The 121,020-nt window shown below is 38.6% G+C and overlaps 4 protein-coding genes across 12 annotated transcripts; 1 reads left to right on the top strand and 3 right to left on the bottom strand.

Annotated features, from left to right (window-relative positions):
* Positions 1-10,288: 10,288 nt before the first annotated feature.
* inab (internexin neuronal intermediate filament protein, alpha b) lies at positions 10,289-15,125 on the bottom strand. The gene is made up of 3 exons (XM_077571707.1): positions 14,049-15,125; positions 13,460-13,584; positions 10,289-13,060 (listed from the first exon to the last, which is right to left on the bottom strand). Exons 1-3 carry the CDS (start codon positions 15,093-15,095, stop codon positions 12,790-12,792), a joined length of 1,443 nt encoding a protein of 480 aa, XP_077427833.1. The 5' UTR covers positions 15,096-15,125; the 3' UTR covers positions 10,289-12,789.
* Positions 15,126-17,283: 2,158 nt separating this feature from the next.
* nt5c2b (5'-nucleotidase, cytosolic IIb) lies at positions 17,284-50,514 on the top strand. Of its 2 annotated transcripts, XM_077570790.1 has the most exons (18): positions 17,284-17,521; positions 22,270-22,387; positions 30,747-30,820; positions 39,639-39,756; positions 39,922-40,017; positions 40,158-40,249; positions 40,343-40,400; positions 40,970-41,063; positions 42,540-42,593; positions 42,695-42,778; positions 42,993-43,034; positions 43,178-43,285; positions 45,102-45,168; positions 45,242-45,412; positions 45,634-45,685; positions 46,296-46,356; positions 47,199-47,375; positions 48,746-50,514. In XM_077570790.1, the coding sequence occupies exons 2-18, from the start codon at positions 22,287-22,289 to the stop codon at positions 48,998-49,000; spliced, it is 1,704 nt and encodes a 567-aa protein (XP_077426916.1). In that variant the 5' UTR covers positions 17,284-17,521; positions 22,270-22,286; the 3' UTR covers positions 49,001-50,514. The 2 variants fall into 2 exon arrangements, with proteins under 2 accessions (XP_077426916.1, XP_077426917.1); XM_077570791.1 differs by lacking the exons at positions 17,284-17,521; positions 22,270-22,387; positions 30,747-30,820; positions 39,639-39,756; positions 39,922-40,017 and adding an exon at positions 40,027-40,079.
* A 1,926-nt stretch (positions 50,515-52,440) lies between these two features.
* On the bottom strand, positions 52,441-114,834 carry cnnm2b (cyclin and CBS domain divalent metal cation transport mediator 2b). 8 transcript variants are annotated; one of them, XM_077571748.1, is made up of 8 exons: positions 113,176-114,834; positions 68,619-68,762; positions 63,064-63,201; positions 60,856-61,025; positions 58,900-58,993; positions 58,374-58,433; positions 54,411-54,589; positions 52,441-54,065 (listed from the first exon to the last, which is right to left on the bottom strand). In XM_077571748.1, the coding sequence occupies exons 1-8, from the start codon at positions 114,677-114,679 to the stop codon at positions 53,817-53,819; spliced, it is 2,538 nt and encodes an 845-aa protein (XP_077427874.1). In that variant the 5' UTR covers positions 114,680-114,834; the 3' UTR covers positions 52,441-53,816. The 8 variants fall into 8 exon arrangements, 7 of the variants coding, with proteins under 7 accessions (XP_077427874.1, XP_077427876.1, XP_077427875.1 ...); XM_077571750.1 differs by lacking the exon at positions 68,619-68,762; XM_077571749.1 differs by lacking the exon at positions 58,374-58,433.
* Positions 114,835-114,987: 153 nt separating this feature from the next.
* LOC144055616 (arsenite methyltransferase-like) lies at positions 114,988-120,165 on the bottom strand. Its single transcript, XM_077571758.1, has 11 exons — positions 120,002-120,165; positions 119,721-119,754; positions 119,192-119,319; positions 118,961-119,111; positions 117,647-117,783; positions 117,468-117,537; positions 117,282-117,363; positions 117,072-117,203; positions 116,788-116,927; positions 116,599-116,712; positions 114,988-115,858 (listed from the first exon to the last, which is right to left on the bottom strand). The coding sequence occupies exons 1-11, from the start codon at positions 120,016-120,018 to the stop codon at positions 115,751-115,753; spliced, it is 1,113 nt and encodes a 370-aa protein (XP_077427884.1). The 5' UTR covers positions 120,019-120,165; the 3' UTR covers positions 114,988-115,750.
* Positions 120,166-121,020: the final 855 nt, after the last annotated feature.

Raw genomic sequence — 121,020 nt, forward strand, 5'->3', positions numbered from 1 at the left:
TAATTCCCTTTCTCAAAACAGGCATGGTGAATGAGACGAAAAGTAGCAAGGATGGAAATGGTGCAAAAGGTTAGGTTTCCTCAAAGGGTGTTCATGATCTGTTTGGTTGGATTTTTTTGGTGCATTCAAGTAAGCTGGGAAGTCGGACTTTTCCAACTTCATAACAGGACGCATGCACTGGAATGCCCCTTTGAACTCGGAAATCCAAGTTGCGAAATCTGGAGTGGAAAAAAGGACTGCACCAACCGGTTTAAATCTGATGTCACCCGACAATGGCGAACCCTGTAGAAACAAAGGCCGTGAACGGCAAAACATAATTACACGATTATAAACATTTACTTATTTATTTGTTACAACATTAATTTGGTTATTCGAAATAAGTAACTTTACGCAACCCAACATGATTTTGACTGACTGTTTTTGACATCTTTATTGTTTACATTTGCTTCAAATTCTTTGAGTTCGGAACTGGCAGAATCCAAGTGGGATATGGCCGACTCCCACCCTTCTCGAATGCAGCATCAGTTGTCGTGTTTTCCTTGCGTCTCCCTTTGTCAATGTCTCGTCAAGTTTTATCATGTCCAACTGTGCTTGTCATCCCGATCCCTTGTGTCATCCAAAGGTTCCTCAGCCACGTGTCGTGTCTCTCGTCTCGTCAGATGTTGTGTATTTACGTATGTTTTCATGTTTATGTTTTCATGTTACTGTATGTTATGAGTATGTTATATTCTGTTAACAAGTCTACAATGAGTAAAACATGAAACAAGAAAGGATGTCATTGGAGGACACCACAGTGGAAGCCACACTGTAACAAATTTCTGTAAAAACTACAGTAAAAAATTACAACATTGTTGTTTTTTATTTTACAGTATTTGACTGTATACCGCAATGCATTATGGGTAAAATAAAGTGAATTATGGGTAAAAATAAAGTACAGTAATTGTATAATTGCTGTATAATTAGCGGTCAAATACTGTAAATTTTACATGTATATAAATGGATTACAGGCAAATACTCTAAAGATTGTTGGATTTTGGCGGGTATCTCTTTAGGAGAAGAAGCAAATAGCAGACCCTGTATTGTCACCGGAGCAAAGACAAGAATAATATTTTAGCGTGAGGAAAGTCTGCATCATCTTCACATTGCATTTCTCCGATAAACAGGCAACATTACAGCTAACATTCATTTGTGCACTTGGCGAGGATTGAGGATTGATTGTACGACGAGTGCGGCACGGTGGGTGGCTGGTTAGCACGTCCGCCTCCCAGTGCTGAGGCCGTGAGATCGAGTCTGGGCTTCGGCCTTCCGGGGTGGAGTTTGCATGTTCTCCCAGTGCCTGCGTAGGTTTTCTCCAGGTGCTCCGGTCTCCTCCCATATTCCAAAGACATGCCAAAGTTGTCCCTAGGTGTAATTGTTTGTCTATGTGTGACCTGCGATTGGCTGGCAAGTTCAGGCAGGGTGTACCCCGTTGCCTATTGCCCAAAGCCAGCTAGGATAGGCTCCAGCACTCCTGCGATCCTTTTGAGGAATAAGCGGTTAAGAAAATGGATGGATGGATTTCACAACGACATACTGTATTATTCATTTACAGGAATTTACTGGCAACTTTAGCAGATTACCGCAAATTGCTGTATAAGTAAATACAGTAAATAACTAATGTATATACAGTAAATACAGTAATAGATTTTCACATTAATTAAATGAGATTTTACAAGAATTAGCTGGCAACTTTTTTGCCAGTTATTTCTTGTAAATTCTACAGTCAATTGGTTACAGTGCTTAAGTAAACAAAGGGAAAGGCTGTGTCGTGACATGGATCCATCTTCTCCAAATCTGCCATTAAACATGTTTGCTTGTTAATAAATCTGTGCAAGAAATCAATCAGTCCAGAAATGTTATTATTGCATGCAGCATGAGAGACAGCGATTCCATCTTTATGTCTTTTAAGTGGATGCGTGCGTCCCCCTCCCCATAAAAGAAGCACTGATGAAAGGGGAGGTGCCTGACTAACACCTCCCCCCGGCTGCAATCCTCATGCTCCTCATTCCAGCTGTCCAGTGCGTGTGTGGATGTTTGAAGTCCATATAGTGTGTGGAGATTTGTCAATAAAATGGCCTCTGGAGGCTAGTCCTCTTTATTCCTCCATTCTGAATGCATAATGCACTTTGCACAGCAACGGGGATGTCATTATTTGCGTTTGCCCCTAATGTGAAAGTATGACGTTGAGATGACGTTTTGATACGTCACACCGCTCAATTTGATGCACTGCAGTTGTAGTATTGGATAATAATAATAATACTGATGAATTAACCTCCTTTTTAAATATGACAGAACGTCAAGATGTGTTTGATTGCAAGGTCAATGTGTGCAGTAATAAAAACCAATTGGTCAGAAAATCAATATTTTGACGAAGGCCCAACACCGAAACCAATGTATTTTATTCCAGAGCTAGAGAAAACAGCAGCACTAGACTTTGGGGTAATGTTAGTTAATGTAATGCTGATTGTAGTTAATACTATTGCTTGGCATAGCTATTGTTAATGCATTAATCTTTTGTCCCCTCCCCCTTCTGGCTACCCTTTATGCCATTCCTGTGCCATTAAAATTCTAAAGCAAATAAAACTATATGAAATGTATTGATTTGAGCTGTTAATATAATATAACATTGTTGTCTTTTTTTTTTTTTACATTGTCGTGAAGCAAGTAATATTTTCATTGCAGTCGTCCATTTGTCCAAGGTGACCTGCTATATTGCCCAAACGATTGCTGACCCTCCTCGATCTTGAAAATCAATCACCATGGTAAAACAGGGATATAATTAACCTTAGCCTATTGTAGTGTTCTCCTGGGTTCATCTCCCCTGCACATCTGCTTCAATCAGCCAAAGAACCATATGAGCAAGGTCTCTTTGTGACGCGAGAAACAGGAATTTATTTTGCTTTGGAGTGAACTCTTGCATTGATCTCCCCACACTCAAGATTTGAAGCGACTGTTAAGCAGCATCTGAACATTACACATTGTTTTACAGACATGTTTAAGAAGTATTACGTGCAGTAGAGAAGATTAATGAGAGAAGATGATGTTCTCTGACCTCACCCAGTTTCACATCTGTCCAGTCACACAGGAAATTAGTGATCATGGAGATGTGCTATTCTTCCACGTGAAAGCTAATAATAACATCTCTTATTTTTTGCACGTGATGAATCTCCACAAGTCGAGATGGTAATTAAGTAATTTTAATATTTCAGAATATGAAAATATCCAAAGCCAAGAATAAATGTGTTGCACAGATGGCGAGGGAGCTCACATTGTACATTGCAACTGCTGCACGGCACTTTGATCAACCATTTGACATGATATACACAATATTGTATTTTTCAAACATGGCTGTAATCTCGCTCTGCACCTTGAAGTTTGGGTCAGCTTTATCCTATTTTTACTCTTTGAGTTTTGTTCAGTTCTAAAATGCTGTGTCATAATCTGCAGTTCCAACAGAAAATCCTGGAATAGCTCAGCTGCTCTATTATGGATAAAGCAGCAGCAGCTCCAGGAGCGTCACCACCTAATAGGCTGAGTGATGCATGAGTTTTTGCCATCTTAATCCCGCAGTCCAGAAACATGTACCAGTACTGTACTCAATGCTATGAAAATGAAAAGTCAAAATAAATGGCCTATGTCTATCTCTATGTCAGCCTTGTGACTGACTGATGATCTACCCATCCCTCACCCTAAATCATCTGGCATTGAACTCCATTTCCCTATGACCCTGAACAGGATAAGCAGTATATGGAAAAATGACTAGATGGATGCCCTGAACATGACTGCCACATTCATTTCTATAAATAGTTGTTGTTTTTTTTGTTTGATCAAGAACATACAAATTTTACACATGAACATTCAACCCACCCATTTTTTGGTACATATTTTAAAACTGATATATTTTGTGGGGAATAAAATCAAACTATATACAATTGGTATAGAGTGCAGACCTCTGCCAAGTTGGAAAAATTGTGGTCTGCAAATCAAAGGATTCCTTGCAGAAAACAAAACTAAAACATTTTTTGTCCACATTGTTATACATTTACATCGAAGTGTATTTATTAAGAAAAAAAATCTTATAAAGGGACGACTCCACCAAGTCTCAAGAAAGGTTGTGGAATAAGTGTACGCTATTGTGTTGCTGTGGCAGCCGGTTGTCCAGTTACCGGCTGGTCTGCTGTTTGAGTCCCGCTCTTTCCAAGTCATGTGTCGTGTCCTTGGGCAAAACACTTCACACAAAACTGCCTCCAGTACCACTCACACTGTGTAGCAATTGTTTTGTTAACATTGAAAGCCTGGTTAGATAAAACAGATCATTAAGATTGTAACAACTTTGAAATTGTGGGATGTGATGGTTGACCAGCACTTCATTTCCCAGAATACCTTGCTTTAGCTAAGTCTTTAAAATGGCTGCCCAAACATTTTAGACATTTTGTTTGGAGCACACTAGTGAAATACATTCATTACATTCACTCATATGATGATAATGTTTTTCTCTGAAGGGCATTAAATTCACTTCCACTGCCCGTAATTCAAATTCAAACTTAATTCAACATCCTGTAGGGACGGAGACAATTATAATTCGAATTTGTCCATTGAATAACTCGAATTTTGAGTTTTGCTCAGCTGTGTTTTACATATAAATCACAGGATTACTTCTACATCATCTACATCCAGTCGTTAGTCTTGAGAGCAGCATCCCTATTGGTTAAACTTGTTTTGCCGAAGTTCTGCACCCTTCCCAACCGTCTCCAGAATAATGAGTCCCATCTGATTACAAGTACCCAAAAGAACATCTTCATTCATGCACGCTGCCCTCCAAAAGTATTGGAACGGTGAGTAAGATGCTGTCTGGAGAAAACAAGTGAAATAGTTTGCTCAATGAAGAGAGGCCAAAATACCTTCTGAGTGGTCTCACTGAAAATTACAAAAATCATTTGATAGCAGTGATTGCCTTAAAAGATTTTGCATTTAAGTTGAGGGTATTATCATTTTTGTCCAGGCATTTTATTATGAGTTTGTTTTCAGAAAAGAATTGTTTTGAGCCACACTTCTTAAGCAATGACTGAATTCCACTGGCTAATTTTCATGATTTTTTTTATTATTCATTATTACATTTGTCAGATTCAAGTTACTTCTTTGATCACTGTGGGTTTATCTGTGGGGTACCAGCAATTTTGTCAGGTGTGTAATGCCATGCAACGATGTCCAACTACACTGTATAGGGAATCTCTTCCAAAGGTCAGGAAGCAAGATGAGGAATTTCTTTCATCAGGGAAAATTATCTTCCACCCGTCAGCCTGTTTGTACGCCTCTGCTGGCTTTGCTATTATTAGCCCGAAGGAAGAAAAAAAGAAAGAAAGTGTGATGGCTTGGTTAACAAGGTGCAACACAAGGTCTGCCTCAAAATTATGCAGCACTTTCTGCCAGGCAAGGAATTCATATTGTTTGGTTAATATATACGTTTTTTTTGGGGTCATCTATTAAGGTAAACACTGAATGTTAAATGTTAAATGTTTAACGTGCTTGTAAACCTCTTGTTCCCATTTGTGCATTAAGCCTCACTTCAGCTCTCAACACTGTCACTCCCCTAAGGCTGCCAGTGCCGAGGGATGCTAGCAACAGATTCCAAGGCAACAGCAGTGAATTAACACTTTCTTTACTGGCACAGAGACAGAAATTCAAATAAAGGCCTGTCATTCAGGCATATAATAGAATGGCTCATATGAATAATGCATTGAAATGGTCTGCTTCTCTATTTAAAGAAGCATTACATTATTATATAATAGGTTTGTACTGCATTACAAATTCTCATTACCCTTTGTGAAGTATTAAAAGTACTTTGAGACTATAAATCAAGCAAATAATGTACTTTTATAATTAAAGAACTAAACCCAAGATGTCAAAACTTACTCTTATATTTTAAATGGGTGGTGGTCTTTACTCTATCACCAGAGTGTGAATTTGTGAGAATGTGATCAAAGTTCCCCAGCCAAACGTAATGTTTCCTAATTTTAGTGATGACTGTGGCTGACTGTTTTCTATTGATTGTGTGACTACGCCGTCGCTCAACCGATTCAACCAAATGTCTCTCATTCTGGATGGTTGAACTTTAATTACTGTTATGAGCCCAAACACGTTTGGTTCTAAAATATTTGATGACTGTAATGGACTGAAAAGGTATTACGAATCAATGATATCATAGCATTGTCAGCTCTTCATTTCATTTATTTCTTTGTTAGTTGTCTTCTCTTTTGTCCCTATGATTGTGAATGGAGAACATTGAAAAGAATTAAAGTACTTTTACCATGAACAGAAATAACAACAAAGTTACTAAAATGACTTTTTTGGTTGAAGCAGCTGTTATGGTAGCTGCAGAGCATTTACAGAATCCATCAATTAATCATTCTCTGTACCCCTCATCCTGACTAGAGTTGTTGGTGTGTTGAAACTGATCCCAGCTGTCTTTGGGTGAGAGGTGGACACACCCTAAAAAACGAACATTCTCACTCACATTAATTTGAACCCACAACCTCTGGACTGTGATGCGAATGTGCTAAGCAGTCTGCCACCTTGCCTATATATTTGCAGATTTTAAATAGTAAAACCCATTAATAGTTTTGTAAATTCAAAATAGCATTAAAAGATTGTACCCCTGACTTAACCCCTTCAGACCCATAGATGGTCCCAGTGGACATGACATATTCAGATGTCTAAACCAATAAAACACATAATTTGGATGATGTGAACACCTCTAAGTTCATGATTGGATCTTACATAACCAATCACAATCGCAAGTTGATTTGCCTGATGTTCATGTTAAAAATGTTGCATATAAGCTTATGTTTACAACACATTACAGCCATATTTTCCTGGTGTCTTCTATAACCTCTAAAAACATGAGATAACCCCCCAAAAACATTTCCATGTTGTTCTTGTATGGGAAAAGCCAGAAAGAAAGAAAGAAAAATCAGCAAAAATAAAAAAAAAATTGCCCAACAGAAAAAATGCGGGTCTGAAGGGGCTACAATTCAATCCGTTTTCTCTAGTGTCATCTGCTTGTATACTGTGATCTACTAACCCAGGGCTCTTTAACCCCTCTCTTGTGGCTCCCTGTGATCTTAAAAAAAAAAAAAATGTAGAATCTTTTTTTACATGTTTTATTTTTTTAGATTAAAATAGTCTTTAAATCAATTATTGATTTAGATAAATGAATCACTAACTAAATATTCAAAAAATGTCAGAATTTAAATTTTTAAGTTGTCAGAAAAAAAGAGACCAAAGATGGTTCGTTTAGATGAAAACGATTTAAAAAAATTACCTAAAATGTCACACAAAAAAAGAGTGACCATAAATTGTCCAAAACGGAAGAAGGGAAGCAGTAAATTACCATAAAATGACCATGGAATTGCAAAAATAAAATGGCAGAGAATTAAATTGAAAAAAAGGCAGAAAATAAAAAAATCAATTAGTAACCATAACATGTCCAAAAACAAAAGAAGAAAAGCAGAACATTAACATAAAATGTCTTTGGAATTGTCAAAAGTCAGAAAATTGACAACTAAAAAGTCAAAAAGTAACTATAAAATGTCCCAAAAAACAAAAGAAGAAATCCTCAAAATTACTATAAAATGTCCACAAAATTGCCAAAAATGTCAGAAAATTGACACAAGCCAGAAAATCAAAAACTTTATGGAAAACAAAGTATTGTTGAATATCCAGGATATCCATTGAATCTTGTATTGGGTGCTGCATATTTTTGTGTTTGGGCAGCTCCAATTAGCTCTTGGGTCCTCAGTACATTAGACTAACACTAACACATTGTTTCGTTCATCACAATGTTCAAAGGTTTTGAGGCTCCAGACAGATTTTTTGTTGTTGGCTTTTTTGACAGTAAAGGTTGCTGACCCTTGTACTAACCTCATCTCATGGCGCTCTGAAAACAATTGAGAGACCACCTGCAACACACTCAACCTGGATATCCAGAGTTAGAAAAAAGGATTGAAATAATATTTATTTATTTATGCAGAGTATACTGTAAGTACATTTGAAAAGCCAAATGATTGTCATCCAGTGAGGTTGACAAACAGGTGAAATTTGTAACCATGCGTGAGTCTCAATTTTGTCAGTGGCTCTGCCTCACACAGACACTAATCACCAGATGGCCCATAGAACCTGCTTCATCATGAACATAGTCAACATTATCTACCAAAAAGGGAGACTGTAAAATAAATGGATTCCAGAATTATAACCAGGCAGACAGTAATTACAGTCATGCTGTGCATTCAGGAAAAGAGGATTTCTCTGAACCTTGGTAACAATAGCACGTTCTTATTAAAAGGGCTCCACTCAGCAAAGGTCACGTGCGGTTAACATAAGGTAGATTTTTGTTTTTATTTTAAAGCTGTTTGGAGTGGTAAGTAAATAGTGATGTGACAAACACCATGAAAAAAGGTTTTGATTAAATACTAGTAAGAGATTGGTCACATAATGACATTTAGGGCTCCATACTGTATTTTCATGACCATCGCAAGTCTAGCGCTAAACATGGTCTGAATTTGTGCAGGGGCGGACTAGACTTTGTTTTGGTATTTACACAGACGCTCATAGCTTGGCGCAGTTTAAAACGAGCGTTTTGCATCATTGTTGGGGTGAACACAGCCAATTTGATTTGCCGCCATTAGAAGCGGCTCCTCTCATTCCCTTTAAAATCAGTGCATGAGAGGCACACAGTCCTTGACATGGAGGAAGGAAAAACTGGTTTGCTGGAGGTTCAGAAAGTAAAAACCCTGCCAGAGGTTGTCTTTTTGGCAGGTGCTTCTACTTAACTGGCAGGTAAACTAGCTCCCTGTCTTTGAGTGGCCACACCTGTGGCTTGGCAGGGTTTTTGCTTTCTGGACCTGGTTTTGACACCTAAATAAAGTGTAATAATAATAATAATAAGGCATTCAATTAATTAATTTGAGTAGCAGTAGTAGGGTTTTATGCACACTGTTGTCATATTCATGAATTAAATATGATGACATCCACCACGCCCGTCCGTGGAGCTCAAAATCGGACTGCCTGCACTTCAATCAAATTCACCAAAATTGCGTTACACTACCTGTGCCAATACTTAGACGTAGTTCCAGCAGGCATAAAGTTTAGTGCACTTTCAACCACCAAATTGTCAGGTGTGCCGGGCGCATGTCAAAGGAAAACTCCCCTTGGTACGCAAAGAAATGAACCAAATTCCCAAACAAGCACATCAAGGCTTGCTTCCGCATGAAAGTCAGGGTACGCTGTTTTATATGCTCTAACACAGCCGCACCGTCTATGAATATATAGCGAACAATGTACTGTATGAATTGTCATAAGAACAGAGTCTGCAATAAATATAACAATACGCTTGAGGAAGGGTTTAACTGCAAAGTACACTGATTGCAGTGGGATTACACACCACCAACGCTCTCCTTCAGCAACTGCGAATATCAAATTAATCCCAGTTTGAATGTCTTATATGAGATCACATTTTTACAAGGTAGAGGCAATTATTCATGCGTTTTAATACTCTCGTGTGTTTGCCGTGGATATGAGGGAGGGCTCGGAAACTTGGTTGTACTTTTTATTTTAAAGCAAATCCGAGAGAGCTGTTTGGCGGCAGAGCTTTTATAGTGGCGCTTCAGAGGCCGTTACCTCAGCGTCTGCTTGGAGCATTGCAGAGGTATAAATCTTTGATCGCATCACACATGCACATTACAAGCTTCAAGGCCGTCCCACCCAATCGATGGGCAACAAAAAGGGACGGACTATTCACAAACGGGTATGTGATGCTCAAGGTTGCATGTCTGTTTGTTGAGCAGTGGTAAAGGGGCTTGTGCGGGGAGTACTGCAGCAGGTCATCTATCATCTCTGCGATATGCATGTTGCACTTTGTCCAATGTTAGAAAAATAAGATATTCAAAAGGAGACGCCTCTCTAGTGTCTATTGGTGACAGCTATTTTTTACTGATACATTAAAGAAAAATAATTCATAGGTGCCATGTATAAATTGAAGACTCAAGACTTGGATGAGTTGAATGCAAATTAGGGCATACGCAACAAAAAAGAAACAAACCCAAAAATTACTAAACCACTATTCTATTACAACCCAACACTGATGATTAAAGCACCCTACGTTTTGTGCACTATGCATATTTAGACATAATCCCTTGTGTCTGAGCCCCCCAAATGTCAAATCAGTAATCCACAAAAAACACAAATACCAAAATCCTGTGCAGCTTCGCCAATGTCAAATCTTTATTGAGATAGTGTCTCACAGCAATACATAGCAAGTTGAAATCCTAACGAGAATAACATATCAACAACATTTAATCCCGAAACTTTAATTGTCATGGTAGCTCTACAGTAAATAAATGCAAATAGTGATCAAACACCCCACTTGACGGAATCATCTGCACCGCATCAGATGCGAAGCTGCTGGTGTTTTAAGGCATTTTTTAATCCTACATTATTTATTCTATGGCAAACTATTGATCCTTGCGTTGGACATTTTGACACACTGTTTGGAATGTCATGCCATGACCCGGTGCTGCATGTGCATTATTTTTGGCAGTGTTGCAGTAGTGGTATATTTAGACACCCTTGACATTTTATTTGGTTTGCAGTGTGGTTTTAAAAGCTTTTGTTACTCAGGAATGCAGCAAACATACATTTACATGTGCTAGTGACATTTTTCTTCCAAAGTCCTTTTAGGATAGGCCACTGCATAGCAATACAAATACACACTACAGTACTAACATATTGATCGTTCCCAAGCCACGAATATAACAAGCCATTCCAGAACATTCTGTTGTACAATCGCATTGTGTGAGTGCAGCTTGTCAGGGCGAGGTCTGCCGTGGCGAGTAGCACAAGACTAACATTGCTGTGTTTAAACTGGCTGCAAGCAAGCGAAAAAAGTGAGCTACAAGCAGCTCACTAACAGGTTTCTACCGGTGAGGTCGAACTACAACAGACGTTTTATCCAGTCATGGCCAAAGTGTGAAAGCGAGAGGTCGCATTTGAAACAATCTGGTGCTTTTCGGCTGTAAATCGGCTGTATTTTAACTGCCAATGATAGGGTGGGTCTTCAGGTTGAATGATATGGATTGTGGACTCAAAATGGGTTTTCATAGTCGTTGTCAGAAAGTGTGGGAAATGTCAGCTTTTTGTGCTTAAGTATTAACAATTTCCTGTGCGTTATTCTTCGTTAAGTTATCAAATGGTTATCGTTTTTATACAATACATCACCGCATTTTTTTCAAAATGTATTCTCTTGAAGGGGAAATCAACCCAATCAATATGTTGTACTGTATGTGCCGCCACTAATGTATACACGGCATTCTGATTAATATTGTGCTTGTGGAATATGAGTTAATCAGCTAAATCTACCCGTTTTAATCCATCTCAGGGGGCAGCCATTTTGTCACTTGCTCAAAATGACATCACAGTCCCTGAGGGCTCAGGTAACGACCAATCACGGCTCAGATTCAGAAAACAGTTGAGTCATGATTGGTCGTTATCTGAGCCCTGAGCAACTGTGATGTCATTTTCAGTTGACAACAAGTGACAAAATGGCCGCCCCCTGAGATGGATAAAAAGGGGCGGATTTTGTTGCTTAACTCATATTACACAAACACACTATTAATCCGAATACCATGTTTAGACTAGTGGGGCTGCATAGCGCATATTATTGTAAATAATTTTTTTGGGTTGACTTCCCCCTAAAGCTTATATTCTATTAGGTAACTAACACTATCTGCAGTGTATGGTCAATGGCAGAAAAGGGCAGCATGGGCCAACCCTCAAATCCAGTCATTGTGCTGAATGAGCAATAAAGGCAGAGGATGACATCTACATACGCCATGCAAGTTAAGCTCGCTTTACACACAATTATTTTTTGCTCATCAAATATTACAACTGCTGTACTAATATATTTATTCAAGAAGTAAGAAAGGGCAGTGTTCCATTGAGGATGTCCACCCTCATGTGCTGCTCTCATGCATGCACAATTAATGCACCAACATTGATTTAAAAATTTGTGCAAGTTGATTTTTTTTCTTTTTCTCTTGATTTTGAGTTAATTAAGCAACATTACAAGTTAGTCATTTGGGCCAACCATGCATTAACTCTGGATGGCTTCTTGTAATTGTGTGTGCTTTCTTGCTACAACCTATCATCTATAGAAGTTGAATTGAGTATATAGGTGACGTGTTGAAAGGATTTGTCCTTTAAGTGTGCACTGTGGTTGCACACACATTTTTTTCTTGTATTTGTGGAAGTGGTGTTTGACCAGTCGTGATCTATTGTGTGCATCTGTATGATGCAAGTGTGAACAAGCAGTTGAGTACTGTACTGGATAAGACCACATGTTCTAGCATGTGCCGCCTAAAAGCTTGTTCTTCTCGGTGAGTGAATGATAAACACAAAAAAGAGAACTAAGTGGTCTTGAATAGAGTGACTGAGAGAATGGAGTTAAGGTATGATGCTTTCATTTGGGGAATGTGCGTTATTTAAGCAGGACTTAGAGCAACATGAAATAAACCTCTACATCTCAAACTCTATCTGCAAATCCAACACAATATGTTGATGAGAAGGCAAACTAGCATCTTAGGTCCCTGTGATGTAAAAGACACTGGGTTTGTTATAGTATGGAAAATGCTACAAGAAGGAGGGAGGGGTTTGCAAGACAAATAAGGTTTAGTGGTCTAACAGGCTTACTCTAGGCTCCTAGTTTTTCTGATTGGTGGAGTTATCACCGGCATCTTGCTGCTTCTCCACCTTTTTAGTGGTGACCACTGTCTCCTCATAAACCTCGTGTGTGGCCTTGCTCCCTGCCTTGCTCTGCGGTTGGCTCTCATCCTTGCTCTTGGAGCTCTTGCCAGAGCTGGTGTAGAAGCGGGACTGGTAGTTGTAGCTCTGTCCGCCGCCTGAAGTTATGGATGGGCTAGGATAGGAGATCCCTGTGCCTATGCGGGTCTCCTCACCTTCCAGCAGCTTCCTACAGATGATAATAATGAGAAGGGCTTAATAAGAAAACTGAAAATGACAACAAATATATATTTTTTTGTTTTACCCCAATTTAACACTAACTGATATTAAACCAACATTTTACTATCATCAATTCAGTATTAATGTCATGTATCAGTAGTTGTAAGTTACTGCCTGAACAAAAATATTACCAAAACAAAATTCTAATTATTGATAAAGAGAAAAAAATAATTTGGGCCCCAATACTGACCCCTGGGGTACACCAGATGCCAAGGAAACATGTTGAGTACAAATGACTTAGCTTCACAAAATGTATTCTGTCAGTCAACTTCTAAAACAAAAAAATGGCAGCAAATTGTGGTCTGGTGTGGCGTTTTTTTTTTAATGGAACATATTTTATATGTCCTACCTATATGCTGCTATCTCAATATCAAGAGCCATCTTGACATTCAGCAGATCTTGGTACTCCCTCAAGTGACGAGCCATCTCACTTTTAGTGGCCCTCAGCTCATTCTCCAGCTCTGCTATGCCATCCTGTAAAAAAAAGATGTATTAACAGGCTGCCTGTTAAATAATTCAATCATATCAGAGGCAACAGACATCTTAAAGGACATGCAATGCTGTGATAAGAATCATTTCTTTGCCAGCATTCTGGAACCTTTCATTGCATTTTGTGCAAAGTTTTTTGTGTTTTCATGTTTATTAACTGGTCATGTACCGCAACTGTCTGTACAGTAAAAGCTGAACGCATTTGAGTAAAATGCCACTCAAAGAAAAGCATATTTTGCAAGCTGATGACAGAGACCATAAGGACGTGGGCGTTGTCAGTCGCAGATGCTGAGCCGAGAAGTCCCAGTGGAAATTCAGAACCACGGACAGAGCTCGTAGCCCACAGCCCTTTGTTTCTTTTTTTTAATTTTAATTTTAATTTTTTAACTGATAAACCCAAATAATTGTACATGAAATGAGAAGATACATTGTAAATAAGATTTTATTACCTGGTAGTTTCCAATCTCCACGCCGTGTCTGTCCTCCATCTCCCTGAGCTGCTTTTCCAGGGACTCATTAGTGCCTCTCAGACTCTCAATTTCGATGGTCTTGGACTGCAGTTGCCTCCTAAACTCGCTCATTTCCTCCCTGCTGGCGCGGATGGCATCATTGCTGCGGGTGGCCTGCTCAGAGAGGTCGGCGAACTTTGTCTTGTACCACTCCTCGGCCGACTGCAGGTTCTTGGAGGCCATTGACTCGTACTGGCCTCGAATTTCCTTGAGGGCGGAGGTCAGGTCCGGCTTGGCGACCTCCATCTCCACGGAGACCTGAGCAGCCTGGATCATATCCGTGAGTTCGGCCACCTCCTCATCGTGCACCTTCCTCAGGAAGTTGATTTCATCCAGGAGAGATTCCACCTTCTTCTCAAGATCTAGGCGCACCATGGTGGCATCTTCCACATCCTTCTTGAAAGCTTTGAGAGTAGCCTCTGCCTCCTCCCGGGCACGAAACTCTTCTTCATATTTCCCCCTGAGCTTCTGGAGGTCATCGTCAATGCTATCTCTCTCGATGAGGAGCTGGGACTTCTCCCCGTTGAGCTCATCCAGCTGGGAGCGCAGTTCGCGGATCTCCTGCTGGTACAGCTCGGCGAGGCGGGATGGTTCCGCCTGCTTCTGGCGCAGGGCGACCAGCTCCGTCTCCAGCACTTTATTATGCTGCTCCAAGTTGCGCACTTTCTCAATGAACATGGCAAAGCGGTCATTGAGACCCTGCATTTGCTCCTTTTCATTAGTGCGTACAATTTTAAATTCATTATTGAGGGCGCTGCTCTGAGCCAGGTCGAAGGTCTCCAGAGGCATGGACGAGTAAGAGCGTCCGGACTTTCGGGCGTATGCGCCCGCGGATGAAAGGTTGCTCCGGGATGCGGAGGAGGCTCGGTAACCTCCCCGCGAAGATACGCTCATGGCTGTTCGAGATGGAGAGGATGCATAGCGGGGAGATTCCCCGAACATCCTTCGGTAGGAAGAAGAGGAGAAGACTTCAGATCCGTAGCTCATCGTGCCTTGAATGGAGTAAGAAGCGCATAAGGGCGCGTCTCCGTTTTTATAGGCGGGGGCAGCGGGATCGTTAATGAAGACGCATTGTTAATAGCGCCAAATGCTGGTCAGGACAAGACAGTGAAATAACAATTTTAAAAAAACAAACACACAAATTACATTGATATTTTTATTTAATTCGTTTTTATAGCCACACCTTGACGACAAATTCACAGCTATGACTAATATAAATGCCTTTTTTTTTTGTTAGATGCATGTTATTTGGAGACAAAGGACGGTTTACAGTTTACAGTAGACGATACATGATTTAAAAAAAAAACTGAATTGTATATTTATCTCTATAACGGCGAGAACTTGCATATACCCACATCCGGCCCATGAGGCTACTGTCTTCAAGTCCAAAAGTGATCCCTCGAAACATAGTTTAAATTTTTTGTTATTCCAATGAACAAACTCTGCATTCTGCATGCAATTTAAATTCGTTTTAAAATGTGTGAAAGACAAACACTTTTTATTAAAATTGTTTTGTGTCTTTCCCAACTGCACTTCAGCATTCAAAAATATGACTTTGCTGCCCTCTGTTGGAAAGACAAAGTGCTGGGTAATTGCTGACATCCATGAGAGACAATAAATTATGCAATTGTTGAGCTGCTGCTGCACCCATCTCGATACTAGCAGGGCGGGATGGGCAAAGTACGGCCTGCATCACTCATTAATCCAGCCCACCGAGGATTTACATTTACATTCAGTATTCATCTTATTACATAATTTGTTATTATTTGTATATAGAATGCATTAGTAAAATAAACAACGTTAAAAATGCATTACTAGTATTTTATTTAACTTTTTTTTTAATGTCATCTTCAAATAGCCTAGATCCAGTTGTTAATAGAAGTTTGTCACAGCCAAAAGTCAAGTGCAAAACATTGTACAAATGACTGGATATCTGATGACTCTGTGTTCACAATCAATACTTCACACAGAATGTTATACACAAGGCTAAACTTTAGGTGAATAAGCAATGACAAGAAGCGGCTTTGGATCAGGGGTAGAGCCAGTTGTCCAGTAACCGGGAGGTCTGCTGTTCGATTCACACTTCACACACATTACGTGCAGTGTTACTCAAACTGGTGTATGGACAGTGCGGATGTTTGGTGGTGGTCAGAAGGGCCATAGGTGCACAGTGGCAGTCAAGCTTCCGTCAGTCTGCTCCAGGGCAGCTGTGGCTACTGAGTTTACCACCACCAGAGTGATGAATACAGTGGTTCATTGCTACTTTGCTGTTCATTTATCACAGAATTTGTATTTAGGTTCGAAATTCATACATTACGGGGTTTACCTTGGGTTCTATTTTGCAGTTTTAAAAAAATATATATTTTTTATTTTTTAGAGATTATTGTGAAGTTTACCAAATTGTGATACAGAAGATTCTGGCTTAAAGCCAGCAATAAGGAAAAACTATTGAACAGTAGTGAATACAGAGTGATTGATGATTTTAATACACTATGCTTCTTGATACTTTGGACTGGTATTTGCCTGACATATGGTTGCCAGTCAATTTTGTCATCTATTGTCACCTCTAAGAATGTGATTTCAGTAACTCTGTCAATGTTCACCCGATCACCCCATCTGATTGGATCTGTGATTTTTAAAAATATTTATTTATTTATTTGGTGTATTTATGTATTTATTTTTACAACTCCCAAACAAAATTATTTTTGTTTAACCCAAATGTAATGCAAATGTCAATTTATATTAAACCATCATTTTACTTTTATTAATTCAATATGAATGTCATGTATTAGGAGTTGTACATTGCTGCGTAGTATCGTCTGCAAATCAAATCAATTTTAACGCATACATAAATTATTGATAGACTAGAGGGAAAAATGGGCCTCAACACTGACCCCTGCGGGACACCCGAAGTAAACATGCTGAGTACAAATCACTTAGCTTCACAAACTGTCTTCCGTTAGTCAAATAAATAACTTCGACAGGAACGATCTCGTCCACACAGAAAGGTTTGATTTGAAAAACGAACCTCAGAACTGTGAGGCAAATTTGCTAAACACTAGACCTATTATATTGTTGCTACATTCGGTACTATTGTTATTTATTAGTTGTAAAGACGCCTTTGCCAAGATGACAAGTGACCCCGCCTCCTCTTGAAAGACAGAATGTGATCCCTCCCTCTCAATATGCCTTCCTCTTGCTGGCAGCAGAGAGAGAGAGGGACAGAGACAGAATCGCCACCGAGCCGTCAACTGAAGAGAGAAAATCTACTGCTTGGCCTCACGGTGCACAAATCCGTGGTCTGACTTCATCTTTCTCCGTAGATAAACAACCTTTCTCATACTTTCACGCTGCTCAAGGCGCATGCTCAGACCGAGTGGCGGTGCAGTTGTTTGACACAGGATATATCAGTGGTGAGTACAGTAATGATAATAAGAGCTAACTTAAACCCGGTGAAACCTGCCACGACCCTTATTGGCTGATGTTGTTATTCCGTCTAGATAATGTGTTATTAGGCTTGCCTAATACATCCTCGGCTACTGGTTTCATCAATGTCGAACAAGGAGAGCTTAGCGGACTGTTAGCTAGTTTCGCAAATAACGAGATGATTGGTAGTCAAGCGATTATGTTTTTCTTGTTAGCCGAGTTCATTCCACTCCGGCCGTCAGTGCAGTTCATAAATGATCTTTTATGTTGCACAACATCGGCAGTCGGTTTTCAGGGGTACAGTACGCTGTCGTAGCGCATATCAACGGCGCTATATTGTACAGGTGCTACAAAGCCTGTTTGCGTTAGTGCGGGCTTGTCGTCTGCAATGCTCTGACATACTGATTCTTCCTAAACCTGAGCTCCCATCTGACACCAGCGAACCCTGGTCAGAGTATAAACTCAGGTGTCCTGAGTGCATTGGCTAAAAATGACGGCAGCCCGGTTGTTGTTTGGAGTTGTTCACATACATGCTGATGCACAGCAAACGTCTGCGTAAAAATGTGAAAGAAAACCCCCCAACTAAAAGCAAATGTTGATGTGTGCCGCTCCGTAATTGTGTCTCATCTGCCGTGTGCTGACACTCGCGCAAGAAAGCTGACTTAAGCGATTGTGCTATGCAGTCCCTCTCCTCCATATTCCAGAACAAACAACTTACTAATTGCTATCAACAAGGCAAAGCCCAAAGGCTCACAAATGTTCATGCAATTAAGAGTTTCCAACCTAGCTACTCTTGCAGGTCTTTAGTACATGTTTGAGTTGGCACAGATGTTCATTTCTGTCAAAAATGGAGAACAGCATTTGGATGCCTTATGTCGGACAAGCATACCGTGTCTACAGTGCCTCTTTGATGGACTAGTTAAGAGTACAGAACATGTGGAACATGTCTTAAATAATGGGAGGTATGTGGAAAGATCCCTAACCTTGCCTGCAAGATGAATTCTTGCGGTATTTGTGAGTTCACAAACCTCAGAGAATCCATCTTGATTGAACCACCAATCACTAAGCAAGATTGTGTTGTGCGGCTGTGATGAAAACAAGAAGCGCAGAGGCCGTGGGAAACAAACAAACAAACCTAACATTGACAAATGCATGGACGCTGCAATTCATTATGTTCTCGCAGAATTACTCACCATTTCGTTGTTGAATGAAGAACAGCAAGAGGCGCTTCATGCATTTTTACCTGGGAAAGATGTTTGTGTTTTTTTCTTAAGCTATGACAACAACAATGACAACATTTTCATCCGCTGCCGTAATTGGTCAGAACAAAAGTTTGCGCAATTTGCCGCATTGCCCAATCAGCTTGAAATATTATACCGAATGTCCCACCTTTCTCGACCAAATCACACTGGAGATTGATCGTGTGAATCACTCAAAGGAGTTCAGATTATCAATCTGGCTCTTGCCAGGTTACAAGATAAGAAAAATATCTATTTTCTTTGAAAAATATAATTTGAATTTCAACATATGTACACAATAAGTATGCCTAAGTAAAAACATTTGGAGGGTAATTAAATCACACAACACTATAACTTCTGTTTTTGTAAAACAAAATGTAAATCATTCTCCAGAATCGGAATCGGTTTTATTGCCATGTAAGTGAATAAATTTCACATTACTAGGAATTTGTCTCGGTGACTGGTGCAGACATAAGACATAAACGGGTAACATTAAAATGACATAATATAAACATTAAAATAAAGATTAAAAAAATATATAAAAAAGATAAAACAAATGCGTAATATTAAACTTAATTTTCAAATGTTGACATTATTTTTACTTCACCATCCATCCATCCATTTTCTTAACAGCAAGGGTCACGGGCTCTTACTTCACCTTCAACACAAAAATAAATATTTTTTTTAGGGGTGTCCTGAGACAACTTCTTGACTGCCGATACAATATCGATATCAATCCCTTGCGATATCAGCAGGAATGTTACGTGCTTTCATTAATTTTTTTTTGCATGAACTGTTTGAAGAGACTTGAGCATGTGATGCTATTCAAGCAAAGTCAGCAACAGTAGGTACGAGACAATATGACCCATTTATTCCAAACATTTAGATTACATGAATTGGATGAATAGAATAATAATAACTAAAAATGCACTGCATTTCAATAAAATAAATATAAAATTAATTAAAGGACCCTAAGAAATAACCCTAATAAAGCAGGGTTTGAAATGGATTGCTTGTATATTAGCGCTAATATCGAAGATTTTGGATGTAAAACGATATAATCTGATTTTGGCTGATAGCAGACCGATATCCGAATCAGGACACCCCATTTAAAAAAACAAACGTTTTATTATTGCTAATTTCAAATTTGCAGGTCTGTGACAAATCTCTTGTGCAAAGATTTGTTTTAAAGTTATGCAACTATTATTTTGTTTTAAATTAGATAAAGTGGACACACAGAAAGACATACTTAAGACATGAACACACACACACACACATGCACCTGCGTTTGTAGAGTAAATATAAGGTATAGTTTAATATAGGGGTGTTAGAAAAAATCGATTCGGCAAAATATCGCGATATTACAGCGCACAATTCTCAAATCGATTCGATATGCGGCCAAATCGATTTTTAAACATAATTTTTTTTATGGGAATATTCAACAAAACATCTTACCTAGTTAGGATTTACACATTAAGCATGGAAGAATGTTATATTAATGGAACATTAAGCCTTAATATTTTATTTCAGTGCTGTTCAAACCTGAAACAGACTGCAACCTGTTTGTTAAATGCAGTGGCTCAATTATAAGCCTGAATTTTCAGATAAATACATTTTAATACAAATCTTACAGTGTACATGTACAAGTTTACTGCTTAGTATTTTCTAAATTTGGGTAAAAAAAAATCTCAATAATCAATTTATAGATTTGTATCGGAATAAATCGGTATCGAATAGAATCGGCAAGTACTAGGCAATTCACACCCCTAGTTTAATATAAATGTCTAATCAGCATCCATGCATCTTAATGCCATTACGGAGACAAAAAGTCAGCTTAGTACTGTAGATTTTAAATTGTTAATATTAATACATGTCTTGCCGTTGAGTAGCTAATTGGTTGATTTGTTTGCATACGTTGTCAGAAATAACATTGGCAAGGTTAGAGATTCTTACCTCACATGGGTGGCGAGTCATACCTTTTATAGTTTTACATATTGAAAAAAAAAAGTAGTATTTTTTGTTCAAGCTACCGGTAATTGATTACCCTTTACAAGACAAGACCCGTTTGAGGACACACCAGGCCGTCCTGTTTGTTTTTAGTGTTAACAACTTCTCAAGTATCTTCTATGTGCTGTGATTTAATCAACTTTTATATTCATGCTAACACAGTCTGCGAAGAACACATTCAAGTAATAAACTGTGATTCCCCAGTCAATCAGTGCGCTTCATTGAAGGTGACAGAACTCATCTTCACCCAAAGATCAGTCTTGATCTACATGTTTCTCGTCCTCTTCTGAGACCAAACTCAAGACCTCTCTGTGTTCAGAGGGAACTCTTCCTCTCATCCCTCTTGTCTCTTTAGAAGAGTCAGCACGAGCGGGAGTCTCGTCCTCGTCTAAGAACTGCATGACTGCTTCTTGTGAGGTCAAACCTTGCTTCATGCCAGCCGGCTTGTAGTCTTGAAAACATGCACGTGAATAAATTTGCTCAGCACGTAGATATCCAATGCAAACAAGAGAAAAGCAGAAAAGGTTTACTACTAGTAAAAAAAAAAAAAAAATGAACAGGATGAGCCGGGTAGCCTTTTAACCGTGAATTCGGAAAGTGTTATGTTCTTGTATTCCACATCTTCATGCAGCTTAAAGAAGTGTTCCTTTAGTTTTTCTAGACAGCTAGTAGCTCCCATCACACAACTAAAACAACCACCGCTGTTTTCTCAAGATGGAACCCAGCGGAAGCAAATACAATGAAAACAGCAGAAGCCCCATAATTGAACCCTGTGGAACACCATTTCATTCCGTCGTACATGTGAATTAATATTGCACGTATTCATCGGACCACTTTCTTTTTGTGGTTGACATCGTTGAAGTATGAAGGGATTACAATAATATATGTACCATCACTACAGCCACAAGTCGACTACTGAGCGCACCAAATTCTCTGCAGCACAGATTGGCCAAGCAATGTAGCGTGATCATCTGCAGTCAATGGTGGCCAAAGCGGGGGTGTATCATTATGAATCATTTGAGTCGGTAGTGTTTCTTGACCTCCGCCGACCCCTTAAGACTGATTCACTGTACCGCTAGGGTTTGATTGAACCTAGGTTAAGAGCCACTGAACTGAACTACCTGTGGACTGTGGGGAAAAAAAAGGTAGCATGAAAATGTTCCTCAAGTTTAAAGGCAGTTGGACTAAGGAAATATGTGCATTGGATTTAGGTCATATTATATAACTGGAGTGAACAAGTTTATTTTTTATTTTATTATTCAAATGTTTCAGGATTTGTATGTAACTGAAGCTTTCATGTCAAAATAGAAAGGGACTTTGAATGAACCTTGAATTGAGTTGTATAAAATTGCCTGTAGAGTTGAAAAGTTTTATGATCCGACAGTGAATTTGCTGTCTTTGTTCAGGTTCCCACAGTGGTCTGTGTGTGCAAGGTAACCATGAAGTACAGACACGGGGCTTGTCTCATTTCTCTTAACTTGTCTCCTCAGACACCGGAAGACTAAAGATGACCACTTCATGGAGTGATAGACTGCAAAATTATGCGGACCTGCCCGCCAACATGGACAGAATAACAATGAAAAAATACAGACGAGAGCCCTACCATAGGTAAGAAACTTCTTTCTCCGCTACCCACGGTTCTGTCTAGCATGCGCTTTGCCTAGAATGTTGACACAATATTCCTGGCTTGAAGGTGTTCTCTTGAGTAAATCTTGTTTTAACGCTCTAGTGTCAAAGTGAAGACCCAGGGGCCAGATCCAGACACTTAACGCGACTCACTAAAGCAATTCATGTTGGCGTCATGTTTCTTGCTAAATAGGGTTGTTCTTTTCGTGCACTTGATCACTTTTTACTGATCTTAAAAGCATTTCTTTTCCACCAAATCCCTTCTTAACATAAAGTGAATAGTAGTTACATTATTAAACTAGGAAAATTCCCGCGGAAATTTTGAATGGGACTGCTGACTCTTTGGTAATGAGCTGAACAGTTTAAAATTTAAACCACTGGAATCGCTCAAGAAATGTGGAAGTTAACCATAATCAACATCAACTAAAAGTATCTCACTGTCCCTGAAAATGTATTTTAAAAAATGTAAATGAGCTGAACATTTTAAAATTTAAATGACTGGAATCGGTCAAGAAATGTGGAAGTTAACCATAATCTAAAAATATGTCACTGTCACTTTAAGAGCACATACATTTTTGACTTGGAGACGTCACGCGCCCCACATTCCATTGAGATCGCATGAGAGAAGCACCCCTTGTACAAAAGCCTCTCACGACTTAACGGTTGAAGATACAGATTCAAGAAATGGCTCGTTAGAACGGCAAGGTTTTGGGGAACACGAGCATGTTCTCATTTTCTTAATCGGATAAAAAATGACCAAATGAGAGCAGGTTGAAAACTTATGATTTATCAGAAATGGAGAGAGGAAGGCGCCTGAAATTAACATGTACAAGACAGGCGAATTAGTCCGACTTCTCTTGCTTAAGGTGAAAATAAAGGTACTAAATGACACCTTAGTCAAATAAAAGTTAGTTTGTCTGAAAGAAGACACTCGTGACTACAAAATGTGAGAATTTGACGTCTAGTGACAAAAGATCGTTGCCATGGTGACGAGTTGAAGTGACGTCACGCACCCACATTGCATTGAGATAGAATGAGAGAAGCACCCCTTCAACAAAAGCCTCTCGCGACTTAACGGTTGAAGATACAGATTCAAGAAAGGGCTCGTTAGAACGGCAAGGGTTTGGGGAACACGAGCATGTTCTCATTTTTTTAATCGGATGAAAAATGACCAAATGAGAGCAGGTTGAAAACTTATGATTTATTCGAAATGAAGAGGAAGAAGTCGCCCAAATTAACATGGGAGAGATAGGCGAGAGAGTCCAACTTCTACTCGCTTAAAGGGAAAATAAAGGTACTAAATGACACCTTAACCAAATAAAAGTTAGTTTGTCTGAAAGAAGACACTCGTGACTACAAAATGTGAGAATTTGACGTCTAGTGACAAAAGATTGTGGCAGTGGTGACGAGTTGAAGTGAAATTTTTTCTAATACATTATTTGGTTCCCGGCACTGGATGGCTAATTAGCCAACAGAGTGTGTGAGAAAGCTAATTCAGCCACTGTCTTTGAACCCGAACAGGGGGGGGGGGCTTTCATTCCTTAAAAAAGATTTCGACACTGAGCTAAAGATGGGACAAATTCCTACAAAATGAGCTAAAATTCGTATCGGTCGGATAACGTATGCGCGCGCAGCGTGTCTTGGAAAAAGGTGCTTGAAGTGTGATTTTTTCCCATTCATTCCCAATGGGGAGTTAATTTGGGAGTTTTTTGGGAATAGCGTCGCCAAGGTAACTGGGAATTCTTAGAAAAATAATAACGCAGCGAGTCAGATCGAGCCGCATCGTTTGATACCTCATTTGTGCCGGTGCGATGTACGGTACGGGCCGCATTTTAGCGGAAAAATCGCTGGAATAATATATAATAATAATAATATTAACAACAAAAATAAACCACTGTCCTAGGTAGAATAACAATATGTGCCTGCTTGCTTCGCAAGCAGTCCCATAATTACTTTTTTTTTTTTTTTTATCTTTAATTAAATTGAGTGCTCACAATATATGTCGAGGCACATATAAAAATAATACGGCGCTGTGATTAAATCCATAAAAGAGAAAGAGCATTTCCTTTTTTGAACCTCCTCTTTTGAGTCATTTGGACCAGCAGTTAAGTCACATAATTACATAGAATGTCAAACTCAGTATGAGAGTTTTTTTCTTTTACAAACTTTATTAGTTACTGCGCATCATGAGTTGATTCAGCATTGCAGCATTTACATTGAATAGTCAGTAAATGGTGCAATGGAGTTGAGTTAACTTGTTGGTTCAGAAAATGGATGGATGGATGTTGAGCAGGTTTGGCTAGCGTTAATGTCATGGATTGTGTTCCTTGGGTGTGGTTTTATTGTTTTTGTTGTTATATAAAACTCTATCGTAGCTACATGACATACTTTTGAGGTCATGACTGCCTGCTTCAATTTAGCATATTGACTTGATGCTTATGCAAAGCTGCAAACTGTTACAAATTGGCCGTATTTTGGTATGGAAATCACTCAACGCTAACTCGTTGTGTTAGGACCGTATCATGGATTGTTATGGATATTTACAAATATTCACAAGGGTGATGACACAAAAGTGAAGCTTCAATGGTATTATGTCCAATAATGTAAAGACAAAACATGTGTGCAACCACAGCTTTATTCGTCATAGAATAACAAACGGCATGACATTCTAAGCACTAATGTACTTTTTGTGGTTGGTTTACAAAGTTGATTCACTATGGGAGACTCTTGTCACATAAATAAACACAGCTTTGTTGACTCAAAACATACTGGAGACACGCTGGTCTCGATTGGAACATCCATCGGCTTTATGAACCTTTCCCATAGGTGACAACAAATTCTATGAAATGCTCACATGTGCGTAGTGTCCTACGTGAGATTATAAGGTGTCGAGTTAAAGTCATCAAGTTGGATGAATCATCTCGTAATTTAAAAGGCAGTGACCTTTATTTCGTAAAACTGATCGTAGACATGATTGAAAGCAAAGATAAGCAGTAAAGAAAATTAATGGATGGATATTTGTTATTGGGTTGACTTTTTAAAATTCATACAAAACTATTTTACTGTATCTTAAGACTAGAGTTGGGCCCAAAAGATAATTTGTTGAGGTCGTGCCTATTCTGATATTTGTCAGAATAAAATTCCAATAATTGACTAACCTGATGATTAATTAAAAAAATAAAATAAAATAAAATTTAGTAATAAATAAAATAACTTATTTTTTCGTCCTGCTTATGACAATAAATATATAAATTACAATGCTGTGTCCTTTACATATGTTTTAAAATGTATTTTTTCACTTCACTATTTTTATGTTTTTAATTTATATTATTATTATTATTATTATTATTATTAGTAGTAGTAGTAGTAGTAGTAGTAGTGATGCACGATAATATCGGTGGCAGATAATTATCGGCAATTATCGACCAATTTGACGTCAAACAGATAAACCAGATAATAAAGAAATCAGCTGATAATAATAGACTTGCAGCGTTGGTCCATCTGTTGTGATTGTGGCTCAAGTTGTGTCTCCCCAAAATGTTGCCCTCGTAGTTTTGTGTTGCATTTTTAAAGCATGACTGTTTTGTTTTGACAAATTCAAAATGACTTACTGGTTGTCTTTGAAGCAGAGATATCAATAAAATTCAGCTTCATGGTGTGTTACACAATGTTTCGATGTGTTTGTACTTATAGTAGGACTCGAAAGTATATTTGTATTCAAGTTAATTTCGCAAACAATTATCGGCTTACTTATCGGTTATCAGCATCGGCACAAATATTGGTTTTAGTTCGGTTGAAAATTGCATTATCGTGCATCCCTAATTAATATATACGTGGAAAATTATTATTACTATAAATATTATTGTTATTATTATTTTGTAATGTGTTTGTAAAAAATAAAAATACATAAAAAAAACCTGACCAAAATTAGCCCAAAATAAATAAAATTTAGCTAAAGTTGGCCAATTAGATCAACTGGACGATTAATCCCTAGTTAAGAATGCTAAAAATGTTAAAACATTGCCTTTAACAGTCAATAAATGCCTTATGATGTCAGCTATTTGAATTGATTGATTAATTAATAATTGCTATTAATATTATTATTATTAATAATAATATAATTGTTTTTAAATACAACTGACTACAATAGTCTGTGTTGTGAGGGCAAGTACAGTATATCCTCCACGACCCCTTCCACTATTTGAGAGTAGCATTGATGATTTGAGTGTTGCTTGTTTGGTTCTGCCCAACTTGTGACTGTTCTGGATGTCTTTGAAGGCCCATAAATGTCATGCCACAGAACAACAACTGCACACAACAACAGAGAATGACGTAGAATAGCCACAATCATTTTTGCAACAAGTCAGAAAACGTCTGAATGGTAAGAAAGCAACGAGAGAGGGGGTGGGGGGTGGGGGGGGTGGCGGTTATGTAGAGAGGGTGGAGTGGGGGGTTTATTGTTTGCGGGTCCTGTGGTGGCCCGCTGGAGCAGGTCGGAGAGTCAAAGTGAGGATTAATTTGACATAGAATGCATCGCTACTTCTCTCCTGAACAAGCATCGAAATGGAAGCTTGTTCACTACGGAACTGCTTCAAGGTATTTACTATCTATTTGGATGAGCAGTGTGAGACGACAAATGAATCCAATTTTAATCCAATTTTAAGCCATTCTCTACCTTTTTTATTTGCCTCTTGACACTTGGCATTCTTTTTGCTGATTTGTGTCTTATTTCGACAAGAATGAGATAGTAATGTGTGCGAAAACGTAAATGATGTATTCTGAATTTTTACGATTAAAAAGAAAAATCTCCTCTAAATGAATAGATGAAGTGTTTACATCGGCATTGGTCTCAAATTTGGGGGCATTCGTGTGCTGCAATTAACGATGTGTATCATAAAAGTTCTGTGTAAATGATGTCTATAACGATGGACACTGTGCACCCACGGACTGATTTACGAGGTAGGACAGTAGAGCTCCTGGACGATTGTCACAAAGTCTTAGTGGTAAACCATCGCTCGAAATAGTAGCGGACCGTCACAAATCACCAGACAGAGAGGGAGTTTCTATTTATTGATGGAAATGGAAACTACCTCAGATTTCAGAGGTGTTTTTTGTTATGTAATGTAGGGTTAAAATTGAATATGAATGCTAACAAAAGACCTAATGTTCCTTTAACAACAATAGCATGGCATTTTCATTTACAATACATTTAATATTTAAAAAAAAAAATGTACGATGATTATAATTGTTTTTCTTTTTCTGACAGCGGTTATGATTTCAGTCCGTGTGATCACTTACAAACATTTAGGCATATACAATAGAGATAGACAGATTATCGGCCGGACCGATGATTGTTGCGGATATTCAGCATTTTGACAAATATCGGCATCTGCCTTTTTGAAGAATCATTCGGCTGATGGATCAATATAAAACCGTGTTAACTTCAGGCAAATATTGATTGAAATTTTCAGTTATATCTATAAGACAATCCAATTTCTGTTCCCCCCCCTTTTTTTTTAACTCATTTGTTCCCAAAAATGCATAAAAACGTTCTGTTTTAAATATAGCCATGGTCCCCAAAACGTATTTATTCGTTTTTTATATATATATATTTTTATGCTAGAGTATACAGAAGGCTTTGATGCAGCCTCTGATCTGAAGAGGTCGTTTTAAGCAATGGTAGATATTGCAAAAAACGCACAGCAGGTTGCAGAAGATTATAAGAGATCAACCAGGGCCATGTTGCAAAAAAAGCTATTTTCCCCAACAGATTTATGAATTATGATGAAATTTAGCTATATTCTAATGCTAATTGCTGCAAAACGGAAACAAATACAAATATACTTTTTTTTCCTGATGAAAGAAGAGACTCTAATCTTTCTTTTGGTAGGGTCCATGTTTTTATAGCAATAGAAAGAACACAACATTTTGTGGGCCTTGCAAAATCAGTCAAAATCCAGTAAAACAGCCGGGAGTGAAGGGGATTGACAATAAGGAGCTATTTAGTTTTTTATTACATTTTTAAGACATGCTAAATGACCTTGGGAGGTCCCTGAATTTTTTTGTTAAAATTTGAAAACAAAGATGCCTTTTGCCCAAGAATAAAAATAAACACTCCAATATTTTGCAAATCGAAAAAGTTGTTCAATAAACATATTCTTAAAAAAATTCAACAAAGTTAAGAGTTGTAGTCTGTATTTTATTTTATTTTTTTATGCCAATATTTTCACTTTTATTTAAACTGAACATAGGCTCCAAATATCGGTTATCGGCCTCCTTGACCATTAAGTATCGGTATCAGCCCTGAAAAAAAACCATATCAGTCTATCCCTAATATACGTACAGTGTTGTGAGCAACATATTATCCAGTTATCATTTTCAGTTTAATTGTAATGTTTGAATATAAGTGCTTGAAAATGTGTAAGCGTCTCTTCTGCTGCACCCAACAGCATTTCTATGCTTGATGAAATCTACATTATTTTCTTATTGTGCTCTAAAAAAAAAAACTCACTTCCCTCTGTAAGATTCCTCTTGACAACTGTTGGTTTTTGCTGATGTAGATGTCAAATGCATGACTTTTAACTCTTTCACTGCCATGGACGTTAAAAGACGTCAAGTAAAAACCTACGGAGGGCCGCCAATGACGTTAAAAGACGTCATCCAATTATTATTATTATTTTTTTGAAACGGGTGGAGGAAAGCCTTGGCCAGCTTTGGTGAAAGTTTCAAGCAGATCTAGTTAGCCTAATGACTATTTTTGGCCCCTAGATGGCAGCAATGACTCTCTTTTGACAAGATTGGGTAGGCGTCAGTAGAAGACGTGAGGCGGAGCTAGAGGAGGACAATGGCTGGGGAAGGGAAGAGAACATGGCGACCGGTTGCAAGCAGCTCACGCTGGAGCAGTTTTTTTCAAAAAAGAAAAGCATCGACCAACGCTAAAGAGCACATTGATGACGACGATGATCATCATCGATGATGATGATGGTGACTCCGAGGTTGGAAGCATTGACGCGGCAGTAGAAGACGTGAGGCGGAGCTAGATGGCTGAAGAAGCGAACAATGGCGACCGGTTGCAAGCAGCTCACACTTGGGAATTTTTTTCAAAGACGAAAGGAATCGACCAACGCTGACGCGGCGGCTATGACGACGTCATAAAGGTTCACCGGCTAGCGATGCTAACACCGGAAAACGCGCAGCACAACCAAGCACGCTCAGGCGGACGTTCAATCGGACGACGAAGAGTGCCCCGAGTACAATGCATATTCATCGGAGGAGTGTGTACACTCTGCTACTTCCTATTACCCGGAAAAAAAGTCCATCAAGAAAGTGTAACGTCTGCACGCGAAACGGACAATCGAAGTGAAACTACTCTGTTGTGCAAATCCTGCTCCCTCTCCTTGCACGTAGGGCAGTGTTACAAAAAGAAAAACTGTATTTGAAACATCCACATAATTGTAAATAGTACCACAGTTGCACACATTTGTAAATCTAAAAACACTTTTTCATTGTTGGTGGTGGTGTATTACAGAAGTAAAGCACTATTTAGGTGTTTGTGGCATCATTCATGGACAAAAAGAAGTGTAGAATTCACTAGAGTGCATGAAATAACATCGTTTCACAAAAAGCTCTTTTTCTCCGCTTTTTGTTTCAAAACAGAGCATTTCGGTGAAACTAACCATTTTCTATTGTTGATTACTGAAGAACGGAATAAAGTAGAAACAAACTTTTTTTTCTGATGAAAGATGAGAGTTCAATCTTTCATTTGGTAGTATGTGTGTTTCCATAGTCCAAACACAACATTTTCTGTGGACCTTGAAAGATCAGTCAAAATGCTTAAATCGGCTGGCACTGGCGACATCCCGTTTTTGAAAACGTCTGGCAGTCAAAGAGTTAATGTATGAAGGTTTTTAAGGGTGCAATGAAAACCAATTTGAATCAGAAAATTAGTTTTGATTGTAGTCGTTTCACTTTAAAATGAACTGTCCTTGAATCTTATCGTGCCTCACGGATCGTCTTTCATTGGAGAGATACACACCGGCCCTTGCTATTACCTCCATTAAAGTGAGTATGTAATATGATGAGCGATTTTTGTGACCTTTTCTCATTGTATGGCACATCCCCATGCTCTGAATGTCGGAGTCACATAATGGGCAGTTTGACATGATTAGCCTCTTGTGGCTACACAATACATCCACTGTGGCCTGGCTGGCAGCCTGGCTTGTGGAAGGTTTATTCTCAAGTAAACACTTTTCACCCAAGAATGCTATTTGCCATTATGACTGAGAATTGCTGTTATTGTTTGAGATTGCCGGTAACATATACTTTGGTGTGTTTTCTCTAGAGTGTTTGTCAACAGAAGCTTGGCAATGGAGAAGATTAAGTGCTTTGGCTTTGATATGGATTACACTTTGGCAGGTACGTACACTTCACCCAACACCTAAACAAAACAACTAGTAGAGTAAATAGTTCCACATTGGGGCATAAAGTTAACATGGTTACTTTGCAGATCTTTTGTTTACATTGTTTCTATGAGTGAGCAGCAAACATGTTATGAACGTTCCACATAACTTCCTGGTACACAGGATTGTTTGCATACTTTTCCAGCTGACTAGTAACTGGTCCAAAATTATCCTGCCATGTTGTTCTATGACTCAGGCCCACTTTCTAAGCCACGCTTCCAAAAATAACCAAATGACTTTGTTAAGTAGGTCACGTGTGTTTGTGAAGTTCTTGAATGATGACTGCTTTGAGAAGAGGAATCACTCATAGCCCCCGCTCTCAATTTGCAGTTCCATCTCAGCGTAGAGTGCAAGTCGCTCAGCTGTTGACATGACTCTTTTTATGGGGGCTCATAACTAAGTGTCAATGTTTGCGATCACGTATCCATGGAGGGGCTGTCAGTTTTTGACCCCGGAGTGTATACTGTATTTCATGTATGCATGTAAAGGTGTTATTACATAGTTATTACGTAATGCTTTCATTGTTGGGGTAGTGTGGTGTCTTCGTGGTTAGTCTAGTTTGGGTTTCAAAAACTGGGTTGGCCCTTCTAATTAATTAATTAATTAGATTAATTAATTCAAATTAATTAATTCAATACTCAAAATTGTCAATAGTCTGAATGCTTCTTTGTTTGGGCTGGACAATCCATCAAAATTTAATCGTGATTTCTATTTTGGCTTCTCACAGTCTTTAAAATGTTGTAACGGAAGGAAAACGATGAATGTGTAGAACGACTGGTGCGTTTCCAAGTTGCCGACGTTGTGAAAGCAACCTGAATGCACCATGTTGCTTGCGTTGCAAGTAGTGTTAATTTTGTTAACGAAAACTAAATAAAAATATTTTCATCAACACACAATTTTCACCGTACGAAAACTAGACTAGACTAGACTAAACCTCCATTAATAAACAATAATTGGGACTAAATAAGTATGCATTTTTGTCGACGAAAATGTAGCTTATTCAATAAAGACTGGACTCAAATCTATGGACATTTTAGTTCACGAACAAAGACAAATTATATTTTTGTAAAATCCTGTCTGCTAATCTGTCACTAACACACAGTGACACACCCCCCCCCCCCCTTTCAAATCTGCCGCTAGCAAGTGCAAAGTAACATTAATGCAACAGCTTCAAACAATGTTGATCCGACCGCTAACTAATGCTAGCTAACTTACTAGCTTGTAGCATGGAGTCATAATAGCCACTTGTTGATATAGTGTAATCGTGTATGAAGTTGTTTTAAATAAAAAAGATGAGAGAAAATTGTATGATAAGTCATTTTAGAACAGATGGAAATGTTCAATATTATCTGCTGACAAAAAAAATTAAAATGGTAAAATGATTCGACTAAAAGTTTTGACAGTTTCTGTTGACTAAACTAAGATGAATAAAATTACGTTTTCTTGAACTAAAAAACACACTAAAATGCTCAACTTTATTCGTCGATTAAAAGGTGACTAAATAAAAATGGGATGAGGTTGCCTAACTATGATAAAAACTAACAAGTGTGATTGAAATTGGACTAAAACTGAGACTAAATAAAAAAATTGCTGATCAAATTAACACTAGTTGCTGGCATGTAATGTATGTGATTCGACTGTCAGTGAGCATCACGCTCATTAAGCATGAAAATGCAAGAGGAATTCACATTATATTAACAAGGCAATTTTGTACTTAACAAGAAATCGTTTTAGTAATGGTGATTTCAATCCCAATTGGGATTAGTATTTTTTCCATAATCGTCCAATTACTTAAGTGCCCTGTGACCAGACCAAGGTGTAACCTGCCTCTTTGCCGAAGCCAGTTGGGATAGGCTCCAGGTCATCTGTGGCCGTAGTGATGACAAGCAGCATAAATGAAATCAATTTAGGTTTTGTTGAGCAACCTTTATGGTACATACGTGATACTCGTACACATGCGGTACTATTAATTATTTCCAGCGGAATACATTACATTCACTTTTACAGCTAACTTTGAATGTTTCTTGAAGTCGACCATTTAAATGTCTCTTTTTGAGAGCAACATGTGAGAGCAAGAACAAGTTAACATCAGTCAGCCTTATCTCACAGTTGCACTTTAATCCTCCAGAGGTGATAGGGAGGAACACGTGACGGGTGTACCAAAGGGTTCGTCCGTCCTGTAATGATGAAACTTGAAGTTAAAAACAGGGATTCTCAGTCGTGTTACTTGCGTCTCTTCTAGCCTCGAGATCCACAAATGAGTGACGGTGAACTAACGTTACATGAGGTATATCTGGTTGTTTTTTTGTTTTTGTTTTTTAAATATATTTGTATTAAATTTTCTTGAAAACTTCGTAGGTGACGGCCAGTTTACTTGGGTGGCCCGCCCAGGTATTAACATGTTGTGGGAAACACTGCACAGAAAACAAGTATAAATGTCAGCATTGTTTGGCTGTCACTACTGACTGACTGAATATTTTTAGAATTGATTATTCTATTGATTAATTGAATATCCAGATGTAATTTTATTTGCATTTTGGTTTGTGTAAATGTCTTACTTTTATTAAACACAAAATATAATCACTTTGATTTCATGAAGGATAGTTAAAAAAACAACAACAGAATAATATATTACTGTTGAAAGGCTGAAATCAGGATTTGGACCATTTTAAGTTAAACAATGGCTGTAATTGATTACTTGATTATTAAAATACTCGATTAATTTGATAATCAATCATTTGTTAATTAATCTTGACACCTCTGGTTCATTGTGCATTCATACTGAAGACATTTGGATTTTTGGATGGCTGGATCCATGGATGGAAGCCTGCTTGTGTGTGTCTGTGCGTGAGGGAGTTAGTCATGTGCATCCTGTCAGTGGGAGAAATACGAGAAGTAAAAGAATTCTAAGGAAATCTTAAGCAACAGTCCCACCACTTCCAGTCCATACACCAAAGCCCTTTGTCGAGTTTGCTGTCAATAGTATGAAAATTACTGCCTGACTGTGCGGCTTTTGATGCAGCAACAGATCTACAAATAACTTGGCAGACTACTGTTAGAAATCAGGTCAGCCAAAGTTGCACCTGAAAGTCAAATACGAATTATACATTGCAGTATTGCAAATAATCTTCTGTTTTTAAGTCTTTGCTTCTCTAAACCAATACCTCCCAATCAGTCGTTTAATAGTGCACAGGTACCGGTACATGGTTTAGCAAGCCTAGTCTTGCGATTATGTAATTAGACGTGCCTCACCTCATAAATGACAGTCCTAACGACCAGCTTAAGATATGAAATGACATGCTAAGTTGAGGTTTGTTCATGTCAAGGTCAACATGTTGAAAAGGACCTGGCAGTGAACTAGAGAAAGCGAGGACGGTGATCAGAGAGGTAACCGAGGGCAAACAACTCTTAAAATAGGTTTCTTTGTAGCGCCCCTGAGCTTCGGGAAGAATATGACGAGAGTTTGGTGCAGGGAGGAAGAGGAGGGGGCGGAAAGGCAATGTAATTGGTGTGCGCTACTGCTCTGGGCAGAGGGCCCAGACCCTCTGTTTACTGAAGGACCACAGCTGGGGCTGAGAGACAGATGGAGGGTTGAGCTGCAAAAGGTGACGTGGTTCTAATACAGAAACAGGCTCAGGATTAGTCAGCTTGAAAAACAACAGGACCAGTACTAATTTAAAGCATCATTCTGGACAAAATTATTGCCACACCTCTGTTAATGAAATTATAATAATTGATAGTAATAATGTAATAGTAAAATAAATAATAATAGTAATAATACAAAAAAAAAAATCATATTAACCAATGAAAAACAGAAGAGAAGTCAACCCCCCCAAAAATTATTGACTATAATATGTTCTTTGCAGCCCCACTAGTCTAGATATGGTATTCTGGTTCATATTGTGTTAGTGGAATATAAGTTAAGCAGCAAAATCCAGGTTTTTATCAATATCAGACGGGGGCCATTTTGCCACGTCTTGTCGAGTGAAAATGGCATCACAGTTGCTCGGGTCTCAGGTAAAATCCAATCATAGCTCAGCTCCAAAAAACAAGTGAGCTGTGATTGGTTGTTACCTGAGCCCTGAGCAACTGTGAGGTCATCAACAGTTGACAGCAACTGGCAAAATGGCTGCCCCCTGAGATGGATAAAAACGGCTGGATTTTGCTTCATAACTCATATTCCTCAAATGTAATATTGATCAGAATGTCATGTTTAGATTAGTAAGGTCACATATAGCATATTATTGTCAAGAAATGTTTAACGTTGACTTCCCCTTTAAGAGAATCACCGGTATTTAAAATCATAATAATAATCCAAGGTTAAGGACTATCAAGATACTCTTGAGAGAAATGTGTTGCCCAGTGTCAGAAAGTTTGGTCTCAGTCGCAGGATAATGACCTAAAACACAGCGAGAAACACCTGTCAGAAAATAATCGGCCCTGGCATTTTGACTTGGAGTTTAGACCTTTGTAACTGAAAAATCATTTTAACTCATTCACTGCCATTGACGGCTATAGACGTAAAAAATGCATTTGAACTATTTCTATTAGTTTAACGATCTAACTAACTAACTATTTCTATTAGTTTAACTTTTTTTTCTCCCACTTTTGTTAATAAGAGTATGAAAACCTAGAAAAAAATGATTGTACATTTAGAACAGATATACAATTTGTGATAAATCGTGAGTTAACTAGTGAAATCATGCGATTAATTACGAAAAAATTTAATCGCCTGACGGCCCTAATTTTTTTATAATGTTTTCAAGAAAAAAAAAAAGTACATTTATTTTTAATTATCTTTTCTTTTTTCTTTTCTTTTTTTTAAAAGAAAAGATTAATAAAATTCGGGGTGTCAGGCGATTATTATTATTTTTTTATCATAATTAATTGCATGGCTTCACTAGTTAACTCATGATTAATCACACATTTTATATCTGTTCTTAATGTACAATAAAAAAAATCTAGGTTTTCATACTCTTGATAACAAAATAAATAGTTAAAATGAATTTTTGACTTCTATAGCCGTCAATGGCAGTGAATGAGTTAATAACATCCACAGTCAGAAGTTCATGAAATAAAAAACACACATATCCAGAATCTTGCTCAACACACTCATAATACAAGCACGATCGAGTCTACATAAAAAGTCAGCTTGAAAAAAATCACAACGCCACAAAAATCTCACAATCCTATACAATAGGTTTCTTCTTGCTTGTGTTATGAATGTGTTGAGCAAGGTTCTGGATATGTGTGCATTTAATTTCATGAAACCAGAACTGTGGATGATTTGATAAACAATGGCCATTTTGTTTTCTTGCTACTGTAATATTTGACATCATACAAGCAGAAAGGGCAGAAGCTACAGCATTTCGCTTTTGTTATTTTCTTTTGTACCATCCTTCCTAACAACCCCACCAGGAGCCAGGAAGGCAGCCATCAACACAAGCACATTCTCCATTTTATATTTATAACATGTGACATACCCTTGTCCCCGTGTCAGATAGCATTTTAATCCTCCGCCGGCCTTTTCTGAGCCTCGTCTTAGTTCTAGTTTAGTCCTGGGGGCAAATATGTAACTGTTGGCGAGGATGAAAGTGGACTCATCAGCCTGCTCATCTGAGATTCCACTGAAAGTTGGGCCAATGCTCGTTCTCACACCTGATCAAGTGTCCTTGTTGATTCATGCGCAGAACAGCCTGGCTTGTGTTGATACGAACACACGTGGAAGTACAATGTGTGTGCGTGTGCGTGTGAAGGCCAGTGGCTTCATGAGACAGTGTTGGTATCAAAAGAGTGAATCAACACAGCACAATCCGGAGTGGATAATTCCACTTTAAGAAGTCGCTTTGTACTTTCAATAGAATGTTTTATGTTGCCATGGAAGCATAATAACAAGATCATACATAACATCGGAGCCAACTGGGTGCTTGGTACAAGGGTATGGTAGTGTATCATGGTGTTTAGTCAGTACATCATGATCACTTTTACCGCTAGATACCATGTATGTTTTGACTGAGCAAGGCATCATTTAGAGCAGGGTTCGCCATTTCTGGTCCAGGAGGTCCGCAGTCCTGCAGGTTTGACGTTTCCGCCTACCAACTCACTTGATAAGATCAGGATCGTTATCAGGCATGCTGGTGAGCTGATTATATGAATCAGGTTTGCTCGTGGGCGGAAACATCTCAAACCTGCAGGACTCTAGACCTCGGGGGCAGGAATTGGTGAACCCTTGGCTTAGAGCATTAGAGCATGATTAGCTGATATAACACAGGTAATGTCACAAGTCCCTTCCGTATTTATACAGTGAAAGAAGGAGGAGTTAAAAACACCTGGGAATATTAATTGATGAATCCCTTAACTTTAAATCGCATGTACTGTGCCTTGTAAAAAAAAAGAAGAAGCTAAAACTGGATTTTTACTTAAGAAATATGTTTTTTTTTTCTTTTAATGTAAAAAAGTGTCTTGTCGCTGCAACTTTTTTTTTTTTACCTGTTTTCGACGATCTTTTATATGTGCATTCCTCTGCATAGTGTCTCCATCAAATAGATACTCTTTATCATGCATCCCTGAGGGTTATTACGAATTGTAAAACTCTGACTCTCGTGGTCGAATGGCCTGCATTGTCGACCCGCAGACTAACTCACTGGCACACCTTTATTTATAAGGCAATTCTTGGGCTGCTTCCCCTCTATCTTTGTGTTTTTATAAGGCACCGGATAGTATTCATTGCGTTCGCAAGACCTCTTTTTGTTCTCTGCCCCAAACCACCAATTAGCCTGGAGTCTTCTGCAAAATGACTTAAAGCTCAAAGAACTGGTGTCCTTAAATGTTTTTAAATCTTAATTGAAAGACATGGAAACAGCTTCCATACAGTGTCGATGTTTTTAGCTGTTTGAACAATTTTATTGATCGTTTAATCCAAAATGTTGTACTTTGTAACTTTAAAAAAAAAAAAAAAATAATAATAATAATAATAATAATTTTTTTTAATTTGTCCCACTCTACTGTATGTCTGTAACTTTGTGTTCTTTTGTTGCTGTCTGTCTTGGCCAGGTCTCTCTTGAAAAACAGGTTTTTAATCTTAATGGGACCAACCTGGTTAAATAAAAGTTAAATGAAAAAAAAAAGTTTAAAAAGTATTTTCAGTGTAAATGTAATGCACATTTTTGAGTCCAGAATAATGTGTTTGAACAAATCTCATTAATTGAATAACTTTTTTAAACATATTTTTTAAACTTCATGACCCCCCCCAAAAAAAACCCAGTCAGGTCGCGCAACCAAATGTTCATAATCTTTGTTTTCAAATAATTCTTAACTAAGCCATAGGGTGTCACACTAATTAACACATTGTCATTGTGGGATAGTCAAAAATTGTGTATACTGTAAGTGATGTCCATTATAAATGCATTGAGACTGGGAAAGCATTATGTTAAAGCTTAGCTTTAACTGCAATTGCAGTGTTGCGCCATTATGGAGGCGCTATGTCAACAACAGTGCACCGGAAAGTCCTGAAGCAACAACCTGAACAAGAAACAGCTTTCTTTTTTTTTAACTCATTCACTGCCATTGACGGCTATAGACGTCAAAAATTCATTTGATCTATTTCTATTGATTAAACATTTTTTCCCACTTTTGTTAAGAGTATGAAAAGATTTTTTTTTTTTATCGTACATTTAGAACAGATATAAAAGTTGTGATTAATCGTGGGTTAACTAGTGAAGTCATGCAATTAATTACGTATTAAACATTTTAATCACCCGACGCCCCTAATTTTTAATAATATATTTTTTTAATCGCGTCAGGCGGTTATTTTTATCTAATTGTTATTAATCACAAGACTTTAATAGTTAATTTTATATCTGTTTAAAATGTACAGTAATCGTTTTTTCTAGGTTTTCATACTCTTGTTAACAAAAGTGGAAAAAATGTATTTTTGACGTATATAGACGTCAATGGCAGTGAATGAGTTAAACTTTAATGTACCGAAGAAGAAACAGATCATGGTTGTGAGGTGGTACGCTCCAGCCATCGCCAAAGTCATAAAAACACAGTATATACAATAAACACAATAGTGTTTTACAACATCGCTAAACTATATTTACAATTTAATATGTCCTAGTGGATTAGTTTTTAATGATTGCAAAAGTTAATGCCAACTTTGTATTCATATAATTTCTCATTTCTAGTCCCTGATCGTAAAATGGCTGCAGGAGGGCGGCCCATAATAGTATAGGTCACTGCCGCGAGTACTGATACCTTAAAATAAGCTTGGCATTGGCACCTTATCAATACTTGGTATCGATAGTCACCCATCATAGTCCGGATGGTACCACCTCTGCCTCATTTTGAGCCAGGAAAAACCCTGAGTCTGCTTCCAAATAAGGAAGTAACAGATGTCATGCGCTGCAGAGCAAGGCAAGCATTTTCTGCTTTTGTTTTGTTTGGCATTTCTGGCCTGAGACAGCTATTTCTGTAATGTGTGAACTCTGACCTTAGTTGTGCCTGGAGGAAAGTGTGTGACATGACGGGCGAAAAGCCATAGACGATAAATGGAGCCACAATTTCTATGTAGGGTTGCTATCACCTGTGTACTGCTGCAGACAGAAGATAGCAACCAACAAATCGGAGTAAATGGAAAAATTGCTTTTGAAGGGCGATTTTGGGCAGGCGTAACATACGTACGTACATGTTAATCTTGAGAAATGACGATAAAATATAGAAGCGTAATTGCGTTGTCCTGTTGACTAACTGAGATTTGCGTGTTTGCTTTCTAGTGTACAAATCACCCGAGTATGAATCGCTTGGATTTGAGCTTACAGTGGAGCGGCTGGTTTACATCGGTTACCCACAGGAGCTCTTCAGCTTTGTCTACGATCCATCCTTTCCTACCAGGTGGGCCCGACTGCCACTTCTTTGGCATAACTAAGACCTCTGTATGACCTTGACTCGGCTCGAGCTAATGTAAAGAGCAGCGGGGCAAGTGATATTGAGTCTCAAATGAAATGAACCGAATTGAGAGATGACAGCCATTAACAGTACTTTTTTTTTCACTTCCAGGGGCCTTGTATTTGACACGATGTATGGAAATCTGTTGAAGGTCGACGCCTACGGTAATATACTGGTCTGCGTCCATGGATTCAACTTCCTCAGAGGGTGAGGCTTCTGAACATTCATCTCTCCTCGTCTCTGAGGAAGATTGTTAGTAACACTGTCAGGTTTGTGGCCTCATACGGTATGTGTGCCTGCATCACCACCCTCACCAGCTAATCTGAATGGGGTTCCATTTTCCCCAGCCCTGAGATCCGAGAGCGCTACCCAAACAAGTTCATTCAAAGAGATGATACAGAGCGCTTTTATATTCTCAACACACTCTTTAACCTGCCAGGTACGTTGTTTGCACAACAATGGAGTGGGCTAATGACAAAAAAATATCAGCGTGTGTGATGTCTTGTGACGGACATTGTTATCTTTTTTTTAGAGACCTACCTCTTTGCGTGCCTAGTGGATTTCTTCTCCAACTGTGATCGATACACAAGGTGCGAAACTTTTTTTTCTTTTTTTTTTCTTTTTCTGGAGAGCTCAGTATTGTTCATTCGGTAATGTTACCGATTTGACATGTCAAAAAGGTACGAAACTGATTATGGCAATGAATGTCATGTCATGCAGCAAGCTGCTGGGCGCTGCCATGTGAAGTGACTCAAAACAACCTTGGACAAAAGAAACTCCTGCTTGCATGGAAGTCAAGCAGCCAATAAATACATTTTGCTTTTCCCTATTTGTAAAACTAACTTTAGAAAGAGGGGGAAAAGTGAAATAAACATTGGATGCTAGCATTAGCGGCGTGTCCAATGTCCTGTACATTTCTTGAGAATGTTGCATGGTTTTTGTCCTCTGAAACCTGGTTGTTGGTCTTTTAGGGGAAGAATGCTTTCCTGTTTGGCTGGGGACCCCTCCATCAAGGGAAGGCTATCCCATTTAAAAGCAAACGAGCAAAAAGACAAACCAAGAAAAAAAATAATCTAGAAATGTTTTGGAAAACCTTCTTGTAAATATTCGTCTTGTACAACAGCCGCATATATGCGTGTGTCTGCTCCTTCCTCCTCAGCTGCGAAACCGGCTTTAAGAACGGCGACCTCTTCATGTCGTACAAGAGCATGTTCCAGGACGTTCGCGATGCTGTTGACTGGGTCCACTTCAAGGTACGGTTTGCTGTATGTGGAAGCTGCAGTGACAAAAATAAAAAAGTATGTGAACCCTGCTCTGTAAAACCTGATCAGTTAGTTCCACTCAAATGGTTTTGAGGAAACCAGTTCCAACCATTTCATCCAGCCATCCATTTTCTGATTCTTTCAAGTTTAATACAGTAACACAAACAACTTAAATATTACCCCAAAATATTTGATTTGACCACAAATAACTCATATATTTATTAAGTAACACAAGTGAATTAAGTTTTGCTCATTATGCAAAGTAAAAAGGAAAAAAAGAAAAGAATGAACAGCATTAAAATACTCCAAAATTTAACATCTGAGTTATTATTACGTTCTGCTATTTTATTATTATTTTTGAAGATGTACTGTTGGGATTTACATTGTATGAAATGACCTGTGTTTCTAACTAAATTGGTCAGAAAATGTAATATCTTCATCAAGTCACAGTCACAGTACTACTACACAGAAGGAAGCAAACACGTAGAGAGGAAAAGACTGAGAAAACAAAACTACACCCTGCCTGGTGAGTTATTTTGATAAACACATCAGCTATTGCTGTGTTGTTGTTTTTACAGGGCTAAATGATATTTCTACCTACATTATTCACCAAATCACTGGGCTAAATGTACTTATTTTTATATTTAAGTGTTATGTTCAAGTAGCATGTTGAGACTATTTATTCACATGCCTGTTTAACATTTAATAATAATTTAGATGCATACCATCGAAAATAATTAATATGGATATGATGACCTACTTTCCTATGGAATGAATGCGTATTTTTGCAATTTTATGCTGTGTCATTGTAGTGGACCAAACATGGACAAGGACACCAGACAAAGAAATCCATTTAATGAAAGCAGAAAAAAAAAGATTTAACAAAAGTTCAATTTTCAACTAATATCTAAAGTTTTGCGCCTAATTTAAAATAGGTCAACTTTAACATAACCAAACTCAAACCAGACTGACCTACAGACAATCAACTCGGGTAGCTTAAATGGGGGTGGACTAACCTAAATGAACACAAGAGGGTGGTATGACAGCAAATCAAGCAAAATTGCCAACTTCATTAAAAATGGGAAAAAATAAGCAAAAATAAATATATCAACACTAAACAAGTGAAAACTGAAACGCATTTACTGCTGTCAACTTAACTGTGTTTCAGTACCTGTTAAGTGTCACAGTTTGCCCGGATCATGTTCATGATGCACATAATCACCTACTGGTGGCAATAGAGAAAATCCATTTTAGGAGTTAGTCTTTTATGATAAGTACAGCAGTAGTCCAACCTCATTTCACATAGTTGAGCTTTCACATCTGGTTAATTTGGTTAGTAGTTGAGGGGAGTATAGCATGTAAGCAGCACGTTTGGTTGTACTGTATGTGACTAAGAATATCGTATATAGTATATACATATATATATATATATATATAGTATAAGTTTTTACGTCTTTTACATTTCAGGGGACACTGAAGGAAAAAACGGTGGAGAACCTTGAGAAGTATGTGGTGAAAGATGTAAGTAGTTTGTATTCATCAAGGCGACCCACTCGAATCTTTGAGGAGGCTTCTTTGTAAAGAGCTTTACCGTTCATTTTGTTTTTCTGCATTCCCACCAGGGAAAGTTGCCTCTTCTCCTTAGCCGGATGAATGAAGTTGCCAAGGTGTTTTTGGCTACCAACAGTGACTACAAATACACTGATGTAAGGAAGACCATTAATATTCGCACCATGAGCCACACCAGCTACTTGTTGGCTAAAGCACAACTGTATAGTCACCAGTCACAATTTATTTATTTACTGCAATAATAATCATTTTGAATAGACGCATTTTAGAGGTTTTTTTTTTTTTTTTTTAAGATGGTAAAGAAATATCCATAAATTAAAAACCTCTTGATGGATTTTGCTTTGTTCACAGAAAATCATGACTTACCTGTTTGACTTCCCCCACGGTCCAAAGGTAAATATCTTGTGTGAGACGTAACTCTTAAACAAATCCATACAAGATAAGCAGGCTTGTATATTGAAGCCAGCCATCTTAAAAAAAATAATCCATATGATTGTGTGACTTTCTGCATGTGCGTGTGTTTATGTCCACATCAGCCTGATACTTCACACCGACCGTGGCAGTCTTACTTCGACCTCATCCTGGTGGATGCCAGAAAGCCGCTCTTCTTTGGTGAAGGGACAGTCCTCCGACAAGTGGACACGGTGAGGAGACATCAAGCTCACACAGTTTGATGACGCAATAGAAATGCACCACATTTCAAATGAATTAGTTTATTAATCGATCAAGCCATCAAATCTTCATTTAGACCCGGGATGCACTAAGAATTTGGCCACAGAGAATTTTGGCAAAAAATGACCCAAAAGTGCATTTTGGGTTTTGGTCCAAAAAATGTTTGTCACCAAAACAACAAGGCTGAAACAGGATGTTGTGATAAAGTGTGATGCAAACGAAAACCTTTTAAGGGACTGCTGGGATTGGGCTTAACATCAGCACTTATGTAACAAGTCTGAATGCCGCTATGTGTGTATGCAAATTATTTTTCTCAATAATGTCAGTGCTAAAATTCACCCTCCTAAAAAACTTAGAAGTGATTGAAGTTTTTTTTTTTTTTTTGGGGGGGGGGGGGGGGTAACTGCTTTCAGCACATGTTAAGATGCCCACAAATTAGGTGGAGACTGATTGATTGATCAGCCTGATGACATCAGTGAAGGGACGGGGGCAGCATTTTACTAGTGTTTCCTGGTTTGCTTTGTCCACGTCCTGTTGTGTTCAAATGATTTTTGAACATTTGGGCAAGCCTGCTTATTGTCTATTACGGTATATTTATTGTTTAAATAATTGGTTTTATTTATTGTTGTGTGTTCCAGTGGAATATTCTTGAGAATTAAGTTATTCACTCTTAAAAAGAATGTAAATCAATTACTACTAATATAGTGTCAAGTGAGTAAAGAGCAGGGGTCTGCAACCTGCTGCTCTTGAACCTTTAGTCCCTCTGCTGTGGCTCCCTGTGGACAAAAATTAGTAAAAAGTAAAACAAAAAAAAATCTTACATATTTAAAATTTTTAGATAAAATATTGCGATTGGCTGGCAACCAGTTCAGGATGGGATAGGCTCCAGTGCCCCCCCCCCCCCCCCCCGCGACCCTTGTGAGGACAACCGGTTAAGAAAATGGATGGCTTGGATGGATAAAATATTCTTTAAATGAATTAATGACTTAGATTTTTTTTTAAGAATAATTAAATAATCAAAAAATGTCAGACTCCAAATTTGTAAGTAAATGAGACAAATGGTAGATGAAAAAGTTTTTAAGAAAATACCTATAAACATGTCTAAAAATTGACCTTAAAATAGGAAGAGGAAAAGCAGAAAATAACCATATAATGTTGTCTATTCAATTTTGCAAAAAGGCAGAAAAGAAAAATGTCTAAAAACAAAGGAAGAAATCCCAAAAATGACCATTTAATGTTCACAAAATTGCAAAAAAAAATAAACACTGAATTTTTTTTAAAGGCAGAAAAGAAAACTTTAAAAAGTATGTATAAAATGTCCTAAACCAAAAAATTTAATCCCCAAAATTACCATAAAATGTCCACAAAAATGTCAAAAAAATTGATAGCAAAAAGGCAGAAACAAGTGTTGAAAAATAGCCATAAAATGTCCAACAAATGAAGAAGATTGAAGAAAATTGCCAAAAAGGCAGAAAAGGATTCAAATGTATGAACTATGTCTGAAAGATTACACACACACAAAATATCCCAAAACTAAAGACGCAAGGTAGAATAAAATGAATCTCAATGGATGCTGCATATTTCCTGTTATGGGGCAGCTCTAATCCAGACAGATTTTTTATTTATTTATTTGACCTAAAATGGCTCTTTTGACAAGAAAGGTTGCTAACCCCTGCTATAGAGCAACCTCAAGGTTTTCTTTCTTTTTAAGTACAACTTCCCCCGTGTGACGCATCGCGAAATTGTATCTAAAACCCAATGACTTAATGTATTTGAAATTCTCCTCAGACCACAGGGCGACTCAAGATTGGCACCTACACAGGACCCCTGCAGCACGGTATCGTTTACTCTGGAGGTAAGACATCTCACGTGGTGTCAGGATGTTTTGCGCTCGCTCCCTTGTGTGATGTCGCGATACTTCACCGCAGGTTCCTCAGACATCGTGTGCGACTTGCTCGGGGCCAAAGGCAAGGACATTGTGTACATCGGGGACCATATCTTTGGAGACATACTCAAGTCCAAGAAGCGCCAAGGCTGGAGGACCTTCCTGGTCATACCTGAGCTTGCCCAGGAGTTGCACGTGTGGACCGACAAGAGCTGTGAGGCCGGGAGAAAAAAAAAAAAGAAGCTTTATGAACATATTTGTTCCATTGCATTTAGTGGAACTGAAATCTGCTTGGCCTTGACCAGCTGAAATAACATTGTAATGCGTAGCAGATGATAAAATGAGATTAGGCACATGACTTTTGACATAGTTATTGTCACGATCATGCACATGAGCAGTGATGCTGATAATGTTTTGTTTTTTTTCCTCTCTCAGCTTTGTTTGAAGAACTGCAAGGCCTGGATATTTTCTTGGCAGAACTCTACAAGTAAGACTCTCGAACTCTTCCAAACCTCTTGCGCTGATTCCACCGCTCTGCAGAATTCGCATCTGTTTGTGTGTGGGCACGTTTATCACAAAGTCCTCGGGGTCGAGAGTGTAAAGTCTAAAGGAGCGGGCTGAAAAGCTGCGTTTGCTAATGCGTCAGGCTCTTTAGCAAACTGATAACACCCCACCCACCCATTGTCTCCGAGCTTAACTCATTCACTGCCATTGACGGCTATTGACGTCAAAAATGAATTTGAACTATTTATATTAGTTTAACATTTTGTTTCCACTTTTGTTAACAAGAGTATGAAAACCTAGAAAAAAATATATTGTACTGTACATATCAAATATCAAATTTATGATTAATCGTGAGTTAAACTATTGAAGTCATGCGATTAATTACAATTAAAAATTAGGAGCGTCGGGCAATTAATCACAAATTTTAGATCTGTTCTAAATGTACAATAAAAAAAATTCTAGGTTTTCATACTCTTGTTAATAAAAGTGGAAAAAAAATGTTAAACTAATAGAAGTAGTTCAAATGAATTTTTGACGTCTATAACCGTCAATGGCAGTGAATGAGCTAATCACGTCACATTGTTCTCCCGTAGACATTTGGACAGCAGCAGCAACGAGAGGCCCGATATCAGCACAATCCAGAGAAGAGTCAAGGTACAGCTTTAATCGCCTCCGTTTCCATAACGACACAAGAGGACAGGGTCTGTCCCACATGCTGTCACATGTAGTGTACGTTTGTTAAGCGTGATGTAACTCCGTTCAGTTTGTCTAAAAATGACTGCGTGCGGATGCTGGAAGATCACTCACTATTAACTCATTCACTGCCATTGACGGCTATAGACGTCAACAATTCATTTAAACTATTTCTATTAGTTTAACATTTTTTTTCCACTTTTGCTAACAAGAGTATGAAAACCTAGAAAAAAAATATTGTAAATTTAGAACAGATATAAAATCTTATATAAAACGAGTGAAGTCATGTGATAAATTACAAATAAAAATTTTAATCGCCCGACGGGCCTAATTTAAAATATATACAGTATATAAAAAATTAGGGCTGTTTAATCATAATTAATCGCATGATAATTTTATATCTGTTATAAATGTACAATAAAAAAAATCGAGGTTTTCATAAAAAATGAAATGAAAAAAAACTAATAGAAATAGTTCACATGAATTTTTGTCGTCTGTTGTCGTCGTCAATGGCAGTGAATGAGTTAATGGATAACCACACACACCCACACATTAGTCTATGTGGCCTATTCCTGTCTTGTCTGAATTTAAAAAGATGAAACAAAAACAACTACTAGACATTTTAGTTTAATTTGTATAATGAACTTAATTATAAAGAATATACGTTTAATTGTATAAGAAGTAATTTTTTTTATCATTGCTCTCCCCAAGCATCTCCTGTACAGTATTATATCTGTGAGGTTGATCAACCCCGCTCTCTCCAGATCTACATTCACAAGTCGAGTTATTCTCCCCTTCTTCAGAAAGTCACCCATGACATGGACATGTGCTACGGCATGATGGGGAGCCTTTTCCGCAGCGGCTCCAGGCAGACTCTGTTTGCCTCCCAAGTGATGCGCTACGCCGACCTCTACGCAGCCTCCTTCATCAACCTGCTCTACTATCCGTTCAGTTACCTCTTCAGAGCCGCACACGTGCTGGTGAGTACGCACACCTGGGCGAGGGGGGAATTGACTCTCGCAGGAGCCGTATAGAAGGGCTGACTGTGGAGCTTAAATATTTACCTTGAGATTCTTCATCACGTAAAGGGATACTTTCTTTATTTAGCCATTTTCAGCAGTCCAAAAAAACGGCATATTTTGCCTGTAATTAATCGGATATCATTATTTTTCATGTCTAATTGATACCGTTACAAAGGCAATTGTGCAACTTGCTGTCGACTGAAAAGGACTTCACAATGCTCAGGATTCGGGTAGCAACCAATCACTGCTCAGTTTGTCAATGTCACATGACCAAACCCAGAAAACAGGTGTTATTGATTGGTTTATAGACAAAATATGAACATTTTGCTGCTGAAAGTGGCTAAATAAGTAAATTATCCCTTTCATCTTACACAGCCATACACACTTGGAATGTTTTTAACCATCAGTTTTCTCTTAAAATAGCAACTGTGCTCTTGTAATGTTATTGTGATTTTTCTTTTTTTCCCCACTTACTACTACTTTAATGCTGTGTTTCTCAACCTTTATTGAGGCAAAGCACATGGGAAAATTCTCAAAATTTATCTCATGTTTTGTTTGTCTAAATAAAAATATCGTCACTGTCTTTAAAGAGACAGTGGCCGTCACTATTGATTTAAATAACAATGCAGATAAACATGTTATATCACATCAACATGCATATACATATATATATATACACACAAGCTGAAATATTCGTATATTATATATATGTGGCCTACTTATTTAAAAAAAAAAAAAAAAAAAGAGGTGCAAGTCCGTTTTAAATATAGCCCATCAGTGATTGCATACTGTGTCTTGCTAAGAAAATTTTAAACCGAGGAAGAATAAACATTTATTTACTTATAAACTTAACATGTTACATGTTTCTAAATGTACCAATTTTTCTTTATTTTGTTTAAAAACAAAATAGAATGCGTTACTTGAAAAAATGCTCTCATTATTTCCCCAAATATTGAAATAAGCACATTTTAGAGCTGTAATTGTAATACTTTGATATTTTTACTCATATCAGCTCATGCCTATTCATAAATTTTCCCGGTGTGACTGTAAAAATGCAAGTAAATGAATGTAAAATATTGCGATATGTATCGTATCGTGAGGTTGTTGGCAACACCCAGCCCAAGTGAATGGAGTTAACCACTGTTAGCCTCTACTTTGCTCTCGCTAGCTTATGCTAGCTTCTCCAGCTAGCCGCTCTTGTTAGCCGCTCCAGTGAGCTCTTGCTAGCTAGCCACTGTTGCTCACCGTTCCCGCTAGCTTCTGCTCGCCAGTCCGCTGCTGACGGCTAACGTTTTTTTTCTCCCCACTTTTGTCGATGTGCTCCTCAGATGCCCCACGAGTCGACGGTGGAGCACGCGCACGTGGACATCGACGCCGAGTCGCCGCTGGCCACGCGCAACCGCAACCACTGTAGCGACTGCAAAGAGTTGGAGTGCAAACGCAACCAGCTGACGCGCTCCTTCAGCGAGATCAAACCTCCCAACTTGTTCCCGCAAACCCCGCAGGAGATCACACACTGCCACGATGAAGACGATGACGAGGAGGAGGAGGAGGAGGAGGAAGAAGAGGAAGAGGAGGAATGAAGCAGATTGAGGGTTTTCTAGTTTGCCTGTGTGTGTGTCCGTACTTGACAGACCAGCAGACAACAGGATCACGCGACCGTCACACAACCGCACGCATGATGGCGCCTTCAAAAATGAAACGTGCTTTTTCATTGTTGTTTTTCGAAATCGATTCGACTCAAATTTTCAGTTGTCGTCAGTAGACAGAAGACACTCCCCCGCGTGACCTTTTCAGGCCATACTGTCGGACAAGCCGGCTGGAAGTATGACGCGCGCGTGTCCGCACGCTATGCGCAGCAATCGGATGCATCACAATTGATTCTTTATGCAATATGGGAACAACGTGCTTTTCGTTTGTTTGAGTTTCTTGACATTTTTCATGTGTTTTTTTGCCAAAAGTGATGGGGTGGCCGTCGACCTCTTATCCGGTTACCAAGCAACAATGACAACACAGTATACTGTATAACTGATCATTGCTATGACAACAATGAAGTGGCGCTTCTGTAAATAGCTGTCAGGTGTAGTAAACAGCTTAAGAAGCCAAGAGGCAGTATTTTTATAGGAAAATCAAACTTGATTGTTGAATTATCATTATTATTTTTGGACAACTTGGTGCAGTGTAAAGTTTGTCGCTCACGACACGCAGCCTCATTATGCAAACAACGCATCCTGGGATCTCGCAAGCTGTTTGTGCTTATGCCGAGCCCAAACCGTTAAACTGAAGGAAAAAGGTCGATTGGAACCGTTGAACTTGTCCTTTTCTTTCATTTTTTTTAACTTTGCAGCTTTTGCGTTTCTTGCCTTTTTGTGATCCAGACACGCAAACGTGCACATATTAAGTGAAATTACTGTAGGAAAAATTACAGATCAGTAGATTTTTTTTCTTCTTTATTTTATTTATTAATATAATTTTTACAAAAAGGTGTATTTTATGGTTTAGCTGTGTGTCTTGAACTTTAAATGAAGTATTTGCTACAGAAGAGTTTGCATAAATTTTAACATGATCGTGAGAAGAGATCTCGTTCTTTTTTTTAAGTGTATGTTGACTGTAAGCATTTTGGGAATTTATTCACTGCAGTTTACAAAGAACTGTTAAATCAAGCTGGAACTACTAAAAAAAAAATATTGAAAATGTGAATAACACGTTAAACGCTGTAAGGAATTGTTAGTTGTAATCAACAACTTTTGGGATTATTTTTATTTTTCTAAGATAGCATACTGTATGAAAGGGTCTCTGTTTATAGAACTGTAAATGGAACGTTGTGTTGCGTCCCAATGGTTCTTCGTTTTTGTATCACACCACACAGGCTTTAAGCATTTTGACAATGAGTTAACTGAAGTCAATGCGTTTTCCTGCTGTCACGATGCCCTGAATGCATCCTTGTTAGCAGTGTGTGATGTCACTGCCATCTCTCATTTTCGAAACGACGCTTGTCTTTTATTTTTATGCAGATCCTTTTACGTTTTCGTGTTCGTGCTGTTTGTGCACTGAAGGAAATGACCTACAAATGTATAATAAACATAGTTTTTTCACAGATTTGTCTTCTTTTTTGTAGCCAAAGTCACACACACGTACACGCACTAGTGTAGTCTTCACTTAATCTAGCATGCATGTTTTTGAAATGTGGGTGGGAGCATGAGGAAATATGTATATCCGTCACAAGAAGGCCTGTGTCGTCTGTCGTGATTCAAACCCAGAACTTTTCATCTATGAGACTGAAGGTATATTTAACATTGTATATAATTATGATATATTGGGTCACATGGATTACCTGAGGGCCTGTTCTAAAAAAAAAAATAGCTTGCCAGTGATGGGACATTGTGATTTTCTAGGAATGTTGTAGAAGTGAAATGAATTGAGGTAGCTTTTAAAAAGGTTGGTGACCCTTGTTAAAGTATGTAGCCAATTATCCTGTTTAAAATACCTGCACCTCTAAGCCACTAAATATGAAACATTCTTTGCAAAAAAAAAAAAAAAGAATTCCCTGGTAAACACAATTTGAATGTGTATAGACTTACAAGATGCAGAAATAAGGGAAATAAAAGTAATGAAATGAGCAATTTATTAATTTCAGCAAAATTATCTGCCCATAGAACAGGAACATTTGACGTTGCAAGTTCTTAAAAAAATGTATAGCTAAACGTTCAGATAACCAAACTTTCAGCAACATGTTATGTGAATAATGTTGAAATACAAAAAAAGAAAAAGTGCCTGGAAAGAAGAACTGGCAGACAAAGAACAATTATATTTTGGCTATTGGGACTATTAAATTTGGGGTTCGATTTACGTGTTTGCAGTGTAATGCCTCAAGTGTTAATTTAATAAATTTTTCCGGCATGCCTTCATGGTAACAATAAACTTACGAATGTGTCATCACGTAAACAATATCCACCTTATTCTCAACCCAGTGACTTTAAAGGCAGTATTTGTTCTTTTGAATGCAAACGTAAAAAAAATGTAGCCTAAATAGTCTTTTTTGAGCTTCCTGTTTGTGGAAATACATGGACAATATTATGCAAGTTATTTCTCAGAAGCACTTTTCAAGCACTGAGATTACACTATCTACTGTTTTCATTAATCATTCACTAGCCTACCTTTTATCCAGACACACACAGTGTCTCTCTAGGATGAAAAACCCGAGAGAGAAAAACTGCCAAGCATTCGTTGGTGAGACCGTTAAGATATATTTTTTTACTTATTACTCACTGTCGGCGTGAAAACATCTGACAACAGTGTGTGGGCGTGCGCCGGGACACCCGTGAGGACCAACAGCAATGGGAAACACGCCCGTGTTTTAATGTAGCAGAAACAGCGCCTTCTACCGGTAATAAACAGTACATGCACGGTTAAATAAAAAAACAACTTTCATTCTTCTCATTCTGTGTTCAAAATTGAGTAGTTAAAAATCAATGATGGGACATGGCAAAATACAAAATTCTTCCGTTACTGTACTTATGTCGATTGTTTCTGGTGTCAAGTGGGCCATATTATTCGCATTATTTTGGCTCGAAAACGCATTTACTCCCAATCCCCCAAAATGTAGTGACATTTTAAACAAAAGGAACATTACGTGCCATGAAAAAGTATTAATTATCCCACGAACTTTTTCATATTTTGCCACTTTACAACCACCAAATTCAACGTTTTGTATTGAGACATGATTAACACAAGTATAATTGTGGAGTGGAATGGAAATATATTGTTTTTGAAATGTTAGGCAGATTAAAATAATAAGAATAATAAATCTTGTCATAGGTCCTCAGTGGGATTTTCATTCCAGTTCACAAATATCTGCTACATTGTGTTGGTCTATCACAAAAGGTTAATAAAGATCCTAGATGTAGTAGTAGGCTTTTTGCCCGAGTCATGCATATGCAGCATAATGAATAATTGGTGATAAAAAAAGAACATTTAAAACTGTAAAAGACAATATAAAATGGAACCATTAAAGTGAAACAAATCAATGTAAATCTTTTAATGGCAGCCACAGCAGATGTGAAACAACAGCTCTGACGTAACTAAAGAGTTATTAAACATGGATTATGATCTGCATTGTGATAGCCGCCACAACACTCTTCTCACATTCACTGCTGTCAAAAAAACAAAACAAAAAAAGCCTTTATGAGCTCAGATCAGGCTCGGTTCTGGAGTGTCACAAAATAGCGTGGATCAGGAATGCGGTGTCATCCGTAGACATTTTTCATGTCGCGGTTTCTTCATGTGACGTTGATGTCGCTCAACATGTTAGATGAGGTCATTAATACTGTGCAATAGTCAAGTTTGATTAAGCGTAAAATTGGCAAAAAAAAACAAACAAAACCACTCTTTGACATGACTTAACTTGCATTGGCGCTTCCACGTTGACGTCAGCGGAAGTTCCCGCAATGCATCACAACTCACACTTGAACGTGCAGTAGACTTGTCACAATCTCCAATTAGACATGAAGGCAAATTTGCATATGGATGCTGGGTGGGTGTCACATCTTTTAAACGCAAACATACAAATACACACAGAGCATACATACAAATATATCTGTCAATTTACAATACAGTCAATTTTCTGTATTATTAATATTAATCATCTCTTAAATAAATTTCTCTTCATTGCACTTTGTTAAAAATAATTAAGGTTGATTTCTTTTCTTAAAGGCAATAGTGTGATTTTTTTTAAGGTGAAAAAGCCCAATTTAGAATACACAATAGTAAAAATAAGACAATCTGCAATGTACATACTGTATCTGTAAAAGACCTTCACCCCCTCATATACACGAATGGATGTTTAGCTCCATATATGTAGCATGTCCTCTCGGTACGACTTTAATGTCACACCATATCTCCACGCATACACATATATATCTTTATATATACATACAATATTATAAAATAAATAAATACAGGAAAACATTCTTGGTTGATGATGTCATGGTTTCTCTCAAAGCGGTTTTTGGTGCAGTCTTGGCCAAACCTTTGTTCTCTGGAGTCCATGTTGATGGGATCAAATGTCCACTGAGTTTCCCTGAAAGATGCAAAAGGGGGGATTTGTTTGGGAGTGTGTGTTAAAAAAAAAAGGGGGGGGGGGACCAAGGTCTTTGGCCTGAGTGGAAAATATAGTGTGTGTGTGTGTGTGTGGGCAGGTTGGCATGCAGGCTGATGTCCTCTCGTCCAATTTACCGCTATCAAAGTGTCACATCGTCCCAAAAGGAAGCTCAGTCACAGCACCGGCTTAACAAGGTGTAGTAGCATCCCCCCTCCACCGGGGGGCAGTCCCCCGCGTTCCCTCACCTCGAGCCGCCCCCCGCTTGCACCGTGAGTCCGTCAGACAGGAAGGCGGCGGGGCTAGATGAGCCCCTCGTGTTGCCCGCTGTGGTTGCTCCTGCTCACGCAATTGTACTGCTGATTGAGAAGGTGAGACCCCTCGTTGGTCAAGACCACCGTCATGGCCGTGGTGGGGGCGGCGCTGCCGGTGAAGGCGGCGGGGGTGTCGTTCAGCGTGAACTCGATCTTGGTGAACTCGCTGTCCGTGGACTGCGGCGTCTTGTCCATGCGCGACGCCATCACGGCGTTCTGGTACTGCTGCCGTGTTACCTAGGATAGAGGCAGCAGGTCATAGGTCACAGAAAGAAGGTTGGGATTCATTTTGGATCACTGACGGGTGCGAAAGGACAGTGCGGACCATACAAACTCTATATTGGCACATGCTCGATTCATTCTTCTAATTCAGTCGACTACTGATTTGAAATCCAAAGTCCAAATTCCCTGCAGCCAATCATGGGCGTATCATCACAATTTATATGATTCAGATGTGTTTCTTGACCATATATGACCAAATTGTCATCAGATCACCACTCAAACCCTCAATGTCATCAAATTCGTGGATCATTTTGGTGCTAAGAGCAAACGTGGTGAAAAGGGTCGGTCCGTTTGACTCACCTTTAGAAAATACAGGTCTGAGCACGCTCTGACCGAGTAGTCAGGTACGTAGATCTGCAGAAAGGAGTTGAGTTGATTGTTGCTGCTGCCCAAAGTGGGAGTGATGGCATCTATTCGATCGCTCCTGTTCAGAGAGTCCGAGTGGTTCAGTCCAAACGGCCGTGGGGGAGATTTATTCTCTGTCAGAGAAGTTAGCCAGTGTCAATGTTACACAAAAATAGATCACGATACATGACATGACATGACATGACTGAACTATCCAGCCATCCATCTTGCTAACAAGCTAAATCTCTCTCTATCTTGCTAACTAGGTAGCTACTGTAGCTAGCAAGCTAAATCTCTCTCTCTCTATCTTGCTAACTAGCTAGCTACTGTAGCTAGCAAGCTAAATCTCTCTCTCTCTCTCCTATAGCTAGCAAGCTAACTATCTCTCGAGCAAGCTAAATCTCTCTCTAGCAAGCTAAATCTCTCTCTCTCTCTCCTATAGCTAGCAAGCTAACTATCTCTCGAGCAAGCTAAATCTTTTTTCTTCTCTCTCTCTCTCTCTCTCTCTCTCTTGCTAACTAGCTAGCTACTGTAGCTAGCAAGCTAAATCTCTCTTTTTTCTTCAATCTCTTGCTCTCTTTTTCTTCTCTCTCTCGCTATCTATCTATCTTGCTAACTAGCCAGCTACTGTAGCTAACGAGCTAAATCTCTCTCTGTATCTCTCGAGACCATCCTAATGACATGATCATCTTTTCATTATCAAGTATATTTCATAGCCCATATTTGAGTGGAACTTCATCCCAATTAAAAGAGAATCATGCGAGTCAGGCAGACGCTTCATTTGTGAGGCGTTGATGACGTGACATGTCATCTTTCATCACCGCATGAAATTCACAACATCAAAGAGTAACTAAAACATTGCATAATTACATCATTTCATCTTCATTCCACTTCAACCCGACTGCTGCACTATGCGCGTTTGCAGGGAAGCACTCGTATAGGGTTTTTCTTGGCCCAAATTGAGGCAGATGTGGTATCATCCTGACTATGATGGGTGAGTGGTATCGGTGCCTATACCAGTCTTATTTTAAGGTATCGGTACTCACGGCGGTGACCGATACCATTATTGGCCGCCCTCCGTTTTACGATCAAGAAATTTGAAATTAAATGAATACCAAGTTGCCATTAACTTCATGCCATTTTAAGTAAAAACAATACATTGGGATATTTAGGTCTTTCTTTAAAATCATCTGTCATTCATGGGGGGAAATTTGATTTGCTAGTGGTATCGGTATTTGGTTTCAGTAGCGGTGACTACTCAAAAGTTGCATATCGGTCGGGAAAAAAGTGGTATCGAACATCCCTCATCCTGACTATGCGCCATGACGTGCAAATATTCTGTAAATTCAACTGACTCGCTTTTTACAGGCAACATACAATAATTCCATTTTCCGTTTCAGTAATAAGAATAATAGTTCCAATAAAATATGACCATTATCATGTTAAAGCATTCATTCATTATCAGTCACTCAGTCTGGAGGTGGCCGCCTCTGAATTTTGTACACAGGAAAACCCCTGATAGGAACGTTTAATTCCCTCATGATTGTATTGTGACATATTTTGCTTTAGTGCATAAATACATTGAATTAAAAGGAGAAATCGACTCGTTAAAAAGAAAGATCCTGCAACTGAAGATGATCTCTATGTTTGGATTACAAACATTCGCCAGTATGAGGACATTTTGCTTTTGCTATAAGGTAAGCCTGTCGACTTCTATTCGATGTTGTGTGGGAGGGTTCACATATGGACTTTTATTGGGTGCTTTGTCCGTTTATATGAATCATTTGTGAAGTGACATTAGCAGCAAATAACTCCAGGTGCTTTAAGGAGCAGGCCTCGCAGATGCACTAGCTAGCAGCTTGACAAAAAAACACGCCATAGTTATGATGTACATTACTTACCAAATGCTAATTAAAAACTTCTACTACAATTTAATCTTTTTTGCTGCTGGCAAATGAAAATAGAGACATTAAATGGATACTTGATTCATTGAGACATTTTCTGCGTTAGTATTTTGTCCAGAATTAATTTGATTCATGTACAATTAATACCTTTAAAAACAAAATGTTCCACTTTCTGTTAACTGAAGATGACATCACCTGTGCTGAGGAAATAGGTAACGACTAATCACGGCTCACCTGTTTTCTGGGTTTTGTCAGCAAACTGAGCCATGATTGGTCGTTACCTGTTTCGTCAGCACAGGTGATGTCATCCTCAGTAGACAGCAAGTGGAAAAAATAGTTTTTAAAGGTATTTATTGGACATGAAAAAGAATGAAGTTATCAAATTAATTCTGGACAAAACATTTTTTTTTATGATGAAATGGCTCAATGAGTCAAGTATCTGATTAAGAAGTTATTTTTGGAGGAATATCAAAATTGACATTTTTGTCCAAACGATATATTTTGGGTGAGGTGGGCACGTCAATAAATGACCGTGAATCGTTAACATCATCAATATTTCAAGCCGAACCGCATTGTAATCATCAATCAGTCATTTGTCAGCAAAATGGGGTGTCCGTCATTGATGGACCTTCAGTCAATATTGATGGAATGCCCACCTGTAGATTTTGTGAAAACACATCAAACATATATAGTTTGTTCATTTTTAGTTTGTTTGGTTGTTGTTGTTTTTTAATGAGGGGGACACACCCCCATTTTTGGGGGGGGGGGGGTGGCAAACACTTGAGACATCATTGACTGTTGTATTGACTTTCCATCAATAGAGGGTGCTGAAAGACTGCAAAAGGGTCATTAGTAGTTTGGATACAACAAGTTTATGTAGGTTGTTTTGGATGGTGTACATGGTGAAGTCTAAGGGAAAAATTATGTTTCGATTTATTTTTGTGGTCGACTTTTTTTTCCTCCCCAGCCCTACTACAGCCTACGGTGGTGACTTCAAATTAAAATGGCATGTGTGAAGGTCAAGATACTGATGCTATTGATTGAAATATAATTTTGATACCCTTTTGGACAACCACAGAGTATTTCATGAGTTGGCGGGTTTCAATGAGGCAGCTTGCCTGCGCCACCGCATAGAAAGTACTTGTTCTCTTTTTTAATTAAAGCCAGATTATATTTTTCCACTTCTTAAAGAAGCCTAGTGAAAATCACACACAACAAAGTGAAAACAGCTTGGCTCAAACCAATGCTACTACGCTGTCTGGAATGTATGTAATCCAACATTGGAATAAGTCGGTGTCTATGAGACGCACAAAAACAGCATTCGTGTGCGTGTGCAGGCCGAGCACGCCGAGCACAGTGGGTCTTGTGAAGTCTTGCAGATTAGTACTCCACTTTCAAAGGACAGCAGGGGTCAGGTCATTATTTCCAACCCAAAAAAGTACCGATATCAAAAAATGACATGCGTGAATGACAACATCAACATGCGGCAGTCCGGCCCCCAAAAAGGAGCTGAATGTTTATATAAATACTGGTGGATCCTTTCAAGTTAAGCATGCAGTCTGTGCTTGTTTTTCCTCGCGTCTGTGCGAGTGGACATATGTGTACGTGCTTCTCTTTGTATGTGCGCACAGTGGTGGCCAGCAGGGGGCTGTAGCTGTAGGTCTTGTTTATGCAGTCAGGGGGTTAAAGGTTAGGGGCGATGGGGAAGAGGGCGGAGTCTGGGGCCTCCAGTCTCCAGCACCATTCAGCCCCCTTGAATAATGGCTCAGAGGATGAGGGTGTTACAGTCTTTTTCTTTGCACTCTTTCCCTTCTTTTTCATTCACATGTATGGTGCATTCAAGTACAAACCAATTTCTAGACATACAGCCGTCACTATTTGCAAAGTCAGTCAAAACATTAAGTATTCATGCTCCTGAATATTGCTGTGTTAGACAAGAAAAAATTAGATTAGCAAGCAGCTGAGAAGTCAATGTGAAGACGGGTGTGAGTAGAGAACGAAAAGTACACCGTACCTGGTGATCCAGCTAATGAATCGGCCCTATTGACAAATGTTCGAGAAAGGGACAGCGGGACTTTAGAGGGAGGGGAGAAAAAAGACGGGGGAGGGAGAATAAAGAAAGGTAAGTATAATCATATAATGTACATGTAGGCAAAATCAGCAGCAACTAATTCTGATTCAACATCATCTGCAATGGCTGAGATGGACTGAAAGGGGAATGAAGAAGAATTCAATTTGATTTGAGAGTGCACACAACAGAGGACACTTTTTATTTTCACCACAAGGTGTCTCTCAGTTCCTATCTACTGATCAAAATGGTTGGAACAAACAGGGAATAGTTGAAGTTTATGAATGAACCAAAAGGAGCGAGGCCATCACTACTACTGTCACTGCAAGAAGGCCACTGGTGCAAAAGGCTTTTTAAAATTTGACTGACAAAGCTTAATATTCTTATTTATTTATTTTCAAAGCTGCAAAATATAGTTGAGCCACTGATGACTTGGGGAAAAAAACAATCAAGCTGTATAATCAGTGTTCACCTGGTGAGACAGTGAGCGCCATCATCCCATAGAAGGAGAATGGCCCCGCTTCAAACTTCATCCCCTCTTTGCCTGCCTCCACTTCCACTTTGCCCTGAACAAGTCAGACATTTAGAGCAAGAAGGGAAATAAACATTTTTGTACATAGCGTTGGTTTTATATTCAGTGAAACATTCATATGTCAAAAAGCAAACCATTTCATTTACATTTCCCATAGAAACCTAAAACGCCAGAGAAAAAGCAAACAATTCTGGCGCACAGTCAATTGACGCTCGCTGAACTGAGCTCTCATGAGGTAGCAAAGGTTTCAAATGCCTTGATCAATTAGGGTGGTTCAACTTTTTCAATAAATGTTGAACAAAAAAAACTGCCGTAATAAGATGACATCACATATAATGACATCAAAATTCTCTGAAGATTTTTCTCAGAAATGCAAATTCAGTCCAAATTAAAAGTGATCTTTTTAAAGTTCTACTGTTCTCACACAACATAACATGACCTAAAAAATGTCATGATAAAGTTTTAAAGGGGACGTCAACGTTAAACATTTCTTGACAATAGTATGTTATATGTGACCTCACTAGTCTAAACATGACATTCTGATTAATATTATATTTGTGGAATCAAAATCCATTTCAGGGGCGGCCATTTTGTCACGTGCTGTCGACTGAAAATGACATCACAGTTGCTCAGGTCTCAGGTAACAACCAATCACAGCTCAGCTTTAGAAAACAGGTGAGCTGCGGTTGGTCGTTACCTGAGATCTGAGCAACAGTGATGTCATTTTCACTCAACAGCAAGTGGTAAAATGGCCGCCTTCTAATATTGATAAGAACTGCTGGATTTTGTTGCTTAACTCATCTGCCACTAACACATTATTAACCAGAATACCGTATTAAGACTAGTGGGGTTACATAGAACATATTATTGTCAAGACATTTTTGGGAGGTTGCTTTAACTCATTCACTGCCATTTACGGCTATAGACATCAAAATTCATTTTAACTATTTCTATTAGTTTAACATTTTTTTCCACTTTTGTTAACAAGAGTAAGAAAAAAAATATTGTACATTTAGACCAGATATAAAATTTGTGATTAAATATGAGTTAACTATTGAAATCATGTGATTAATTACATTTTTTTTAATGCGATTAATTACAATAAATAAATTTTATTTCCTGATGCCCTAATTTTAATAATCTTTTATTTTTTTGAAAAAAAGATCATTTTAAAAACGAAAAGAAAAAAATATTAAAAATTTGGTTTTTGAAAAAAGATTATTTAAAAAAAGAAAAGATTATTAGAAATTAGGTCGTCAGGCGATTCATTTTTTTTTTTAAAAATTGTAATTAATCACATGACTTCAATAGTTAGCTCACGATTAATCACAAATTTTATATGTGTTCTAAATGTACAATAACAATTTTTTTTCTAGGTTTTCATACTCTTGTTAAAAGTGGAAAAAATGTTAAACTAACAGAAATAGTTCAAATTAATTTTTGACGTCTAAATGAGTTAAGAACTGATGAGGCAAAAATTATCCTTCACCATAGTAAAAGTAAATAAAGTCTACAATTTGAACAAAGAAAGGATCTTCAATTGATAACAGCAGCAAAAAGTCTACAAGATTGTATCACTAACACTAACACTTTGAGTGGACAATAAATTAATCAACTTTATCTCATTTCTGAGATTTTTATCTACTAAATTTGGGGTCTTGGTACCAAGGCTAGTCACCCCAAAGTGAAACAAAATCACTTTTGTAATTTTATTCTTTCAATGTTTTATTAAAACAGAATTTAGAATGCTCGATAATCAACATTTGAACAATTATTGCAATGGCTAGGGCAGTATCGCTATCAACTGCCTGCCGTCTCCAAATTGACATGAATATTGACCCAAAGTTAAAGGATTTGCCCTGGATGATGTTTCTCAATGTCCGCAATCCCACTCACCTGCAGAATGAGGATGAAATAGTCCACAGGTCTGTTCCTGTGGAAGAGGTAGTGCTCAGGCGCCCGTTTGCTCTTCTCATCGTATTTTAGTTCCTGGATGACATTGGGGTGCTTCAACAAGCGCAGGAGAATCTTTTCAGACATTTGTGGTGGTGCAAACAGGTCAACCTCTAACAGAGACAGAAAAGGAGGAGGTCAGAATGAACATTGAACAGTGGAATCAACACACAACTACAATTCAAATTCATGTCTCCCCAGCAAGCAAATAATAGGCACTACGACGTCATTTGAGATAACATAAATGATAAGATTGCAAAAAATCTAAATACTGTGCAAGTATCCCCAGTAAGGATCTTATGTTTTTATTGTGTTTTGTGTTATGATTGATAGCAGGATTTTGTAAACACTTCTGAACTCAATTTCCACTATATTTGGGTGGGGCATAGCCCAGGGAAGAACCAATCAAAATTAGCTGTGGGGGATAGCAGCAGGATGTGTATAATACTGTATCTATGAAGATTTACAGTTTGTTGCTGATTCAAATCTAGATTTTATTTAAACCTTGGATTAGTGCTGTCAAAGCGTTAACTCATTGATTAATCACATTAACCCCTGGCCGTTATTTTATTTTGAAATGGCTTGGTCAGAACCAACAAAAAGCCAAAAAATGGTCAAATAATGCCCAGGGGTTAATCATGAATTAATGCGGATTAATCACGCTACTAATTTTGACCGCAGATGATCCTTTAGCTTGACAGCGGATGATTACGATAAAGGTATTAACACATAACAGGTGCAGACAAAAACATTTGATAAAAAGTTTTTTTAAATTAAGTGATTAATCAGAATTCTAAGATGTGATTCATCTTTTTTTTTTATTTATCATTTGACAGCTCTACCTTGGATGAGGTCTGCTTCTCATTGTAGTATATGACAATACAATCACAGCTGTCTCAAGTGTATTCGTCAATCGCCACTTCCTGCTGCTCTAAGTGAACAACAGTTCCTTTTTTATACTGTGTTTGGGTTTATATCTGTGCTGTAAAGATAGTAACACACTTACAAGGACAAACTGCAAGAAGACCTTACAACCACTGAGTAAACCAAACTGCTGACAAAAACAAAATAATGATGCATTAGGAATGGAACTGTGTGTGCTAACCTTCTACCTAACCCTTCTAATAACATCAATTTGTACTGCATTCGAGGAAAAAGAAAAGAAAGGACCCCGACTTCTGGGACGGACTTCAAGAGACGTCAGTCTACAATGGTGACCCCTTTGGAAACACAGGTCGTGAATGGCAAAACACAACTTACCCGAGTATAAAACTAGATAGCTTTCTTCATTCATAAATATTCGACATATAACTTCACGTAACACAACGTACGTGACAATATGCCGCTATCTCCCTGCATGAAATGATACGGTGAACTGTTGAACTATATGGAATGCTTATGAAATAAGATAAAAACAATAAATGAAGCAAAATTGTGAGAAGGCAAGTTTGCTGGAGTTCAAAATGACTTTTGAGGGCTAAAATAAAAAAACAATTTATCACTATCAGCTGCCATTTTGGTTGTTTACTTTCGCCTCGAACGCTTTCAGGTCGGACCTGGGAAAAAACAACTCGAATATATCCGACTTCCGACCATCCTCGAAAGCAGCATTGATACAACTGTGTTTAGCAGCTAGCTACGCTAACAGGAGCTAACCTTCCTATTAACCTTTAAAATAACATAATCAACGTATAGCTGTTAGGTTAAACTGCGAAAGAAAATCCATCTACACTTGAAGAAATATCACCAATTCTGAAGTATTCAGCTTCAATTTAAGTTTGATGAAAATACTTAAAAAATGGCACGAAACACGTCGGAGGCTAAAAATGCTATCGTTAACGTAAGGTCGCAGAAGAATTAAGTCAAAGTAAATTGGGTGGTGTTAAAACAAATTTGACGAGGCACCTGCGTTTTGGGGCCTTCTTCCCAAACGTGGTGGTTGTCATTCCCTTCAAACACGCACACACATGCATTCGTTTCAACTCACCCCACTTTGCACCCAACTGCCCTCAAACTCGCAGCACATACAGGCACATGTGCACACAACACAAACTGCAAACACATACGCACAAACTTTCCTGGCGGCGAGGGGGCTTAAGGCACACTGGGGGAGGGGGGGGGGGTAGCGACGCAGCAACGCAGCCCACTTGCCTGTTGCTAGGAAACGCAGGGAAGCCAGCAGAAGCTGAGGTGATATTTTAACCTTCATTTCATTGTCGGACGGCTTGAAGGCCGAGAAATCCTGCTTCCTGTCGCGATGGGTGATTTTCTTCTTCGTCTTGTTGTCAGCTGCAGACAGAAAGTGACAAGTGATGAGAAGGCATGAAGAAGTTTAGTCCGCCATGTCAATCCGCTAATGGAAATAGTCGTCCCGGGTCACAGGGTGACTAAACTTGAGTTACCCAAACGTCATTGCCTTTTCTGGAAACATAGCTGGGGTGACTTTCTCAGAACTAAAAGAGAACTATAGGGGGCTACGTTGTTAGTTTACCACATTCTTAGCATTACTTCAAGCCATATGTATTAGAGAAGGCACAACTCCCAATTATACAAACATTGTGTAACTGCTCATATTATTATTTAATAATATTAAAATGTTTAACATAGTTAAAAAGTTGAATCAATTTATGTTATGGTGCACAGCACAAAAAAAAGCATGTTTTCAATGTGCAACCAAAGTCAAAAACACCCACTGAACATAAAAAGAAAAATTTGGAACTTGGTCGGAAGAGCAAATTTTAGCTTATTTTTATTATTTTTATTATTATTTTTTAAACAAAAAAGGATCACAATGTGCCATGTGCAAAGTGTCACCCAAAGTGCGTTTTATACCCTAATTGTAAATGTGGGATTGAATCCCTCACAAAGCATTTTTGTTGGGTCGTTTCAAGTCATAAGGCCAAAAAGCTTAATTTACTGTATGGCGTGGTGGTCACACACGCACGCACAATCTTGGGTGCAAGTTCTCCAATTGCCCATGTCTCATCACATGCGCGCTCAACTACATCATATCTGCAAGGGGCGATCTTACAGTTTCCCTGCCGATGTCATGCACACAGTGAATCTATTTCTGTTTCTGCAATGTCATGCCCGGTACCTTCCTGGTCATTTCTCCTACTAATCACACAATTGTACAGTAAACAGTATTCATTGTGGGGAATATTTGACACAGTATCTGGCAACCCCCGACCTGCTTGCGCAGTAAGCGGACGGTTACGAGACTCTCGCTAGAGGCAGTGATAAATACGCCTCGATTCTACCGGAAAAGGAGTTGGAGACTAACGGGGACGCGAATGCAGCACACAGCGTTAAACCGGTTCATACATGGCAGTGGTAATAGTGAAAGTGGCGACTAGACACAAGGGGCGGACCAGCCATCAGATATTTCTTGATTTTCCTGAACAACAACGCCCGTCGCTAAATATTAATCGCCGCGTGTGGCCGGCCGCCATGCGCACTCCCTTTCTACGGCGACAAAGAGGATTCACCGCATGTCCGTTGTTTGCACCCCCAAACCTTGGGCTGACAAGCTAATGAAAAAAACTCCATCTTGATTTTAATGCAAATGAGGGATGCCGCTATGATTCTACCTCAGCAATATCTACAAAATAAACAAAAGAACGAAAAATTACTCCACCCATGCCCACAGTTAACTCATTCACTGCTATTGACGGCTATAGACATCAAAAATTAATTTTAACTATTTCTTTTAGTTTAACATTTTTCCCACTTTTGTTAAAAAGAGTATGAAAACATAGAAAAAAAAATATTGTACATTTAGAACACATAAAATTTGTGATTAATCGGAAGGTAACTATTGAAATCATGTGATTAATTACAATTAAAAATTAGGAGCGTCGGGCAATTAAAATCGTAATTAATTGCATGACTTCTTCAGTTAACTCACGATTAATCACAAATTTTATATCTGTTCTAAATGTACAATAAAAAAATCCTAGGTCTAATGCATGCGATTGATTAAGATTAAAAATTTTAATCGCCTGACGCCTCTAATTTTTAATAATCTTTTCTTTTTTTTAAAAAAAAATTGCGTCAGGCGATTACATTTTTTAATTGTAATTAATGACTTCAATAGTTAACTCATGATTAATGTCACTTTTGAAACCGGGCTCCAGAGTGGAAAGATTCCAAAACCCCGTACGCGGTCGTCTGGACGCCATATGCAGGATACTCCTCCAGTGATGACGTAATGGCCGCAGCTCCATGACGACGCATTGTCGCAGATTGATGACTTATGCGCCAATTCTCGCGTGCGAACCGTCAGTCTGTCAACAACAATCAATAAGCGGTACTCGAATCACCTGCCATTGTCACTTCTCTTGTGTTTGTCCTTTTCATGTTGTTTTGATACATGCAAAAAGTCATGTTTGTTCTGTAGCTAGTGTCCGTCTTCTTCTACGTTTTTAATTCCCTGTGGCTGCACTACAGCGCCAGTCCAGACTTGGCATATACATTACAGCCTTTAAACGTCCTCAGCATCTTCTTTTAGACACACGCAAGTCTTGAAATGATTCTGTGTGTACGAGATTTGTTTGAAGTACGAAGCCGGCTTTGCTTCCGTCTGGAAGGGGCCTTATGGTGGAGAATGAATTCCCACATATTGACGTCTAGGCGCCATCACACCTGAATCTAAAGATCAGGATCGTTATCAGGCTTCTACAGAGCTTGCTGATGAGCTGATTATATGAATCGGGTGGAATTAGGGGTATTAGGCCAAGCTTGAAAGCAGTCAGCTCACTTAGGTGTGCGTACACGGTATGTTGACAGGATGTGACATGACCTTTTGCAAATGTTAAATACCGTTTTATCATTTTGTCAATTTTTTCTCTAAATATTGCTATCTTAATGGATAAGATGTACACATACATTAAAAACACTGCAGAGGGTGGGGCGAGGGGGAACAGTAACTCATTTGGGAGAGTGGTGGCCGCAAATGCCCCCGGCCATGACACTGACGTTGCTTCCTTTTGCACCAAAAATGCACCAATCACGTATAGTGTCGCTGTTACCATTTACATCTAGTTTTAATTTGCACTTAAAAACTAACATAGGCATCAAAACTTCAGAAATCCATCACTTACACCTGAAATTAGGAATTCTTAAGACCCGCCGATTCCCATTTCTATGCTATAAAAACATGCACACTAATGACTTTTAAAACATGAATGGAAATATAACAATAACCTAAAACACACATGTACATGTTGTCAGGTCAAAACCACAGCAAAGTTAAATGGGCCAATAGCGCGTGGCTGCCAATTTTGGGGAAACCGAACAAAAAGTAAAAGAAACGCTAATTAGATAAGCAATCAGAACCATTCATGAGAGCGAGCAATGATGATGACATGTCGAATCGGTAAGATTACCGAATGAACAATACTGAGCTCTCTCCAAAAAAAAATAAAAAATAAAATAAAAATAACCATTCATGATGTTAGCACAATGTGCAGTATATGGGCATTTTTGTATCATTTTATAATAACAGTTAATACAGTTGTTCATTTTTTTTCTTAAATAGCATTTTTTCCATGCTTGAAGCCCTCATTTCAAAAAGGTATTGATGATTTAAAAAATGAGGACAACCAAGAGAAAAGCAACCCTATTTTAACGGCAGCCCAATGCAAAGGTAATCTAAAAAAAGATTTCTTAAAAATGATTAACAATGACAACAACTTCAATTTTGCCAACTTTGTTTAGAAAAACACTTTGTGGCAATACGCTTCTTGCAAAATGGTAAAGAGAAAAGCCAACCACATGAGATGCACATTTTACGTGTTGTCCTTCAAACTTTGCAGATACATGTGCAGAAATGATCCTAGCTACTCATTTAAACCATTACACTTTTGTCTTCATACATTCATAATGACGATAAAGACATGTAGTGATTCTGACACTTTTACAAATTCATACAGAACTCAGAAATAACAACTACATATAACAGCTACATCTATTTTGCTGTCTGCTACTTTGTGAATGCAAAATGGCTGCCACTTCCAGGCACTTGATTTCACCGATTCCTCTGGCGTATTGCAACAACATAATGAGGCTCTCTGCAGTGGCAGTAACAGTAAAATATTATGGGCCCTATTTCCGTAGAGAGTCGCCTGTGCACTTGCCGTCGAACTGGGCTATCTTTATTTTCATGCCAGAGCAAGTCTGCGCCTTTCTGGGTGTTCCGGCAGACAAAACTGCCGCGCACCCGGTGCACATGACAATTTGGTGACAGAAAGTAGACTTCTCTCGGCGTAAAAAAAAAAAGGGAGCATCTTGATTTTCGTGTTTAGTGTGTTTGTGAATTTGGTAGACTGCGTATTGTATTGCGCTCCCCACCTAGATTTGAATAGGAATAAGGGGAGCCAGGAATTTGTGGTGTCTCATCCCACAACGGCGCAAATGCCCCCTTCTACCTCTGCAACATCTAGGAAAAAAAGAAAATTCCACCCATACATTAGACTGTGCTTTGTGCTAGATTTGCACTGGGCATGAAAATAGGGCCCTACACTCTAAAAACAGTTGGGTCAAAAATAACCCAAGTATGGGTACAAAAATGGACCGATCCTGTACCTGGGTCAATTTTGGGTCAAATTGACCCATTAAGTGGATCTGTCCATTTTTGATCCATACTTGGATTACTTTTGACAAAAACAGTTTTTTAGAGTGTGTGAGCGACAAAGAAGGCCCATTTGTAAAAGAACCAAAAAGGAACTTCTAAGACAATAAAACTAGTGTTAGTTTTCATGGAAAAGTCTTATTAAGCAACATAATTTAAATACTGTATATCCATAAATGTAATTAGCCTTAGCAAATCCTGAAGATTCATTTGGGAACAATAACAGTAAAGACATTTACGCTTTTTTTTTCTTCTTAATAACCTTTTTTCTTCAAAACAATAAACCTTTTGAATGATAATTACCAAAAATTAAATTACTCATATCAGTAAAATTATGTATGAGGTTGACCCACATACATGTTTACTATATATACTACAAATTGTAAAGAGATGCAGAAATGGATGTAACTGTATCTGGTCCTTTGCAAAAACTGTTCAACGCAGTCTACTAGATGCAACGACAGTGTCCATTAGATTGCAGTTGTTACCTGTGAGTAAGATTATTAAAACAAACAATCAAATCATCACTGGATTAGAAAAGGTGGGTAACGCAGAACAGTTGAGCTTTCTATTCCGTTACAAAATGATGAACAGGAAATGCATATCGCTGGCGTCTGGCTGGGACCTCATAAGTCACAATTTGGTCAGTCCCCACATGTTGGTATTTTATTTTTTACAAATTATTAACCAATCCAATGGGTTGAAAATGGCTTGCTCTGGTTGATAATGTAACGGTTGAACAAACATGCCGTTTTTGGGGTCTCCTGAAAAGTGACTATTTTGGAGGTACAAGGTTTCGGTCCGACGCCAGCGGTATGTTGTGTGACATTTCTGTGGGAATAAATCATAACAAGGCATGCTTTATCACTGCTTGAGTTACTATTAGTTTTGATTCAGAATCATCTTTGGGTTTTAGTATTACTCATGGCAGTGTGATCCATTTTGATGCAAACGCACCAATTGAATTGTGCTGTGATATCAACTTGGAGCAACCGATACTGTAAATTTAGATACGACTTAACGTTTGGACCTTGACTACAGTTAATCTGGTATGAACTTTAAGAGGGAAACCTACTGTACAAGTCTGTCTCGTCCAGGATCTCTGACTTGATGATTTCCTCAATAATGTCCTCCAGGGTGACAATACCGAGAACCTCGTAGAAAGGGTCTCCCTCACCCTCATTGTTGACCCTCTGAACTATGGCCAGATGGGATTTTCCTAGCAAATCATACATGCACACACAGACACACAAACACAAAGGCAAGTTATAAAGTTAGGGTCATATTATGTTTGTTAGTGAAATACAGGTCAAGCAGTGGGTGGTGTTAGGGGTGGTGGTGTTCTGGTGGGAGTAGGGTGGGGGGGGGGGCTTACAAGGGAACAAATGGATTGAGACATCCCACTTTTTCAGTCGTCTTGACATGTATCAGATAGGCATCTGTTCAAATGAGACAACTGAAAACTAGTCAAGTGTGACAGCACTGAGTCTGTCCCAAATCTATAAAAGGGGACAGATTTCTGCATCAGACATGCGCTCACTCCAATGCATAGAACCAGCTTTAAAACTAATCCTTTAGAATCAATTATTGATAACTCAGGATGATTGTCGGACCCGGCCACCGGCTAGAAGATACAGTATACGTTTACAATACGTTCCCATGTTCCGGTTTCCAGGCGACCCCAGCTCCATCTGGCAGTAATGACATTAAAACATAATTTAAAACATAAAAATGTATGCATTGGTTCTGGGCATCGGTAATGACAATAATTCATTCAGTGGATTGATTTCAACAATAATTCAGAGGGATTGTCCGACACTGCTGTCATATTTATGAATGAAATACGATGGAATGCACCACACACTATCTATCTACCTGCACCTCGATCAAAAATGATGTTACACCGGCGGCGTCACCACTTAGACCTGGTTTTAGCGGGTCCAACACTACTTTCTGCCGGCAAATTGCCAGATGTACCGGGGTGGGGGGGGGGGGGTGCAATAGCAAACGCTGCGCGCCTACCAACGTGCAGCGGGGGTTTACCAAATTCACAAATTCTAAACTCGACCTGCCTCGGCACAAAAATGAAGATATTTTCAGGGTGTTACGATCCGGGTTTTATGCTGTCGATACAATTACGAGCACATAAGACAAAATGGAAAACAGAAATGTGTTTTGAGTGCATAAGAATTGTTTTTGTGAACTTTGTCCACCAAACTAGCTATGACACCAACTATGACAAAAATGTGTCAGCTAAAAAAAGATCAAAAAGTCCTAAGTTGTATGTGCCGTAGGGGTGCTCCGATCACCAATGATCATTATCGGCAACATTCGTGAAAAATTGTGATTGCCAAGCCAGGCCGTTAATGACCGATCGATCACCATGTGTGGCCCTTTATTCTTAGTCACTAAGTACTCTACCCAACAGTGTCATGTTGAAACTGTGATATAGATATTATATGTAAAAAATTATATAATGAACTTGTCTTTCACCAGCAATGCTAATGGCATTGCAAATACTAACAAGGAAGTGAACTGAATGTCATTATTTAACACACAATCAAAAATCAGGGAAAAAAAAAAAAAACGTAACATAAATGTGAGCGTTAAATATGACACACATTCAAGTACTGGTAACACAAACACACATATATGACATGGATTAACGTCCTTATAACTTCATTTAATATACATATATAGAAGCCTGTGCAGTGTACCGGCAAAGTATTGCCACGTTCTGTTCATTGATGGCACAACCCCCACACACACACAAAAAAAGCAAGTATATTTGCTTTGTATTGATAGCACAAGTTTTGGCAAAAGTCAGCCTCATGAAAAACATTTGAGGATTAAGCAAGCTATGACTTATTTTCAATGCACATGCAACCTTCTTTGGGAGTGGTGCTGCTAGTAGCTAGCGTTAGCTAGACTAGCTTTAGCATCTAGCTTTGTGGATGAAAAAAAAAACAATCCAAAAAGAGTGCTGTGCCATCATCATCTGATTTCTTAAACTTTGGAACTCCATTTGTAATGGTGTCTAGAATGATTTGGAAATAAAAAGATGTAACACACAAAAAAGAAAAATAAGTATTGCTAAAACATTTGTGCACAATAATATTATTGCAAATAATAAAAAGTATCCTCCTTTGGGATCACAGTACAGATCTGTTCTAAAAAAAAGAAATAATTAAAAGTAATTTTAAATAAATGCAGAAACAGCTAAGAAAAAAAAATCGGAATAATTAAAAAAAAAATGGCAACATTAACCGTCATCACTGAACATTTCATTGTTGTTGCATAAACCAAGGGTGTCCACACTTTTTCATTTGAGGGCCACATACAGAAAATCAGAATGCAAGGGTCACGTAATGTGAAGAGAAATTGTGTTTAGTCCTAAAACTATTTTTTTTTTTTTGCATATTTAGAAAAATGCTACAGTATATAAAAGTATGTTTTCGACACCCTCCCTTCTTACTTTATGTATTTGTCACTGAAAAATTGATATCAGGCCGCAAATGACACCCGGGCAGTAGGTTTGGACACCCCTGCACTGAACAGTGTTTTTGCATTTAGTGAGACATTTTAGTGAGACACTTGTGCTTCATTGAGGATCTTTTGTTGTTCTTGGTGGCAGGAGGCAACTTCTGTGATGATCAAGCTCTTTTTTTTGCATGGATGAGATTTTTCAAATATATTTTTAAATCTCACGTACCACCTGAAGTGCTTTCTTGTACCCTGATTTGAGAACCACTGGATTAAATGGTAACTATTCCTAAATGTACTTGAAGCACTTTTCTTCTTTTCCCCTTAATATTATTATTATTTTTAAATATACTTATACTTAACTCATTCACTGCCATTGACGGCTATAAACGACAAAATTTCATTTGAACTATTTCTACTAGTTTAACATTTTTCCCCCCACTTTTGTTAACAAGAGTATGAAAACCTAGGAAAAAAATGATTGTACATTTATAACAAATAAAATTTGTGATTAATCGTGAGTTAACTAGTGAAGTCATGCGATTACTTATGATTACAATTTTTAATCGCCTGACGGCCTTAATTTTTAATCTTCTTTTTTCTTTAAAAAAACAAAATTATTTTATTTTATTTTTTTTAAATAATTTTTTCTTATTTTTTTTCCTGTATGACTGTATGATCAAATTTGATATCTCTTCTAAATACAATATTTTTTTTCTAGGTTTTCATACTCTTAACAAAAGTAGAAAAAAAAAGTTTAATAGAAATTGAAAAAAAATATTTTTGACCTCTATAGCTGTCAATGGCAGTGAATGAGTTAATGAAATGAATACTTGAATGACTAATTTCATACTCATTTCATATTCATACTGAGCCAACATCCAGCAATTACTATTCGTCAACAGAGCTGTGCGTCACGCGTAATTTTGCAGTATTAATCAGTAATGGTTGTACTGCCCCTTTTTCACACTGCGGTACCTTCTCGTTTTGGCACAGCTCTGTTTTCGCACGATCAACGGTGGATGCAGTTGTTCTTGGGTTTGAAAGACATACTTGATGTCATCGTGGTTTGATACCTCAATCTGTGTCTCGTCTGATCATGTGTCCATGTTGGTAGCCACAAATTTCGGTTGACTTGGAAGGTCAATTTCAGAGCAGTGGCTTCTTTCTTGGTTGGCACCGTCTCAGTCCTTGATGATGTAAAACCCTTGAACAGTGAGACTGGCGTTCCAGCAGTTTTCCGGGACATGATAGGCTTCAGCCTTGGAGATTCTTGGGTTGTTTGTCAACATCCAAACCTAAAAGGAAGAAGGACTTGCTCCAATTTCAAATTCAACTCAAATTTAGATGGCTGAAACACGGGACACAGTTGGACGTCCCGAAAGTATAATGGTTCGTGACACACACCAAAACTGGTTTCAAAGTTTCTGGCCTTCCCAAAGCCTCAAATTTAAGATACAGTAAATTAATCCTGGGAAAACGTGTCTGTCAGAGAGCAAACTAATTTTGACCAAATCGGCCAAGAAAAGTACAGCCAGAATGACACCTGAAGCCTAACTCATTCACTGCCATTGACGGCTTTAGACGTCAAAAATTCATTTGAACTATATCTATTTGTTGCACATTTTTTCTCGCATTTGTTGTACATTTAGTTGTTTTTTATTGTACATTTAGAACAGATATAAAATTTGTGATTAATCATGAGTTAACTATTAAACTGACGGCCCTAATTTTTAATTATCTTTTTTTTTTTTAATTAGTGTCATCAGGTGATAATTTTTTTTTAATTGTAATTAATCACATGACTTCACTAGTTAATTTAAGATTAATCACAAATTTTATACCTGTTCTAAATGTACAATACATTTTTTTCCTAGCTTTTCATACTCTTGTTAACAAAAGTGGAAACAAATTATGAAACTAATAGAAATAGTTCAAATGAATTTTTGACGTCTATAGCCGTCAATGGCAGAGAATGAGTTAATAATGGCAACAAAAAAAAGGTGAAACTTACTAATAGATCTTGAATCAAATATCAGTGGACTTGTATATTTGAGACTCTGTGTATAATTTTGATCCTGTGTAGATTAGAGAGACAAAAATCAAACTCAACACTCAAGTCTTTGAAGATTACATTCAATAAACAATCCAACCTGGGATAAACCATAAAGGACCCTATTTCATTTTTTGGTATTTTCGTAGACTTTGTGCAGGTAGAATTGGATATAACAAACTGTACGTTTACACCATTGTGCATCTATGTGGGCTGGAAAGAAGCATTCTCCCGGCCAATCGCAGCAGCATCAGTCATTTGCATTAAAATCAGGGCGGTCGGGGCGCACGACAGGGTTGACATTGCGGAAACAGAAAACAGACCCGTTGGGGTCCATGTATGACATTGGCAGCTAAACTGGAAGATCTCTAACTTGTGGATGATGTAGAAAATCTGTCTGCCTATGCCTCCAAATAATTGACCAAAATCACATTACACCACGCATTACTAGTCATACCTGGTTTTACCGAGTCTAAAATCTCATCTACTTTTTGTGACAAAATTGGTTATGCCTTGGGGGGCTTGGCAGCTCTGTGTGCCAGAATGCCCAGGGAGGCATAGCACGTCTACCATATTCACAAACACGCAAGACTTGCCCCAGCATAAGAATTGAGATGTGCCCCTTCATAGGCGAGCACAGTCTACTTTCTGTTACCAAATTGCCAGATGTGCTGGGGGTCCCGGCAGCCTCGTCCGCCGAGAGAGGCACAACATGGCCCCAAACAGGATGTACTAGACAAAAATGGAGATGTGCCCGTTTTTACACCGAGCGCTCGTGTGCCTGTCTACGAAAAATAGAGCCCTAAAAGTTCAAATGTTAGCATGATACTCATGCCCATGATGGGTACGTCTCACGGTGATGCCCAATATGTCTAAAACCAAATACATGTGAATGTATTCTCCTTGCTTAGTCATTTAACTCATTCACTGCCAATGACGGCTATAGACGTCAAAAATTCATTTGAACTTTTCTATTATTTCTATTAGTTTAACATTTTTTCCCACTTTTGTCCACTAGTGTATGAAAACCTAGAATTTTTTATTGTACATTTAGAACAGATATAACATTTGTGATTAATCGTGAGTTAACTACTGAAGTCATGCGATCAATTACTATTACAAATTTTAATCGCCTGATGCCGCTAATTTTTAATAATCTTTTCTTTTGTTTTTTTGAATCGCGATTAATTTTTTTTATAATAATTCATCGCTTGACTTCAATAGCTAACTCACGATTAATCACAAATGTTTTAAATGTACAGATGTAAAAATTCTAGGTTTTCATACTCTTGTTAACAAAAGTGGGAAAAAATGTTAAACTAATAGAAATAGTTCAAATGAATTTTTGACATTTAAAGCCGTCAATGGCAGTGAACCGATGTGGTTTAGGCTTGGGCTGGGTTTAAAAAAAATTAATAATCGATATTGAATCGATCAGGCCTTATATTGATTCATAAAACCATGATCGATAATAATTTTTTAACAAAACTGAATTTTAAAGGCCATTTTTTTGTATCTTACTGCTTTCTTGAAATTTACTGTTCACACGAAGTATTATCTTATACTCTAAAAATGGATTGGTTGCAAAAAAAAAACTACCAATCTAGTTGGTTAAGCTCATATTGGCTTGTTTGACCAATAGATTGGTCTGACATTGACTATTCCGGGTGGTTACGGGCATACCAATTTTAGTGACAATCAGTTTTTTGGGGGGAATTCCCTCAAAAAATGTCAGCCTCCAACAGATTAACCAATATCTTGGTCAGAATGAGCAATTTGTATCGGTTGGCCCAATCACCAATATATATTGGTGGGAAAACACCTCCCATTCTAGAATTATTTTCATCTCATCCTTGCCAATGTCAATGTTTGTGTAACACTTAAGTAAATAATTTGACCAGTTATTGGCTCCGTCAAACTTAATTTGGAATTTAATATTTGTGGAGTTTTTATCATGTCCTTGACATTTAGGAAGAATTTATGTTCCATAATTTATCGATATATTGAAGTGAATCGAATTGGGAAAAAAATCGAAATAGAATCGAACTGAACTCTTGTGAATGTAAATCAAATCGATTGAGGAAATTAGAATCGATAGCCAGCCCTAGTTTAGGCAGTTTTTCATAACAAACCAGGCACCAAAGCAGAAAAACGACCATCTCCGACTAAAACGACAAATAAGAGGCAGGTCAAGCTCGGTTGGAAGTGCAGTTTAAAAGTGGCATAGGTTACTCCTGCTGTTTCGAAATATTGTACCAGTTCTACTTTTCCAGAGTAAAAGCGTCAGTCGCGAGCCAAGGAGGTACTGTGGAGTGGCATTTGGGGATTTTAGAGCAAAAAAGAACAAGCCACTGTGATCAAGCCTGCATCAAGCGACAGCCATAAACACTCATACAGTCGTGAATGTCATCATGACAGCCCCTTCTTCCCCCTTCCCCTGCATCCGTGTTCCCAGGACCTTCCTGCGTGCCACCCCGAAAAAAAGAGAAACAAACTGCATGTATTCAGTGAAGACTGTCAAGCAAAACGCTACACAAATTCTTTGCCTTTTCTCAGCTTGTGATCATTTAAAAGGAATTTTCCACATGCCCAGGCTAATATTAGCCCCCTTTAAAATGAAGTTTCCATTCCGCCCCGGCGATATTCTCACCAAGCAAAGGAACAGAACGGGGCGAAGCCTCCACTGTGTGATCAGATTGTCTCGGAATGGGTCGTTTGCATGCAGCTACCTGGGCGCGTAGAACGGAGGGTGTCAAATGTGTTGTGGGTGGAACGAGGCATGGTTGTGTGTTGATTTCATTCAGACCGCAGGTACATCACCCACAGCATGACTCGGAGCGTTTTGGCTAACGCAGAGAGAGGACGTCGACGCTCATCACTGAGAGTTTTATTGCGCCGCAGCGCTCTGCTTCCGCACTACGCCATGACAGCACACTCATTTGCAGTGCACTCAACCTGGCAGGCTGAACACATAAAAACGTGCATCCAGTGCAGAGTTGATCCTTTGGGTAAACACTCAGGTAACTAACACGTGAAAACATTCAAGGCTGGGATATGAATTGAAATTGAATTGGGATTTCCATTCCAGTTTCTCACGATCTTAAAAATGCCTGTGCAATGCAGCAAAGGTGAGGATGCAGCAGAATAAAAATGCAAGAGGCTTGAAGTGCACATAAAAAAAGAATAGTGTTCAAGAATAACGTGTTCATCCAATCAATGAATAATCGTTTTTAACTCATTTACTGCCATTGACGGCTATTGACGGCATAAATTCATTGTAACTATTTTTATTAGTTTTTTTTTTCCACTTTTGTTAACATGAGTATGAAAACCTAGATTTTTTTGGGTACATTTAGAACAGATAGAAAATTTGTGATTAATCATGAGTTAACTAGTGATGTCATGCGATTAATTACGCTTAAAAATGGTAATCGCCTGACGCCCCTAATTTTTTAATAATCTTTTCTTTAAAAAAAGATTATTAAAAAATGGGAAAATATGATTACAATTATTTTATTTTAATTGTATTTTTAAATAAAAGATTATTAAACATTAGGGGTGTGAGGTGATTAATTTTTTTTTATCGTAATTAATGACATGACTTCACTAGTTAACTCACAATTAATCACAATTTTTATATCTGTTCTAAATGTCCAATAAGAAAATATAGGTTTTCATACTCTTGTTAACAAAAGTAGAAAAAATGTTAAACTAATAGAAATAGTTTATAGCCGTCAATGGCAGTGAATGAGTTAATAACGGTGATTTCAACATCAGTCAAAATAATCATTTTTATTTTTTTCCATAATCACCCTAAAGCCATTAGAGAAGAATTTCTAAGGAAAGCAAAGAATGTGAAGGGGTATAAGAAGCTTTTTATAAACAAACAAACAGGTAACAAACTAATCGGCTAACGGTGGCACGCATGCACAATATCAATGACTTCTTAAGAATGTTGCTTTATCACAAAGGTTTACCCAGGACAAACACAAATGGAGCCGATTGGGTTAAAGCAATCGGGCCTCATAAGTCCTTGAGCATGCAGGTCGTCTGAACTGCCATGTGAGGGAGGACATTGCAAATGGTGGGGGTTTAACAGATCAATGCGCCCTCCCAATCACATTTATTAACAAATATTAAGAGCTAAATGTTTTTCTTCAAAAACAAATTGTTAATGCGTCCACACTGGTTAGGTAGGAGTGTCAGGTTCAATTTGACCCTAATAGGAGGCACAAGCAATCAAAATGTCAGCTTTAATTCTTGACTTTTTGCCACAAACTGAGGTTTAACCTCTGACATGAAACAAATGCAAGCCAGTTGATAAAACGTGATAATAATCGGTTCACCTCACGCACACACACACACACATATGGTCACCGTTATGTATAGTTAAACACATTAACTATTGCCGTTATGATGACTTCTTAATTTCAACGCTTCCTCAAGAGATTGAATTTACTTGGGGTGAATTAAGAGAGATGCCCGCTTGTAACAGCTACACAGAGGAATACACATGTGGGATACTAGGTGAGAATCTTTGAATGTCTCACGATTCAATTCCCATTTTTGCGTCTGCGATTCGATTCAGAATCAATTTCCGATTGAGGACGATTTTTGATTCAAAATGATTTGATTGACAAAGATTTTTGCTACAATCTATAGATGTGCAAGGAATTGTAATGATCTACTCCAGTCTGACTCACTAATGCTAATTAGCGCGCTACTCGCGGCACTTTTATCACTCAAAAGAACGGCTCCATGCTGCAAAAAAACAACTTTTATTGGAATAACATGATCGTGACTTTTTCCTTCTACTCTCTAACGTGGTTACAACTTAACAGTGTATTAGACCGTGTCGAAACACACTGCCCCTCAGTGGCCAAACCGGGTAGAACATGAACAGCGCTCCAAATAAAGACACACACAGACAAAGGCAAGACAGTATAAAACAATTTAAATAAAAACGAGTTTGGGACATTTAAAATCGATTCTGAAAAGTACTAAATGAGAATCGCGATGCTTATGAGAATCGATTTTTTTGGCACACCCCTATGGAATATTGAATGGGAAAATCAAAAAAAAAATCTTGTCATGTTTTTTTAAAGTCTGTCTCACGGGCTCCAACACAAACATTTTCCATTTACAGTGGAAACTCTAATGTTGAATCCAGCAGTCTCAAAAATGTTGCCTAATGTGCTTGTTATGGCCAATATCACTTGGTATCAAAAGTTAAGGTGTTGTGTTTTATTGTGTTTGTTATGTGCCGCCAAGGAATAAACATACAGTACACATATATTGTGTTCAGTGGTGTAACGGATCGTCATTGGTCCATGAGCCGTACGGATCGGGCCCCACGGTTTGGATCGCACTCGACCTCCGGATTTGTTGGTGAAAACAAACAAAAAAACAAAAAAACATTGACACAAAAGCAACATGATCAATCCACATTCACTATAATAGCAGCAGAGGAAGTTGAAAACCTTTGTGGATCACGTAAGTTGCATGTATATATCATATCATTAAGCATATAATTTATGCACGTCTTTAAAACGTCAGAATTCCTCTTCATTATATTTGCCAAATTTAAAACATCATAAATCATGCTGTCTCTACGAAGTACTGTCTCAAATGTTCTTCAATTTCGATACTGTAAATATATAGGATTGTATGCCGAGAAACGTTTCTTGTGAGGAGCAATATGGCGGCCTCGCGGCTTCAGAAGTATTGGCCTATCGGCTCTCCAGTAATATATAAAGATCAGTGGGTATGACACAAATCTCCGACGTTAGCAAGCGGTTAGCATTAGTAACAAGTGCTTGGTTGGCAACAGTAACTTTGGCACTTTACTTCTTTTCCAATATTCTGGACCAAGGCTACTTTATAAGTCACTCTCCATGTTTAAAGTAAGGGAATGTGCCTTAAATTGTATGGAACCACAACACTGACAATAAGATTTGGTATTGGAAAAAAAAAAGTGTCATTGTGGGAAAAGCTGCATTGACATTGAAACAAGTATTGGCATTGGAAAAGGTTGTATCGAAAAATAAAATACAGACATTAAAAAAAAAAACACTATTTTCTTTAAGCATATTTTTTTTGTATTATTTTGTCTTTTTAAATGTTTCAATGATTTTTTTACACTCTTTTTTTTCAAGTGTCACAGGTTTTCAGTTTCAATTTATTGGCAGCGTTTTAACGTGGGGGGCGGGGTTGGGGGCGGGGCTTTGAGCGCAAGAACGCCTTCCAGCCCTCTGTTGGCTTAAAGGCAATAGTCATGGATACAAGTTCACCAGGAACTCCTAAACCGCCTGTAAATACGTCAGTGTTATTGTTTCTGTAGTAAACCAACGTGCTAAATTAGCATGACATGATGCATAAAGCAATTTCAAACATGGTGGTTGTAACGCCACAAGTAACATATATAACCACATATGACCTTGTGGCTAAAAATGCACCTCGCCAGTCCAGCCAAGTGAAAAAGTGTGCCCCGGCTTTTAAATATACCTCATGTAATGTAACCTCAAGTTACAAACTTAATTGGTTCTGGACTACAGCTCTTCCATTGAAAAAGAAACTTATTTTATAATAACAGGCAAATTCAGAGTCAAGTGTTTTTTTTTTTAATTTATCCTATTATCATTTTTGTCTCTTTTCCAATTGATTGGTTGATTTTGGCATACAGATGAAGTAAAACAACAACAAAAAACTAAAAATCCCAACACATTGTTATTGTTTCTTAAATTCACTGCTAATTTCTTTTATCATTTGTCATCTTTTTTTTGATTAACTCGTTCACGCCATTACCAAAGATTGTGTTCCCATTTGCCAATCTAAATTCAAAAGCAAACCAACAAAGATACATAGCCTACCTTGATTGCGTGATGCTCAGAGCCCGGTCAAGGCCTCTTTATATGGACGCATTGCATCACGTGACCGACGCATTGTGTGGCGCGGCATCCCTGCGGCCCGTCTGCAACACATGCCGCGCACACATCACAAATTGTCGCGCGCATCAGTTCTCCTGATTGGTCCGTTTAGTCACATGCTGGGACTACATACTCAGCTTTCCCTGGCTAATTCCTTCAATACCGCCATCATGGCTTAACAACTTCCATTTAGTGGTTGTACATACCACCTGCACCACTACTGTCTTGATTAATTTCGCAATATAATTAAACTCATCTTCTGGTCATTTCGGTGCAATTGTTCGAGCAGGCAATGTTAAGATTCTGTTAAGAGCTAATTGGAGTAGGAGTCACCCAGAGTCCAATCATTGTGAGGGTCTTGGCTATAGTGGCCCTGGCCTAAACACAAAAAAAACAATACTGGTACCAGATTAGAATTTTCTATTCACAAGAAGCATTTCCCAATGTCAACCATACCTCAGAAAAAAGCTCTCTGAATACCTACAATAAAAAGAATTGCTAGCTTGCAACAACCAGGAAGAAAAACTAAAACTGAACTCGTTCATTTTGAAATTGTGAACTGACCTTTGAACTAACTCGCGTGAATAAATACTGAATGTGAATTTAACAAACAAAAGGTGTTGAATAAAATTTGAAAATAAACCAATTTGTCATTCTTTTATATTCATAATTGCACTTTAACCAAGCAAAACCTATAGTTTATCCAAATACCCAATTATTATATAGAATTTCCAGTAGGATACTCAAATCCCAAAATATTTAATAACTGCAGCCCTATATTCAACTCCCCATTATATTGGCATATTTTTATAGTTTAATAAAACCCTTACTTCAGATCCCTGGAATTAACCTGCAAAAAAATCCTCTTCAACATTAGAAAGTTGAAACACAAATAAAGTATTTGATAAGCAAAACTATTCATCAGGAAAAAAAGTTATTTTAAACCTTGCTCTTGACTTCAACAGGTGAACGTGATGAAAAAGTTCTGAAATTAAATGTCTCATTTTTTCACACAAAAATCTGTCAATTGAATAGGGATGTTAAGACTTTATATATTCACGGTATGTGTTATGTGCCATCTCTTATGGCGGACCAAAATGCAAAAATAATAAATAAATAAATAATTGTGAAAATAAAAACAGATATAAAAAATATAATTACAAATTTAAATAAATAAAAATAATATAAATGGACATAAAATCATATATTATACATAATATATATATATATATATAAATATATATAAATATAAAAATATAAAAAAAATATATATATATATATATATATATATATATATACTTTTATTTATTTATTTTTAGTTTAGGCATTTTTGGTCCTCCATATCCTTAGGCCGATTGTCTCCATCTCTGTGTATGTGGGCAGGTGTGATGGTAAAAATGCAAAATAAATGTACAGTATTCTATCCAGCACACAACAATTTTTTGTTTGGAAAGTGTTTGACTACAAACATGGTCCAAAATAAGGTTGTGACTTTTGATATATATATATATTTTTTTTTTACTGTACAGGCTTTGCTTCAATGAAAACAGTACCAAATGTGCGCACTAGCTTGCACAATTCTGTATATCAAATGTGAAAAAGAATGAAAAGTTTCTTGTAAGAATAAAGTAAACCGTCTTACCGCTGTGACCACTTATCTTACATCAAAAAATTCCATCTACCTCAGATGCTTTCTGTGTCTGACTCACTCGAACAGTAGCGCCACTCTAAATTAGTTTTGTCCTGATGACTACATACTCTCAAAATTTCCACAGACAAATACCGCACAAGCACAACAGAAATCCTTCTTCTGTCTATCACAAAACATGTTACGAGAACATATAAGCCTGTTTATGCATAACTTGCTTTTGAGGAATAGGGATTTTGAGTGGGGGGGGGGGGGCATTACTCGAAGAAAAAGTGAGGTTGAACCTCTATGTGTTTGTGAGGAGCAGTCATCAGGGATCCATATGAGCCACCACTTTTGCACATCTGGGGCCCGCCATCTCGCTGGGCCCACGCTGAATACATGCTGAGTAGTCCAGCACACAGACGCATTACACACATCGGGGTCAGAGGGCACTTTCAGTATCAGCCATTCAGTAAACCCGTCATGTCCAGTTAAAGTTTTTGTCTTTGAGAAGTCTCTTAATATCCAAAATATTATAATGAATAAATCTAAAAATATCATTCATCAAATGCTTTCCCCACCTGGTTCCATTAACATGCGTTCAAGTCTTCTATATTGTTTGAAGATGAGAAGCCGGAACACAATACACAAACGTTAGCATTAGCATTCCCATTGCTAATAATTATCGGCTTAACTGTGCACTGTTCCTTTAAGGGCAAGCGAGTGAGTGAGATAGAGAGGGTGTGAGTAGCTGTGCAATTCACCTGAACAACAAAGAAGGTGGGTCTAGGGAGAAAACCACAACCAGAGTCTGTTTACTCATTCCTGTAATGCAGGGAAAACAGAAAATTAGCCCTGAAGTGCAGACATCCCTGACTTCAGCCCTCAAGTAACAGACAAAGACGGATTGTGGAGCCTCACGTACAATCGGTTGTCACGAGGTTCAGTTGGCAAAAAGTAGTTCTTTACAAGCTTCAAAAGAGCCAACTTGTATTTATGAGTTATAGAGCATTGTTATTGTTAATAATCTGTTTGTGTAAGATCTCTTTTACGAGGTTGATGATCTGAGCAACAGTTCAACAGTCACAGCTTGATGGAAAGCAAATGTTTTGAACTTTGTTGTCATAAAACAACATTTGAAGCCACTGACAATAAAATGTATAGCACACCACACTTCAAGCGAAGAACTACAGAACAATCCTAGAAAACTATGAAGGGCAAACAACACACTCACCGACAATTCTAAAGCTGTTTAACAGATACCGTTAACAATGGACAATATTTAATTACTGTATTGTGGCAAGGTAAAAGTGTAATCAACCAGATTGCGCCCAAACACACCCCACCTGCATACCTACTGAATTAGAGGCATGGTCCTAAAGCCTGCCAGATTTCCTCTCTGTTAGAAGTAGTTCCCTTTCCCCCCCTTGTTAATTGTTGAAATACGGCATTTAATTACTGAAAGCATACACATATTCAATACCCTGAAATGCGTTGTTCAACTGATCCTGATTAAACAAAGATGCACCTATGTAGCTATTCATCCATACTCTAAATCCAAGCCTGAGAACCTCCACTCTGGCCTTCAGAGACTAAACCGTTTGCTCTTTTCCACCATTCCCAGTGTATTTATGGAATGCAGCTTTGTCATATTTTTCCATAGCGTAATTTGACCCTATAAATAGGCACATAAGGCTTGGGGAGATGGGGTGGGAGTATGAGGGGTCAGTATCTGTTGTGGACACTCATCAGTGGCCCCCTCCCTGTCCCCCACTATTTTTCCAAATATTTGAGCACTGGCAAATATAGAGCAACGCAAGGGTGATGGGAAAGCATTGCATACTCTGTAATTTCTCTACAGCCACCTCCTGTGAAAAGAAAGCTTCCAGACTTTTTACCCATCACCGATCGAGGTCATGTATGCTAGCCAAACACGGTTACTATATATGAACATGAATCTTCACTTAATACAAACATTCTGGCAGGAAAAAATAAAAGATAAAATTAGGCACAAAAAGCTCAGGGTACACCACCACACAAATAATAATAATGATTTTGTATCAATTTCTTCACAGATTTACTGAGGCAGGGTGAAATTCAAGACTGTTTAGTCGTACATAAAGCTGATATACTTGCAGTAATTTAAGGTAATGTCTTAACTCATTCACTGCCATTGACGGCTATAGACGTCAAAAATTCATTTGAACTATTTATTTTTAGTTAATTTTTTTTCCTCCCAAAAAATGTATTGTACATTTAGAACAGATATAACATTTTTGATAAATCTTGAGTTTAAATAATTAAGTAATTAAACAAAGAAGAAAATATTATTAAAAAATTTGAGGCGTCAGACGATGACATTTTTTAATTGTAATTAATCGCATGACTTCAATAGTTAACTCATGACTAATCACATTTTATATCTGTTCTAAATGAAAAATATTTTTTTCCCTAGGTTTTCATACTCTTGTTAACAAAAGTGGGAAAAAAAAAGTGAAACTAATATAAATAGTTCAAATGAACTTTTGACGTCTATAGCCGTCAATGGCAGTGAATGAGTTAACTCACTTTAAATCGTTACAATGCCACTGTTTTAATACAATAGGTTTATTTAGTTTTTTGTCTCTTGTCTTGGGCGGCCGCCAGAGTTGTGTCTTTCCTTTTACCTTTGCTGCTGGATATTATAATCATGTGGACTTAATCGACATTACATTACAGTACAAATTGACACGTTCTGGCTACTTTCACTGCACTTTCATCATCCTGGACGTGATGGCAGGACCTCCACTGTTAATGGATAATGGCTAGGCTAAGAAGCAGCTACTCAAATCTCCGTTGCTGAGCCTCTACCTCTCCAAATGGAAGACACAATATAAAAATACAAAAACAATTGTGTCAAGGACTCTGCCAAACAAAAATAGCATTCAGCAGACTATCCCCAAGGGCCACCAGACCCAAAAAGTAAGTTGACAGCAAGCATCAAAAAACCTGGGCTTCCACCAGGACCCCCAGGCAATGTCACGGGAAGTATGCATGGTGATTTCTTCACAATATTCGAATGTTTTTTAAAATCCTGTTTTCATGGGTTTTATGAGCTGGAGGCCCAAATATTGTTAAGATAAACAAATAAATACTTGAAATCACTTAAATTGTGGACCCTGAATCTATAATCTATGAAAGTTTGAAACCTGAAGTCAGCTATATTCAAACTAGGAAGTATATAAACCTTCACACAAATATGTATAGACCTAAATTATAAAAATAATCACAACAAAAATAATCAAGTTTTTTTTCCAGTAAAAACAAAACAAAAAAATCTTCAATGCTGGTTCTGGAGAAATTAAGGCCGAAGGCTGAAATGCTGAAAAAACATGGAAGCAAGTGGAATGATTTAGAAAAAGGTGAAAGGATATTGAATGAAATTAGTGTTTTTAAAGGAACAGTATGTAGGATTTATCATCTAGTGGTGAACTAATCATTTTAAAACCCCACTATTATGTTTTATCACATTAACGTACATTTTTAAAAAAATATATAAGTGTAGGTCTAGTAATCGCTAATTATATTACATAAATCGCGTCGCGCCTTACATGACCTGACATGTTTCACCACTTTCTTTCTGCTATTGATACCCAAAGAAGAAGAACTTTGCAAACGTAGTAATTGGTGGTAGGCTGACAAAGTGTGTCCCTTCAGGGGTCGCCACAGCGAATCAGTTGCCTCCATCTAACCCTGTCCTCTGCATCCTCTGCTCCCACACCAACTTCCTTCATGTCATCTTTAACTACATCCCTAGATGTAGACCTCCTGCCTGGCATTTGGAACCTCACCATCCTTCTGCCAATATAGTCACTATCTCTCCTCTGGACATGTCCAAACCATCTCAGTGTGGCCTCTCTGACTTTATCTTCAAAGACTCTTAACATGTGCTGTCCCTCAGATGTACTCATTCCTGATTCTATCCATTCTGGCCATTCCCAAAGAGAACCTCAGCATCTTCATCTCTGCCATCTCCAGCTCTGCCTCCTGTCTTTTCCTCAGTGGCAATGTCTCCAGAAACAAAAAAACAACAACACTACAGTATTATAAACCTTTACTTTCATTTTAGCTGAAACTCTTCTATCACACATCACACCTGTCACTTTTCTCCACTCGCCACTTTTTTCAGACTGATACTCAACTCTTGAGTCGTCACCGATACCAAATACCGATAACACAAGTAAATAAAATTCCCCACCCAAAAATGATAGATGATTTTAAAGAAATACCTATATACCGCAATATGTTATTTTCCCTCAACATTGCATGAAATTAATGGCAACATTGTATTCTAATCATTTCTCATTTCTAGTTCCTGATCGTAAAACAGCCGCAGGAGGGCGACTGACGATGGCATCGGTCACCGCCGCGAATGCCGATACCTTAAAATAAGACTGGTATTGGCACCGATATCAGTAATCGCCCATATTCAGGATGGTACCTCAATTTTAGCCAGGAAAACCCCTACAAGCTAAGCTATCGAAGTGCTGTCGCAAAACACCCAAATACGTGCTCGTGTAGTGCAGTGCACTTGTCACAAGGTCTGATTGCAACCGCGTTACAGTGGAGAGTAACAAACTTTGAACAGCAAAATACAATGTGACTTAATAAGTAACTGGAAAGAAAATTATACAGAAATTCGTAAGACAGCCACTGAAGACCGGAAATGATGAACGGCATCACCGCATATGTCAGATGAGAGGGTGGGGTATATTAGTTATAAATATTTAAAATTTAAGAACCTTTACCTTTAATCCAACTGGAGGAAGCAAATGCAATAGTAATATAGGATCTGCATTAACTATCCAACCAGCAACGTTGGATAGTTGTTTTATTTTTTATTACTTATTTTTGACGTATGAGATCTGATGAATCTTATGTAATAAAGTTGCTTTCTTTATTACTAAATCTGTAAAGGCCAATCCATGGGCACAGTCATTTGTATGAATTATAGAAAATTAAACTCAAAAGCCGGTTATACTGATTTTATTTAAATATCAGCAGTATAATTTTTGCTTGCGCTATTTTGTACTAGGGAGTGCTTACATTTAATTCTAACTTGACATTTGCTCAATTAATGTTATCTTAATTGTGTTTGTTTTATAACTTTTTCTTTCCTCAATTTAGCATCTGTAATGGAGTGTATAAACCTATTCAGAAATTATTCATTTCTGAAATTATCATTCATTAATTCATTAATTTTATATTGTGATATATACCATTATCGTAAAGGGATGCAATTAGCCCTAGCATAAATCCACACACATTAGGAGCAAGAGAGCCGAGTTGACCTGAGTGTTTACTCTATACACCCGCTTATGACTCATTGTACTCACATCATCTGCACACTGCCAGGAGCCAACGCTTTCTTTGACGACTAAAACATTTTAAAAAAAATCTACGCAGCTTACCTGAACTCAATTCCTGGTTACGGTTCTACTCACAATCATCCTATAACTAACTGGCAATCCTTTTTGGGTGTGTTGTACCTCTAACTGCAAAGCCCGCGGGGATGTACTAGGGCACCCCAAGACCCTAATCAGGAAATGTATTATTCAAATAAGGTGGTAGAGATCGAAGAGGGTGAGAACACGGTACAAGCATGAGAGCAATGGCAACTCTTCCACCAGGTGCATTCAATTTCAGTTGTGAGGATACAGTGAGTTGTAGTTTAGAAATAATTAAAACTTTAATAATTCAAAAGATCTGCTAGCTCAGTAATGTCGATAATTACGGTAGAGTGCAGGGAACTCCGGAGAGGAACTTTGGCTAAAGAGCAGCCAGTTGAAAAAAAAAATATTACGTAAACAGGAAATGGGAGGTAGATGATTTGACAATGAAGCCCTATTCCCAACAAGCAAAACTCAATCCATTGTAAGGCAGCGTCTTGGCACCAATGGATGATTGGAGTACCAACTGTAGCCATATAGGCTGAGACTAAGACACACTGCTGTCCCTTCATTGATCAAATAACCAACACCTTTGTGCAAAATAGGAAAGAACACAAAACAACGCATTAATCAAAAAAGTGCAACAGAGCAAGGATTCAAAGCTATCTGTTTCTTTACAGATAATGGCTATTTATGTACACTGCAATCGCCATTCAACTTCCCACACTAAAAGGGAGACCCGAGCTTGATCAGGGTTTTGTGTTCCTATATGACAAAAACAAAAACCTGATAAGAATAAGACTTTCCTGAGAGAATTTTCTGATGGGAGTGAAGAGAAACTTGCAATCCCAGGAAGAAGTGTAGCAACATGACTACCGATAGCTGCTAGAACATGGGTTAGTTACCAACTATTTTCAAAGTGATAGCTTCTACTTGGGTTCTTTTTTAACCCTGGAGAACCCACGGGGTCAAATTTGGCCCCTATAAATTCTGCTACTCAAATAACAAAGACCTTTTTTCAAATTTAACTACAAAAGTCCAGAGTGCCACTTCTGACCCCTGCATGGGGCCATCTAGTGGATGAATATTGCACTTACATAAGCCAGAGTGGTGGTGACAAGATGGCTGGCATCGTGCTGTTTTGTTGAGCTGGAAATCAATTCAAACAAAAACATCTTCTCAGCAAACCATCAGATGGTAAAATTGTGTTTTTTTTGTTAATCTATTTCATATCATGTTGCAGAATGCCTAGGAGTATGTTATATATATATATTTTGATAAATTAGCAACTCTGAGCTAGTTAAAAAAAAAGGGTTAAAATTGAAAAAACATATTTTGGTGTTCAGTGAACTTATAGCAGTCATTTAATGTATAATTCATAATTTTCCAAAGAAAAGGGTTCTTGGGTTTTCCAGGGTTAATGTAAAGGGTACCACATCTATGTACACAAAGTATTAATATGATTATTTTCATTCATTATCCGAACCGCTTATTCTAGTAATATTCATCTATGTGAAGACGCTAATCATGCTAATTATTTCCCACAGCAGTTATCTATTATTTAAAAAGGTAGGAAACAGATAACTATTAAGAGGCAACACATATTAATAAACATCTGTATTTACATGATTTTCCTATAAAATTCCCACCACTGCTGAGCTATTTTCAATACCTGATTAACAAAAAAATAATGACAAGAGACAGATGGTTTGCAAGAGTTTAAAACAAAGGAGCGGCAACAACCTTTACAGCCGGACTGGACGCACACCCGTTACGTGGTGCAGCATGCTCGCGTCACCCACGTGCGCGTGGGTCAGAGGTCGAAGCAAGCTCGGCACTACTTATGCTGCATCAACTCGCATGCCTTCACCCGTTATGGCCGGAGTGATGTGGGTTAGTCGGGCACCACTGCCTTTATAATAATAATAATATCTACGTTTTCTATATGTGCTGGATCTAGAAAATTCTTGACAAAAAGGTAGGGATTTTGGCTTCTAGGTGAAATTTCAGGATGGACCTAAAACGCACTCAAACCACTACACTTCCATTCTCTCTCAATCTCAGTGGCCACTTCCTTCTTCTGAAGCCTTACACTTGCTAAGTACTCTTGATCAGTTGTTAGGTGTCGTCTTGGTCTCATGATGTCGAAATGTCAGCAGCTCATGAAGAGGACTGTTTAAATTTCAATTCTTATTGAAGGGGTAATTTTATTGGTTGATTCAAAGATTAAACGTGTTGCGAGTTTTGTCATTCATCTACTTGTGAGAGGGTAGAGAACAGCAAGTTGTGCAAGAAGTACTGAACATGTGGAGTTGTCTGCCACCATTGAACATTTTTGAATGGATTATTCTATCGATTATTCCAGAGATTAATTGAATAACTCGATACCATTTTACTTTCTATAAAAGTGTATTCTGAAGCCATTTATTGTTGTCATGTTTGGGTTCTGTTTTTCCTTGTGTGTCTCCCTCGGTCTTGTTAAGTGTAGTCCTGCCCTTCCTCGTGTCAACCAATCAGTGCCCTCAGCCACTTGTGTCTTGCCCCAGGTGTGTCTTGTTGTCATTAGCGTCTGTGTATTTAGTCTCCTGTCTCCCCGCTGTCTGTGTCGGTTCATTGTCATTTCCCTCCCGACATGCTACCACGTTTTGTTTTCTCTTGCCATTTGGAGTTCGCTTTTGTTTTGTAGTAATTAAAGTCTTTTTTTTGTACATCACCTTCGCCTCCTTGCCCTGCTTCTCTGCGACTGGGTCCTCCACCAAACTTTTGCCTTCTTGACATTGTGTGTGAAAAAGGGGTGTGTGTAATCTCTTTAGTTGGTTATTTTACAAAGTATAACACTTTTGATAACCCACTTGATTCTGGACAAATATTTTTTTTTCTTTTATTTAAATAAAAACAAAAAGTCTTAGTCTTCATTCAGAGGCATCAGTCACAAGATTACTCGGCTTCAACGAACAAGCCACACACACTCGCATCCATGCATACGCACGCACACACACACAATGCTGGAAAAACATTGTTATTCATTCAGAGAATGCGGCTTGCTGTCGTAGCTGGTTGCGTTTGTTGTTGAAATGTCCCCTGGGTGGAGATTCCTTCGAGCCTCAGTCATAAGGACACGCATCAATGGGAAACCAGTGGGAGAAAATGAATGAGCTTGTAGTCAGGTGCTGCTCTCTTGTGAGTTTTGCAACTGCTGAATGGTGAAACATATTAAAGCAGATATTTTAATCATCTGTCATACAGTACAGAAAGTCCTAATCTATCAGAGTTCATGATCATATGTGTCTCTCACTTGGTTATCATCAAATTTTAGGGACCTGCAACGTGCAAAAGTTTGTGTGTTTTTTTTTTTAAACTCTTAAAAACTTTTTTTAAACTTCTTTTATTTTTGGTGCAGGCTAAATACATTTTGATTTGATATCAAAAGATGAATATGACACATGAGATTTCAGCTTTTACTTCCAGGCAACAACAACTTAACAAGGATGTCAAACTCAATCACACAGGGGGCCAAAACGTAAAACACACTATATGTTGTGGGATAAAACAAGATAAAAATTTACTGAACAGATGACAATGACCGGTAAGTGTTCTTAAGCATAGAGATGATTTTAAAAAATAAAATAAAATAAAATACATGTTGCAAAAATATCTACTAAAATTATACAAATTCAAAATATAAACATGCAAAAACCAAAAAATAAAATATGATATAAAGAAAATTTCACTTTTCAGTTGAAGTCTTTGCCTTATGCCATTTTCAGAACTAAACACTTGACATGTTTTCTTGGCAACAAGTTTAAAGGTTCTTCTAGAAATTCTTAGAATAGACTGAAGATGTTTTAACAGTGAGGTAACTCCTATCTGACATTTTTTTAAATTGTATTTTCTATTTTAATCACAGACACAAACAAATAAAACATTCAAGCCGCATGTAGTGTGTGTGTTGTCGTTACAATGATCGTGTTGGTTTTATAATATTTCCTTAGCACATTATTTTGCACAGACATGATGTAATCATTTAAGTGTCGTAGTTCTAGTTGTGTACAGTTAAATGATTGCTACTTTTGGAGGCAGTGAATCTGGCACCCTGAGTTACAACTGCCATTAATCACAATTTGATGGACTGTCGGGTAAGAGAAGATTAACCTTTATCAGAGATGTAAACGATAAAATGAATGAATTAATAAATAAATAAATTAATAATGCCCCCAAACTTACTAGCTCATCTGTGTAACTTACTGTGGAAGTAATGTCAAGGCGTGGGTTTTTGTGGCTTCCTCTGAGTTGGTTGGGTTCCCTAACGCTATTGACAAAATGATGGCAGCAGCAAAATGTACTTTTTTCAAATCAAGTTTTGTCAGCCAATCCAAGGAAGGAACCATCCTGCATCAAGATAATGACCTAAAATATTGACAACACAACAAAAGGACTTCATCAGGAAGCCGAGATAGAATGTTTTTGATGGGTTAAGTCAATCGACGTAAACTTTACTAGCATTGATTTTACCTGCTAAATAAGGGACCGAGGAGAGTAACCATAAAAGGAGAATGCCCAATTTTGGCATGCTAGAGTACTAACACATTCTCACGCACGGATGTGATGTTTAGCTTCAAATAATGTGATGCTTTGAGTTGTGTATATGATCCATATATAAATGCCTGTAAACAAAAGCTTAAAAGTTGTGCTCACGTGATTTTCATCTTTTGATGCCGAACCCAAATGCTTTCAGTCTACAGCAGAAAAAAAGGGAACTTGACCGACTGTTCTAATACTTTTGTAGGGGAGTGATATTTAATATTGTGTATTTAAAAAATACTATTTGAAGTATAGCTATTTAGCAAATCACAAAAATACAACAAAAACGGAATTGCAGTAATTACGGAAAGCCATTCATAATTCAGATTCAGATACGTAGCCCTGGGGTGCATGACATAAGAAGAAAAAGTGTGCGAGAGAGCGCATCAACATCAGCATTACACCAGAAAAGCCTGAAGCACAACTGATAACAGAACTCCTTCATAGGGCCAGCAAGAGAAGAGAAGAGGAATGGCCTCAAGTTTAGAAGGAATTTTAACAGGTAGACTTTTCGACCCGCTACTTAGTGTATCTGAGCCACAAGAAGCCAGAACTGAACAAGTGAATGAAAACATATCAATATTTATTCAACTCTCAAAGCTCAACTACTCCAAACTACCGTACCCTCATGCCCATTGATCCCTGCACGTTGAATACTTTATTCATGAACACTATTCTGTTTGTCAAGTACAAAATGGCCTTGTAAATATCAAGCGGAATTCAAGCCTCCCACATTTTTAGTCTGTTACATTCACACCTTTGCTGTTATAGCATCTTTGCACACAAATCGTCAATAAGTGTCTCCCTTATCGCTCGTATTTTTTTTATGTTCTATTTTTATTTTCACAAGTCTTGGGACTTACTGGGCTAACCTGGCAATTCAGGTATCATAATCCGTGTCATATCATGTGGAAATGTGTTATGACAATGAAAATTCCTTGAAAACTTAACTTTAACCACAACTTGAAAAAACAACTAGAAAATAAAGTAGTACTTAAGTACTAACTAGGGATGCATGATAATGCTATTTTCAACCGGGGTTAGGGTTAGGCTAACCCTAACCCTAACCCTAACCCTGATGCAGGGAATGTGTCGGTGCTGGTCTTCTTGGACCTCAGTGCAGAATTTGATATTGATCATAATATACTGTTGAACAGGCTGGAAACTTAGGTGGGGTTAAATGGAACAGTCCAAAAAATGGTTCAGGTCCTACTTGGAGGAAAAGAGTCACTAGTTAGTGACCATTGGAAATGTTGAATCCGATCGAATGGACATGACGTGGGGTCCCTCAAGGGTCAGTCCTTGGACCTCTGTTGTTCAGTCTGTATAGGTTACCTTTGGGCAAATGCTTCAGAACGCCAATGTTGACTATCATAATTATGCAGATGACCACACAACTGTATTTATCAATGTCCCCAAATGACAGCAGTTCAATTAACGTATTGTGTCACTGTCTCAAGCAAATTAACAATTTGATGAAACAAAATTTTCTTCAGTTTAACCAAAACGAAATGGAGGTAATTGTTTACGGAAATAAAAAAGAAAAGAGGATTGCTGTTAGAAAACACCTACAGTCACTGTCTTTAGAAAACCAAAGACCAGGTTTGTAATCTTGGAGTCATGATAGACTCAGACCTAACTTTCAGCAATCATATAAAACCAATCACTAAATAAGCTGTTACCAACAAGACTGAAGGACTGCTTGCTCCAAGCAGACCGAGAGAAGCTTACTATGCTTTTATCTCCAGTAGACTCAATTATTTTAACGGCCTTCCGACTGGACTCTCTCTCAAAATAGCATCAGAGAGTTGCAGCTTCAGAATGCTGCAGCTCGCGTTCTGAACAGAACAAAGAGATCAGAACATATCACTCCATTCCTAAAGGCTTTACAATGGAATACAATCACCATAATGAGGTAACAAAAGGGCAGGAAGTAAAGCTTCTACAGTCAGCTGTAGAATAGATTTCAGAATTTTGCTACTGGTCTATAAATCACTGAATGGTTTGGGTCCTAAATATATTCAAGAAATGCTGATTGAATATAAACCCAGTTGGGCTCTGAGATCTGCAGACTCTGGTCAATTAGTGGAACCCAAAATTCAAAGTAAACATGTTGAATCTGCATTTAGCTGTTATGCTGCACACAGATGGAATAAACTGACAAGAGAAGTGAGGTCAGCCCCGAGTGTAAATGATTTTTAATCCAGGTTAAAAACTTTGCTTTTTTTTTCTTATACCTTTCTAAAGTTAAATTTAAGTATTCTAAACATTTTTAAAGCATTTTTTATTAAAAACAAATATTTTAGGAAACTAATTATATATTTACTCTTAAAAGTTTTAAAAGTTTTCTATTAATGTGTTTTAACGTTATTGAATGCCAATGTATGTTCTTTAAGCAATGTTTTACGGTACTTTGGTTTTCTTTGCCTTGTTTCATAATGTCGTTAACTGTTGTTTGTTGATGCTTGTGTAAAGCACATTGAGTTGCATTGTGTATGAAATGTGCTATAGAAATAATTCCGTTGCCGACAGCATTGTGAACTACATAGACCATGATACTTTGCACCGCTCAGTAATCCAAGATGGCGGACAGCAGCGTAACTACTGGCGTAGATTTAGCTTTTTGTCACTGATGTTATTATATACAAAAACACAATATTATGCTTTTTATCCCAATATCATGAGGGTTGTTTTTTTTTTAAACAAAATTGTTAATATATGTTTTTACACAGTATCATCAGCATTTTTATATTATCGCCAACCTCCCCACAATATCATGATATTGTGAAATTCATATCGTGATAATATAGTACCATGACGTTTGGATATCGTTACATCCCTAGTTAGGCTGTCAGCATCAACGTGTGTAGAGTCCACACATATTTGCCTATTAAACTGCCTTTGAAAATAAGTCCGACAAACCCACTGATCTGAACGTGCAAGCCGTTGAAGTCACAGGGCGGCCATCTTGCTCCTCCCATCTCGCAAGCAGACTACTATATAAACTAAACGGTATACGTATAGATGAGACATATACAGCTCGTAGGCAGTTAGTATAAGGCCGGCGGGCAGGGTGATCACTATTTTTTAATAATAATAAAAAATAAAAAAAAGGTGGACGGATTATGTGCTGCTTTGAAGACCCCCTTTTTCTATTATCGCTCAGTTCCTTAGGCCGCATTATTAGATTTGGCAGAGGCATCTTTTGTTGAATTACAGGTATAATTCTTTAAATTAAAAAATATATAGGTTTCCTCCTGTAAACATCATTAAGCAAATAAGCATATCATTTATACATGTACAAAAGGCAAGTTGTAAAATGTTTGAAGGCCTCTTTTTTATGTTTAACAAAATGAAAACATCATAAATCATGCTGTTCATACTACTAGTACTGTCTCAAATGTTCTCCAATTTCGATACTGTAAATGTATAGGATCGTATGCCGAGAAACGTTTCTTGGGAGGAGCAATATGGCTGCCTCGCAACTTCAAAAGTCTTGGCCTAGCTGCTAGCCGGTCAAATATTCAGATCAGTGGGCAAACCTGCCATCCTAGCTAGTGGCTAGCAGCTAGACGCTAAGCTAGAAACAGGTGCCATATTTTACATATCAAACTGATTGTTCTTTTTTTTTAAATGTCGTTATTTAGCGATTGAACATGTGTTCAGGATGACGTGTTAATGTTGGTGGCAACTATTTGTGATGGCAATATAAACTTAAACTGGGCTTCAATTATCCAACATGTCGAGTAAGCGCTAAAGCTAGTTTGGCTGTATTCCCGACCACGCATTTTTATTTTTAAATCGAGGTGCTCAAATTACTAGAGGACTCGTTTCTCCCCTACGTTGGATACATCAACTCTTGAAGTGACAAAAATAAATAAATAAAGCAATTAGGTAAGGTACTGTAATGCTGCTGCATGTGGGCAAAGAGAGCCACTGTCCACATTGCACTTTCAGATGAGTGAACTGGACAAAAAGTCAAACACACAAATACAAAATATTGAGCTTGGCCATGTAACAAATTAAACTTGTAAGTCAAGGTATCACTGTATTCGGCTACTGAAATGAATCCTTGTAATTCATTTAAGACTTAAAAAGTAGACACCACTGGTGTCTTTTGGGCTTGTTGAGAGCCCGTCGAAAGCTTTCCTCCTGCCAGCAAGTGGAGAGACGGACAGTGTGCCCGGTGTTATCAATGAAGCCAGCCTCTTGGCTCTCCGAAAAGTCCAGCTTGGAACGCATCCATGGCAGGGCATTAGGCCTGGAGGTTTGTGTCGTTTGTAATTTATAACACTGGGGGAAATAGGCAAGAGGACAATATGGAGAGAAGGGTGAGAGGGGGAATGTGGAAGGAGGGGGATGGGACTTGCTGAACTAGCAAGCGACTGTGCTTCTCTGAGTTTGCTGCACAGACTGGAAGGTTTTCGGCCTCTTTTCAGGGTTTACCCTGAACAGGCTTTATATTCAAAAATAGACACAAACTTAGTTAAGATATTGCATTAGCATTCTTACAGTCATAACAAAGGCTCTGGCCGTGTTCATATGCATGGACCATCAACAATACAGCGTCATTGAAAATCAGGGTTTTAAGAAGATCCTCTAACCATTTGAACCATGTTATGCAATATCAACACAAAAACATGTCAGAAGTTGCTGTATCAAAACTGTACATAGAGTTGAAGACTGCGGTTTTGGAGTGGTTGAAGTCATCAGAAATAGCAGTGGCTCTTAAAAGTGATTGGACTTCAACAGCAACCTCTACGTAACTAGCACTTCTCATTTCATATCTAACAAGTGGGAATAAGCGGAGCTGGGCAAAACCGTTATAACATCGGCCCTTAATTGACGGATGCCCACCTTTCGGCAAGTGCTACCACATTTTCAATGAATGCTTTATGATGCTAAGCCTCATAAAAATACACGGACCGAGAAGGACCGTCTGTACTGACACGGACAGATATAAACCTGCTTTAGAGAGTGCTCAGTATGTGTATTTTTTTTCAACGCTTTGCGTTATAAAGCACTTGCCGAAAATGCGGAAGTACTTGCCTAAAGGGGGGCGTCAGTCTATAAGCCAGGTTTACATGAAGCCATGTATTCCGATTAGAAGGAATCCGAATGGCCAAATGGAATAAAAACGCTCCATGTAAACATTTCAATCGGATTGAAAAGGCTGAATCAGAATGGATTTTCAATCTGATTCTCAGGAGTGGGATATTACCTTTGCCAATCGGAACGAGTGTCAGTTCAACCGGAATAGCCAGTCTACATCTGGTCTGCGAATGCTCAACTGTCACGTTTTTTACTTTTGTACTCCATAGAAGGTAAGACCAAATCTTTATTTTCAGTTTTGGGGGTCAAGGAATCCAACAAAATAGCCATCAACTTTTATATTGTTTACCCTTAGCAGGACAACTGTGCACATTTCACATTGAGAATTGTGTCAGAGTGACTTTACTGATATTTTCCTTGAAAAACTTTCAAATGTTTTACACTAATTAAAGCAGTGCAGTTACTTCTGTATATTAGTCCTCCAAGGTAGCATGAGATTCCAACCAGTAGGGATTAGCACATCCCTTCCTAACCAGGAACAAAGTGAGCCGTTGCCAGAGGTGAAAGGTTTGACATTTATTTACCTTTCAAAAAAAAACATGAAATAACTAATAACTAACTTGTTAGTAACTAATATAACTAGTTAGCTAGCTAGTCACTAAGTCACCGTATTATAACTATCTTGCTAGTAACTAGTTATCTTTGCTAAAATTAGCTGGTAAGTAATTTGCTTTTTTTGACATTTAGCTAGCTAGTCACTATCTTCATTATAGCTTGCTTGCGAGAACCTAATCTGCATTATAACTGTTGTTTAATAACTGGTCATCTTGAATAGCTTCATTAGTCTACAACTAGCTAGTAACTTGTTGGCTGGAATCTATTAAGGAGGTCAAACCGTGCAAAGTATGTTTGGAAGGAAGTTCCTTCAAGGAACTGTAAGCAGACCTCCGCAAGCGGAATTATGTAAAGTTGGCCAGGGAGCTCATAGATCTGTGAAGTGGGCCCTTTAAGACTGCCTTTTACTCAATGCTACAGGGCCCCGTGTGCCCTGCCCCCTCCTCTCTCTGCCCTCCACAGCTTTGATGCAGCCAGTGGATTCATTTTTAAAAACCTATAATAAAGAGGATGATCATAATGCGTTCAATGAATTGATTTCTTTAATTATATGATGACATCCAACCACATAGGCTAAGAATCCTTGATTACATTCACCAGAATCGTGTTACACTGCCTGCATCAATAATTAGATCGTTCAGTCTACTTATAGTCTATTTTCATAATTTGAGGCTCGTGTCGACACAAAAATCAGTATATGCCAGTTTTTACGCTCAGGCACAGCTATACTGCCTACAAATATAGAGCCCTTGATGTTAAACAAAAAGCTAAGTAGCTATAGATTAGCTATAGACCCATTGTCATCATGTCATCAATGGTAGAGCGCGCATGTGAGTGTGGCTGTGAAGATATATATATATATTTATTTTATTTTTTTGCGGGGCTTTGTTATGAGTCGTTCAAATAATATCAACATGCCTAGCTGTTCTGTGTACAGGGAATCGTCGTAGAAAGGAATGAATTTTTCTCAATTCCAAGAGTAAACAAGCCATTTCAAGAAACACCAGAGGAGCCTGTGGCCGCAAGCTATCAAATGCGCAGCCTGGACCGAGGACATAATCAGCAATGCCCACGTTTGCCCTGCTTATTTTATATCTGGTAAGTTATCATGGCCATTAAGTTCAATTTAACTCTCTATGACTTGAAATGTTGAGTAAGTATTTATTTAGCATTTATCAGGCTACAATGCGGTCCCACCGAGATCGCCATCACAACAATTTGGCACGATTCACAGTTCTATTTTATCGTATAAAATATTAACAAGCAACAAAACTAACTAGCAAATTAATTGGCAACGTTGCTCACCCTGCCAAGCAGGTACAGTTAACTGTGAGGATGTAGTTGTTTCTGTTAACGATGGCCCAAGCAGCTTACATACCTGTTTTATTTCCTAGTTTAACTCAACTTCATGATTCCTATGTCAATCCAACCTACAGATTGAAAAAAACATTAGATGCTTTGACATCAAAGCGAGAAGCAATCCGGAAACGCTATAATCATAGAAAAAAAGAAACTGAAGGCTTTGATTGTGTGGGAAGATGACGGTTCGACCTGGCAGACCCAAACATGTTGTGTGGGTATGCAATGAATGTCTGGCACAGTCCCCTGTCAGAAGGAGTTTCAACTCCAACCTCCGGCAGAAATTCGCCCACATCTCAGGGTCCTCAATTGTTGAAGCGACCAAAGGGACCTGTGGTCGTAAGGTGGTCGATGGTATGGCGGGTGGTTTGGCTGGGGGTTCGGGGGAACCTCTCGGAATTTCATTTCAACAGGAGGTCACAGAAATTTTCCCCTGATCATTGTATAAGAATTCTGCTTCAACAGCAATTGTGCTAAATTCACGTGGTATTTGTGAGTACACAAACTCTGGAGAATACATTCACTGATAATGTTTAAAACTCCCTTGAGAGAATCACAATTAGCAATCTGGCTTGTGAGGTTACAATTGTGCTGCAGGTACAGTACAGTACGTTACAGTATGTCAGTCAGTTTGAAATAACGTTTTTAATAATAAAGGGATGGGAATTTGGATGGATTTTTTTCGCCGCTAGTTAGCGCGGCTAGCTTGCTGCTGGTAGCTGGACAGAAACACTGCTTGGGTGAATTCATTTGTGTCATCAGAAACTTTCTGAATAAACCTTGCAAGGAAACCTCTTCACAAGATCTCAACTCTGATTTATTTAAACACGCAAAAGATTACAAAAAAAATTTGTAATCTAACACTAGCCTAGCAGTCGCCGCTAAACGCTGGCAACAGGCGCCGTACAATACAATGTCAGCATAATTATGTCTTAGCGCTCTTAACTGGAGCTTGAACGTGACTTCAGGACGAAGTTGTCTTACTGACGTCTGTCACAACAGTTTGGGGCATCTATATTGCCGTTTTCACAAACTCTAGATGAGCACGTCGGCAGCCCTTCTACTGCGACGGCACACTTCTGGAAACAACTTCAAAATAAAAGCGCTGCAATGCAATGATCTACATTTACTACTTGGTAAGGTAAGGTTGATTTTGAAATTGTGTTTCTCTCAAGTGTTAGCCCCGTGAACTGTCATGCATACTGCCGCTAGCTTGACCACGACTATCTCAGCGGGTATCCGAATCAGAAATGACGAGGACTCGTTTCAGCCCTAGTATTAATAATCGTTTTTGTACGATTATGCCAATTTTGTAATCGTGGAAGGTAATAATCGAAATCGTAATTGAATTTCGAGCCCTAGATTCAGGGAAACAAAGTGGCAGTCTGTGGATGAAGAATCTTTATAAATGAATTCTGACAATTTAAACCTAACCACAACCAGTTCATTAATTAATGTTAAGGCTGCAAAAATAGCCCTGAACATGAAAACATTTCTAATTAGCTCCCCACACAGCACCTACCGACCCCACTAAACATTTAAGATAGATTTGTTCCGATCAAATTAGCCTGGCAAGCCACACCCACTTTCTTGACATGTAAAACTGTTTACATCATGGTATAGTCATAATTCTGACAATTTAAACCTAACCACAACCAGTTCATTAATTAATGTTAAGGCTGCAAAAATAGCCCTGAACATGAAAACATTTCTAATTAGCTCCCCACACAGCACCTACCCGACCCCACTAAACATTTAAGATAGATTTGTTCCGATCAAATTAGCCTGGCAAGCCACACCCACTTTCTTGACATGTAAAACTGTTTACATCATGGTATAGTCATTATAACATTGACAGTCAGTCCAGGATATTGGAAAGCAAGTAATATTAATTTGTGTTATACAGTACATCATAAGCCAGCCTTCGTGGCAGTGATTGTTTCACAAAGCGTGTAAACACCCATTTGCAAGAATTTGCCACATCTGCTAGAAAGCAAAAGGCCGCAAATGAAATAAGAGCTTGTGTCATTTTCAATATAAACTTTTTTATGGCAGCAGAGGGAACTAAGTTAACTGTAAAGTTCAAAAGGATTCTATATTCGGGCTCCAAGTACTGTAAAATGCCCAACCCACGGCAATTGTTTAAATCTTAAGACTTAGTTTTACACTCTCGTATTTTGTTAAACCACAATTAGTTTGCAACTAGCCTCACACCCTGCCTCACCCCGACATCTGGATTTTAGCCTAGATGAGTGTGGACAGACTTTTCTTCTTTCGGAGTCTACGCATGTATCAGCGACACACATGCCACAAATGCATTTCGTTAACCCGCATGTACCATGGTTCAATGAAACAATGAAACAAACAACAATGAAAACAAAAATGAAACTGCCAATTCATCATGTCATACGTTCTGCAGCCAAAATAGAAAATGTTACTGAAACAATTAAAAAAGGCTTGACGGAAGTCGTTTTAATCCCATGACTTTCTAAGGGAATGATAAAATCAATTTGTATCGTAATACATATATTCAGTAGATTTTGAGTAGATTGTGATGGTTGATGCAAGCTCTCAGGCAGGCAACTCAGTACGGGTGTTCGTTAAGGGGACAGCAGCATGAAATTGTCGCAGGCTATCTTGTCAAAACATCAACGGTGAAGTGTTTGGTTCTTTCCTTCTGTTTTTATATTCACCAAGTCCATTGATTAATGCTTTATGCTTTCACACTAACATTGGAGCTCTACGTACTGTGACTAGAGTCAAATCCAGCATATCTATGACGTAATATATGGAACATGAAAGATAAAAACAAAATAAATTCAAAGTGCCTCTTACAATGCTACGTTCACTTTGTGTAAATGGATGAAACATCACATAGCTCCCAATATGAGATCCAGTGTAAACTCCCTACTAGGACAGAGGTGGGCATCGAGGGCCGAAGTCCTGCAGGTTTTGCACGTTGCCTTTCTCCAACACAGCTGATATATCATCAGCTCATCAGCAAGCTCTGCATAAGCCTGATAACGATCCTGTTGATTGGAATCAGCTTGTGTTGGAAGTGAGTAACCTCCAAAACCTGCAGGACTCCGGCCCTCAAGGACCGAGATTGCCCAACTCGACTAGTAAGTCAAGTTACCCAGCTAACATTAATAACAATGATCAAGATCAACTTAGCAAGTTATGTATAACACAAAGATGAGTAAAAATACACAGACTGAGCACAGACTGAAAAAGGTTTACGTCCGTCGATCAGGCTAAGTAAAGTTGGTCTTTCAATTCTCAGTCCGTGTATTTTTACGAGGCGTCGTAAAGAACTCACCGATTTCGGTGATGAATGGCCGATGGTAATGATATACAATAAAAAATAAATATAACTAAATATAAACGTAAATATAACTTCTCGCGCTTAAGTGAATTTGACAACAGAGCTAAAAGATGCTTTTGCTTGCTGGAGGTCCACATTTTGGAGCTGACAAAAGATTTGTGGATCAATTTTTACAAGGGATTGGATTAAAATTGAGCGGATATGAGTTTGACGTACCTAGGTCGTTTGGGGGCGTGGTTTGCCAAAGGGCGATTACATGCTAGCTTCTGCTGTAGTTTCTGTGTCATTCATGATGAAGTTCATTCGTAATGTCAATCTTGGGGAAATACCTCAGTGAATAGCAAGGTCAATTAGCCTTATTACAGGAATAGATTAATTTTGGGCGGTTTGCTACTGTTGGTATATAACAGTAGCTGGCAGCTGCCTTTCAGAGAATGAGTTAACTTGGAGTTTGCAAGTAAGTCTGTAATCAACACCAGCTTGTGATTGGCTGACATATGATTTGACCTCTACCAACCAATGAGCATAATGTTTGTTGATGTCATTGCATCTTCCCCGCTCACAAAACTAGCTTTACAGCTCCGTGGCAGCAGCTGGCTGCCGAGCGAGGGGGGACGGCTTAACAGCAGCCTCTCATATAAAAGCAACACTTCTGACAAGTGTTGCTAATACGCTAAATGTAGTCACAAAACACTGATTGATGCTGCAGTACAATTTTCACTCAAGTCTCACTGGAACGATGATCGTTATAACGAGGGAGTAACTATCTATGATCAGCAAATTAGTAAGTGCCGAGAGAGGCCTGAAAACCGTAAATAAATTAACATGTTATCGTGTACATCAGCCATGAGGGGCTGCTGAGATTAAAAGTGTAGCATATTTAATACTTACAGTATCTGCATTATATATTTTTTGTTTTACAGAATACAGTACCTTAATTTTAATTTACAAATTTTTTTCATCAACTCAGAAAATGCTAAATGACCATTTAACCTGATATTTATTGTAATGTGTCATTCTGTAAGCAAAACAGTCACTAAGTCATTGTATGTTTAGCAATGAAATGCCAAGACGAATCAAAACTGGAAGAAAAAAAAATCTATATATATTTTAAAAAAATCATCTATCAATATTTTGTTACTCTTTGTTAGTCTTTCTGGTGGTATGTTTGTTTTGGCTGAGAAAATCAAAATGTTCCTGACAAAATATCCAGAATGTTCCTGAGAAATGTTTGGGGTTGGGCATCTTTGTGGCCGTGAAAGTATGCGCATCGCTCCGAAGAACCAGAGAGTTTGCACTTACAAATTTGGCAAAATGCAGAAAATGATCAAACATTTATTTATTCAAGATTTGTTTAAAGGTATTAGAATTTATTTTGGTGTCCTGGTTTTTAATTGTCCTACAACCTAGTTAAGTTGACACTAATCAGTTTCACAAACATTGGTTTCGAAATATACTTTATTTGAAGTTCTTCATCCGATCATGGCTATAGTGCCTTTGTCATATCTATTCATCGGAGAAGGAAAATAAGTCCAAAGGGACATGTTCAAATTGCGTGTAATACATATGAATTTCAGCATTACATAACATTTTATTGGATGAAAATTGCTGGGAAACTGGTTTGCACAGGACTACGCTAATTATCCAAACTGCTGATTGTCCAAGTGTTTTTTTGTGAAGATGGGATGAGTTGCAGGAGAGGGTTGATGCATGTTAAGAGCAGTCGTAATGCCAGATCAGAGTGGCTTTGGGAATGCTCTGCGCCTTGATTCACACTCCTCCTGTTGTACTGATCGGGTCTTAAAAGGCCACTCCATTTTGAACCAGAATCTGAAGAATGTAGGCTAATTCAAAAGCCAGCCTTTTAACACAACAAACTTGGCCAAGAAAGCCCAAAAGGTCAAACCAGACACTAAAACGCCCAATTTCAAACTGACAACTTTTCTTTTTCTTTTTTTTAAACAACAGAAAACTCAGCTCTATACCATTCAGTGTGTTTTCCCCCAATAGTTTATTGTGTTTATTTTGTGAGTTGTCTACTTAGAACCTAAAACGTCTTATTTGTTATTTGATAACAATTATGAAAGTGGGAATAGCTGAAACTGTAAATGACATGTAGCCTTTGAGAGTCTTGAGTCCAAACTAATATGTACTGAAAAGATGGACACATTTGTCATATAATCAGAGAGAAATCTACTCAATGCTACAATTTGTTCAAGTGTACCAAAAGCTGTCTTAGCTCTTTCTTTAAGTACACACGTAGAATCATGTCAAATTTACTTGTATTCATAAATTAACATTAGCATGTGTTTAAAGGTGATTAGCAACAAAGAATATGTACTAATAATTACAGGTGGGTATGGACAAAATGTCATATGTTGACATTCAAGCCAGATATCTAGATACGGATATGATTCAAATTACAGTAGGTACAGTGAAAACTAAGCATGTTTAAAAAATAATAATAAAGCCGCAACATGTCAATCAAAAGGATTTGGAAATTGATGTTTCTGCATTTGGCAATTTCTTATTTTATTATATTATTAGTATGGGATTTTTTTTAATAGGCTTTAGGTGAACTGATGAATACACACACGCTCGCACGCACGCACACACACACACACACACACACACACATACAAATATATATATATATATATATGTATAAAAAAAATCAAATTTTTTTTTTTAATAAAAAAAATAAAATAAAAAAGGAGAGCAATGATGATGTCACATCGAATGAACAATACTGAGCTTTCCTGAAAAAAAAAAAAGATTTGGAAAAGTGCAGTTTTCAATTAGAACTTACTGAAAAGTAAAACTCAGCAATAAACAAAAACATAATAATTCAATTCACACATTGTACTGTAACTCTGTTGTAATGCTATGACAGAAGTGTTTGCTGTATGTGTGCACGTGCATGTGTGTGTTAACTGCATCAACATGTGTTTTTCTGTACCAAGGGTTTGTCCATGCATGTGTGACTTAACACGTTACGTAGCTTAAATATAGTCTTAGTATTCGGTTAATATCCTTGATTTAACTGTGTCTCTGTTGTTTGTTTTTTTGTTTGTTTGTTGTTGTTTTTTTTGGGGGGGGGGGGGGTTACATAACAAATCTATACACGTCATTTCAGCTTATGCTAAAATGTATTCAGACTGACAGAAAGCAAACGTCCTTTTTATAAATCACATTCCACCGGGAAATCTGTACGCAAGTTTTGTTACTTATCTTCTACCTCTACACTAAAAATACATATTTATGAGCCTTTTGATTAATGGCCCTTCATCATGAATCATGGCAGCAAGTGGGGGGAAAGAAGTGCCAAGAAACAAAGATTAGTCTTTGTTTTGGTATCAAAGGCAGTGATATAAAAAGGGGGAAATGCTGCAAGCGCTATACTGTATTTAGCTGCTGCAGTAAATGGTTTGATTTTCACAGAGGAAACTGAAATATTAATAAGTGGTTGGATATTGCAATGACACATAATTCAATATTGCACAGAGCGTAACATTAGGCGGTTTAATTATATCATGAACTGTTTTGCTATTTTAATTTCAACAGTGACCGACTTGTAAGGCCATTAATGTTTAAAAAAATTACTGAACAATGTCTATACATACAGCTTACATGTTCAAAAGGGAGTAAGTCCTACCCCCTTACAAAAGAAAACAAACAAACAAACAAACAAACTTACACATAAACAGCTGCACTTATACGTGCATAGATATATGCCAACAGTATTGTACATTTAGTTGATAAGCAAACATTTTTACTAGGGGTGTGCCAAAAAAATCGATTCTCATTTGTACGATTCAGAATACATTTTAAATGTCTCAAAATCAATTTTATTTAAATTATTTTATACTGACTTGCCTTTGTCTGTGTGTGCCTTTATTTGGAGTGCAGTTCATGTTGTACCCGGTTTGGCCACTGAGGGGCACTGTGGTTCCACAAGGTCTAATACACTGTTAAGTTGTAGCCACAATAAAGAGTAGAAGAAAAAAGTCACAAACAAGTTATTCCAATAAAAGTTAAATTTTTTCAGCGTGGAGCCGTTCTTTTGAGTGATAAAAGTGCCACGAGTAGCATGCTAATTAGTATTAGCGAGTCAGACTGGAGTAAATTATTACAATTCCTTGCACATCTATAGATTGAAGCAAAAATCATTGTCAATCAAATCATTTTGAATCAAAAATCGCCCCAAATAATAATAATAAAAAAATCGCTCCTAACCGAAAATCGATTTTGAATCGAATCGCAGACCCAAAAATCGGAATTGAATCGTGAGACATTCAAAGATTCCCACCCCTAATTTGTACAGATATATAAATCAGCACAAAGGCTTACACATTAATTTTTAATTGCACCATCTTCTACATTTGTACTGACTTATACCGGATTTAAATATTGTTGTTGTACTCTGTTTTTATACATCCTTTTAAACACAACCAGTGATTCACACCTTTTGAGGTGAATTCCAAAATTATTCCACAAATTTATACCTAGAATTGTAACACACCTCTGCTTAATTAAGATGGTCTACTCCAGAGGTGGGCATCGAGGGCCGCAGTCCTGCAGGTTTTGTGTGTTGCCCTTCTCCAACACAGCTGATATATGATCAGCTCATCAGCAAGCTCTGCATAAGCCTGATAACGATCCTGTTGATTGGAATCAGCTTGTGTTGGAAGTGAGAAACCTACAAAACCTGCAGGACTCCGGCCCTCGAGGACCGAGATTGCCCACCTCTGGTCTACTCTTTGACACTGAAAAGTTTCTCTTTCAAATGATTTCCTTACTAACCAGAGTCCTTGAACAAATTCTGTTCAACCTTAGAGGTTCTACTTGATTGGTTGCCTGCAGTTCAAAGAGGTGTCTCACATCAGCAACGATTAAGTAGTTTTACCAATAATGTTGTCATTCAATCCCAACACTTGCAACACAAGTACCACAGGGTATCGGGCAAACACTCTGACTCATTTTCCAGTAAGATGCTCGCCATACAAACACCAAAAAGGAATCCCGCAATTTCTATCAAATCACAGTATTCCTGTTACTATTGCAACATGATCAACAGGCGAAAATAAGCAGCAAAGAGTTTGTGAAGGCTGTTGGATCTGAACTAAGCATAGATTGGCCTATATTGCAACAATCAGGGATCTGGATCAAGACGTGCTGGGCCACATGTAGGCTATTTTCACTGAAGGCCTTCCTCCCAAACATTGCAGCATGTATCCAGGCACAATAATGATTGAACAGAACATTCAGTGTTGGGTTTTATTCTAATCAGTGAGTATCAACCCACCGACTCATGAAGGTAATCAGAGCGCTCATAGCTCCAGTATGGAACCAGATAATCAGAAACTAATTTTTAATCATTTTATTAGCCATGACGTCAATCCCATGATAATGTAATGAGGTTTGGGTGTCCCAACCATACCATAACCAAAAGACCGAGAAGGTTATCGCAACAACTACATAACTTTTTGGTGGTTTTTTTACCGTAAATCCTCATTGATTTATATCTTCCGTTGATTGCTATTAACTGGGGAAAGATTCCCCCAATTCCTATGGGGAAAGTCTCCCTCCTACCATACTTTCAAGTCAGGCAGGTGTCCTGCCTTCCCCAGGAGCACAGCAGCTCAGTGGAGCCAAAAATCTGTGCATAACCTGACCTAAACTCTTCAAACAGCCCTTCATCACTTATGCAGGGGTGCTCAAGTTCGGTCCTCGAGAGCCGCTATCCAGCCTGTTTTCCATGTTTCTCTCCACTAACACACCTGATTCATGACCAGGATCGTTATCAGGCTTCTGCAAAGCTTGCTGATTAGCTGATCATTAGATTCAGCTGTGCTTTAGGGGGGAAACATGGAAAACAGGCTGGATAGGGGCTCTCGAGGACCGAACTTGAGCACCCCTGACTTATAGGTTTGTCCCTGTGCATGCCCGTGAGCGATTAATATTTACTTCCAGGAATATCATAAATACTGGAAGTCATGGAGGGGCAACTGAGAGGAGGGGGTGTCTGATAAATTCCTGTTTCTTACTAGGCTACTTGGTTTGGTCCCAAAGTGACCCTCTCATTAAAAGAGCAAACCTTTAGCTGAGTGAGTAACCCCTGGATGCCAGTAATTGTGGCAGTCACAGTAAGAAAGCGCAATTAGTGAAAGGGTCAGAAATTTCCAGAATGGTGTCGGTCTCAATTTATTAACTCGAAATGAAACCCCTGAGCCGAGCTTTGAGACACAGTGGGGACTGCACTATGAACCTTTCAATTCTAAACTGACCTTTTACACAAAGGAATGCTATACCTGGTGCATCAATAAAACTCAAAACTATTACAAGTGATATGAGGAGCAGAACTTGCACCCGGAAGAAGACGGGACATTCAAGTGGAAAAGAAAAAAGTCTCTATACACAAAAACAAATCAACAACAGAGAGCAAGAATGGAGGCAGCAGGGCATAGAAGAAGACGAGGCGTTCCCAAGTGTCACTGAGCAACTCGATTTTAAATATTGAAAGACACCGGGTCACGCCCAACCCTGTGTGACAAGGAACCCAACACAGTCACAACAGTACCCCATGCCCAACCCCCCAACGAGCACCACCTTGTGCCCTACCCAGCTTGTGAGGGTAGTCCCGGTAGAAGTCCTGGAGGAGGGAAGGGTCGAGGATGAGGGACTTAGAGACCCAGGAATGTTCCTCCGGGCTATAACCGTCCCAGACAACAAAATTTTGAAAACCCTATGTAGTGTATATCCCAAATCTTCCGGACGGTGGAAGCAAGGTTGACCGTCAATGATAAGGGGTGGAGGAAGGCGTTTGAAAGGCAAACTGAGCGAGCTAGAGGAGACCGGCTTCAGGAGAGATATGAAAAAAAAAGGGTGGAGCTGGAGGGAAGCTGGGAACTGTAGATGGACGATAAACCTCTCAATTTCAAATAATCGCATGAACCTGGGGGCAAGCTTACGGTAATCAGCCTGGGAGGGAAGGTCATTGGTGGGCAGACAAACCATTTGCCCTGAGCAATAGTCCGGGGCAGGAGACCGATGGCTCTTGGCCATTGGACAGGGGGCTGTGCGAAACAGGGCAGCCTCCAAATGACACGGCAACAACGGGGATGGCATGGACAGAGGGAACCGCGACCTCTTACTCCTGGGAAGGGAACAGTGGCGGTTGATAGCCATAAGCGACATAAGCAATCCTAAACAGACATGCCAGTGGACAAGGAAGTGAGGGAGTTGCAGGATTACTCGACCCATGGAAGGTGTGGGCTCCAGCAGGCTGGATGGCGGACCGAGACATACCTAAGGGCTGACTCCTCCCACCGCCCATTGGTCTGGGGATGATAACTTGAAGACAGGCTACTGTGAGATCTTTGCAAAAGGCTTGCCAAACCCGGGTTGTTAACTGGGAACCCCGGTCAGAAACTATTAAAGACGTGGTTGACCACAGGATGTCCACCGTCTCAAGGGCAGAGGGAAGTTTGGGTAGTGGATTGGAATGTACAAAGTCAATTGACTAGTGGGACCTGTGTAGCATGTCGAGCGGGCGGTTCTGTAGGCACAACCATATCTTGGCTCGGGCCCTAAGGATCGGCTTTGTCCCAGATTCAGTATGCTCAGAAGTTCTGCAGTGGGGACACTTCTTCAAGTTGACATGCCATCCTGGAGTGAATAGAACCCTCCAGTGCCTGCGACAATAATCCTGATGGCCCAGTGCCCTGCCGTGTCCAGCCCTACTCTTTGTTGTTACTTTTTTATTTTTGTAAATAAAGACTCTTACTTTTTGACTTCTGTGTCATGTCTGCTTCTGGGTCCAAATTCTGCTCATCACGTCAGAGTACATTTGGATGTGTTAATTTCCGACATCTTTAAATTTAGTCTGAGTTTTAGTCCAGTTTCAATCACGTTTGTTAGTTTTTATCAGAGTTAGTCAACCTCATCCCATTTTAATTTAGTCCCGTTTTTATTTAGTCAAATGTTTAGTCGACTATAAATCTAGCATTTTAGTCTTTATTTTAGTTTAAGAAAACATAATTTTATTCGTCTACGGCAACATTTTAGTCAGGACAATCCTTTTACCCCGTGTATATTGTTTGTCAGCAGATAATGTTGAACATTTTGGATCTAAAACCATTTCACATAAAATTTTTGCTCGTCTTTTTGATGAAAAACAACTTGACACACAATTACAGGATATCAACAAGTGGCTACTATGGCTCCATGCTATGCGCTAGTAAGCATTGGTTAGCGGTCAGATTAATATTGTTGGAACGTTATAGCCGTTGGATTAATGCTACGTTATAACTATAATTGGCTTCTTTTTTTTTTTTTTACCGTGAATCCACCTCCTGTCTGTCGCATGTGTTTGCACGTTGCACTAGCTAGCTGCAAATTTGAAAGGGGGATGTCACTGTGTATCACATGACAGTGTCGCTGTCACAGTGACAGATTAGCAGAGACAAGATTTTACAAAATCATAATATTCTAATAGTCTCATCTTTGTTCATGAACTAAGATGTCCATAGATTTTAATCCATCCATCCATTTTCTTAACCGCTTTTCCTCACAAGGGTCGGGGGGTCTGCAGCCTATCCCAGCTGGCTTCGGGCAGTAGGCGGGGTACACCCTGAACTGGTTGCCAACCAGTCGCAGAGATTTTAATCCAGTTCAGTACATTTTCGTCTCATTTTCATTAGTCGAAAATACGAGCTGATTTAGTCACGGTTATTGTTTATTAATGAGGGTTTTAGTCTAGTCTAAGTAGTCTAGTTTTAGTCAGGTAAAAAAAAAGTATATTGATGAAAATATTTTTGTATAGTTTTTGTTAACAAAATGAACACTACGTGTAAGTGAGCAAATAAAGCTTAAAGCCCGTATCCCACTGAGTTGCGAACGTTTGCGCTGCTAGTGAATGTTGATTTCTCATCAGGGTTCGTTCAAGTTCGCAACATTCACTAAACATTCACCTAGAGTTTTAATGTTTTTACTTGTCGCAAGGAAATTTGGGACTAGGTGACCATTGAACGAACATTTGCGAACCTTGAACGAACCATGACAGCAAGGCGCAAACGTTCGCCCATCAGTGGGATACGGGATTACTGAAAGACACAAAGTTCCTTGTCATATTTTGTTCATACTTGCACAAGTGTATGCCTAATCAGTTTTTATAAATACAAAATTTGTAAAGTTTTTATGTGACTCTTGTGAGTTGTGGCCAGGAAGCTGGTATTTTATGCTCGTACTCTGAAAACAGCTCTTTTCTTGATAATACCACAAAATGTACATTTTTATTACAATTATAGATCTTTTTTTATTTATCCATAATGCCAACCCAGAAGGATTCAACATCAGTCAAGGCTAAATTGGAAAAAATACTTGGAGATTTGTAAGACCATCTAATACAGTCACAATTAATTATTTGACTAAATATTACATACGTTAAGGCTTCCCCAACGAATGTTCACTTGTCCAGAGCCAAGTTTTTTTCTACAATTCTAATGTTTGGTGCTCTCACATTGTAGCTTTTTCACTTTTGTGCCCAATTTCAGACGACAGTGAGAGTCCACAAATAAAGACTTACATTACAAGGCACTTTGAACTGAGCGTGTGCTGTGAACAGAGCCAGATTGACGAGAAACTTTGACCCTGTAGCCCTCCCTTCAACAGTTGCGTATGACCTCTGCAAGAGGCCGGAGGCAAATTCCCTCTGGTGCTGCCCCAGTCGAAATAACGTTCTGCTGCAGCTGCTACACAGAGTATCCAAACCAGAACTACAGTATATTATGCCACATTCTGAACTATACAGGTGTTTAGTGAAACAAACACCCACACAAGTCAAATGTAAATAATAAAATTCTGCCCCAATCTCTTAAAAGGTGCTCCTACAACCATAATATACTGTAATGATAACATAGCAGAACCCGGGGATAAACTACTGACACAATTATAAATGTTTTTCATGTGCAGATCGGCTCAAAAGCTTCGTTCGATACGTTTCATGCTTCCATCAGCAAATAAACAGCAATGATGAAAACACCCCCTGCTAGTGTACCGTATTACGTAATGCTAATTTGGCAAGGAGAGCTACACCTAAATTCCGGTAATGGAGCTCAATGATTTACTCTGTTTTCCAACCCAATTAATCCCCTTAAAGACAAGTGAATATTCTAACGAACACAAAATGCACCTTAAGTGATATTACAAAGATAAGTTTGGAGGGACTTAATGGCCATGTAGCCAAATTAAGTCACCAAATCATTAGAAATAATTATGCACTACAAATGACATATTGTCAATTGAAATTGAGCATTATTTGTAAATGTTTATGCAAGTGACTATATGATTGTGGTCAAACATACATTCAAACCTGGCAAATATCCTCACACTCTGCCAGTAATAACCCGGATGCAATTAGTTGGCGGTTGATGTGCAAAATTCAGGTAAACTGCGAGTGAGGTAAATAAACATCTTTCTCAAACATCATGCGCATACACACAACATGCGAGGGGGGGTGGGGGGGGGGGGGCTTGAGGGTGTTAGAGGCTGTTATTCATTATCCACATGACTGCATTCCAAGGCTGGACAAAAGAAGTTATCACCACCATCACTCAGAGGCGAGTAAGAGAGAGGGATTTAAGCAGGTTCTCAAACAAGATGCCCCCACCTGATAACCTTAAGTCTTGCACTTACACCATTCCCACATGTCCTCATGCATTCACAAATCGGAGCGGGAGAGAGGGAGGGCGGAGAGGGGCATAGCTAAAATGTCTGAATGAGAATGAGATGAAAGGATAGAGGGCAGGAGCTGAAACGGAGAGAAATTTTGTGAACATTAACACTGAGTGGAAGTGATGGAGGAAGATAGGGAGACTTCCCCTGTACAGGAAGTAAGTGCGCCTCATTAAGGATGTAGGAATAATGCTTTGTAAGGCCGAAAAAAAGAAGGGAAAAAAAAGTGTGTTCCCTTCCACCTCTCCTCTTCATCCCCGCAGCTTTCAGATTTACACACACTTGACCTTTCACGATCACTTCCCGCCTCATTCAAGAGGAAGAGAGGTGAAAGGTCAACATGTAAGGGTCAAGAGGGATTATGTGCAAACATGTAGTGTGCTTGTTGAAAGTTGAAAGAAGCGGAACAAGACAAGAAGGTAACAAAAGTGTCAGACAAACTCACCTTTCTTAAACTCTTCCAGCATTGCATCCAGCTTGGTGTCATTGAAGACAAAGTGCAACGGGTGGCTATAAAACTTTGTGATGGTTTTGAGTGGCGTGCAATCATCCGGGTCAACAAAGGCCAGGTCCTTGACGAAGAGAACGTCTACGATGTTGGACCTCTCGCCCTCGAAGACGGGAATGCGCGTGTATCCACTCTTCATGATTTCGGACATGGTGTTGAAGTCAAGGGTGGCGTCCCCGGGTATCATGAAGCAATCTCGAAGAGGCGTCATCACAACTTCCACCGTCTTAGTCCTCAACTCCAGCGCACCCTGGATGATGTTGAGCTCCTCCTTGACCAGGTCATTGTAAGGATCCGTGACGCGCAGCATCTCCAGAAGTTTCTCCCGGTTGTACACGGTTCCGATCTCCTGCCCGAGCAGGTAGTCGAGCAGCTTGCTCACCGGGTAGGAAGCGGGGAAGGTGAGCAACATGAAGAACTTAGTCAGGAAAATGGTGTTGGCACCCACCGCCAGGCCGTGTCGGGAGCATATGGCCTGGGGCACGATTTCCCCAAAGATGACTATTCCAATGGTGGACATGACCACAGCGATCAAGCCTGAACCGGCGATGTCGTCCAGCAGGATGGTCAGCGTTGTGTTCACCAACACATTACCGAGCAGAAGCGAGCAAAGCAAATAATTCCCTTGGCTCCTGACAGGCTCGATCTTTTTGGCATAGTTTTTCTCCCTTTCCGTGCCACAATTCTGAACGATCTGGAGCTCCATGGGGTCCAGGGCCATGAGACCCAGGTTCAAGCCGCTGAACATGCCGGACAAACACAGCAGCATTGAAATGAAGATGACCTGGAGCCAGAAAGGCAGCAAAAACTTTTTCTCCTCCACTACGATAACCCTGGTGTCTTCGCCGTCGTGGTAGATCCAGGTGTTCTCCGTCCACGGGTCGTGCATTCCCGCCCCGGCAGGTGCAGAGGTGGCGATGCAAAGGTAATATGCTTTGCTCCTCTCCGTCTTTCGCAGAGGTTTGACCTCTATCTCTACTATTCCAGACGTCTTTCGGTTCACAACAATGTTTGGTAATATAATGATATCTGAAGTCCTGATGCCGCAAGGGTGGAAGCCGGACAAGTCCTCTTGGCTGTGGTTATCCCCCGAGGAGCTGTCAAGGCTCACCCCCGCCCGGCTCCTCTCGTGCTCCGTGAAGGCAATCTTGGACCAGGTCTCGTTGTTGATGTTCTGACCGTACACTCTTAGTTTAATCCGAGAGCGCTCACTCACCCGCAAGTAGCCTTTATCCATGAAGGAAATGTCGTCCGTGTCCTCCAGACGGAGCCCACTGATGACGGTCTCCTCAGACCCTTCCTTGCCACTTGTCGAGGTGACAAAACAACCAGTGACAGTCAAGAAAATTAACGTCAACGCGCGGACCCGGTTCACTGACGCCATTTTTGCAGCGGTGGGTGCTGGGGATAACGGCACTGCCATAATGACAACCGTTGGCATGCAACCTGCTGAATGAAAATGACTTTGGAAAATCAGAACCAGTCGGAGTCCGCCTTCATCTCCGCCGAGGGTTGCCGTGACTCGCGCATCAGGACCTCTTCTATGCCCCTACGCGTACGACTGTGGTCCCTCGCCAGCCCAGGGTTACTGGCTAACTCGTGCCTGGTCTGATTTTCACCAGATGGACGGCGTCGCGGGCCAATCAGAAGAAGGCTACAGGCCTGGGGCGGGCCGTCCGCTGCCACAGTACGAATCAAATTCCAAAACAAGTGCACCTCATATGTGAAGAAATGGTCAAGACCCACTCGTGACTTTTTGTGCGTTCAGTATGTTTATTCAAGTTTAGCAGATATATAATGGAAATGAAAACATTGTACTTGTTATTAAGCCATAAGGTGTCAAAAAAGAATTGTAATTAATAACGATTCATTCCAGAACCTTCAGCAAGAATATCATTCTATCATGTAGTTTATTGATTTAAAAAAAAAAAAGTAGTTATTATAATACATTTTTAAAGTGTTTTCCTGATTTTTTTTTCAAGATAAACAATTTGGTAATAGAAAACATCTCTGAAGTGAAAATATATAAAAGGCTGTTTGATGTCCACAAAGTAGGATCAAAAACATTTATTTTCATATTACAGTAACAGTGATAAATGTAATTTAAACACTGTTGAAAATCTAATTGAAAACAAGAGGTGCAACTACAACAAAGTGCGCAACAAAACCAAATATCCTAAAGACATTGTTTTAAAATGTGTAGTTCAACATTAGAGCACTCCATTAGGATAAGTTAAACAAGTCAGGATTCCAAGAATAGGCCCGCCTAGGAAATTCTACACATAGGATATTCTAAAGTGTCCTGTATTCCTAATTGATTTTCACCAATTTCCAGGTTACTGTATTTAATCCTCCATCCCAACAGTGCACTTTATTAAGACTGGAGATCTACTGTGTAAGCCCGCATAAAGAAACGCAAACAACAATTTGTCACATTTAACTGTTACACTACCACGTGATTACATGATGTTGCTGAGATTCTGAACGTTGCAGCAGTTCTGTATTCTCACAATCACTTGCAGCAGGTTGCAGACTGCGTACTGCAGCATCCCCCTGTGGCTGAGCCTGCACTCTGTTTCTGCAGCTGCACGGCCAGCTCAAAAGGATCCCCATAGCCTGCCTGAATGAAGTTTACAAGGAACAGGAGATCACACGTTTTGATTAGGTCACATTTCAGGCATGGCAATTCTAGGTAGTGTGCAAAAATACATAGTTTGGAAGAAAACATTCTATCGCTGTTCCTTTCTATATTGTATGTAATTTTTTTTTTAAAAAGTATAAATGGTAGTCTATGCCAATTTACAAATGGTGCAGTGTTTTCACTTTTTTTTGTTTTTATATGAGACATTATATTTCTATTTCTTTATAACAAACATGGTTGATTACCGTAAATATGCAAGCTTGGTCTCGCATCAGGGTCCAGACTATGCACATTAAACTTTGAAGTACTATCCATGAAATCAAAATGCAAAATTTATATTACGTAACTTGAAAAGTGTTCTTAGTATGTGATTGGGTCATAAAGTGTATGCATTAAAAAAAAAAAAACATTCGAGCTGACAAGATGGCATTCCATGAGCTAGAGAAGAGAGCATTCCTTCCTGTTCAAGGTTCCCGGCATGACTCCACAGTTTGGTTATGACTCTGAGACAGCTGCTTGACCTTGTGCTTGTGGATGAGTGCATATGTGTGCTTTCAGAGAGTGTGAGAGAATGTGCAGCATGTTTCCTCGACTGTGAATTAAGACAGAGGGCCTCTCTGGGCGTGGCCATAACTTTAAAATGATACTGACCTCTGGTGCTCATAAGAAACGACACAAAAGCATTTTCACATGCTGCATTTTTTTGAAGTATCACTGACCTTTGGTTTGACTCCACAAGAGCCTCCTGGTGGATGGAAAGTGAAGGCCTGCGCATATCTGGAATGGGTCAGGATGGCGGCGACTTGGCCATCAACCTCTGCCACTTGATTAGTCTGTCAAATGCAAATATTTGTGAAACTTGAGTTCAAAATCAACTGGAGCTGGTCTGATGCTGGGGAGCTACAGACCTTGAAAGCGTACTGACAGTCAAAGTGGAAGGAGTCGTCTGCCTCGGTAATATTTCCATTATAAATGACTTGACATGGCTTTGGAATGCCTTTGGGGACTTTAAACAGACGGTACGTGGCAGAGACAAACTTGAAGTCACCTGTAATGCACAACAGGCAAAACAAAATCAACAGTATTGCGTTATCTTGATTGAGAATGAAGTTGTTAGTGTACGTAATCTACCTTGAGAGATTACAATAACAAAACGGCAAATACACTGTAAAGACAGAAACAAGCATCACACCTAGGATGGCTTGCATTTCCTTGTTGTCAACAGTGATAACGTTGGCTTTGACGAGCCTTGGTGGACTAAATCCAACTTCTTCGGCCAACACTAGCAGATCTTTGTACCAGAGTGCACCACCAAATCCCTCACCTGTATTGGAAAAATTGCATTAGCACATAAGGGCATATGTCTGCAGCAAATACACGGCAGTAGAATAATCATACACACCCCAAAGAACTTTGTTGTTTTTAATTTCCTCTGTTTGTCTTCCATTGCTGTACATGTCACTGAAAAAAAACTCACCACCATCCTAACCATCAGTTGGGTTAGTAAGTAAGGGCAAGACATTGTTGGCACTTCGAATTCAATTTGTTCAGACAATGAGATAAGGGAGTTAAAAACAAGTGTACGTACTTTGAGCACATTATAAGCTTCAGTCAGGACTTTCTTCTTGTCTGGAGAAAGATTCACCACACAGTTGGAGCTGAATAATGAAAAGGACTATTTCAAAACCTTCCTACAAATAAAATATACAGCTTTAAAATGTGAAACTAAAAGAATGAGAGCTGGAGGCAAGAAGAAGTGCATCTTACATGATGATATCAAAAGAGTTCTTTTCCAGACCCGCCTTTGTTAAGTCCTCGATGTAGCCTTGGACAAAAGTCACATTGGGCTTCTTGTAGCCAAACTCCTTCATGTGAAAGTCCACATGTTTCCTGGCCACTTCAAGCTAGATAACATACATGAAGAAACCAAAAACATGAAGCTTGTAAATGCCTCATCATGGTAATTGGGGTTTCCGGGTGATAAAACAAATTACACAATATCAGTTTAACACAAAAACATCTGCACATCACGACAAGACCACCATATCCCCGATGAAGCAGCGGCAGCATCAAACTCAAAAGAGCTTGGGGGTGCCCTATCAACCTATTAGGGCACTATGCTCCTTGTGGTCTATTTATTTGTGGTTCTCAGAGTCTCTACAAATAGAAATCATCCCCATCCATGTAGTATTTTACTAACTGGTCTCTTTCGTTACCTTAAATTAGGTGCACCTGTGGTTACATCTTCTCTAATTATTATTGTAGGACCATATATGGTATTTAAAAAAATAAGTAAAATTTACTTGGGGGGAAAAACTAGTAAAGTTGTTTTCACTCAAATTCTATATAAATTTTACAAGAAGAGTTTTGAGTACATTTTACCTGTTTTTTTGTTGTTGTTGTTTTTAAAGCTACTCAAGGGTTGAGGAACGAACCAAAAAGGGTTGGGAGACAGCCACTCTACTACCTGAGCCATGCCGCTTTTGCTGTGTGTTAGTATATTGAAGGTGTCATGCGGAATCCATGTCGGTTTTTGGTCTCATTTTGGATACACAAGCAATGCAGTATAGTGGAAAATGAACAGCAAGAGTGGCATGGCTCAGGTATGGTCTTGTAAAATGTACTTGGAATTTCCGAGTTCAAGTATTACGTTTTGATTTTTTATTTTTTTTTTTACAGTGGAAAGACGGTCAATGACCATCTGATGACATTCTGTGGCACTGACAGACACCTTTTCTCTGAGAACATCCTGTTTGAAGCCTTGCAATGGCGAGGTACAGCTGATCTATTGTTAAGTGTCATTCTTAGTCTTATGATGCCAAAATGACAACAGCAGGATGACGTGCACGGTTTAAATATCTACTGGATTCTGAGTGAACCCAGAAAATTGTTGTGTATTATGCCATTCCGCTCCTTAAACAGTTACATATGTGCATTCCAAGGTTTAGAGGTCACATTAACTTGTAAAGGTTATTGTGCATTTTGGGTTAATCCTGAAATTTCAGCCATAAAATGGACATTCGTAACTTATTTTGTGAGCGTCTTTACTTGAATTGACTTGAGTTAACCTAATTAATTTACCTGATCCTCAGTCATGTCAATGCCGGTGACATGGCCAGCCTCTCCCACCAGTTGACTTAGCATGTAGCAGTCTCTGCCACTCCCGCAACCCAAGTCCAGAATCCTGCAGCCCTCCAAACACTCTGGCACCGCCAAACCGCAACCATAATATCTGAGGGGGAGGGAACCCCATTCTGTAAAATTACTGACTGTGCTTTCCCAATGAAACGTGTGAACATATTCAGCAACAACCTGTCAGTTACATCAGGATGGACTTTCTTCAGAACCTGGAGGATGAATTTCGGGAGGGGCCCCACTGGAGCCACACAGACATTACTCTTTAGATCGGATGTCTTCTGCAACGTTTTTCCATAATAATCCTACATGAGAGGACATACATGTTAAGTTACTTGAGTGAATGTTGAGTCTGTGAGAACAAGAAGTTTAAGAGCACCAAGCTGCAAAATCACATCAGAATCAGCTTTACTGGTCAAGTATGTTAATCACATTCGGCTAAGTGTCACTTGGGTACTCCCCATGCAATATGAAATCCAAATAAGGATTAAATAAACGTAAAGAGTAGACTGCAAAAACACAGAAGAGTCATTTTGTTTTGTCGATATGTCATTAGAATAATTAGTCAATTATTGAGTCATACAGCATACGGCAAAGAAAACAAGGAAATGGTGAATTATTTTCACTTTCAGAGTTGAACATGCATGCAGGGGAGGATTAAAAAAAAAGTAACAATAATGAACGATATAAAAGTGTGTTATCCTACCTTGACACCCAGATGAACGTTGGTATCGTCAAAACTTTAAAAGATTGAATCAATGAGATTAAATCAATGATCAAATTAAACAGTACGTAAATATGACAGAAGCTAGCTCAATACAGTAGTAAAAAAAATCCCTGCTTGGTAAAATATGCGTGTTTGTTGTGTAATGCGCTGCACTTTGGCACGTTAGCTATAAATGTGGCGTATCAATAAAAGTTGTGGACAGTAACAAATGCTGGGCTAAAAGAAGAGGAAAGTTTAGCGTGTTTGCAGGTTGCCGTTACCTAGTTTTATCAGCCATTATCGATGGTTCAAGTGAAGTCCACAACACGATGGCGTAAAAGTTGTGTGGAAAAACTCACTTCACCAGGCACCGTGCACGAAAATGTCCGTTTGAGGGAGGGTTCCAAAATCCAAATTCATTTGCTGCACAAGAGCACACCCTGTGCTTCACTACACGAAATGACATGAATCCTGATGGGAATTAATCGACTAGGAAAGGAAACACGTCAAAGTCACAACATATTCATATAAAAACTTTGTACAAGAAAAAAATCAGTGCACTGCAATTTTGTGTGATGACAAGCGATGCTCAAAAAAATAGGCAATGAATGGCTGCCATTTCAAATGGTTCCCTTTTATTTATTTATTATGTAACTGCTGGCGAAACTAGCAGAATGGATTCTTACACGTTTCGGGTAATAATCTGCTCATATTCAGCCAATGCTTCACAATTAATTGGACAGTGCTGAAAGACAATGACCCAAAGAGTATTTGAAGGCAAAGAAATGCCATGTTATGCATTATGGTCAAGTTCGATTCCGAATCCGATTGAGGCTCTCCCCCCAGCAGTACGAATGGCATCATTCTTTTGGAATGCAAAATGACAGTCATTCAGATTACAGCCTCTGTCTAAGGCTAACCTCTGTCAAGAAGTCACTGGGTGGAAACTCCTTCATTAATATTACATTAATATTCTATTCAGTATAAAAAACAAACCTTGTATATTGAGGACTGTTTTTGTTGTTGTTGTTAGAGGCCTCTTTGCATGATCATCTAAACGAATGTCGTGCCACATCAGGAAATGCTTCTTGAGAATACAAAAAAACTTGCAATGTTTTTTTGTTTTGTTTTTTAAGGGCGACACCTTCAGTCGAATCACATTGGACTCTGCTGATTGACTCCTGACTCCCAACTGACCCAAATCAAGTGCCCAGGGGTTGACATACGTTTTCCACCCTGCGCTTTGAATGTTTACATAGTGTGGCCAATTATTCCTCAAGTTGAATAAAAATGAACAATT

This window comes from Vanacampus margaritifer, chromosome 7 (genome assembly GCF_051991255.1).
Source record: "Vanacampus margaritifer isolate UIUO_Vmar chromosome 7, RoL_Vmar_1.0, whole genome shotgun sequence".
Lineage (NCBI taxonomy): Eukaryota > Metazoa > Chordata > Actinopteri > Syngnathiformes > Syngnathidae > Vanacampus > Vanacampus margaritifer.

What these genes read in the sequence shown, in the direction of transcription:
- inab (XM_077571707.1), bottom strand. Translation starts at nt 15,095, where the DNA reads ATGAGCTACGGATCTGAAGTCTTCTCCTCTTCTTCCTACCGAAGGATG. An exon ending in TGGAGATTGGAAACTACCAG is followed by an intron (nt 13,585 to 14,048) that starts GTAATAAAATCT and finishes TTTTTTTTACAG; the next exon opens with GATGGCATAGCAGAGCTGGA. An exon ending in ATTGAGATAGCAGCATATAG is followed by an intron (nt 13,061 to 13,459) that starts GTAGGACATATA and finishes TATCATCTGTAG; the next exon opens with GAAGCTGCTGGAAGGTGAGG.
- LOC144055616 (XM_077571758.1), bottom strand. An exon ending in ACGTTCATCTGGGTGTCAAG is followed by an intron (nt 119,320 to 119,720) that starts GTAGGATAACAC and finishes CCTCTCATGTAG; the next exon opens with GATTATTATGGAAAAACGTT. An exon ending in TTGACATGACTGAGGATCAG is followed by an intron (nt 117,784 to 118,960) that starts GTAAATTAATTA and finishes TATGTTATCTAG; the next exon opens with CTTGAAGTGGCCAGGAAACA.
- cnnm2b (XM_077571748.1), bottom strand. Translation starts at nt 114,679, where the DNA reads ATGCCAACGGTTGTCATTATGGCAGTGCCGTTATCCCCAGCACCCACC. An exon ending in ATTTCATCCTCATTCTGCAG is followed by an intron (nt 58,994 to 60,855) that starts GTGAGTGGGATT and finishes TGACTTGTTCAG; the next exon opens with GGCAAAGTGGAAGTGGAGGC. An exon ending in GGCGCTCACTGTCTCACCAG is followed by an intron (nt 58,434 to 58,899) that starts GTGAACACTGAT and finishes CTCCCTCTAAAG; the next exon opens with TCCCGCTGTCCCTTTCTCGA.
- nt5c2b (XM_077570790.1), top strand. Translation starts at nt 22,287, where the DNA reads ATGACCACTTCATGGAGTGATAGACTGCAAAATTATGCGGACCTGCCC. An exon ending in CACACTCTTTAACCTGCCAG is followed by an intron (nt 40,250 to 40,342) that starts GTACGTTGTTTG and finishes TCTTTTTTTTAG; the next exon opens with AGACCTACCTCTTTGCGTGC. An exon ending in TCAGAGCCGCACACGTGCTG is followed by an intron (nt 47,376 to 48,745) that starts GTGAGTACGCAC and finishes TGTGCTCCTCAG; the next exon opens with ATGCCCCACGAGTCGACGGT.